This window comes from Physcomitrium patens, chromosome 24 (genome assembly GCF_059467195.1).
Source record: "Physcomitrium patens ecotype Gransden chromosome 24, ASM5946719v1, whole genome shotgun sequence".
NCBI lineage: Eukaryota > Viridiplantae > Streptophyta > Bryopsida > Funariales > Funariaceae > Physcomitrium > Physcomitrium patens.
This window is the reverse complement of record NC_143433.1, coordinates 3,098,733-3,242,911: the sequence shown is the minus strand read 5'-3', so window position 1 is coordinate 3,242,911 and position 144,179 is coordinate 3,098,733. Positions and strand designations below refer to the sequence as shown.

The following is a 144,179-nucleotide window of genomic DNA, read 5'->3' as shown; positions in this document are numbered from 1 at the left end:
ATAACTTGATACTTTTGATTTTTCATGAGTTGTTAATCTTGCAATAAAAGATTTAGCAAATCGCTTGTCAAAGTTATATGCAATAATGAAGGCATGGTTAAAAGAAGCTCAAAAACGACAAAAAATCAATATAGATGCTTATTATAAAGAACAACCATAATTCAACATAGGTGATAAGATATAATTACTTTGTTACGATATTAAGACTACTTGTCTTTGTAAAAAAATAGACTATTGTAGGCTTGGACCTTTTCTTATTTGTGAACAAGTCAATTTTATTGCTTATTGATTATATCTATCAAGGTTTATGAAGATCCATTTCATATTTTATTTGTCTCTTCTTAAGTCATATAATATGATGAATATCTCAAAAAAAACACAAATGTCATATCTTTCTATTATTAGAGATATTCAATAAGAAGAATCTAAAAATATTCTAAAAATATTTTACTAGGTTTTAGAAGATTTCAAAAGATTTTTAGAATATTTTTAAAAAGTTCTTAAAATATTTTAGAAAATTTTAGAAAGTTCTACAAGAATTAAAGAAGTTATTTGAGAATCCTCTTAGAATTGCTTTATCTTTAAGCAATATAAAAACTTCTAGAGAAACTTCCTAATACCTAATATATATTGAAATCAAAGCTAAAAAGATCCTCAATCTTGACAATACATCTCTTAGAGTTTTAGCTCATCTTTCTTAATGTTGATCTTATATTTATTAGGTTTAATGAAGTTCTTGTTATTTTTCTTATTAAAACTCTTTTGTTTAAATTCTTGTTAGTTTTTTATTAAAATTCTTCTGTTCAACTTCTTATTTGGTCTCTTGTATAATCTATCTATGATAGTTTGTTGAAATTGGCTTCTTATTAATACTACAGCTTAGTCCTTCTTAATAAATAATAGATTTTTCTTCTTCTTAAAGGTATTTAAGTGCTTTAGAGGTTATGGAGTATCTTCTTTTAAATTGGTATTTTTTTAGATTTTTTTTTTTTTTTTTTTTTTTTTGTCAAAATAATTGGAAGTGAAGATATTGCTATAGTTGAATCTTCCAAATCTAAGTTAGATGTTATTATCAACTCACTAAATATTTCAACTCATACAACTACTAAAATTGAGGAATTAATTGCAAGATTTTATAGTAATATAAGACTTGGAATATATCAGCTTGTGATGCAATCACTTTCTCAAGCTTATACATCTAAAGAGGCAATGGAAATTATATCTTAATAAGAAAAATTATCTATTCAACAATGTAAAGAGACTCGGATTAGTCTTTTAGAAAAGTTTGATGACATATGGTCAAAGTTCCAAAGATTTATTAACCAATTTTGATTGGTAATTTTTCTACAACATCAGTGCTATCTAACAAAAGAATTTCAAATTGATTTAGTTGGAATCTTGTTTACAAGAATAAGTTCTTATCTTGATTTATTCATGTATTTGAGAAGAGATGTTCAATCTTAAACAACTTTGAAGCTTTCTTAGAAGTATTTGTAGAGGCATTTGAAAACTATGATAAGTCTCAATAGAAAATAACAAAGATTTGCTTATTACATCAAAGATCATGCTCTACATTAATTTATATAACTAATTTTAGGTAATTGGCTTGTAACATCAATTGAAATGAACAAGTTCTTATAAATCAATTCTATTGAGAATTAAGAGATGATATAAAAGATCTATTACTATCATAACCTGATCTTCAAACATTCAATGAAGCTATCAACTAAGTTGTAAAGTATGATAATCAATTATTTCAACACCATTAAGATCAATGCTTGTGGACTTTAACAAAGCAACATACTAAGAATTTGTATTTTTTTACTTCAACAAATATATTACTTCTACACTTTGGAGCTAAAGATAAGCAAATTGATGTAATAGAATTTAAACATGTTACAATAGAAGAGAAGAAATTTCAATTTCAATCAGATCTATGCTTATATTGTAGTGAAGAAAGTCACAAATCTAAGAATTTTTCAAAGAAACAACATACAACCAAGACTATGAATGCTATCATTTAGAGAAATAAAGAAGCTTAGCTATAATGAAAATTGTGCAGTAGGACATTTCAATATTTCAAATTCATCAAGGTTCCTATCTTTCTATTCAATTTGTTTTGTTTTGTTTTATTTTGTTTTTTTTTTTTATAATATATCTTTATTTCTTGATCAATAAAAACTTCAAATAAATTCCTTATTAGATTTAGGAGCATGTATTTTCTTTGTAGATGAGGAATTTTTTAAACTTCATAAAATTCTTCTAATGCAATAGTCAAAACCTATACATATAGAAGTAATAGATGGTCAACCTTTAGCTTTAGACAATATTACTCATCAGACCATATTGCTAGAAATATCATTTAAAGGCTACAAAAATAGAATAATATTTAATATTATTAAATCTCCATTCAATCCTATCATTCTAAGACTTCTATAGTTAGAAAGATATAATCCATTTATAGATTGGAAGTTTCACAAGATTAAAATTTCTATAAAATTTCTTTTGAAATTAAAAAATTATCAATAATAAAGTCCTTATTTTTGAGAGTTAGGACTTTTATGAAGATGGCTAAGAAGAAAATATTATTTATTATTTATGCAACTCTAGCTTGTGAAGAAGCAAGCTTATTAATAGCTATTTTAAAGCAATATAAAGAATTTTAAGATGTCTTCAAAAAAAAGAATCTTGACATATGGCTAGAGCATCAATCATATGATTGTGCCATTGATCTTTAAAAAAAGATTCAACTAACATTTCATTTGATCTACAAACTATCACAAAACAAGCTTTTAGCATGGAAGGATTATATCAACAAAAATCTTGCAAAAATATTTATTTGATATTCCAAATTTCTAATAAATATACCAATATTTTTTATGAAGAAAAAAGATAGATCTTTATAATATATATTGCTTTTTGTGGCTTCAACAAAATAATGATGAAGAATTATTATCCATTACTATTTATATTAGGACTTTTGTAGCAACTTGATCAAGCTAAGATCTACATCAAAATAGATCTCTATAGAGCTTATAATTTAGTACAGATTAAAGGAGATGAATAGAAGACAACATTTCAGACAAGATATGGATATTTTGAATATAATGTCATACCTTTTGGATTGACAAATACTCCAGCTATATTCTAACATTTTATAAATGATATTTTTTGAAAATTCTTGGATAAGATATCTTGATGACATCTTAATTTATTCTAAGACTATTGAAGAATATGAAGAATATGTAATAATAGTCTTGTAAAAATTATAAGATACAAGATTATATGCCAAATTGGAGAAATATATTTTCCATCAATCAAAAGTGGAATTTTTTGGATATATTATATACAATGAAGGCCTGTTGATGGATCCAAAGAAAGTTAAAGTTGTAATAAAATAGGCAACTCTAAAGATAATATAGGATGTATAATTTTTCTTTAGATTTACTAATTTCTATTAGATATTTATGAAGAATTACTACCAAGTTGTTGCTCCTCTCATTCAATTGATATCTAAAGTTAAATTGAAATATTAATCTTTTGTACAAAGGAATTTTAAGATTTGAAGGCAACTTTTATTATAGCTCCAATCTTATCACATCTAGATTTCATGAAGGTCTTTTTATTTAGAGACTAATGCTTTTGATTTTGTATTAGAAATTGTACTAGCATAAATAGGAAAAGATAGAAAGTTCTACTCAGTTATATTTTATTCTAAATATTTTCAATTGCAAAGACTAATTATGTGATTCATGATAAAGAACTTCTTACAATTATAGTCTCTTTTTAAGAATTTCATCACTTATTAGAAGGTACTATATATCTTTTGACTGTATATATAGATTATAAAAAATTAGAGTATTTCATATCAGTTTGAATTTTGAATTGCCACCAAGTTCATTGTAATATGTTATTATCATATTTTAATTTTGTGATTACATATTGACCAAGAAAGCAATAAGGACTATTAGGTGTTCTATCTAAGAAATCATATCTTACTCTAAAGGCTGGAGAAGCAACATTTAATTAGCAATATACCACACTTTTGAAGCTAAATTTTTTTTTGTCTTTGTGCTATTTTTATGGTTACACCTATTGATTTAAGTTTTTTTGAAAAAATTTATATAGCATTAGCTAAGAACTTATTAGTTCGTAATATTAAGTAGCACCTTAATAACAATAAGGTCAAGTTTATAGAAGATCTTTTATATTATGAAGATCATTGATATATTCCAAAAAGACCAATGCAACTTTGTGTTCTTAAATCTTGTCATGATTTTTTAATTACATGATATTTTGGATTTAACAAAACATTAAAACTTATTTCTTAAGTTTTTTGGTGGCTTCAAATGTAAGAAATCGTAAAAGACTTTGTCATCTTATTTGACATTTTTTTAAGATCCAAGAACTCTTAACATTATTTTTATGGACTTCTACAACCACTATCAATCTTGAAGCAATCATGGTCTTCAATATTAATAGATTTTATTATTGATCTGCCACCATTAGCTACAATTGATACTATTTATGTTGTTGTGGATGGACTTATGAAGATATCATATTTTTTTCTATGTAATAAAGCAATTTTCAAAGAAGAAGTGACAAGGCTCTTTTTTGATATTATGGCCTATTTGATGACATCATTTCAAATTGAGGACCTCAATTCTAATCAAAGTTTTAGAAATTCTTTTTCAAAATATTAAAAGTAGATATCAAACTCTTCTTTGTCTTCCATCTTCAAACATGTGATCAAACAAAATAAATCAATCAAGTTTTGGAGCAGTATTTGCAATGTATCATCAACTATCAATAAGATGATTGGACTACATATTTATCTTTAGTAAAATTTTCTTATAGTAATACTCTTCATGATTCAACTCAGCAAATCCATTTTACTCCAATTATGGTTATCATCCAAAGCTTCATTTATTAGATATATCAAAGGATAAAAATCCAATAACTAAAGATTTTGCAAAACAATTGTCACAACTCTCTAAAACTTTGATGCTCCATTTATAAGAAATTCAAGATTCTTACAAAGCATCTTCTAATAAATTTAGAAAAGAATCTCATATTTTTCAAGTTGAAGATAAAATATGACTCTTTTGACAAAATATCAAGACCAATTGACTTTGCAGTAAGTTGGACTACCAAAAGTTGAGACCATTTTGTATTCAAAAGAAAATCAATTTAATGGCTTATTGGTTGGAACTACCTACATCTATAAATGTATATTTAATCTTTTATGTTTCTCTCTTAGAGGCTTATTCAAAATCAATTATTTCATTGAAAATACAACCATCATTGCCTTGCATTGAAATAGATAATCATATAGAATATAAAATAAAAAAGATCCTTAATTCTTGACAAAAAAGATATATGTTGGAATATTTTATTCATTGATGTGGCTACAATATCAAAGTGTATGTAAAAATCAGCAAAGAATCTAATGAATGCACCACAAAAGATACAAGAGTTTCATTGATACTATCTTCAAAAATTTAAACCGATTTAAAAATAACTTCTATATAAAGCTACTATTAACATATTATATATAATAAAAAAAATTAGATAAAAAATTGATATTCCTTATAAAACTCAGAATTAAAAGAAGAGGTGATGTTACGAACATCTAGTAAGAAGATTTAAAGAGTATTCTTAAAATATTCTATTATATTCTAAAATATTCTAAAAGATTTTTAAAAGGTTTTAAAAGGTTTTAAAAATATTTTAGTAGAATTTAAAGTCTTTTTAGTTTTTTTGTTGAGACTCTTCTATTCAATTTATTATTTGTTCTCATATATAGTGTATCTATGACACTTATATAAGTGGATAATAATCAAGAGTTTGGAGTAGAAAAAGTCTTAGATTCAAGGCACTACTAAAATAAATTAAAATATCTTATTTATTGACATAGATATGATACTAATGAATGTACATAGAAGCAAAAAAAAAAAAAAAAAAAAAAAAAAAAAAAAACTTACAAATGCAGCAAAGAGGGTTGAGGCATTTCATTGACAATAGCCATCAAAATTAAGATGAAGAAAAACAAGATCTATGAAAGATGATGATTTCTCTTTATCAAATTTATTTTTAGAAAGAAAATAATATCATGGATATATATATTTAATTCAAAAATTACCTATATGATTAACTAGAAATAAATAAATATAGATTAATTTCGTAATATCTTCTAATATAGCTTTGTAGAAGCTTCTGTCTAGGACAAAGACTCGATGAAGGAAAATATACACAAAAAGGCTATTTCGATATAATAAGTCAAAATATAAACAAGTAGGTATATTAAAAGGAAACTGGAATGGCTATTGCCACAAGACAAGAAACTAAAGACTCTTGAACCTGGACTAGAAGCAAGAAAGGAGTTGACAAGAGTGAAGAAGCCTCCATTCTTGTCTCTATATATACTATCTAACTAGGGGCTACATGGCGACGTTCTATAGGACCTCCAATATGTGTTGACTTTGTAGGACACATGCCTTGACTTACAAGGCAAGTTTTTCTACATGTGGGCCACATAGTTAGCTTGATCTTCAAGCTAACAACATGTGTGGCACATGGCCAACTTGTTGACCACGTTTCTAATCCAGAAAGTCAATTAAAGATTCCTATGAAGTCAAAGCAACGTCTAAGAAGTTTCTAGGAAGCTTCTATATTAAATATTATAGAATTAACTTACTTTTATCTATTTTTACTTACTTCTACCTATTTTTATATGTAATTATTAGCTTACATGATTATAGCCGTGACATTACCCCTCCTTCTAGAGACGAGTTCCACGAGGAGCGGTCATCATATGTTGAGGAAATCTATGATGCGACGAATTGTATTCGCCACATACTCTGATCTCTGTTCTCTTCGAAGATGATTGATAGGGCCTCTCAACCATCGGTAGTGTCCCATACCAGGGCGGGAAGTCCACCCAGTTATTTCATCATTGTTGAGGCCTTCGTAACTTCCTTCGAATAGAATATTTGGAACACCATCAGGAGTTGTTCCTACCTCTAGCAAAATCACCAAACATCGGGAGTCCCTTCCCAAATCGTCATACCAAACGCGTTGTATCTCACCATCTATTCGAGGAAGAACATGTCGTTCTTGAAGATGTTCATCTCGATTGCGTCGTCTTGAAGGTTGTGACAATCGTAATGTCTCGTCCGACAGGTCAGCAAACGAAGGTTCTTGAGTTGAATCCGCTGGTTGTTGGCTCTCCATCTAATTAGCATCACAAATGTAAAGAAGTTACAAACAAGGATAGGAAATTGAATGTTATCTTGCCTCAATCTTGTCTCTTTTATAAGAGAGATTTTCATCTTGGTTTCGATGGATGTCTTTGATGAAAAACTTTGATTTTAGCTGATGCATTTGTTAGATTCCTGGATGGCTCCCATGTGCGTTCACTAATATCATATCCGCGCCAATGAACAAGATATTCCAGCTTATTTCGGCGCCGCCTTGAGTCTAATATCTCTTCCACCTCAAATTCTTCATTATTATCTACTTCTATAGGAGGCGGTGGCATTTGTCTTCTTCCTTGTATATCCACTGTCTTATATGGTTCAAGAAGAGACACATGGAATACAGGATGGATCTTCATTGACTCCGGTAGATGTAACCGATATGCAACTGGATTGATCTGTTCAGAAACAGAAAAGGGGCCAAGCCTACGATAGTCCAACTTGTCACAAGGTCGAGTAGTCTTGATATTGCGACGAAGTAGCCATACCTTATCACCCACATTGAGTTGTGGTTGCTCCTTACGATATAGATCTGCATTTATCTTTTGTCATTCTTGAGCTTCCTTCAATTGCGTCTTCATTATTGCATGTAACTCTGACAACCGATTTACCATATCTTCTGCTGCAGGATTATCAACTTTTGAAAAATCAAAAGTATCAAGTCGTGGATGATAGCCATAATTTGCAAAGAAAGGTGTTTGTTGCGTGGAAGAATGTACCGTATTATTATAAGCAAACTCTGCCAATGGCAGAAGGGTTGTCCAATCATCTTGTTGGTAGTTGATAGTACACCTTAAATATTGCTCCAAGACTTGGTTTACGCGCTCTGTTTGTCCATCAGTTTGAGGATGGAAAGCCGAAGATAGCTTTATGTCCACTTTTAAAATCTTGAAAAGGGTCCTCCAAAATCTTGACACAAATTGAGTTCCCCTATCCGATATGATATCTTTAGGTAATCCATGATAGCGATAGATATTATCAATGAAAAGCTTAGCTATTTTTTTACCTGTGATAGATTTTGTACATGGCACAAAATGTGCCATCTTGGTGAAACGATCTACTATCACAAATATAGAATCATAAGATCTTGAGCTTGGAAGATCTGTGATGAAATCCATAGAAACAGAAGACCATGGTTGTTCTGGTATAGGTAATGGCTGAAGAAGTCCGTAAGGTCGATGACGAGGAATTTTTGATCTTGAACAAATATCACATGATTGTACAAAGTCTTTGACTGACTTCCACATTTGTGGCCACTAAAAATCTCTTGATATGAGTTCCAAAGTCTTATTATATCCAAAGTGCCCTGCTGCTGGAAAGTCATGACGTGCTTGAAGAACACATAAACGTGCTTCTCCTTCTGGAACATATAGGCGTCCTTCAAAATATAATACATTATTCTTGAACTCGAACTTAGAAGGATCATGAGACTTGGAAGAATTATTCTCGATATCATAAACAAGAGGGTCTGAGGACATACTGGACTGGATTTGCTTAAAAAAAGTTGAATCAACAGTCAATGTTGATTTCATTGCTCGGAGATGAAATTGCTCCGGTTTCAAGAAGACTGTTCTTTGTTGCTCAAAAGCTACATCTCCTTCTTTTGGTGCAAAATAAGAACGTCTAGATAGGGCATCGGATAAACCTTGTTGTTTTTCTGGCCGATAAGTGATAATGAACTCGAATCTTGACAAAGACATACTCCAACGAGCTTGACAACGATTCAACACGCGTGCTGACATGAAATACTCGAGGTTCTTGTGATCTGTATACATAGTGACTGGTCTAGAAGCGCCTTCTAGATAATGACGCCATTCTTGAAAGGAATCCACGATCGCAAGAAGTTCTTTATCGTGGATCTCATAATTCATCTCGGCTGCTGAGAATTTTCTTGAATGAAAAGCTATCGGATGAAGTTTGTCATCTGTTCCCATTTGTGATAAAACTGCACCCAAGGCAAAATCTGATGCATCTGTTTCCATAAAAAATGCCTTGAAAAAGTCAACACGATATAAGACTGGTGCAGAGACAAACGATGTCTTCAAGGCTTCAAATGCTGCTTCCGCTTCTTGATTCCATTGAAATTTATCTTTACTAGTCAAGCGTGTAAGTGGAGCTGCAACTCGTGAGAAATCTTTGATAAAGATCTGATAGTAATTGGCAAATTCCAAGAAACATTTGACATCTCTTACCGTCCTTGGAATCTTCCAATCCATGATTGTTTGGACTTTCTTAGAATCCATCATGAGACCATCATTTGAAATGATGTATCCTAAAAAGTCAACTTGAGTAGTGTGAAATACACACTTTTCCATCTTGGCGTACAATCCTGTATCTCTAAGTTTTTGTAATACTTGACGAACATGTATTTCATGTTCTTCGACGTTCTTAGAATAGATCAAGATATCGTCTAGATAGCAGACGATAAAATTGTCTAAGAATTCACGAAATACAACATTCATGAGATGTTGAAAAGTAGCTGGTGCATTCGTGAGTCCAAAGGGCATGACATTGTATTCGAAATGTCCATACCTGGTTCGAAATGCAGTCTTCCATTCATCTCCTTCTTTGATCCGTACTAGATTATATGCTCCTCTTAGATCTATTTTTGTATAGATCTTAGCTTGATTCAACTGGTCAAGGAGTCCTGATATCAAAGGTAATGGATACCTGTTCTTGATTGTGATCTTGTTGAGTCCTCGATAATCAACACACATTCGTAAAGATCCATCTTTTTTCTTTACGAATAGAATTGGAGCTCCTGCTGGAGATTTTGAATGGCGTATGAAATTCTTCACTAAATTCTCGTCAATATATGTCTTGAGTTCAGCCATCTCATCTTGCGATAAACTATAAATTGGTCCAAATGGTGGCTGAGTTCCTTCCTTGAGGTCGATTGAACAATCATATGGACGATGCTCAGGAAGAATATCTGCATTCTTTTTCTCAAAAACGTCTTGATACTCCTGATATTGACTTGGAATGCCACTTGAAGTCTTTACGTTTTCAGAAATAGGTGCAGCATAAATAGCAAAAGTTGATCCTTCTTTTGCTGCGTGTATAAATGCTTTTGCACCTATCAGTGCGGGTTTTAATATACTAGACTTATAATTTTTTACTTGGTTAGTAGAACTATTAATAACGCTCTGGGAAAAGTCAAGTTTACGCGAATTCCAATCTATTCGAGGGTTATATTTTTCTAGCCAGGATAAACCTAAAATAACTGGATTGGACGGGGATTTAATTATGTTAAAAGCTATGTAGCTATCATGACCGTCTATTGTTACTTTTATAGGATGAGTTTCATGAGTGACATCTCCAGAAGACAAGGGATGACCATCTATGATTTCTACATGTACTGGTTTAGGTTTCTGTACAAAGGGTATTTTACGACTTTTAATAAATTGTTCATCTAAAAAACATGCTGAGGCTCCCGAATCTAATAAAGCTGAGGCTTTGTAATTCTTAGGTCCTAAATATAAGTCTATTATAAAACAAGGAGAGGGTTCTGAGGAGAGGATAGGACCTTCATTAGAAATTGTACAAGGTTCCAGCTGCACGGTCCCTATTGTAGCTGGACGAATCCGTTTTCTGACATGTTGTCTTCTTTGACCGTCGTACCCCTCATTTTATAGTTGCGTCATTTCTTTGGACAATGTTGAGCAGTGTGCTTAGGTTCTCCGCAATATAAACATAATCCTTCTTGACGACGATGAATCTTTTCTTGCTTAGTTAGAGGTTTAAAACGTACCGCGTCAATTTACATGTCTTCTACTTCCGAATGTACGTTTGGCAAAGATGTTGATGTTGCCATTGAGTAATAACGTTGAGGTTCCCGTGAATGATTCTCACATCAAAATTCGAAAAGTCGATTATCACATTTTACCGCAAAATCGATTGCTTGACTCAAAGTTTGAGGATCAGGTAAGTTGAGCATCAATTTCTTTACTTCGTATTGCAATCCATAAAGAAATTGACTAATGAGTGTAGCATCATCCCACTTGATGTCTATTTCAAGTTGTCGAAATTGTGAAGCATATACTGTTACTGAGCGATTTCCTTGTCACAGAATTTGGATCTTATTTGTTGCAACACGAGTTGCATCGTGTTCACCATACATAGATCGAAACTCTGCCAAAAAAGCTTCCAAATTTTCCAATATTGGATTTCGTTGTTCAAGAAAAGACGAAAACCATGATAATACAGAACCAGAAAGTAGAGTGCCAATAAACCTGACTTGTGATCCTGGAGTTGGATAGCTTTGCGGTTGAAGTTCAATTGCCAATTGTACTTGATTGATGAACCCTCGAAACTTAGATCTCGTACCATCAAATTTCTCGGGTAAGGCAATTCTTGGTTCTCTAGTGCTTACAGGGTGTTGTACAATTGGAGAAGGAATGTGATTTGTTGTAGATGTTGAAGCAGCTCCGATCATCTCTATATCCCCACTTTCTGCTATTCTTGTTCTTTCATGTGTTGGTGAATTGAGTTGATGCATCGCAAGCATTAACTCCCTCATTTGCTCTTGCATTTGTGCCATTGCACTCTTCATTTCAACAAGCTCTGCCACAATGACACTAAGAAAAATTTGTTTGATACTGCTCAAGACAAAAGAAAAGAAAGACTTGATAACAAAGAAGATACTAAGAACAATATCAGTTTACAAGTGGGTAATCCGCAAACTTCTAATATGCTTATGTCTTGTCAAGAAAAAGGGGTAATCCACTCTCACTCAAGAAAAACAAAGCTCTGATATTGTAAGTGCATTCTTGTCAATCTGTCAAGGACAAAGACTCGATGAGGGAAAATATACACAAAAAGGCTATTTCGATATAATAAGTCAAAATATAAACAAGTAGGTATATTAAAAGGAAACTGGAATGGCTATTGCCACAAGACAAGAAACTAAAGACTCTTGAACCTGGACTAGAAGCAAGAAAGGAGTTGACAAGAGTGAAGAAGCCTTCACTCTTGTCTCTATATATACTATCTAACTAGGGGCTACGTGGCGACGTTCTATAGGACCTCCAATATGTGTTGACTTTGTAGGACACATGCCTTGACTTACAAGGCAAGTTTTTCTACATGTGGGCCACATAGTTAGCTTGATCTTCAAGCTAACAACATGTGTGGCACATGGCCAACTTGTTGACCACGTTTTTAATCCAAAAAGTCAATTAAAGATACCTATGAAGTCAAAGCAGCGTCTAAGAAGTTTCTAGGAAGCTTCTATATTAAATATTATAGAATTAACTTACTTTTATCTACTTTTACTTACTTCTACCTATTTCTATATGTAATTATTAGCTTACATGATTATGGCCGTGACAGCTTCATAGATGTAATTTTGACTTTACATGTATTTATTGTTGATTGATAGATTAAAAACTTAGTCAACAAGTTAATTATATACCATATATGTTAGTAGCTTATAGAACAAGCTAACTATGTAGTACATATATAGAAAACTTACTTTGAAAATTAAGACATGTATCTAGCAAAGTCAACATGTCTTTAAGGTCTTATAGAACATTGCTACATAATTCTTAGCTAGATAGTATATATAGAAGCAAGAGTGAAGCCTTCTTTGCTCTTATTAATGCCTTTTTAGTCATTAATCTCATTTTAAGACTTTCTAATTTTCTTTTTTTTGGCAATTGTCATTCTAATTCAATATAGTATCATCTTTGAGTGATTTTTTAGTATTTTTGAATGACATAAGAGTATATAAAGACTTTTTTTTTTAAGATTCACATCTTTGATAAGTATTTTGTAATCTTCAAAATACAATAATAGAAGTGGAGTAATCTACTCCTTTTAAAAATAAGATAAGAACTATGAGTTAAGACTCTTGTTAAATTGAAAAGGACATAAATCTCAAAGAACCAAAAATTCAATACCTTCTTATATAACTTAAAAAGAATAGATATTCACTCAAAACTAATATAATATTGAAACTAGAATGGCTATTGCTAAAGACAAGAAAATTAAAAAGTCTTGAAATAAAACTAACAACTAAAAAGGCATTGAAAAGAGTGAAGAAAGCTTTATTCTTGCTTCCATATAAATTATCTAATTAAAAACTATATAGCAATATTCTATAGAACCTTCAACACGTGATTAATTTGTAAGACATATGTCTTAATTTGTAAGCTAAGTTTCTTATATATATGCCACATAATTAGCTTGTTCTACAAGCTATCAATATGTGCAACATGTGATTAACTTATTGGCAAAGTTTTTAACCTATTAATCACTTATAGATACCTATGAAAGTGAAACTATATCTATGAAGCTTCTAGAAAGTTTTTATTTAAGATATTATCAAATTAATCTAATTTTATCTATTCATAATATCTAGGTAACTATTAGAATAAATATGTATATCTGTGTTATTTAGCAACAGTTCTACAATCTTGAAATGTTTGATCATCAATTTTATGGTCATGAAGGTCAAATGGCAGAAGAAGCCATGGATACAATCCAATTCAATAACTTTGAAATATATGCCTACTAAGATCATGGTCAATAAAGACATTGGCAAAGAAGTTGTAGTAGCTATAATAACTATTATAGCATAGGTTGTAATTGTAGTCAAATGAGTACATGCCTTTACTTCAAGAAGCTTAGGTACTAAAAGGCTTAGTGTAAGTTGAAACAACTTGACAAAAAAATTATCATCTTTTAAGCTTGTTCTATTTCCATGTATTGTTTTAGGGAGCTTCCTCAAGTCCAAGCCTATCTCACTAAAATGTATGATCCTTCACTTCTATGCAAGTCATTACAAAGAAGACTATTCCATATTAAAATAGAATTTTAAAACCAATTTCATTAAGTAATGCACTCTACTCCCGTTTTTGGATTATGCCACATCCAACCATATTATAAGAAATCAAGATTTGTTAAAAAGCTTTAAATCAAGCACCTTCTTAGAAGCTGATGTCATCACTATAAATAAAGCTATATTTTCTATCTTTATTAAAAGAATTACCATTATCAATAATAAAGCCTTGTACAATGTTTTGAACATACCTAATCAGCACTAATGTTGTATTATAACATGATTATATGATAAAGATAAAAATATGGATTCTATTATAAAAGAATATAATTAAAAAAATAAAGTAATAAAATATGGATAAAATATAGGGAGATAGCAAAAAAAACTTTAGAATTAATATTTTTTTATAAAAAAACTTCTAACTATATATGGTCATAAATAAAACAAAACAAAGTATAATAGAAAAAAATAATAATATAGGTATCTTTAGAAAAATTTAAAAATAATTTGTAATACAAAGTATCTTAAGAAATAAAGAATTAATATCTAAAGATGACTTTTTCTAAACTAAAGTCGAAATCAAATCCTAAAATACAAAACTACCAACTTTTTTTTTGTTATTGGGATTCTTTTGCTGATTGAAGAAGAAGATTAGAAAAAAAATCTTAAAAAGGTAGTTTAAGCATTGGTTTTAAGTAATTTAGATGAATATTAAGTTTTTGAAAGCTTTTCAAATAAAATTTTGTGAAAATATATAGTCTTGGATTTCTACACTTCTTCCAATTTGAAGAGCAATTGAATAATTTAACAAGGAATAATTATTATTAGAAGATTAACATCTAAATTAAAAAAAAAAAACAACTGACATCCAAAAGTATTAAGACTAGATTAAAGGCTTATTTTTATAACTTGGAAACTTAAACATTATAAAATTATTGATTATAGTGATATATTTGCACCTATAGTAAGATGGTCCATATTAAAGGCGATTATTGTACTTTTTGTCTCCAAAACTTTAAACATTAATTACATGGATATGATGACTACATTTTATAATAAAATCCTTGAAGAATTAATATACATGCAATAATAAGCTAGATTTAAAGAAATAAGATTAGAACTCTTTGTGTGCAAATTATTTAGATCTATTTATAAACTAAAGAAATTATCCCACATATGATATTAAAAAATTGATACATATCTTTGGAACGTTGCTTAAATACATAGTAAGTCACATCTTAATATCTACTACCTAATTGAAGGTGTTTCCATTGTAATCTTTCTTTTCTATATTGATGATTTTTTTATTAATAGAAATAATAAAAAATATATTTCCAAAATCAAACTATAATTCCAAAACATGAACAAGATAAAGAATCTAAGAAAAATCAAAAAATACTTGAAAGTAAGAATGTTGATGAAGAAACATTCAATTGAATGTTTCTTCATCAACATTCTTACTTTCAAGGAATATTAGATGAATTTGAAATAGCAAATTACTTACTTGAGGACACTTTTCTACTAAAGAGATTCATCACTTAATATGATACATAGACCTCTTTAGTTGACACCACTTGTAAGCCATCAAATTAACTCACTAGTTGTTTTAGAATAAAAAGATGCATTTAGAGTGCTCAAAACCACAATATATAGTGAATAGTATAGAAATATTTAGAAAAATAGAAAATTAAATTATTAATTGTATAAATAGAATCTTAATAAGTCTTGGAAGAAATTATTTTAGTTGATTTAGTATTTTTTTACTTATTATTGAGTATTAAAGATTATTTATTAAGGTTAATATTTATATTGGCCTTCTATCTATACATATTATTTATAAAAAACTATAAATATTAGTTAATAGCTAAAAAAATTATGAAAAAGAATCTCATGTCTTTTTAATTATTTATATAAAAAATAAGTTTTATAGTAGATTTAAATTAATTTTATCATTATAAAAAATCATCAAGATAAGAAATTATAGCCTTAAACTGATATTAGCATTATAAAACTATTATAGGAATATTTAGAATTTATTTATAATTTATTTTAAAAAATTAGGAATTTTTAGAGCAATTTCCAAGCCTTTGGTAAAAATGAGTTTTATCACTTCGAGAGCCATTATGAAGAAATGGAGCAAGATTTGAAGACCATAGAAGATTTCCAAGCTAACAAGATGTTTTTAAATACCACGGTGAAGTCAAAAATGCAAAAATGTTGGTTTTACTAACAAAAAATAGGAAGATCAATAGCTAGTATAGTCCTTGTAAGGAGGGAGGTGTAGAAAGCCCATATAGGTTGTAGCACCTTGAAGGTAGTTAAGAAGATAAGACTAAGGCCTCGTATCCTCTCCAAAAACCCCTTTATATACTACATGTGAGTCTTTGTGAGGTTTGAACCTTTGATCTATAAGCAAGTTATCCTTGACGTAGAATATTTTCACTTAATTTTAATTTATTTACTTATTATTTTTAATCCTTCATAATTTATTCATAATAATTTGGATTTATATGTTTTTTTACACCATTAGAAAGATAAAAAAATATATATTTTTTTTACTTTTATTTTTTACTTTTTATTAATTAAAAACTCAGTAAATAAATTGGACTAAGTTTTGGATTAATGTCACGGACACAAAATACAGACTTGAAATCTAACAAGAAGTTCAAGAAGAAGTGGCAAAACTAGATTAAACAGATGAGTACAAGAACAACACCAGAAAGGTGAGCTAGAACTCCAAGAGATGTGTTGTCGAGACTGAAGAACTCTTCAGCCTCGATCCCTATATATACTCCTACTTAGGAAGCTTCTCGAGCTACTTCTATTAACTAGGAAGCTTCTAGAAGGTTCCAGAGGCTTCCTTTCTAGAAGGTTCTAGAAACTTCTCGAGCTACTTCTATTAACTAGGAAGCTTCTAGAAAGTTCCAGGGGATTCCTTTCTAGAAGCTTCTAGAAACTTCTCTCTAAAAGGTTCTAGAGGCTTCTCTTCTAGAAGGTTCCAGAGGCTTGTTTTCTAGAAGGTTCTAGAAACTTCTCTCTAGAAAGTTCTAAGGAATATGTCCCTAACATCACCCCCTCCTTTAGCTTCGAAGTCTCTGAGAAGCAATGTTGTTGATCAGTACCAACGCAAGAAAATGAAGATCTGTCGCATAACTTTTGCTATGAACTCCAACTGTTGTTCATGAGGCAAGTGGTTCATCGACCCTTGAAGCCAACGGTAGTGGCCCCACGCCTTCGACTTTTGACCAAGCATGAACTTCTGTGTCTTCATTGTGAAATTGTCCTGCAAACACGCCTTCTGGTTGACCATCATAAGCAGGCTCGATCTCAAATACGATCACCAGTGATCGATTACTCGGTATCCTTCGTCGTCGTCGTGGTACATGTAGTTCTTCATCTCGGGGTCGCCTTCGTGAGCTACTCGGTTGCGATACTCTGACTGGCATAGTATCTATCTCTTGGCTATCCATATCAAAAGACCAAACTACGATCTATCTTGGAGAAAATAACTACATCAACTATGAATTTTGCTGGTGCTCTTCCCTTTTCTTATATTGTTGGGAGAACAGGCTTCAGAAAGAAGCTATCATCGAATTGATTTAGGTTTATCGGGATGTCGTTAATGAAACTCCTGTACCTTTTGTGGCGCATTCGCAAGATTTTCAGCTGGCTCCCACGTTCGCTCATTAATGTCATAGCCGCACCAATGAACAAGATATTCTAACTTTCTCCACCTTCGCCGTGAATCCAATACCTTTTCAACCTCGTATTCTTCGTGGTTCTCGATTTCAATACTAGGTGGCGAACATTGCACTCTTCCAGGAAAAGATGACTCTTGATAAGGTTCCAACAGAGAAACATGAAAGACTGGATGTACCTTCATAAAAGCCGGTAACTCCAGCCGGTATGCCATTGGATTAATTTGCTTCTGGATGATAAATGGTCCCAATCTTCGATAGTCCAACTTATCACATAGTCGCTTGGTCTTGATATTTCGTCGAAGAAGCCAGGCTTTGTCTCCAACTTTGAAAGTAGGTGCTGGATTCCGAAATCTATATGCAGACGTCTTATAGGATTCTTGAGCGGATTGTAATTGAAGCTTCAACATAGTTTAAAGCTCTGATAGTTGCTTCACAAATCCTTCAGCTGCTGGATTGTTATTTGTTGACGAACTCAATAAATCAAGCTTCGGATGATACCCATAGTTGGAAAAGAATGGTGTTTGTTGAGTCGACGCATGGAGGGTGTTGTTATATGCAAACTCGGCTAGTGGTAGATATGCAGTCCAATCGTCTTGCTGATAGTTGATGCTGCATCGTAAGTACTGCTCCAAGACTTGGTTCACCCGTTCCGTTTGGCCATCAGTTTGAGGATGAAAAGCTGAAGAAAGCTTGATATCTACCTTCAATATCCCAAAGAGAGATCTCCAAAACTTTGACACGAACTGGGTACCTCGATCTGATATGATATCATCTGGTAGTCCATGATATCGATACACATTATCGAGAAAGAGTCTTGCTGTGACTTCACTGGATGATGTCTTCTTACTAGGAACAAAGTGTGCCATCTTCGTAAGCCGATCTACCACGACAAAGATGCTGTCAAATGAGTTTGATGATGGCAAGTCCGTGATGAAGTCCATAGAAATTGAAGACCATGGTCGACGTGGAATTGGCAATGGCTGTAGAAGTCCATAAGGGCGATGCCGAGGATTCTTAGATCTTGAACAGATGTCACAAGAGAGGACAAAATCTTTCACATCCTTCCACATTTGGGGCCACCAAAAATCTCGAGAAATAAGCTCCAAGGTCTTGTTGAATCCAAAATGTCCCGCAACTGGAAAATCATGGCGAGATTGAAGAACTCCGAGTCGTGCTAGTCCTTTTGGAATGTACAATCGCTCTTCAAAGTATAAAAGATCTCCCTCCTCCTTGAATTTGTCATCATTGGTACGTTGCTTGATATCAATGGCTACTGAATCTTTAATGGTCATAGCACGTACCTAGTTTAGGAAGTCAGCATCAAATGATACAATAATAGCACAAAGTTGAAATCTCTCTGGCTTCAATAACATTGTACATTGTTGATCAAACGCTGCTTCTCTTGCCTTTGGTGCAAGATACGATCTCCTTGATAAAGCATCGGATAGTCCTTGCTGCCTTCCAGGTCGATAAGTGATAATAAAATCGAATCTAGATAGCGACATATTCCACTGAGCTTGACGCCAATTTAAAACTCGAGCCATCATGAAATACTCCAAATTCTTGTGATCCATATATATGGTTATTGGATGTGCAGCTCCTTCAAGAAAGTGACGCCATTCTTCGAAAGAATCCACTATAGCAAGAAGTTCCTTATCGTGGATCTCATAATTGATTTCAGCAGCAGAGAACTTCCGAGAATAGAATGCAACTGGATGGAGCTTCTTATCTTCACTCATTTGTGAAAGCACAGCTCTCAAAGCAAAATCTGAAGCATCAGTTTCTAAATAGAAGGCCTTTATAAAGTCTGGATGTACCAAAATTGGAGCTGTAGTAAATGCTGTCTTCAAATCTTGAAACGCCTTCTCCGCCAAAGGTCCCCATTCCAACTTATCCTTACATGTTAATCGAGTGAGAGGAGCAGCAACTTGAGAATAATTCTTGATGAAGATCCGATAGAAGTTAGTAAAACCAAGAAAGCATTGTACGTCTCTAACCGTCTTCGGAACCTCCCAAGACATGATTGCTTCTACTTTCTTGGGGTCCATCTTCAAACCTTCTATAGTCGCAATGAATCCCAAAAATTCCATCTCCGTCTGGTGAAAAAAACACTTTTCTAATTTGACATATAGTCCTCGCTTGTGTAGTTTCTCCAAGACCAAACGAACATGCTTCTCATGCTCTTCCTTGTTTTTAGAGAATATTAGAATATCGTCCAAGTAGATGACAACAAAATCGTCGAGGTGTTCTCGAAAGATGTCATTCATCATATGTTGGAAAACCGTTGGAGCATTGGTAAGACCAAAAGGCATGACATTATATTCGAAATGACCATACCTTGTACAGAATGCTGTCTTCCACTCATTTCCTTCCTTGATTCGTACGAGATTATAAGCTCCCCTTAAATCAATTTTTGTAAAGATCTTCGCACATCCAAGTTGTTCTAAGAGACTAGAAATCAAGGGTAATGGATAACGATTTTTCTTTGTTATCTTGTTGAGGCCTCGATAGTCCACACACATCCGTAATGATCCATCTTTCTTCTTCACAAATAAGATGGGTGTTCCAACTGATGATTTTGAATGACGAATGAAGTTCTTGGCTAGATTCTCGTCGATGTACTTTCGTAACTCTGCCAACTCCGTTTGCGATAGATTGTAGATTGGGCCAAAAGGTGGTTGTGCTCCTTCTTGCAAGTCTATGGCACAATCATATGGTCGGTGTTTCGGTAGTATGTTGGCGTTCTTCTTTTGAAACACGTCTTCAAAATCTTTATATTGCTCCGGTATACTTGCTGTTGAGATCTTCTCCTTGGTAGTTGGAGCCGCATAAATGACAAATGAAGTGCCTTCCTTAGATGATCTTATAAACGCTCTTGCTCCAATGAATAAGGATTTCTTTTTTCGAGGTTTTTTACTAGGTTTTTTCTTGGGTGGTTTTGTGGGAAAAGTCATCTTCCGCAACCTCCAATCTATCAATGGATTATGTTTTTCCAACCAAGAAAGACCAAGAATAATAGGATTTGATGGGGTTCTAATAATATTAAAAATAATATGACTACTATGGTCTTTAAACGTTACTTCTATAGGTTTTGATTCATGGGTGATGCTACCAGACAATAAAGGTCGCCCATCTATGACCTCAACATGAACAGGTTTTGATTTTTGTACTAAAGGGATCTTATGACGCTTTGTAAATTCTTCGTCTAAAAAACAAGCAGATGCTCCTGAGTCTAGTAGTACTAAGGTTCTCAGTTTTTGAGGGCCGATAAACAGAGGGATTGTAAAACAAAGTGCAGGTTGGGCAGAAAGAAAGGAACCTGATTGTTGTTGGGATATTTCATTGTCCAGCCGCACGGTTCCTACTGTGGCTGGGCATCCTCGTTTTCCTGAACAAATACTCCCCTAGTCTTGACTATGCCTCGATTTTGCTTTTTGGGGCAGTTTCCGACTTTGTGGCCTTCTCCACCGCAATACAAGCATAAATTTTCCTCCATACGTCACTTTTTTTCTTCTATAGTAAGAGATTTGATACGTACCACATCAATTTGCATGTCTTCCACCTCTGAATGCGAATTCACACCGCTTGTTGACATAGTTGGAGCATGGCGAATTGTATGTTGTCTTGAGCGTTGGTCTTGGCGACGTTGGAATAGGCGATTATCGCACTTCACAGCTTGGCTAATGGCTTCATTGAGCGTTCGTGGATCAGGAAGAGTTAACAGCAAATCCTTCACATCATCTCTTAAATCCCAATAGAATTGACTCATCAATGCTTCTTCATCCCAATTGATGTCGCATACTAATTGCTTGAAATCCGAAGCATAGACTGATGTAGAACGCATCCCTTGTCGTAGCGACCGGATCTTTGTTGTAGCCCATCGAACCTTATCGTGTTCACCAAATGCTTCCACAAATGCTTCCAAAAAGGTTTCGAAGTTGTTTAATATGGATGATCGTTTCTCAAACAAAGGAGCAAACCATGATAGAGCTTGTCCCGTAAGTAAGGTTCCAACAAGCCCAACACTTGACTCCTCCGTTGGATATCGTTCGGGCTGTAAAACTGTTATCAACCTGATTTGATTGACGAATCCTCAAAACTTGGAATGTGTTCTATCAAACTTATCTGGAAGGCTAACTCGAGGCTCCTTATGTTGTAGAACTAGTGGTTCTTGTCAAACCTGAGGTAAAGTTGTTTCTCCAAGTGCCGAAATTTGAGGCTGGTATAGTTTAGATTGTGCTATCCCAGATACTCCATCATTATGAAGCCTTGCCACCACTCCTTCAATCTCTGCAGTTCTTTGTGATAACGTAGCGAGGGCATTCATAATAGCATCTAACTTAGACTCCGAACTTTCTATCATACTAATGTCTTAACCTCCGGCCATTCTAAAAGAAGGACAAAAATGACCCTATAAGAGGCAATATTGGTTTATAGGAGGGTAATCCACAACCTATAAAATGCCTTAAGAATTTCAAGAAGAGGGGTAATCCACTCTCTCCAAGAAGGATAAGACTCCAATATTGTAACAGAAGAAGTATCAGTTTAGAGGAGGGTAATCCGCAACCTCTAAAAAATGCTAGTATACCTTCAAGTAGAGGGGTAATCCACACTCTACTAAGAAAGAACTAGCTCTGATATCTCAAGTTAGTGTAGTCTCGACAAACTGTCACGGACACAAAATACAGACTTGAAATCTAACAAGAAGTTCAAGAAGAAGTGGCAAAACTAGATTAAACAGATGAGTACAAGAACAACACCAGAAAGGTGAGCTAGAACTCCAAGAGATGTGTTGTCGAGACTGAAGAACTCTTCAGCCTCGATCCCTATATATACTCCTACTTAGGAAGCTTCTCGAGCTACTTCTATTAACTAGGAAGCTTCTAGAAGGTTCCAGAGGCTTCCTTTCTAGAAGGTTCTAGAAACTTCTCGAGCTACTTCTATTAACTAAGAAGCTTCTAGAAAGTTCCAGGGGATTCCTTTCTAGAAGCTTCTAGAAACTTCTCTCTAAAAGGTTTCAGAGGCTTCTCTTTTAGAAGGTTCTAGAGGCTTGTTTTCTAAAAGGTTCTAGAAACTTCTCTCTAGAAAGTTCTAAGGAATATGTCCCTAACAATTAAGTAATTGCTTGATTTTATTTATTCCAATTTTTATATTATTCTTCTTTTATTCTTACTATTTACTTCTCCACTTCACACTACCAATTATAAGAAACTCTTAATTAAGGCTATCTTATAATTTAGATTGAAGATTGAATTTTACAGTCATACCACTCAATATTATAGGATAGTTAATAAACTGCTATTCTTTATTAATATAAGATCCGATCTATCATATTTCATTGATATAGCTGGTAGATTTATGGCTAAGCTAAAAAAAACAATATTGAAAAGTAGTCAAGCATATTTTGGAAATATATAAAAAAGACAATTGATTTTGAATTTTATTTCAAGTGCTCTTCAAATCTTACATTTAAACAATTTACAAATGTAGATTACCGCAATTGCCTTAAAACTTAGTACTTTACATTGGATATGTATTAAAACTTGCATATATATTAATTACTTAGTCCAGTAAACAATAGTCAATTATTTTTTATAGTCTTATGTATGCAAAATCCAAGGCACTCTCTGAAACTACCAAAGAAGCAGTTCATATACAAAGTGTGCTCATTGAATTACATATTTCATTTCCATCTAAGATATCAATGCATTCATTAAATAAATCAATTCAATTTGATATTTTTAAAGCTTATATTTCAATACTATATAATTTTTATTTCAATTGCAATAACACAAGCTCAATTTTTCTTGCTCAAAATCATATATTTCATGTAAGGACTAAGTACATTGAAGCAAAATATCACTTTATACAAGAATAGATTCTTAAAAGAGAAGTCTCTTTAAAACATGTTTTCAAATTGCAACATACAAATGTATTCATAAAGCAAGTTACTAGATAATATTTTGAGAACTATTATTACTTTATTGGAATATACTTTCATGTAGTGTGATTTATAATCTGAGAATACATGTGATATCTAGCTATAGAGAATTTAGTTTTAACTTATTGGCTAAGCTTCAATAAGTAATTTATTCCATCTTTAACTTATATACAAAGTCTTGGCTTCCAAAACCTCTTCACTTTATATAAATTGCCCAAATTATAGCAAAATCCTTTAAAACATATTTTATCCACAAAGGACTTTTTCTTTCTACACTTTAGAAATTTATATCTCTTGATCCAACCATTAAGTTTTTCTCAAATTTTTATATAACATAGTTGATATCCTTAAGCTTTACTACAAAAAAATAAATTGTATATTCACTACCGATCTTTTGACATCTTAAAAATCCTAGCAGGTGCTCTAAACCCTAACTTACAAGCACCTGAGCACTGTTTTTTAATATCTCAAAAATCAAAAATTTAAATGCTATAAAATTTGTGCAAAAAAATTATTAACATGGTTATATACATTTTTGGAAATTTTGAGCCAAAATCTTGTTAAATTGCTCAAGATACAACTCAAAACACAACTACTAATGAATCGAGTTACTTACTATCTTTAGATTTGAAGTGCTGACTACAACTTCCAATATCTCCTTCATTTCAACTTAGAATTTATTAAGCAATATACAAAAAATGTAACCAAGAAAGTGTTCTCTTTAGTTTCGGTCATTGATCCTTCATTGCTTTCTGTATGTATGCATTATGTTCAAAAGAGTGATAGTAGGTACAAAATCATCACCTTAACTTTGAGTGCCCATATCTCTTTCATATAAACTCCAAATCACACAAAATTTGTACCAAAACCACAGCCAAAATCCTAAACTTGTTGATCCTTGCCTTCAAAACTTGAATGACCTTGAAAAAGTAACTCTAATTCCTAATAAGGCCTTGGGCAGCCTCCTTGAAGTCCATTGAACACAATTTTTGGCCAACAGAAATGGAGATTTTCATCATCCATCTTCATTCATCTATATGGATGCCCTAACTTCTCTTTTTGCTACCAAGATCCCTCTCCAACTCTTTTTCTAATAAGATTTACATAATATATGTCATAAACATCAAATAAAAGAAACAAAATAAGACTTCAAGGATCACCTATATCTAACAAAAGGTGACTTTAAATATATAAAAGTTACTATCAATCAAAATTAATCTTAAAAGCCATTATTAAAAGAAAATAAAGTTATGTAAATTCTAATAGTAGTTCTTCTAAACAACCTCCTTTTAAAGTAGTAATCTAACTACATTCTAGAATCAATTAAAATCCACAAACATAGCTCTTACCATGTTACTTAATAAATTGTATATCAAACATATAAACACAATGTTTTCACATAGTAGCCAAACTACAACATGACAACGCTCTCTAGCAAAATTACAAATTTGTGCTACTACATGATTCACTACCCCAAAACTTATTATAATATCCAATTCACAAATTACCATCTCCAACTATTACATAAACTTTGTAACAAGATTAACAATCGAATGCTGAGGAAGAGGGGGTAATAAAAAGAAATTAATGATTATGCTTGGCCCACAAGATAACTTAATTTATCAAATACTCTCCCATTGATGTAGAATCTCAATAGATATACGATTTTAGGGACCTCTACTATCCTTTGGTCTGGATGTAGTCAGGATGTAGAATTCTTCACCACCAAGCTTGTCTACCTCAAACAGCTTTGATTCATGTCAAGTGATGTTTAGTTAATCTATGACATAAAGAGTTGCCTATCATTATGGGAACAGGCAATAAGGACAACTCACAGACGGCTTTTGAGGCCGCAGAAAGAAAAGATGTACAAGGGTGAAAATCTCGGCACTGGGCACAGTCACATGAGATAAAGGGCTTGACCTGAAAAGAATAAGTGACTATTTTTTGTACAAAGGATTTCTTTGTCTTAAGCTGGGGAAGGGCCATTTATTAGGCGGATGAGAACTAGTGCATTTGATGCGGCATGATATATATTATGAAAATTTCCTCCACAATTTGCTCCCATATGTATCCACTGTGGTGCAAACATCCATTTGATTCAATGCAAGTGGGCACAGGCCGATAGCTGCAACATTGGTCACTGATTATAATCGCATCATATTATGACTAATGTACTAAAGACAGCAGACCTATCTTTGATCTTTCGACCTCGTCGCTGTTGAAAATGTACAACTCTCTAAGGCATAGCTGCTGATCATCATTTCCAAGTCAAGCTGAAGCCTGAAATCCAATAATTCCTGCAATAATTCAAAAGAGATTTTTAGAAGTACATCATCTACAGGGTTTGCCACGAAGGACAACACGATGCATGAACCTATCCAAGTGGTTCTCAAATCTACTACAAATGTGAAATTTCAGAGTTCTACAAGCCACTAAAATATCAGTGTTTTTGAATACAGACCACACGCAATGCGGGCACCGGCATTTCCAGTAGACTTGCTTAGCTCGTGTCCACCTACAAGTCATTGAACAAAACAAGTGAGCAACGGTACAAACGCCACACGCTAAAATGATACTCTCAGTAAATCAATAGAAAAGAGGCTTTCAGATTGAGCCTCTGAGGTAAAAACCCTAACCCTGCTTCCAACTCACCTTTTCCGAGGTCATCAGGATCAGCATGAACAACCACTGCGCGACCGATAATTGAGTTTGGACCACCCAAAGGAATCTACACAGAATAATTGCGGAGTGAAATTATAGAAATCAATGCATACTGAAATCATTTAATCTTTAAGAAACAAAAATGCTAAACCCTGGTTAACAAGCTGATCATGATAGCCAATTAAAAAGAAAAGTGTAGTGTTGCGGAAGTAGTACATGAGCATCTTTCAGGGAAACCTTGGCAATGCCTGCAAACATCCCAGAAATCCAAATGGAGTTCAACACGTGAAGTTCAGTCCTCCGCTTTCAAGAACAAATGGACAGTATAGAGACGCAAAAGAGTTGATAATCTCTAAACAGAACCGAATTAAAGAGCATGAAGGAGAGAGAATTCATAATTACACCAGCTACATCAAGGAAGCTGCAAACTATAACTCGGGCAAGTCGACGCCAGCTTGTCCCTAACCATAGCACTACAGCCAAAGGTGTAAAACTTGGGTACCATCTTCGCCGGCGATGACGTTACCCAAGTCTCCCGCATGACGAACTTCATCCTCGGGGGCACCATGCTCTAGACCCTTGGGGTTGAAATGAGGACCTGATTTAACCGAGAAAAGAACTTAAAAGGCAAATTCAGGAAGAGCATAACCATAGTTGCCGACATCCAACGATAAAGTAATCATACCCTAGCAAGATTGCCACAATGAGTGTAGTACCAGTAGACATGCAGCCATTGGTTGTGTCCCCTAGTGCATGGACATGAAATCCATGTTTGCCAGGGTTCAACCCCTTCACTGTTCCCTCCACAATCGTCGGGCCTGTCCAGACATCAGAAGCTAAGATACGTAAAGATGAGCTAGAAATCTCTTCTTAGACAGTCACATCAAACGCAAGCGTATCTATGTCAAGTACTAATTCTAACCTATCCATATCATGGGGATAAAGGTATAAGGAATAATTTGAACTATACGCGCCAATATCCTATTCCTGTCAATTACCAGTGTGTCAGTGAGGACCTTCGGAATTCAATAAAGAAACACTCTCACTAGTCACACACTAATGTCATATGCTACAGCTAATCACAGTCATCCACTTCTATCGCAGCTAAACCTCATCTTTTACAAACAAGATCAAGTGAGAGATTTAAAAAGTCAATCCCCCTCTGTTCCACAAGTATCACTTTTCGCGAGGCATAATGCTAACCCGAAACCCTGGCAGCCATACATACCAGCTCCGTCTTGTACAAAGGAGATGACGCCGGTAACGCTGTCGGAGGGGCCAGCGAGCACGCAGATAGCCTTCAGAGGAGCCATTTCGGTGAACACAGAAGAAGAATTGCGTGGTGACGAAGACGAGAGTGGTGGGATTACTCGGCGGAGAAGACGAGGTGTGGGGAGTTTATACGCGAGGAAAGAGGACGGATTTGGGCCCTCGCTATAGCCACCCGGTTATAGGGGTGACTCTCGGGGACGCCTAGGCTCTGTTCACACCTGGTTCATGGCTCCAGTGGGTTCAGAGTCAGGATTCCTTGGATCCGCGTTCACACCGACAACGATCTCTCTGCATATTCTGAAGTGGAATGAGATACTGTGAATAACCACAAATTTATTATCTTTTCGATGTTTAACTTTTTTTGTATGAAATACACTGGATTTATTCTCATAAAACTTGAGATATCAATCATTCTCACAGAATCGTCACAATATCGGTGATGATGACCAAAAAACTGTGCACAAAAAATAAGAATTATCAGTCATCAGCAGCAAGAATTATTTGTTTTAAAAATCTCGCGTTTAAAAACATGGTGTTGTGTTCCTTCATGGTGTTGTGTTGACGTATGAAACTTCTATCATTGCAAAGAATTACCAAGATTTTAGTGTACAAAATCATATATATATATTCACTAGCGGAAACTCGCGCTATTGGGTATGGAAAAGCTTAAATCACATTAGGATTGCTTTTGGGGATGATTTGTCTCTTCAAATCCTCTCTTTGTCTTCTGGGGGCCGTCTCTTCTAGACTATAGAACTCCAGAAAGCCTTGCTTTCTCATATTCCCTTCATCATCACTGCCAATGAGAAGTCTTCTTTGTCTTACACCTAAGATGTTTTATACAATAGATAAGAATATGTTTAAATGTGAACAAAACACTAAGCAAACAGAATTACTTAGAATAAATGTATGTCTATTATATTAAATTTTATTTTAATTTTAAAAATCTGGAGTGCAACTTTTTTTTTAAACACTAGAGCTTCTCAAAATTTGTGCAACTTTTTAATCATTTCATGCTTACACCAAAAGATCAAATATGACGAAAACTATTATCTACCCAAAAAAAAAATCCATCATATCCTTTGGTGCAGCTGTAGAAAACACAATTGATGTAGAACTCATTATTTTGATTTAGTAGCAAAACTTCTCGGGGATAATTTTTCCCGGGTTCATGAGATTGCTGGGATCTAATGCGGTTTTAATAGTGCCCATCATCTTCAGTGCTTCTGGCCCTAGCTCTTTCTCCAGGTACTGTACAAGTCGAGAGAAATTTATTAGCAACATTGGATTGATCAAAGCCACGCATAAAATAACATGGCTAAATATTATGCCCTCATTCTTTTAGTAACAAACAATTCATGCGGTAATTATTTATCTATTCATTACACCAAGTAGAGAAGACCAATGGTATTTTAAATCAAGATGGACATCAAGCAAGAGCATTGTGTCCTCGGTGGTTGACAGCTACTCTTTTTAGAGAGTATTGTCATGAAAAGATGAATGAACGGTTAGAATTTGAAATAATATATTGAAGATCAGAAATAGCTGTACTGGCTGGACAACAATACCTTCATTTTCCCAATTCCAACACCATGCTCTCCAGTGCAGGTCCCTGTCCCAACATTTCAACATCAACATTTATTACAACAGAAGATATATTTGCTTCGAGTTTCGCTGCCAAAGCAAGCAGATGACAAATTTACTAGATGGTTCTTTTGCATTGTCTATCCTTGACAGGCTCAAATTGAAGGAATAACACAAACCTTCCATAGAGAGGGACGCATGCACCATGTCGTTAGAGAGCTTCAAGGCTTCGTCAACCTCCTCTTTATTTTTAGGGTCGAACAAGATAATTGCGTGAAAGTTGCCATCTCCTGCATGTGCTAGAAGTGTGCTGCCAAGACAAATCAACATTAGTCAGATTACATGGTTCTCCATCGATGAGTCGAACGTTTGAGAAAACATTGTTTGATACTTTATAAAAGGTGTTAAAATGCCTCGCTCAGATGTTTATGCCAGAAGCATGTACGCAGCATGGTTGACGGAGGTCCGTCCAAAATAATTGGAGAGCTTGAAATCACCTAGGCAAAGAAGATGCAAGAAGACTGTCTTTGGTAGCGGAGATGCATTCTGCGAGTCTTGAGAGAGGCACGCAAACATCCTACAATCATCACCAATGTAATTACTACGGAACCGCCTGAGAAATAATAACTATATCAATCTACCTAGCCAGTCAATTTTAAAGAAATTTATACAATTAGAAGTGCTGTCTCTCCTGTGGATTGATAAAAATAGAGTTGGGATAATAATGTGAGGTGCTGATGAGTTTTTCTCGGGAAAAGTACTGATTAATTCCGCGATACATTATTGAATGTTTGTAAGCGTTCAAAGTTATCAAAGTGTTACATGGCTTAAACTGATATATAACGATGAGAATAAACAAAACATCTCAGGTGTTTGGTTCTCGTTACGCGATAGAATCATGCCTCAAAAAGTGAAGTCTGAAATAACAGCATTACAAATTGATTAATTAAATCCAATGTCAAGATGTAATATCTTACAGTCACCAAAGCTTCAGCGTCGGGTCGAAGAACAAAAGTGGACCAAAATGCCTCCTTCCTAATCTGTCCAATCGCAAATCACATTCCCGGAAAAAACATCAATCTCCTTGCAGCACATCTAAAGTACATATACTCATAAATCACCTCTAAACCAAGTCGAATGCTGCAACTCACAAAAAAATGCACTTTCCCCATAAGTAATGAACAATAGCGTTTGGGAACATACCTTCCAGAGCTCCTCTTTCTCGATCGGTGTATCAGCGAACACAAAATCCGATCCATTGTGATCCTCAACTATTCTTTGAATTCTTGCAGTTTGCTCTTGGGTATAGGCTTCTGCAGACGCAAATTCGAGCTTCTTATCATCAAGCTATTAAAAAAGGATTCCTTATGTTAAAGACTATAGAAAAGAACAGAAGACTACAATCATGAAGAAACAATACGAACAAAAGCATAACTTATTCGTTTCGAATGGCTCGCAATCCAGGTTAACCTAAAAAGCTTATGTTTAAGGAGGAACCGAACCTGTTCCAACTAATTCAAACATAAGCGTTGGCTTTTCTGGATAATTTTTATCGTTAGCCATGTTGATGGCCTTCATCATCACGTCGTCCAGCAACTCGACTCGTGAGACCTGCCCTGAATCAATGCCACTTCTCTTGCCTTAATGCCTTCTGAAGACGAACACCCTTTGTAAGCTCAGATGAATCAGATTGCATGATTTCAGAATTGCAATTTTTTTTGTTAAATATCATTTATAGCAACTCTCCAGATTAAACAGGGATTAGGTACGCTGTTACGATGAGGCAGGATTGGTTTACTGTTCTACACTCGTTTACAAGCCCGCAGCAAGTAGACTAACATTCAAACTTGAGAAATACTAAATAAAATTTACCCGAGAATAGCGAACGTCTCCAAGCCTAGGATTATTACATTCGAAGCACGACTTTAAGACTACCCAATGGCATTACAGCTGTGATGTGTATGAAGGATGAAAAACCTGAATGCCTGAGTGCATGGAGGCAATTGCTACAGCAGCTGCATCTCCAACGTTCTTAAAATTGCACATAGCTACCTGCAAAGCAAAAACAAATCACGAAAATCGTTTACCAAGGTAGAAATAGCAAACGAAAGCAGCAAAACTTAGATTGTAAGAACGTCAAAGCTAGTTTCAATTGAGATCTCACGCAACCCAAATAAAGGATGGCCTTATTAAGAACTATCCTAAGACTTGAGTTTGCAGGAGATTGATTGTCACAAAAAAATCCTTGTATCACAATAAAGGTTGTCAAGGCAAGATCATGAGCAGCACCTGTAACAGAGCACTGTGTATCCACCCAGCGCACTGAGGAACTAAATCAAGAGTGGAAAACACCTAACTGTCTCTTAAATTCTTAATGCCTTGGAGGACATTAGATGCTCTCTGACCTGTTAAACAGGCTGCATTTTGACTTCATGCTTTTCAAAACGCATGAAATCATGTGCTTAGAATTATATACCATATTATTCATATAGACAAAGAAAACCTTGAAGTAAACATTTCAGTTTCAATTATATTTGATGTATACTAGATAATTGCATTCCAACCTCATAACTCTGTAAAAGTGCAGAAAACTACGGGGCAACTAGGGTTTAAAGAGCTGCAAACTTCTTGTTTAATGCCCAAAACAATCAACAGCAAAAAGAGAATGCGTTGGGCAAACCTATCGGAGGTAATACACTTTTGACCTTAAATACCCCAAAACCACGAAGCAGAAAGCATGACACTGAAAACAAGGAGCGAAGACACTGACAAATGAATATATTGTAAACTCCTCAACTTGGGGAGACCCATCGCAGAATTTATTTCGCAAAAAAAAAGCATTGGACGGCTCCAAGAACTACAGTGCCATTCTTCAGTAAAGCAGAATGTGTACACAAATGAGAACTTAAATATTTGAAGGTGAGTGAACTTACAACAGTAGCTTCAGGAATTTTTTGAAGACGCAGAGTGACCTCTGTGATAACCCCAAGCGTACCTTCACTCCCAATCAGCAATCTTGTGAGGTCATATCTGCAATCATAGCACACAAAGCTTGACTACGATTCAAGTACAGAAACTATTAATGAAACAAATAAGTCACGGACGTTTTGTTCAACTGCATAGGAGGCTATAAGTATAAAGATGGGAATGAAGTCAGAAAAGTCCTACCCTGCAGCACTTTTTCGAGCACGAGCTGCTGTTTTGACAACATCCCCATTTGCTACAACAGCCTGCTAAGCCGCGAGATAAGTTCCGGTGATATCAGTGATTGAGTGCCACCATGTCAGAAAAACTCTTCCAAAAGTTCTTTCTACACCATCTACGTCTGCAAACGCTGTATCTAGATCATAATTATGAATCATTTTACATTCAAAAAGTTGAATGTTGGTAAACCACCTTCATAGAAAGGACATTGTCTCGCATTGTACCATATCTGCCATGGACCAACAAAAGATTATTTTCTTAGAATTTATGCACTACACCCAGACTATCATGTACACTCGAAGTTTACGTCGAATCAAACTTTTCGACTTAAAGCTGAATCATTTACCTTCCAGGCCGACATGAAGATCAAGTATGCAATAGTCACATAAGGGAGTTACATATGGTCCTCTATTAGTAGCAAGTGATTGCCACATTCGTACAATATTTTGCTGAAAAGGCTTTCGCTACTTCACAAGATAAAATGTGAGTTTCAAACACGGTTCCTGTTTCATACAATTTTAAAATGGACAATCTTATTTAATAGTCATAAAACATGATGTTATGACGTCTTACCGCACAGCCATTGAACCGGAACACCGTGTTGCGCACATTCCTCCGATTGTAGCGCCAGGACCTGCACAATATCACGGATAAGCATAAGATAATAAGCAGATGCAGCAGAAAATTAATAAGGTGCTAACATGGTTGCAACAGCATGTCACGCTTGAATAGACTCATCAAGTCATGTGATAAATCTTTAAAATTACAACTTACGTTTTCAGTTCCAATTTCAACTCCCAAAATAACTACTAATGTGTATCTGAATAATAGAAAAGAAGAACATGCAAACATGACAAATTTTGGAATCGATTGATTAAGTTTCCCATCAAGACTCTTCATACTCTTTAGAGGTATTTCTCCGCAGTGGCATAGCATGGTGCTTGACTAAACAGAAATACAATATTACCAGGGTCCAAAGGAAAGAAGAGGCCATAGGGTTTTAAATATTCATTCAGCTCAATCCACCCAATGCCTGGCTCCACTATTACATCCATATCTTCCAGATGTAACTCCTTGACTTTCTGCACACCTCCAACATATGATCGTTCAAAACATCATCTTTCATCCTTTCATTCATACCTTGCGGGAATAGAAAGGGAAGATCACAAGAAGAAGAAAAAGCTGCTCCTCAGCAACTAGATTTTTAAGTCATTTACCAGCAGTTAACGTGACAAATTATATGGTCAAGAGATGTTTGCCGCAGGATATTAGACCCTATGCAGAGTGAAAACCTAGATACTTGTGTAAAAAATCACATTGTGTACGTTACTTTCAAAAGCAAGAATTCCAGGGATGGTATAATTGTCCAAAACCACAAGTGCGCAGCTCATGTATACCTTCATTGAATTCATATTTATGCTTACTCCTCTGTTGAGGGTCATAGTGTGTCCTTCAAGTGATGTTCCACCTGCATAAGGTGTTACAGGGATCTGAGCGCAACAAACAACCGCAGATCAGCACACGCGGGATAATCCACACCCTGTCTAACTCCATCATCCAGCACAGCACGTAGTACTTAATTGAAGCATGTAAGCAGTTTCTTCCGACAAGTATTCGGTGTACACTGCACACCTTGTATTTTGCACAAGCTTTAATTATTGCAACCACCTCCTCTTGAGACCTGGATGAGAAAGCCATAGTGAACACATATTGAAAGAGGTGCTCCAGCCATGACAAATATTCCAGTATCTGTCGTAAGCACACAGGACGCATGAACTGAAGAGGAGGTTAACCATATCTAACTTGACAACTCTTCATAGTGAGTCATATAAACCTTATAAGCTGATTTTCGCACCTTTCGGAAAAAAAACTACGAACAACTCTCATCTGGTCCAATAAGGAATTGCCAAGTAGGTTGGACCAAGTGAGAAATTCGACTTGCTGACTCTAACGTTCATATATATATGATAGCGCCAGACAAAAAACCTTTAACTTACTTTGGATACACTACAATATCTGGGATGGCCTCCACGGAGTGATATGTATTCCATGGTTTTGCGTGGAATTTTCTATCCTCCTCATCAACAACAACCCGATCCTCCTGAAGTTTCAAGATGGCGTTAGCTTCAAAAATATACCCAAACGTTTCAAAAAAACAAACGACAGTTGGACGAACAGCAGGAAACACGATCCTACAAGTAGACTAAAGAACATAAGCCCTGTTTGTGTGTGAGAGAGAAAGAGAGAGAAATCGAGAGAGAGGAAAGAGAACATAGTATCTCAACAGAACATTGTCAGCACGAAAAAAAAAAAAAAAAAAAAAAAAAAAAATGTTGGCCAGGAAGATTTAGTAGTAGGGACAACGGAACTTACATCAAGTGCAGCCCTCAATTCCGCAAGAAGAGGAGCTACATTGCCAACACAGAAGCTCTGAGACTCGTCCTTGCTGTCATCAATTTCCAAAAAGGCAATGTGCTCTGAGCCAACGCAACAAAATCTAAATTGAATCCACTAATCATGACGTCTACGTTTATGAACTCCAACTGGTAAGGTTATCCTCGAATTAATATTGAGAACATCACAATCTGCCTCTAATAAACGACAAAAGGCGTCACACTGAAGAATATACTGAAAACGAAGACCTGAAATTGGCACCACTGTATGAGCGAAAATGGTGACGAAGGTAACGATCAAAGCATGCAGATTTTAAGAATTTTAGGTGTCGAATGCCAACGCTCAGTTGGCCGATATAAACTGTAATAAACCTTTGTCTAATATCAAGTACAGTATGGTAAAAACCTTTCGAACTTCTCTCTCTCTCTCTCTCTCTCTACCCCCCCCCCCCCCCCCCCCCGACTCTCTCGAAGATATGTGGTCTGAAAGCAGACGCTAGAAAAAATCAGTACGCATGGATAGTCAAGCGTGGCGGAAATCATCACGAAAGACTGGCGGGGCAAACTATCATATAGTAATCGAATTTGTAACATTGTCCCTGAAAAGATTTAGGAACGTAGTGTTTCGACTAAGTAAAAATAACTGCATCTGATCTCACAGTCTCCGCTGAAAAGCACCTTGAACTGCGCCATGATAGTTTAATTTTGAATTCTAAACATTCGATAGAAACAGGTCTTACCGCACTATCAAGGGTTGCACAAACTCTGCCAATTTTTCCATGCATGCATTTCCGAGTACAACGATTACAGCAAACGGAGATTATCAGCCAGAACCAATCTCAGAGAACACACACACCTTGGAGCTGGATTCTCTGTCTCAACAGCAATCGGATTTTGAATCTGCGTCTGGACACTCTCACAGCGCGACACAGCTGCCTGGTGCATTTGCACCAAGCTCATCAAGCCAGTCAACGCAACCACTCCTCCAACTGCCCTCGCACGCGCTCTCCATCCCACCCCTTCCGAAGCGCTCCCCGAGCCCGTCATCCGCTCATAGCGTTCACTCACGCTCAAAGTCGCCAAGCAACGACTCCCACTCACAGCACTCCGTAACCCAAAATCTTTCCTCAAATAACGCCTGATTAACGCAGACGCACAGCGCGAGTGCGACATAGCACCAACCCTAGCACACTTCCCCTGAAATTCAATTCAACAAGAATCCAGCCCTTGCAACAAGCCACGGGACTCCAAGACCTGTAGACGAGAAGCTACACGGAATTCTACCAGGGATTGCGACTATCTGTACGCAAATCGCACTCCAAACGAAACTTCAAATTCGTTCATACAGCACTATTTGCATGCGATGCTCCGTTGTCGCGAAACGCTCGTGTCGCACAAACCTGTAAACACAATTGCCGCAATCTCAAGTCCACTTGTGCAAATCATCAGTGACTCTCGTGCATTGCGAGGCTCCCTTGGACATGGCGCTTTTGGGAGAAGCTATTTTCACGGTTATGGGCACACGGCCTTTGCCCACTCCGGTCGCGGTTATGGCCACCTGGTCCATGCATCTCTCGAAAAGAAACTCCACCCCGTTTCTTTCTTCCTTTTCTTTCCCATCCATTTCTACGTTATCTTTTTCATTCCTAGTCCTTCTTTCCGTTCTCTGTGTTTATTCCTTCTAGGACATGAATAAACTTCTTTGTCGGTTTGTTCCTCGAAATCTGACGAGAAATTTGACAGTGAGTCCAATTAGAAGACATGTCATTTTTAATACTTTTTCAGTGTATTGTTGACTTCCGCTTCTTGAGCAGATAGTTTTTGTTACAAAGGATTTAGTAAATGTTCTTTTCATTCTATTTCTATTTAAAAAATGTAGTGGATTGGAACAATTCTTCACTAGATATTAAATTAGTAATTCATATCTGACTCGAATCCAAAAACATATCAAAAATCATTCTTTTAAGTAGTTTGCTCTGTTTGGAAAAGATATGAACTTTACTTATTGATACAACATATGGTAGTATTCATCAACAATCTTGGATAATGGTAAAAATCGTAACTTTGCTTAGTGATTGTTTTAAATCAGACATTATAAAATACATTCACATAATTCTAGAGATTTTTTAGTAGGAATATGACTATCTGTGAATACATTACTTATTAAGAAAAATACTCTAATTTCTGTGAAGTTAAAGAGTACAAGTATACAGACAGAAATGACACTAAGCCACCACTGATGTGGGAGGATAATGATGGCTATTTCTGAAACTTGCATCTCGTTCTAAGGCCTTGTAAAAATTTAGAGCTGCTACAAACCATAAACCAAAGTGTTATTGGTGGATTAACATTGTTGTATTGGATGTTGTGTTAAGCATTCTTTTGCCACATATTCTACGTCATTGCGTGCTATAAGAACAGAAGAGTAAATTAATATGAATTATTATCTATCTATTCAAGAACTATACGTATATCAAATGAGCGATATTACTATCCTAATAATAATAATAGTTTAATAGAACGTACATTAAAATTGACAATGTTGTAAACAATTCTAAAATAAAAAATTAACAGAAATATTTCATATGCTAAGACAGCATTGTCGTTACGTGACGCATAAATGTTGCGGGCTTATCCCCCAAACCAAACAAACAGTAGCCAGGTCCAGAACACAACGCATTAGAGCTTCAAATACTAAGACGATACTAACTATTTCATACAAAGAATACCAATGAAGTAATCATGAACTGTTGCATATATGAACCAATGATGCTACAGGAACAGCTATGAGCAGAGTATCCATTATGTTAAGATAACCTATCAACCAATCATGGTCTTACAATTTAAGATAGTCTCACTAGAAATCATGACAGTGGGGCGGGTGTAAACCTCTACTTAGCACTACATGCAAATCTTGATAGCACTAATTGCAAACCTTGCTTCCACATGCTATTCTTATCGGAATTACCCAATGAACCCCGAAAGCAAACAAAAATGGAACATGAGTCCAAAGAAGAGCTGCAAAGCTGACCAATTCGAAGTCAAAAATGCACCAGCTGAATGAATAGATTCTGGTAGCCAGTCTCACGCAGCTGCAACTGGAGGGGTGACATTACTGCGGGAGGCAGGTCCGTTGGGAACACGCCTGGGTGCCCTTTGCCCTTCAGAACGCCTCTCACTGTTAGCTGGTGCACCTCCATTATTTGATGTTGAGTAACCACCACGTGCAGGCCCTGAGCCACGTCCTCCCCTGTTACCATCGCGTTCTCGTGTGTCATGACTTGAACCCCTACCAGGGTTCCGCCCACTATATGATCCACGCCCTCTTATTCCATCTCCACGATATGGGCGATCGCTCCGGGTGTCGTTTAGACGTCTTGGAGCTGCAAAATGCACAAAACTATGAGAATGGATCGATGTGCACAACCAAATTTCACAGAAGAGGAGGAGCTGGGAACTCGGTTTGAAAGGAAAAAAAAACCGAACACGAATGAAGGGAAAGAGGACCAGTGATTCAGCCTGAACTGACCTCTCCCCATTGGCTTCTTTTCTTCGATGTAAACCGGGCGACCATTGATTTGGACAGGGGAAGCCTGCATTCAGAACAAGGAGTAACAATTCAGTAACTTCAGTGACAAGAAAATGCACTATATTTAGGATGAAACAAAAAGCAGTAGCATGGTAACATAAAGGAAAAGATATATTTTCCTTCACGTGAAACAGGCGAATGGTAGTCTCACCTCAATTGCACTTTGTGCAGCTGTTGCCTCCTCAAACTCTACAAACGCGTAGCAAACGCCTTGCTGCTCACGACCGTATTGGAACTTATTATTAATCAGTAAAAACTTCAACCTTTTGAACGTCAATCAATACATCAAAATCTCACATTTGCAACAAGTTCCAAGGCTGCAAAATTGAAGGAAACGTCGGTTTTTCATGGCCAGCAAATAATTCGAATGGGACAAGGTGACGGATACTGTATAAAAGTACCTTTTGGCTCCTAACATTGACACCATTCGGCTTGACAGGTCCAAAGTTTTTGAATACTTGTTCCAATTCAGAGGCAGTATAGTTCATCGGGAGATTTTTCACATAAACTGACCGCCCATCAGCTGCATCGAAACACAAGAAGTATCTCAGAATAACATTGAACTGGCAGGTTCTTTATCCAAGACCTCATAATGCGAAGGTAAAAAATCATAAACACTCAATAACACAATGCCATCGAGAACACTGCACAGGGACAAAGATATTATAATGCTTGATTTCGTGCCCAGCAAAATCCGAAGACACATACATAAGTGATAAATCACAAACCTTCAGTTTCAACAGGGGCAGCATCCTCATGATTATCATGAGATGGTGCAGCTACGACAGGAGCAGGAGCGGATGAAGCTGCTGGACGCTCAGCAACAGGTTGAGGAGCCTTGGGAGGAGGAGGCGCTCCGATAACCCTCAACTGTGCGAAGCGACAGGGAACCCGTCAATAAGACAACATAAAATGAATAAAAACATTGCCATCGAAAAGTTACTTCACACTAGCATGTACCGGAGGAATGACAGAGGATTCTTGTCGGAAAAAGTGGCAAAAACTTACAATAGACGCATATGACTTCTTAGGCTGTTCACCAACTGATTCTGGTTCCTGAACAGGCACAGGATTGTCCCTGACTGGAGTTGTTTGCACCATTGGTGACTCAGGTTCTTCAATTACGGGAGAAGTGTTGTCCTCAACAGGAACCTGGCCAGTGTGTTTCTCTTCTTCCGCTCCTGTGGAGCCTTCATCATCGAAAACTTCCTGCGCTGTCGCCTCGTTCTCGGGAACTGGTTCGGGAGTGACTTCCCTCACAACTTCTGGCGCTGGAGCTGGAGTAGGTTGCTCCACAACTGAGCATAGAGTCGACCATATCAACTTCAGTTTCAATGTAATTAAATCATACAATTGAGGATTATTACCATGATAATCAATAAAGATACCTAAGCTTGGTGAGATGTGCATCAAAAGCAGAAAATCGTCATTTATTTGAGGAAGATACAAGCAGAAAATCTGCAAACTATTATGTCATATACAGAGTAACATTTAGTGGATGCAATACTATGGAAACAACTAGAGTGAAACAAGCAAGCAACATAAGGGACACACATGTACCTGGTTCAGGAGCCTGTTGATGCGAGTATGCACCTTCAGCAACACCGTTAGCAAGAGAGGGGACAGACTTCGTCTGCTGTTGTTCTTCATCGTCGAGGTAACGGAATACGTCATTCAGAACAAAGTAGCCCTTCTCCTGAGGAGCTAAAAAGAAGCTTTGGACGAAGTTCCTCTTTCCAGTTGGTTTGGTTGAGAGAGAACCGGTGACCAGGACAAGAACTCCACCACTCAGGGAATCCTGTGAGTCGACAGTCTTGATTTCAGCCTTGAACTCACTGTAGTCAGAGGACATCACCTTGTGGTGAATTTGCTGCAAAAAAAATACAGCTAATGATTAAAAATACTCTCACAATAACAAACCCTCCTACACCTCAAACATGGCTACCTACTACGTAGACAGCGGGGCGTTGAAGGTAGGTGATGACCAAAACTACCACCACAAGTTTGACACCTGTACTTTATGCATTCATTATATTGACTAAGAAATTTAAAATTTTAAAATTTTAAAAACAATCACATAACATATGGACTTACGCGAAAGAAGAAAAATGAACTACAACACGTCCCAAAGTTCAGACATTGAGCAGTGGGTGGTACCCGCTGCATGGGGAATAAATCCAAAACACAACTTGAAAGAGCTCCGGTACGACGTCATCAAAACTCATCAGCTAGATACGATGATAGGACTATGTTGTACACAAGAGTTTCCAAATGATACTCACATCTTGGGTGTGAGCCACATCCACTGCCCCACCGGCTCCCGCTTCCGCTCGGGTCATGTGACTGGCATCAGTGTAAAACCGATGCACTACTTGTGGGGATTGGTGTAGTACATTGTAATACTGGTTCACAAATGCATTTCCGACCTGCATCACCGAGAAGATAAATAAAAGCGTTCGGTAAATCAAGGCTTCAACAATGCAAATACTGCAGAAGATGAATGGCATAAACTGGCTCCACTATCAAAACGTAACCATATTGACATTACAATGAATGGCCACCACATATCTTTTCAGATTCTGTTGGCATCCCAGAAAATCAAGTAGGAGTGCCAGCGAAAGGATGGAATGATTAAAAAAACCTCTAAATGATGACTATTTAAGGACTTTTCAATGTAAGCTGCAAGGCAGAAGAATACAAATGAAGATGTGACCGAAACTTACAACTTGTGCCGTTGCTACAGGAGACGCCATGGTTCCTGTGAAATGGAAACACAGATTAGAATTTCTGCCACCCCCAACCAGACCACAACGAAGACATAGAAGCTACAACCAGTGGCAACTAAATTACTGAAAGGCGACAGCCAACCTTAAAAAATGAATGAGAACACTGCGCAAAAAAGTGGTGGATCGGATAAAGACGACTTTTTAACAAAACCGACCTTTCCAAAACCTAACTGACAGATTTAACTGCTTAAGCGACACATAGACCGAACACTGTCACTGGTCTTTCAAATGAAATACATCTGAGTATTCAGAATGACTCATAACAAGATACGGAGGAACATAAAAGACACTAAAAGGACTTAACTTTTCACAGTGATAAACAGAGCGACAGCCACCACCAAAGGTCTCCGTACTGCGTTTCTGAACCTTACCACGTCCTAGAAATGAGGCATAGTTCATCAGCTAACACTCACCACGATCGAATGGAAAGATATATCTTACCTACTCTTTAGCAGCTTAACCGTAAAATGTTGCCAAGGCTTCTGATGTTCGAGTAAACAGGTAGACCTAAGGCCCAGGAACCAAGCAGGATCACGATACTCTATCCTGAGTCGCCACTGCTCTGCAACCCCAACTAAAAAATCTAGCACCACAGGAGCAAATCAATTCTGACTTCTCTGAGGGATACGCATCCACCCGCAATAAACTGCAACGGATGTAAACAAGACTAAAGCCGCCCAAAAATGCTCATACCATACAACTAAACAAAACTAGAACTTCCAAAAAGTTTTTAAATCGTAGAAAAAATAATATCTAAAACATTAAGAATGACAGAAAAAAATATATCCTTCTATAAAAGAAAGAAAGAAAGCACAAAAAAACAAAAAGAAGAGTGGGAAATAAAAAAAATTAAAAAAAAAAAAAAAAAAAAAAAAAAAAAAAAGCTAACCCCTTCTCTCCACACAACAAGCCACCACAGCACTCGCCCTGAAACACTCGAATAGACACCGCGATAAAAAAGACACTCTAGACGTCCAAAAACTAAAATTAAAATCAGCACACTATGACGAAACAGCCACCGAAATGCTGATGAATCAGTGATAAAGGCACGACGACGACGACGGGCACGCGCGCCGAGCTCTTCACAGACGAACCGAGAGATCGAGGAGAAACGAGGGGCGTGACGAGGAGCTGTGGCCTTGCTGTTGGCAGCAACAGCAGCAGCAGCAGCGGCCTGAGAGCGGCGATTGTTGCAGAGAGAGATGAGAATCGATGGATCTGCGAAACAGGGCGAAAGGCCGCTGTAGGGTGCCTCAAGCCCTAAAAGTCGTCTCCTCCGGGAACCCACCCCCTTCCCGCATGTTCCATCTGGAACATGTCGACGATACTCATCCGTTTTGACGACGATATCCGATGGAACACTTTTGGACGAACTCCGTCAAAGTATCCCCGAGTCTGAACGAGTAGCTGGAGCTCGCGGAGTCCGAGGTCGCATCCTTTGCAAGGGTTTCTTTACTTGCAATTACTAGCTCGATTGTGTGTCGCGATGACGATTCATGGTGGTTGTTAAGGTGTTCGCTGTTGCTGTTGTTGTGTCCCAGAGTGGCAAATTTGGGAGTCGTGTGGGTGGGTGCTCCGTGAGCCATGGACGTGATGTTTGTTCGCGCCCCTCAACGGGTTCGGGGATCCGGGAACTTAGATAAGTCGATGTCCGCTTGAAAATGATACTCTTTGTTCATTCTGAGAAGCCTCTAATTAACTAATGCGGCCTTACCCGTAATTCGATGTCGCTTTGTTAAGCGTGATGGCATGTACTGGAGCGGCGAATCGGTGCGGCTCGAAATAGGATGGTTGCCTCTTTTCTCTCATTCAGTGCGTTTTTCAGTTGTGTCCACGAGGACGACATGAGCTTGTGTGGCTACGGTTTCGATCAGAGGATCTTTTTGTTGCCGATCCGAGTGATCTCGACTGCATATATGCTCCACACGAGTGGAGTGCTAATCGACAGCCCTACGAAGCAATGGGTCAACTCTTATCAATGCGGACAAGCATGGTGTGACGGTGAGGCTCAAGTTTCACAATGCAGCCAGAAAACGTCACATGACGAAAAGAGGGAGAGAGATACTTCGACTTCATCGACGGAGTGTAGATGAGTTCTCCGTGTTCTGTTTCGTGACGCTCTGATGCCTTCGTCGTCATAAGATTGATTGCGATTCCAATGCGCTGTTCAAGAGTGGAAGAAATTGTCGTGTAGAAATTAGGGCTTGATGCGTGAAAAGTTTATTGGCGGCGTTAGTATTGCGAGATAGACTCAAGCATCACGGAAACAAGGTGAATTTGTTTTGACATCATTTTATGATTCTGATTTTGGATTATTTATTCGTAAAAATATCTGGGTGATTATGATGATTTTTTTTTTTTTTTTTTTTTTTTTTATCCATGTTAACACGGAGGGTATTATTAAAATTAAACATTGATGTCGTTTAAAGAACCAGCAAATGTGTACATTGTTGAGTGACAAAAATCATTTTGCTATGCAATATCTTTTGTTAACTTCACGGGAAGTTTGGTTTATGCTTTCTTGCCTCAAAGACAAGGTCGTCACTTTCTCATTTTAGACACACATCATATGAACAAAAATTGATTGTGTGGTTGATAAAATAGCATAAATAAAGTATCGACTAATAGAAAAACTTGTAAACCTTCCTTGTATATCTTGTCATTTTTTGTCTCCAACTGAAAACTCGTGTATATTATATCATAAGACACGATAACTTATGCGATATGATGCAAAAACTTAAATAATAATAAATTAACTGAATTGCTAAACACAAGAGTAGTTTTTGTTATATTTATCACTTTAATTTAACTGTTTAAAATTCATATATTTATGTATCAATGCCTTACAAATTAGTGTTTTCTTTCACTACTTGATCATGTGAATGTCCTACAGTGAGCATGTCTTTACTTTTAACATAACATATCTTTTTAAGGTCTAGAGAAAGGCTATTTTTATAGAATGCTTTCAATTCAGAGAAGGCAAAAATTAAAACTTTGTCATATTCACAATTTAAAAGTATTTCATAAAAATATGTGCATGTTCATCAACACATTTCCAAATTTGTCAATATGTTACTTATAGTGTGGACAAATGGTACACAAATTAATGTTGCATGTCCTAAAGCATTGCACAATCACTTTTCTCATGTATAGCAGTGCATACAATCATTGATTTCCTCACAAGATGAGTGTTAATAACTGTGTTTCGTCTTTATCAAATCAAATTGTAGCATCGAAGTTATGTTATCGTCGCATCAATTACCACTATGTTCTAGCCATCGTACCATGTTTTTGATGGATTTTAACTGTATTCCTATGTAAAAATTAGGCATTGTGGAAACGAAATAGTGTAGGTGTATGAAAAGAAATAAATAGATTTATCAGTTTATTGGCTGATAAACAATACAGGCTATTGGCAGACATTAAAAAAGATAAAAATACTAAAACCTTTCAAATTTCACAGGGGAACTTGCAAAAATGAATTGACAGGACTGACCATACATTATCTAAAGAAAATTGATCAAAATTTCATAAGAACTAACATGCTTCAGGAAGAAATCTTAGGCACTTGACTTGCAGACTACCATGTTATGACCACAATTCAAAAAAGATTGTTCAATCCAAGAATCTGAGTGCACATGAATGGATGTATACTATACTTGACTAATAAGTGCAATCTGTGATAAATGGTTTCACAATTTTAATAAACTCGTCGGTTTTAGTACCCAGTTTCAAATCCACTTCCCCTCCGCCAAGCCAAAAAAATCGTGGGCTGAGCTGTACAATAGCGTCTGAAAGAATTACCTGCGCCATTAGCCAGAACATTGTCTGTCCATGAGCAAACAAGCACCCCTGAATCCTAACCACGTAACTTGTGTAAACTTTTCGTGTACATCTGGAAGAAATGACAATTAAATGGGAGATAAACCAAGAAAAGACGATCCCAGAATGCATCGACCACAGAGTCTCCTCTTCGTTTAAATTGACGTAGCGTCACATGTTTAACCTAGTTTAATCACAAGACATGAAGCAAGCTATGCACCAACGCTTACAGGTATGTCCGTGCGCATTCCAATAGGTGTAACAGCATTGTGTTCAAAGCCAGTCAGTTGGTTGGACTCTTCCTCTGGAGCAAGACGCACTTAACATGCACGAGTACAATCAACACTAGTCAGAATAAGAACGCTGTATGTTCTTATCTAATCAGACAATTTTGAACTGAAACTCGGTCATTATGAACCAAGGGCTCAGACGTTCGTCTTCATCCATTATACTACACGGACCTCTCTGACTTAACAATGCCTGCAGGATTGGAAATTTAATACATGTCACCAACGACAAAGACAGTCAGTTAAATCTTCGGGAACGTAGCAGTGTTATTTATTTTTTTAGCATTAAATGAAGCTTGTGACCTGTTTAATTCAAATGGAGAGATCTGAACACCCTTACAGTTAAATCTTTTCTTGGGAATTTTCCCCTCATTCAGGGAATGAACGAACGCTTTAACCTTTTCGGCGTTAAGACGCGCTGTATACTGTACCACAACACGTTTCAATACATTCGTGGAATCAAACCAGTGAAGTTGGAATAATATCAACTTTAGAAAACCAGACTCCTTAAGATCAGAAAAACCTTCTTAATTCTCAATAGAAGATGATATCTAGGCTGATCAAGAAAGTCTGCAACAAATGTAGTTCAATGCATCTCGAAAGTTCACACAATGCATCCTTATCTAGAACTCTCAACGAGAGCACTCATGTTAGACAAAACGCACAATGAGATTCAATAAAACAGAAATAGGCCAATCGAACACTATCAAGGATTAGGTGAGACGCAATTTCACCTGTATAACAATAACATAATACTTCGAGTTCTTCCGATCACTACAATCCTTCACACTTTCGTGCGCTTGTGTATTTACCTGCAAGAAAACTTGAGTTTGTCAGGGTATTTCTGCGGCCACAAAAACTGAATCTGTGGTGTAAGCGCAATTCACAATATGTAACGCTCAAACTGATCATCACGACAACGCGCACATTCACCTGAGAAAGAGGCTCCCAAATAAGGAGCTCTGTATTGGAATCCTTTTCGTTCTTACTCATCCATACAGCTGAATATTCAAAGAAAGAAATACAGTGTCCTCATATATAAATTCCTTTTCGAATCTTTCTCAAGCATTAATCCAATAAATCACGAGCAAAATCTCAAAAACTCCATCAAAAAGCCAAATAAGAGGGTGAACATAACAGCCTCACCATAACAATGCTTTTGCAAAGGTGGTCCACAGACGCAGCACTTAGAAGATCGCGTCGTTGTTCATATGACCTGTCATAATAGTCTGAAGGAACTGTCTTGAAAACAAATTCAGAAGCCCCTGCAGCCTGTAACAATTTTGAAAGCCGTTGCTCGACAATCTGTAGCATCCGACCAAACGTACTCATCAGTCTCAGGACGACCAATACAACTAATGAAGTTCGAGAGCAGAGTGCACGTAACAAATAAGCGCTAGAAAGATAAAACTAAATAATAAATAAAAACTTAAAAGGAAACGAGAACAATAAAAACGATTCTTCAATGCGAAATGTCAATATCAACGAATTCAGCCAACTATCTAATTCAAAAAAATAAAAATAAGAAAGAATTCAATCATTACGTCGCAAATGGGAGTCTTCGCAGGCTCACGGCGTTCAATAGGATCCTCGGACGTGCAATCGCCGGCAGAGGAGCCCGTATGGCCTCCGCTCGACTCTAACTTCTTGATACCCGACAACCGAAGCTCCAGATTGGCTATGGATTGAAGAATAAAAAGCTGTCGCTGCTCTAGAGCTGCAACGCGAGCAGCAGCTTCCTCCACCATTTTGAAAATAGCAAATTCTGAAAGCCACCTGAACTTCGAACAAAAACTACTCGCATTTAACAGAGCTTATTGTCGAGTTTCGCCGTCATTCTCGTCGAAAATTCTGTGGCGATTGAAGCCAATTCACAATCTCCCCGTGAACACTTTTTCATGACCTCGATCGATACAACGGAAAGACGAGCACCACGAGCAACGCCGCGCAGTGCCCTTCACATACACAGCACGGGATCCAACGATATTCGGATCTAGAATTTTCGTGGGTCTAAACCCTAAACATGGTTTGCTGTGAATGATGTGCGGCAGTTCCCAATATTGAGAATATCTGTTCCCAATATTGGATGAAACTCGTTCGCCGTGATCCAACATATCTTTCATCGTCCTTGAAAGGGTGGGTGAAAATTGTCGTCACTCTTTCATGGTGAAGTTTATGGTGTGAATGCCAAACGAATATTTCAATTGAAACAATTCATATGATAGGATCTCGTTATATATATATATATATATAGATATATATTACATTTGACTAATATTGAACATCTTAAATTTTAATTCTAAATTATAAACAAAAAAGTTAATATAAATTTTGAAGATAGATTGAATTAAAATGCTTTATATTATTAAAAATAACAAGCAAAGATGATAGATTATTATTTTTTTGTTAAGGTCCTAATATAAGATAGTATCATTTTGATCTTTTAGATATATAAGAAAGTCTACGACCTAATCTTGAGAAAATCAACTTATAATGTTTGAAGAATTGATGATAAATGATAATTATTAATATATATATATATATATATATATGTATATATTATTAATATAAAAAATATTAATAGAAATTTAAATTATATATATTTATTTTTTTAATTATTAAATAGAAATATGTTCATTCTTTTAATCAAAGATTTTAATAGTTAAATAATTAAATCAAAATTAAAATTTATAAAGCATATAAATTGTAATGGATAGCCATATATAGTGGATAGCCATATATATTTAGATAAATAAAAATAGATAGAAAGAATTAGAAGTAGAAGTTGGTTAAATTATTGATATCTTATTGCTAAGAATCTTAGAAGCTTTGTAAACATCACATGTGTTTATAAGTGATTGGTGGGTTGACAACTTGGCCAACAAATCGGCCACATGTCACACATTTAGCAACTTGACTTTAAAGTCGGCCATATGACATATATATCAAAAACTTGTCTTTCAACTTAGACACATGTTATATAGTTTATAGGGCATTGCCATGTAATTCTTTAATAAGTAGTACATATGGAGACAAGAGTGATGCCTTCCTCACTCTTATCCATGTCTTCTTTGTATTCTATTTTGGTTTAAGACTTCCTAGTCCTTTTGTATTTGGTAATAGCCACTATAGTTTTAATTACATATATACTTTTTAGTTGTTTATTTTCTCTCTTTTGATAATATAAGAATGTATTGTTTTTTAAACACATATATAGAAGAAAAAAAATCTAATACATTTTTTTAGTATTTTATAAATTTTTTAACCTATTGATCTTAAATACTAATAGAAGCTATAATATCTTTGCATATAATTTTTAAAATATATATATATATATATATATATATATAGTACAAAAATGTAGCAAATATTTTGCTTCTACTTGGTTCTTAACTAGAAATCAATAACTCAATTCATTTGCTATCATTGAATAATCTAATCCAATGCTCAAAAATATAAACTTATCCCAATGATTTGAAATTGTACAATATTCTATTTGAATGGATATATTTAATTAGTATTGGACACAATATAAATAATTTTACATTATATATAATCTATAATTTACAAATATTTTACTAACTTATATATATACAAGCAAAAACCCATGTTGTTGGGCACCACAATCTTTGGCACTGCCATCTATTGACTCCCTTATTCATCTATGTTTCCTCATTTCTATGTTTAGCCAATAAGAAGGCTTCTTTGTCTCTTTATCCTATACCCAAGCTATTATATATGTTGCTATTAATTAACATCATTTATTGCACTAAAAATATATAACTATTAAGGATTATAATCATCAAATGTGTGACATTAAAAACATGATAGAAATCATTTTTGCCAAGGCTCTATACTTTAAGCTGATCACTCTTTATGAGCTTGCTTTGTCTAAATATATATAGACTTGTGGGCTTTCTTAATTGTCTTTGCTAATTAGTAAAATTTAATAAAAATAGATTGCTTATTAGAAACAAGAAGTTATTAATCATGCACCAAAAAATGGAGTTAGTATCAATCTTTTTGACTAATTATTGGATATTATTAGTTTTTAGAAATTAATATTTTAATTAAGATTTAATTATTATACTCCATCATATTCAATATACTTAATTAAAGTAATATATAACATACATAATTCAACTAATATATATCACATATTAATAAAAACATATATTATGTATAAGGAAATCAAATAATAATATAAAATTGAAATAATCATAATTTTATTATATATATATATATTTTAAATTTAAATATTTAACTGATCTTATAATTTCATCATATAAATTTAATAATGGAATTTATTATTTCACATTATATTTATAATATGTTAACTGATGTATTATTCTTTATATTGGATACAATATTCGTAATATATTTATTTCATTTATTCATGATTATTATAATAAATAAGTTATATTTCATGTCACTGGGCTGCACTTGCAGACTGGCCCGCTGCCGACAGGCGGGAGCCGCTGCTGCCGGGCAGGGCCAGCAGGGGCAGCGGGCAGGGAAGTTTTGATTAGTATGAGCTGAGGGCAGATTTTTACGGCAGATTCTGGGCAGGGACTGGGTGACTTGGGCAGTGGGAAGACTTTCGTAGGGAAATCGAGGCACGTTGGCGGGGCACGTTTGGGCGGGATTGGTGAAGTCTGGTCTTCGAACTTCCATGATTTACTTCTATTGGCCTTGGACTGTGGAGCTCACGAATCAAATCCCCACGGAATTCACGCATTCAATACTGAATTCATATGACGATCATCTTTCGTTGCTTGATCTCCACGATAGCGAGCTTGACTTTTCCATCCTTCGAGGTCAGTTTTTATTATTAATCACGAGCTCGCTCAAATTTCCACACAGAAATGCACAAAATTCAGGTGCGGTTTGTTGACTTGACGTGGTTTAGAACAACCTTCCGTGCGTATCCATCACAGGCCGTCCAAGACTCGAGTCTTCTCCGGCAAACGCCGTCTTGTTCTATTTGCTTAGGGTGATGAAGTTGTTGCTCATGTGGAGGTACTTCTAGGTTGAAATGTAGACTCTTCTAGAAGTAGGTCTCATGGGCGACGTCGTTTGGTCTCGATCGGGATTCGATCAATTGGCATAGGGGCGTTGAGAGGCGAGGTGAGAAAATTATGCATGAAAGTGGGGAGAGATGTAGTGATTTGGCTCAAGTTGTGAACTTCTTGGAAACGTCGATATCTGCCATTGACGGGCTCCTGTTTTCGCAATAGTTTACTGAGTAATTTGAATGTTTGTACATTCTGCAGTTTTAATGCTGATGAATCTACCGGGTGTATACTTGGTGATTGAGGTGCCATAGCTGAAAGCTGTCTCGCCGGTCTTCAATCTCATTCATGATTTGAATACCGCGACCTCGGCAGGTGCACGAGCGGGAACTTCACAGGAGGAGTTGGCATTGCATTAGCTGATCTGATGGACTTTTGAGGGAGCGCTTCAACAGATTTTCTTTTCTGCTGTGAGCACATCATACGTTATTGCGAAGCAGAAAAAAATAATTAAATGAAGAACCCCATAGCGCTTTGTTTTCTTGTGTCCTTTGCAATCTTCGTGGCCGTCCAACGATATACTGGTGTTGATCCTGTGTACTCGCTCTCGAATCTCGCAATCGATGCAACTCGCATGTACATACGATACAGACTGGATTACAGTAAGCTCTGCCGGCACTACAGCATTGGAGCATATTACTCGTGAACTCTACCATCCTAAGGGAGAATGTTTTAGTAAGTTGTACTGATTGTTTCGAGTCGAGACAATTGCTGCATCCCGATGTGGGTGTTTGTGCGTAATTGGGTAGGGTGCTCCAAGGCTTTCAAGGAGCAGTCACTAGTCATTTAGGTTTGTGTAAGCACAATTACTTTTCAGGTGTATATTTTCTTCGATAGACGGAGATAGAGACGGAGACGAGGTTTAGTTGTCGTGACATTACAGTGTCAAAATAGAAAATTATGCTTCCAGGAACCATTCTAGTAGGCGTGTTGCTATCTAAAGGATTGTGTACCATGACTGTACGAAGAGTTAGAGAAGCAGGATATCATGATGCAAGTACGCCAGAATCTTGTAAACTGGGCACGTAAATTTCAGGAACCCGCTTCGGGATGTAGACAACTTCATTTTTGGATAAAATGAAACTCAAGAATGTTTTCAACTTCCGCACATAGAGTACATTGTGCGTGTGTGTGTGTGTGAATGTGTACGTTTGTCGATGCTAGTGCCTAAACAGTGCAGTATGGTGTAGATTGCGTGAGTTCGTGGGTTAAAACTCCTTGACACTCAATCTGCACGGGAAACTAAACTTCGTTTCACCTTAAGTTCTAGACCAGGTTCACCACTCTCCTTTGAGTTCTGTTATCCACTTGGACTGACTTGCCTTGGTCGCCAAATGAGAATTAGTTCTAGTTTGAAGGAGCAAAAGCGGTGGTGTTGTTATCTGTGAAGTACATTAGCGGTGAGAGTGCTTCTTATACTTACTTCATCTCGATGAGCGCAACGTCGACGTGCTTGAAAGTTCAGCAAAAACAGTGACCTAAGTGGAACTGAAAAAAATGGATTTTAGATAAACAATAATACTCTCATCGACTTCACAAGCTCAACAATCCTCTTGAACGCAATGGGTTCATTTGTTTTGGTGTGTAATTAAGCAGATTCCTCCCCCGGCACTTCACCATCGGAAACAGGGAAAGACGTGTAGAGAATTTCTCTTCATGGAACATCACATCCTCGCACTTAATTCGATACCAGGAATCCTGTAACTGGTCATGGTCAGATAATTCATGAATAAATGTCCCAGACTCACAGATAGAGGATGGCCTCCAATCCACCTGTTCTTGCACTCATCCATACTTTGGTGAGAACAAGTTTTATATTTCCGTGCTATGCAGTGACAACCTTCGGCTAGTTGCTGAATCAGACATTACGGAAGTATCCTATTCCTCTAAATTCTGGTGGTAAACTTCTCTTTGCGATTTGATAAGCAAATCTCACTCACTTCTGTATATATCAGTGTGCTCAGCACACGCTACGAAACAGACCTTGGTGCTGTTTCTGAGCAACCTCGACTTCGACATGCTGGATTTCAAGGGTCTACATGCGATCAACTGCACCAAGCAAGGTTTGCCCGAACATCTTGCACAGAGTGAACACTGTAAGATTCACTCCTCTTTGCTGATGTTACTGCAGCAGTACCCTGCAGGTTTATAACCAACTAAGCACTTCTAATGTACGCAGCTTCCCCACCTCTGGTAGAGTGCATTAGACCAGTTTCGTAGAATTTGAGCATCTATCTGCTTCAACTTTGCATTCTTAAGTTTCTAATGACCGAGGTGACAGAGGTGGATATCCAGCGACTACTTTCACCCAATTCAGAATAGTTTGACATGTCTATGATTATGTAGCCAAGACGCTGCTAATTCTGTATAGAAACAAAAGAATATATCCAGCTGCCCTTAAGCTAAATAACATCATCAACTGATCATGAGAGGGCTGACGGCGATTGAGATATCCACACCATATTGCAGCTCTCTGTCGGCACAAAAAGAAAATTAGCAACAAAACTGTTGCCAATAGTCGGTTTTGTTTTTGTTTGTTTGTTTGTTTGTTTGTTTTTTTTTGTGAACACAAGATGAGTAAATGTGACCCATCTGGCAAACATATATTTTTGTGTCCTGTGCAAAATGTTTTTTGAATTTTGACCATGTGCCTGCTCTACTTTTACATTAGCTTAACAAGAGCTTGTTATTTAGTTTAAACCTTCAGAAGTCATTCTATTATCCATTTGTGTTAAAGTTTGACAGTGACTTTTGAATCATCATTAAATGTTTATTCTGGTTTTTACCTTCTGACAGTTATTAACTAATCTTCAATCAGTTAGTCCAACACTTCTACACAATATGATTCACTTTGGCTACATAGCACTCTACAATCACAGAACTAATCAATTATTTACAAAAAAACTATTCAATATCTTACTTATCTCTCTACATATATTATAATATTTTTACATTAGAAATTCAAAAGCTTGAATATAGTAATACCATTTTATATTTCATTACAATGAATAGTTTTCAAATATGTTGTTAAATTTTTTAAAAGTTTTGAATTTTTGAATCACATACTTTATTTAATAACTTGAATATTGAAGTAAATATTACATCTTTTAACATACACATAATGTGGACATAGCATAAATGTGTAATTCTTTTTTAAGTACAATGATTTTTTTGTTGAACATAATTATTTGACAAATTTATGTTATTCGATTATTTATAAATACAATAAATATGTAATTGAAAAAATAATACGGTAATAGTGAATATAATAAAATTTAGGATAAGTAGTGCAGAAATTTCAATATAGAAATTCTTTTACACTTCAGTCAAATTTGATGTATTTGTAATATTCAAATTCTTAGTTCAGATTTAGCAATTACTGTTATTGAATAAACATTATGTAGGAATGTAAATTGTTTCTTTACTAAAAATTATCATAATTATTTTTACTATTATTATATATTTTGTAAGTATTATTGCAATGCAATACACTCCAAGTCTTACTTTAAACTTTTACGTTTACATCAACTTTAAACTTTTTCGAAATACAAAATATAAATTTCAAGAGGGGAGGCACGATCGATCCCCTCTCACAGCGAACGCCTCTGGAAACGCCTGGACCAGCCGCGCGCAAGCGTCCGCGGCTGTACTACGCGGTAAGTGGCGGCAGACGGCGGTGAGGGCAAAACCTCGTCTCCTCTCCTCACGGGCTTGTCACGGTTCAAGGTGGTGAGAGACGGTGAAGGGTTCTCGACGCTGCCGACGATCGCAAGTCGTGCCAAAACCTTTGGCTCCGCGGCATTACGGTCCTAGTTTCGGTACGCTATTTACTTCCGAATGATTTTGTGTACTTTGTGTGGAATCTGTAGTCGGTATGAAGTCCCGGTTGCGATTTTGTCGTGGAAAACCTCGTTTCTTACGAAGGGTGCTGGGGTTTGAACGAGTTGAGAGAGTGCACTGTGACCGCCATGCCCGAGTTAAGAACTGAGCTTCGACATTAGCTGTGGTACGGCATCAGATGATGTGCGCTGTGCCGGCAGATTGAAGTTGATGAGCCGTAGCTGGCGAAGTTGCGGTCAGTTAGGGTGTTCAGTTTTTGGAAAATTTTCGGAGTGGTAGAGGAAGTGTCAAGGGAACAGGAAAGAATAAAAACAAAAAATAGAAAATAAATAAATATATGGAGTTCAGAGCGAGAAAATGGAATGGACCTTTGGTGCTGGTTATTGGATTGTGTGTAGAGGTCTGTTGTCGACGCGAAGGTTGGCATGGCGGGAATCATCGCCGAGCAGCGGTTTGCTGCATCGAACGCCTGGCATTGGGCTGCATAGGAGGTAAGATGTAGTCGGTAATTTTGGAGGCTGATATAATTGTGTGGCATGGTTGAATCAGGGCGGGATGATTGAACAGGAGGGAGACGCTGCAGGAAGAGATTTTTCTGGTAAGTGCAGTCGCTCTGCCTGTGTGTCGCGATGGGTCTTGTTTAGGTCTAACGTCGTCTACGAAGTTTGGACTTGAGCGTGCATATTGTTGTGTTGATCTCCGCGTGCTAAGCCAATCGTTTTGAAATTTGAGCTGAGGTTGCACGGGATTGTAGTGGTGGCGTGGGGGACTCAGGGAGAAGGTGCAGAAGTGAAGGACATGAGAGGTGGTATGACGCAAGCAAAAAGGGGAAGCTCTCGTAGAATACAACAGCGAGGGAATTGGTCAGAAGAGAGTATGAAGGAAGCTATTAAGGAGGTCAAGAAAGGGACAGCCTCCATAGGTAAGATTGGAGAGAAGTACGGAATTCCCGAGTCGTCAATCCGGGACTGGCTAACCGGGAAAACATCTTCCAAGAAGAAAGGTCCTCGCACTGTTCTGACGAAGGAGGAAGAAGACTCGATGGTTGACTGGTGTTTAGAGATGCAAAGAAATGGACATCCTATTACGTTCTACATGCTCCGAAGGAAAGTTGCAGATGTGTGCCAGGGAAGAGAGACTCCATTTAGGAATGGAGTACCTGGTAAAAGCTGGATGGACTGGTTTCGCAAGCGTCACCCAACTGTTATGATCGAGGCTGCTCATGCTCTGAAGGGCAAGAAGAGGAGTGACACACCGAGAGCATTACTAGGTAACGTGTTTTTCATGTGGGAACACACTCATACTTCCTGACCACACTGGTTTGCCTTGCATTTTCTTTGCATTCGCTTGTTATGTCATTGTAGCGACGAGGCTTATATCTCAAACTTTTCGTTGCCTTGTTTCAATTAATTAAACTTTTCTATTAAATGTTGTATACATTTCGACTACACGCGAGAATATTAGCTTGAGTGCATCGAAATGAGATCTCTTACTTCATGTCCAAGTTTATAATTCTCGTTCAAAGAAACCTAGTGTTTGGCCTGTTTATCGTCTCTACAAGTTTTCCTAGTTACTTTTTCCAGGCATTACTGGAATAGATATTTACAATTATTGGCTATTCTGTATCCACATTGTTCCATGCGCATTATCTACAATGCAATATCATGTAATTAGACAGAGCTTGTGTTGGTATTATTAATGTAACTCTCTCAGACAATCTGTTTTTTCTTTCATGCTTAGTAGTGAAATTTTGCCTATATCATCTTCATGTAGTGTAGTTTGTGAATGTTCTCACATCCTAGCTAGTAAGAATAGACTTGCAGAGTTTTCCAAGGATAGGTCTGACGGAGGAAACAGATGGCTTGATTGCAAGGGAAGAAGAAGATGCAGTGAACAGAGATTTGTTTGGGGCTGCAGGTAGCGAACCATCGCCGATGGACTCCCATGATCCGCGTGACATCATGCTTCAGGTTTGTTTCATTTTTCGGTGGTTTGAGCTGGTCTTCTCACTCCTTGAATAACCTGGACAACGAGGAACTGCACCTTGTTTTTCATGAGAATTTTGGTAATGATAATGAGAACCTATGAGTTGGAATTACGGAGCAGTTTTTTGAATCCTATGCTTGCTTCAATAGTTGATGCAGCAGGAGCCTCACATGGATGGCCAGCTTCAGGCGCAGATTCCGAATCAGATGCAGAATCAGATGCAAACACCAATGTCGGCTCAGATGCAAGGCCATCTTTCGGGCCAAATCTCATCACAGCTCCCAACCCAGCTTACGCCTCAGCTCGCACCTTCCAGGGGATTGGAAGCTGTTAACCAGGAGGAGAGTACTCCCGGCTATGAGCCATGGAAAGGTGATTGTTTCTATTCTCTTTTCTACTTACATGAGGGAATAGTTTTTGGCGAGCCATGCTGCATAGTGGATCAGACACTTTGTTTCGTTGTATGGTCTATTTTTATGCATCAACATTTTTTCTTTTCTTAAGCCGAGGACATTAAATCAGTCATTCACAATAACTTCAAATTTTGCGTAAAAGTCACGGTTCTAAACATTCTGTGCTGGCTTCAAATAATTGGAGCTCTGGACCTTTTTAATGTCCGCAGTGTAACCTGAAGCTTTGTTGTTAATTTTGTGAGTGAATTATATGCTTTTTTAATAGGTCAGGAGCGTGGAGATCAAGATCACGAACGTGATGAAGCTGGTAGGAATGGATTTGACAGTGAGGATAGTGGCAGTTTTCCTTCCAGCAATTCCAATCCAGGAGGCAGGTACGTAGTGTTCACAACACTGAAACTGATGAACCTGTTGCTTATGTTGGGTCTCAAGTTTCCAGCTTGATTGTAGCTAATTTTGGGAAGTTATTGTCACAGTAGGGATTTTATGTATTGATTTTGCCGAGCGAGCTTTGTGAATACATTGCATTATCATTTTCGTGTTAGCGAATAGGAGAAACTTGTCACAAACATTGCAAGACTAACAAGAATACCATATAATGTTTTGCCAGTTTTACAAGTGCATATTTGTGTTTGCATGTGTTTAATGCTTGCATGGAGTGCTTGGTTTTGGAGTTCTCGTTCTTTTAAGCACTTGTTAATTTTCTGGTGCAGAAGATGGACTGAGTTTGTGGAGGGCATGGCTGGATTAGAACGGGCTATCAGAGAAAGTGAAGAACGCAAGGATCGTCGACTTGAGCGGCAACTTGAAGCAAACGAACGCATTGCTACCAGTTTGATTGTGGCCCTTGGTCAAGTTTCTGAGTGTTTACGAACCATCGGCTCTAGAGGAATGGGTGGTGGAGATTTAGGGCAAGCTGTGAGTGCTCTTGGAAATTTGGGAGGATTGAGTGCTGAATTGAGTGCCGGATTGAGTGGTGGTCTTGGGGATCAGCAGCCCTAATACGTATGAAATGCTAGGTTGCTTAATGTACTGGAATAATGAACAAAAAGCAGATCAATCCGAAATGGCAGATAAGTTTCCGTTCACAGAGACCAGACCCTAGCTCCTGGATAGGTAAGCAAAAGTTTCTTGCAGGGTTAGTGGGGAACAGGATGCTCAGGTTGGGGTGGTTAATGTTTTGCAAGTACCGGAAATGCTCGGGTTACTCGTATCGACATCATGATTGCAGACTCCTCGTGGCGGTAGCTACACTTGGAGGTAGATACGTACTGTCACTACGACTACAAGAGTCGAGCACAAATGATCAGCGTGACAAGATTGCATTTTGGTGCAGAAGGAGAAGTTTGTCTTCGGTTCTGGTTAAACTCACGTGCCACCTTGTGGGAATTGGGAGAGTAGTGTCTTCTGGTAGATTCTGAGATGTACAGTGTAAGATCTGTCAAGTGCAGCTACCCGTGGGTCGTTACGATATCATTATACGAAGTGTTTTGAATCTGTTAGGGATATAACTTGTAAAGTCGTAAATTAGAAATTCAACTACCAGAACTGTGGCTAGGACCACTTGTTTCTTGGCCTGCCAAGAGAATATCTATATTATAGTTGGCAAGTTTCTTGAGACTCCATCTCCATGCTGAAACTCCGCATCTTGTGAAATCAGAGTTTATTTGGGAAGCTAAGAGTGTTGAGGCAGGTCTTCACACCAAATTCTCCCAAATGTAAGTATTAACCTATTTTTGATGTGGTCAGAGGGTCTAGTGGTTGTCTTAAAATGATAACCTCACACATGCTTCTTCGACTACATGTGGTGCTCTGTTGCTCTCGGGAGGACGTGTCCAGAACAAGCCCTCTGCCTTGTTATCAGTGTTGACCTCTACCTTCTGTTTTAAGTATGCCTGTTTACCATCTCACTTACCAAGGCGTGCACTGCAATTTTTTGTAGCTGAGTCGTTAATTTAATTAAACGAGGAAAGTGTGTTGTCTGATTTGTCCAAGGGATGTGGACAAGTACGTGTTTGTTTGCTTCATTTGGAAATCCACTAACCATTGCTCACGGGAAGATGAAGGCAGAAGAGGAGTTAAGAACGTGTTTTCAGCAAAAGCACTAAATTACTTTTCTTTTACTTAAGTTTTAAGTCTGCAAAAGTAGATTAATATGACTCATTGACTTGATCATGTTTTTTAAAAAGGTACCAAGAAATTAAAGTTTTTAAAACCAAGAAAGAAAAAAAGAAGAAGACGAAGAAGAAAAAGACAAAACAATTGGACACAAATGATGTGATTACTTGTAACATATCACTTGGTATTGAAATGGAAGCACTTCATAGCAATAGATTAGAAAATGTATGCTGAATGTGAGATATTATATAAACATGAGGTATACATTGGAATACATACATCATGTGAATTGATGTGCTAAAATTTATATAACTTGTTTTCAAACATAAAATGTGGGTTTGAATAAGTCTGTTGTACTGTGGAATAATTGTTTCCACCTTTTTGGGTTTTGTAATTAATGTGCAGAGTGTAACTAGTGCAGTAGTTTTATTTGAAGTATGGAATTTGATTGGTTTTTGGTAAATAGAACAGAAAGGACCACAAAATTGATAAGCAAACGATGATCCAAATTTTTGATGTCACAAGCAAGTAACGAAGGGGAAAAGAAACCTTTCAATGTGAAAGTTTAGTGATCATACTTATATCTTTGGCTAGGTGAACAGTACAACCCAACTGACCTAGCTCAGTTGGTAGAGCGTAGAGTGATAGAGCAATGTAGTGGTGAGGCTCCATGAAATCTGGAGCCGCACCTTAACAATCTGAAATTATCAAAATGTTTGTTTTTTGAGTGATTTGTGAGCTTAATAGTTTGAAAATAGTTGGAGAAGCACTGCAACACTCTAGGAGATTGCAACACAACAATTTGCTAATAGATTAGGGAGTAGGAAATACAAATCTGTATTTTATAATATGCCCAACCATTGAGCAAATATATAATTGGAAGGATTAGAGTGATTTAGGAATTTCTAATTCCAGATTCAATAGGGTCCATTGTAGAGAAACAAAGTGCAACATTAGGAATGGAGAGGAAAGTAGATAGAGGGCATAGAAAGGCTAGACTTAGAGTGCTCCAAAAGAAATAGCATACATATTATGAAGCAAGGCACAAGTTATGGCATCAACACATATAAGACAAGGGAGTAAGATGGAGTTGGCAAAGGAACCATACACAACAACAATTCTCCATATAACTTCACAAGTAAGCCCTCTATTCGTAGACTCAATCTAAGAAACTCAAATAAGTTTTGATAACTTTAAAAGCCTCAATTTGGAGGAAAGACACTCTAAAGGGAGCTTTGAGATTTAATCTCTCTATTTTCCATTGGAGGGAGAGTGTCGGCCGATGCAACTACAATACGAGCAAGACATATTATTGCAAAAAGACAATGGAGGTACACTTCCAATAGAGACAAAAGAGAACTATCTCATCAATTAAAGGAATATTAGAATTGCATCACCTTCTCATATCTTTTATCAAAATCAAAACCCCAATCAACCAGATAGGATAGATAACTTGAGCCATACTGACAAAACCAATCCAACACACTATAGACAATCCAACCATCATATATGAGAACATTATTGCATAAGATATTAGCATTGACACATTACACAATAGAAACTCCTAAGACATTTATACAAACAAAATAGGATGGTGCAAAAGACTTTATTCAATCTAATTCTCAACTCAGATTATCATACCAGTACATAGAGGTAGATAAGCTCCTAAGGCTTGGATAACAAATGAAACCAAAAGTAGAAATGTTGATACAAGCATTTGAAATCAACACATCAATTCTTTGTATTCCAAACACACCCATGCAAGTAGAATCAAAGATATCACAATCATACCTTAAAGACAATATAATCAAAGTTAACCTTAGCGTAAGCACAATGTAATAATTGCAAGAATAAACCATACATGAAGAGAGGCATATCTTAGTAGGATACTTGAAGAGAAATCTAAAACCAAGGATATTACATGAATGGATTATCCATGTCCTTTACAACTTGTATTCTTCAACTATAATACTTAGAAGAAGTTGCTTTAAGGTACAATTTACTAATGAACATGGCACAATACAAATATTATCCAAACAATACAAATTCAATAACTAAGATTTTTTTTTACTATTTGGCAAGTTGACTTTGATCCCAAATCTTTATTAATCTCTTATCATACTACATACCCAATTTAGATTCAATTTAGGAAACTCTAACTCTTATTTTGTACTCTACAATTTTTTATGGAAGCATTTAGTAGCATTGGAGAGGTGATTGCCATAGATTCTACAAAACTTACAAAAATAAAGTTACAAGACCTAGAGTCTACATCTAGTCAATGACATTACAAAACTCTTCCACTTAATAGTATTATTTAATTTTTTAGGAGCCAAAAAAAAACACACTATCAAATATAGTGGCTTACTAATACAATGCAATAGATGCTAAAGTACCAAACATCATGCAAAGTACTATACACTCAATTGGAAAGAAGATAAAAAACGACCATATAGCAAATCTACTAATTCAGAGAATTCAATAGCAATTAATCTCAATCCACCCAAACTAAATAGTGGAGATGAAGAAATCTTGAAGAATAACAAGCACGACTCTTACAAAACACCCACCCCAATGTCCCAAGGAATGCAATTTATATGGATAGAAAAAAGCAACAAAATAATCCTAAGAGACAAAAAACTTAATTAACTAGAAGAGATCATTTCTTACAACTCTACATTAATACACCTCCAATCCTAGTTGGCATTAAGAATTGAATATCAATAAGAGAAGCCATTACAAGGGCACATCACTTTGGTGCTAATAAGAGCCAACTATGATTGTTCCTTGGAAACACTTGTGTATAAGATCAGTGATGTTTTCTTATGTACATTGCAGTTGCAACATGCACTCAAGAAATATGACTAGATAACAACCACAATGCAAATGCACATAATCAATTCTACAAGTGGAAATTACTAAGAGAAATAACGGATCTAATTTCTTGAGACTTTGGACAAATATACTCTAGCAACCAAAATAGAAAACTATAAACACCACTCCAATTTGCAATTAGATGGCCATAATCTCCTTTGACAATCAACTCATAATGATCAAACACATTATAATAAGTACTTGAAGTAATTGTCCTTTATAGCCAACAACTATCAAGATCCTATATTAGAAGGTGTAAAAGAAATAACACACATAGCTTAGAAAGAAGAATTCAATAGTTTACACTAGGAAGATTTCAATATGAAATCATATTTGATCTTCTTTGCTTTCTTTAAGCAAAAACTAGAGGTGGAAAAAACAAATATAATACATGATTAGCGGCCTAATTGTGGCCTTATATAATGTCTAGTATTTGGAAAAGGACTAAAAGGCATAAAAAAAATGCAAAGAAATATGGGATCTCATGCAAAATTTGCATCCAAAATTAGATATCATTCTATTACAGAAACACAAATTTATTCACATCAACTACCTCGAAGATAAGCACAACTTGAATTTATGAAATGACCTCTTATTTGAAATACATTGATATATTCTGCACTAAATAATAGTCTTACAAGCAAAACTGCTATATTGACCTCCTCCAAGCTAATAACAAATATACAAGAATGCAAAATTATCCTGGCAAAGCCAATATATAGATTAATAAGTGAACTACCTCAAGCTATTAAGACTCCTGACAAAACCCTCAGCTGCAATTACAAAATGATCTCATCATGGACGCTGATGTTGAGAGTCTTGTGAGGTAGGACAATGCAATTAACGACAACAACCTCATCCTCAACGGCCACGTCTTCTCCTGTAGATAACAAAATTCCTTCAAATCAATAATACATTCGAGTAAATTCAGCAACTTTGCAAACGAGGACTGCAAAGATGGTAGAAGCTAGAAGATGATCACAAAAGGATGCCACAAATCTTCCACATGTATCACAACGAAATCTCCAGTTGATGAATGAGTCAAGTGTGAAACCAAACCTATGGAAATCAATTAATCAACTAATGAAAAGGCCTGTCAAGTTGGATATGCAAAACGAACCAAGAATAGTGATGCCCAACTTGGAATTGTAATCACCTCCTCCCTGCATACAACAATCAGACAACCAAATGATCCGAAAAAAGTTACATTCAAATAAAAACAAAACTTGCTGAGTACACTGGCGTAAAACGTCAAGTAACGATATTCCTCATGCCTTATTAGTTGCACGATTAGGACGACGAATTTAGATTCTACTTGAGACGGATTATCAAAATTAGGTTGAAGTTAACCTGAACTCGAGCCCATTTTCCCAACGAAGACTTCCAGCCAACTATGGAGTTCATCACAACAGCATTTTCCTGGAATATTTGTCTCAAAACATATCAGAATGCTGAGTGATGTGCGAAGCTAAGATGACATACACGTGCATCAAACCAGTGGGCCTTGCACTTCTACTAACATACCGTGTGAGGTATTCGTCACACTAACGATCAAGTTGGAATTTCACAGCAATAAAATGCATATTGTTAGTGATTGCCTCGAGAGGAAGTCCATAAACATTGTCATGAAAGCAGATCCCAAGAGTGATGGCAAAGCGATTTCAAGACTTTCATTGAACTGCACTAAACAGACACGAGAATAGTCTCGATGTAGTGTTTTTAGTAAAAGACGAAATACGAACCTTGATTTCAACATCATCAAGGATGATGCACCCTACGAGCCGAACACCAGGGCCTATGCGAGCATTGGCAGATATAGAGACATTGGGTCCCAGCTGTCAACAACCATCCCACAATTCATCAGAAAATCATCATGAAAGCCCGGTGATAAACACCAAGCAGACGATCCAGCAGTTAAGCCAGTCAGGCTTTAGTACAGCGGAAGATCCAGCAAGGGCGTAAATTACTAACATAATAGCAAACCACCCATAGAAAACGGGGAGTTGACGAGTATCACCGACTTGAATTTTCAACCACACCCATGTTGCCAATTGGAAATGAACCTTTACCTTAGCAGTTGGATGAACTTTGGCAGACCTATGAATGAAAACGTCTCCTATTATTGTAGGAGACTTTTGGCCCTCTCCAGAAGTCAAAAGCTCAGGCTGAGTCGCTCTGTACTGTGCTAAGTAGAGAGACGAGCACCGGAGAGACATACTGAAATGAATTCCTTTCATTATCAGTAACTAAGATCCATCATGATCTCAAAACAAAAAGCTTGAATCAAAAGAAGAACTAGTAGAAAAGTGAATAGTATCGTTAAACAAACAAATCAGAACAAGGCAACAAGTAATGTGCCTGGGAGCTATAGTTTTGGGAGCCCAAAAGACCAACACAAAAGCACATGAACGTGTTGAATTTTAGATGAGGTCAGCATTTGAAAAAACAATTACTTCGGCGACATTTGCACAGGGTTCTTCCACATAAAGTCAATGAATAACATCCCTACAATGACGGATGAGTCCCCAAGAAGCTGGAACATTAAAGGATCTGGAGAAGGTACAACAAAATTTCACAAATTTCCACAGTGAAGCATGTAATAAAGAGAGTACTGCAAGATCCATAACTCACCCTGGTGTTTTAATCTGCTCCCAAAAATCATTGGTTTCAAAGGTGTAGAGTTTCTTCTTGCCAGCAAGTGGGGTAAGGATATCTTGATCAAGCCTCATAAAATCAGCTTGCATAAGTCTGGAAAACTTCCATGGTTTATGTTAAAAAGTGCACATTAAAAACATCAATGAACAAAAATGTTGTTCCAGTATTATCGTTTCAACAAAATAAATTCCGTCATCCAGTCTCTTGAGATGATCCCCAGAAAAAACATTCATGGTAGTCAGACTTCGTCCCATACAGGGCGAACAAAATTCAAGAAAATTTTTCTTCAGTCTATTCGTACCAATTGATGCAGGAAAAAAAATCCTCTACAATGTCAGAAAGAAACTCACCTATTGTTAGTCGGAGTAGGACGGAGCTCGAAACTTGTCGTGTGACTCAGACTTGCTGCAAGTATTATTGCAATTTTTAACTTTGCCGACAAATAGGAGGTTTCAGGCAATAAAAACATTTTCCCAGTATGAGCAACTCAGTTGACAAGAAAGCAAGATATCTTACATGTTAAGTGATTAAGTTCAGTCAAAACGTGAGTTAGAGGGTTTGGCTGCAACCATATTTATCATAAGAGCTTCTTACAGAAGCTCTCATCATTGATAAAACTGACTCATGATGATTCCAAAATAGCTTGCATGTTAACCAACGAGGTTCGTGTACATGAGGAGAAAACCCACGAAGAGAAAAGAGAACCGAGAAACTCAAAGATTCATGCTTACTTGATGTGACGTCTCCGATGGCTTTAAAGATCTCTGGTGTGAATATATAAACTCCACAATTGATGAAGTCACTCACCTGTGGAACAACCACAATGTCAAGGAAATCATGCGATGATTTAAAAACCTCGCTGGTGGCTTTTTGATTGTCCTCTGAATACACTACGGAAATGCAGAAATATCAATTAGGTTCTAAAAACATTATTAGAATTAAAGTGGTTAAAGACACACAAGAGAAAACTTTTGAAGAGATCCATACAACAAGGTTTTAAAAGCAGTTTAAATTTTTCAAAAGTATTAATTCTAAAATTTCTAGATTCAGAAGCTTACGAACGTCTCTGGCTTCTCGGCATAATGAAGTAACTCGCCAGTTTTAGGATCGGCCACCAACTCCCCGTATTCGCTTGCCACTTCTTTAGAAACCTGCAGACCACGTATTTCTCCAGAAAAACTATCAAAATTCACCTATTCTGGATTCAGCAACGGCAAAAAAATAATAGAGCGCTTCTGACAAGACGAACGAATAACAAACACAGAAGATGACGTCAGGTATGAAAGACGGATATAGACAAAAGACACATTTGATAAATCTTTCATGTTCAATCTTTTCGAGTGCAGAATGATTTACTTGGATATATTCAAATTCTTAGATAGAAAGATCCAAAGGTATTTATTAAGGATTAAAAAAAACACCTTCTTGACTAACAGCGTGCCAATACCCCCATGGTTTCTGTGAGCCTCTGCAGACATACGTGGATCACATCAGTGAGCAGGGGAGATTGTTATCAATGACATCTACTCACTGCCAAAGAAGTAGCAGGGCTACAAGTGTTATACAACATGAGAAGCTTCTGCAATGCTTACAAAAGTCGCTCGACCTCCAGACTACCACGTCAAAGTGAATGGATCTGAAGAAGTTAGAAAGTGAATAACTTTGTTAATAGATTTGCTTGCAACCAGCTTACCAAGCATTTTTGTCAAAGGAAAGCTGCAGCATACATCGCAGTTCAATACAACAATATCAGTCTGCACAGAACAAAAACGAGACCAGATATCAGTATTATCCTGCCAGAATTATATCAAGGTCAGAAATATTCAAGTGTTGCTAATTTTCAAGAGGTGTGATTTTCCGAACTTCGAGATGAACATGCCTGCGGCATTACTTCGATGAATTGATGTCAAAGATGAATCCTCTTGATTAAAAAATAATGGTTAAAACATGATCATTTCACAAACGCGTGATATTGCCTTCACAAGAACCTAAATGGAAACACGTTAAAGATGCTCTGTAGACACACAGTGATACAAAAAACCAGGGCTTACAGGGTCATCTTCCAAGAGGAGGTCCTGGAAATTGTACAGGCCGCCAGCAGATCCATGAGGTTTGTCTTCACGCAAATACCTGCAGCCAACTCCACACGCTAAGTTACGAGTAAAGAGCAAATAGATCACTAAAATACCAGATTTAAATTTTCCTTATTGTTATTATTATTATTATTATTATTATTATTTAAGTAATGAATTTGCAATTAAAGAGCATTAGTGCTCCACATTGATGTATTAGCTCACCTCACAGGAACTTTAAGGTCGTTTGAAAGTGCAGATATATAGAGAGAAAATTCTTTCTCCTCATAAAATCCAATAAGAAACACCTGTGCCAAGTCCAATATCTGCAACGTGCAATCAAATACAATTAGACCTTTGCCGACGGGTAATTGTTAAAACACAACAATTTCCTAAGGTTAACAGTTAGTCTTAAGAGTTCACGATCTTCTTAAGAGTAAAACTTTATATTGTTGTGAGAATAGGAAGGGTAGAGTTAACATATTAACTTACAAGGACAATGCCTCAGTGGTTACATCTGATCTGTTTTATACGGTTCTTCTAATCCAGACATTTAAATAGATAGCATCAATCGAAACATCTGCTTGTTTTGCCGCACTCATATGACAATAAGTCAACAGGTACCTTGCCATGAACCTCAAATCGTATAAAAATCATACGGCATTCCTCAACTTCTCAAATCAAGATACCAAAGTTCAAGTGCGTACCTTTTTGCAAGCAAGAATTGGGTGGTGAACCATAGGCTGGCCCGCCAAGGGAAACAAAGGCTTGGCCACGTTGAAGGAGAGAGGCCGGAAGCGAGTACCTACATACTCACAACTAAGATATCAATACAAATCATTCGAATATTACAACCCAATAAGTACGTTCTAAATTAATCGAATATGAAGGTTACTTACTTCACCGAAAACACATTGCATTTACACTGAGACTATCACTTCTCGACAGCAGGACTATTCTAGTAACAAAAGAGTCTACGTACTCGAAGAATCTAGTGCTTGATTGCGCTCAGATTGCTGATACAGACCTAAAACAATCTTTGCAAACACCTATGAATAAGGTAAGCAGACATACCTTTAGTAGGACCTCCCATCATAATGACGGCCACAGTCTTTTTCTGAGAACTTGTTAAGTTCAATGCTTCATTAGTGAGACCCATATTGCGACGCTTCCGTTTGAGACGAATAAATCAGTGAAAATCTCGCTCCAATGCCAAAACAGAGAAAAGATTGAACAAGAACACTGAGCCGACCCTTTTAGGTGCACAATCACTGGACTCTACCACCTTCACGCACGATTCTCCCTTTCTTAAATAGAAAAGTGGATTGTACTTCTTCAAAAATTAGAATCCAAAGCTCACACTTTACTGCAAAACACACCAACAACACTCAAAGTTCAATCACTACACACAAATCTAAGCGTAGGTGCTTGGATGAGGTAAACCCAACTTCGTTGGATTGATCCACATAATTCATACTGCATGGTTAAATAACGGAATGAAGTTTCCTTGGGATTCAAGGCTTATGCATTCAACAACTATGGAGATGGTTGATGCATGAAGCTTTTGATACACCACTTCTTTCACTAACATAATTGGCAATTGGTACAATTTCCTAGGATGCCCTTCTCTGCACTCTGGCCCTGAGTAAAAGAGGCTTGACGTAATCGACAGAAGACAAAACGGGCAAAGAAACTGTACAAGCGTTATGTTTTCAAACTTCTAGCCATATCCGTTACCATCATAAAACCTATCCAACCACTCACTTGCTACATTACATAACCTCTCTTAGAGTGAGGAAGACAAGACAAATTGCCCTTTGATTCATTGTGACGCACACTCGAATCACTCACTCACCTTGAATTGTCTCAAATACGTCTCACACAATGACGGCAGCTTAGCTCAATGAATGTTAGCTTCATTCCTAATCTAAATCCTAGTTGCACCTCGATGCACCCAACACAATGCAAGTGCCAAACAATAAACAGAAACAAAAACAACTAAACTAATAAATAAATCAACCACTGAGATCTCTACCGCTGCGCATTGAATAAGCTCAAACAGTGCTCACTACCAGGATCCACCCGAAGCACGACGCGCATCACGTACGCTTTCAGCACAACGCATTCAATGAGGAGAGCGCAGAGGTGGAAATTTCCTAATCAAAACCAGGCTCTCACCCAGAAACAATCCAGACCACACCAAATCAACCTACCTGCTCCAATCTTGAGCCTCAGCGCACCAAATTCGTGAGACACCAGCGACGCAATCTTACTTCCGACCGACAACCCTCACGCACGATTGTCCGTCCCCCGCCATTGCCTCAGAACCTTCAAGCTCTGCTACCAGAATCAGATCCAACCTGCGGCTACATTTCACCCTGCTCCATATCCATCTTCCGTTCACCTAGACTGACAGCGACAACAAACCACCAAACTCCTCAGCCACTCAGATCTTCCCCGCGGTAAATTTCTTAGTATCAACCGATTCTCTGCTCCCAGGTACCGCGCATGCACTTGAAGCACGTTGCGTAACTCCATGACCGATTCACCGTTACTTCATGGCGAATCTCTCTCCCTCCCTCGACATTATTCCTGTTATCCGAATGAGCTAAAAGTGATCAATCAACGCAGACATGGATTTTTATTTCTTATGTCCAACTGCTTTAGATGGCATTGAAGTATTCCGTAAGCACAGTCAGAGATCTACGAGGAGTAAAGTCCGCTAAGCAAGACAGACAGACAGACTGAATGCTTTTCTCTGATGCCGAAGAAGAAGAAGACCGACCACAGACCCCGCCAACGCACCCGACGTCACTCTCCGCAGTGTGAACGCAATCACAACCACATCCTCAAATCAGGTCTCGATTGACGTGTCCAAACGAGATCCCCTGAAATATTCCGCTCTGATGTGCAAAAAAATGATAATTGGTGTTGAAACAAGTTCGTGTTATCAATGGACGTGTAAAATTGGGTAAAATGGATGGGATGATGAATACAATAAGTAGAGTATATAGAGTGAATGTTGAAACACACATGCACCTAATTTATAAGTAACTAGTGGAAACTTGTGCCATTGGCAACTAAAAAAAACATTGTAAATTATGTGTTGTAAATTAATTTTTTGTTTGAAGCTTTGCATGATGTGAAACTCCATGTTGCATGTTGTTTTACGATGTTCTATGTTGTTCCACATTGTGCTGCTTTCAAACTCTATGTCTAGTGATCTTGCAATGCTAATCTCGGCAATCTGCAATAACATCATGTAGATTTTGATCTCTATTTCATCAAAAGTTGAGTAATTGCTTCACTTTCGATGAAAACAATGAGATATGCAGCCAATCACATATGGTTTTTTGTCTCCTTTGGTTTATTGTATTGGTTTATCCCTTGAACTATTTTATATAAGAGATGGGTTTGGAGAAAAAAACAAAATGGTAGGGATGGTTGACATAAGTTGATATTAAAGTAAGACTTAGCTTTGTGTATTGGTAAAACAAAACTTGCTTCTGTGTTAGTGAAAAGTTGAAAGAAGCACAAAAGTGACTTTACTTCACTGCTCCAGCTTTTCAGAATATCTATCTTGTTCCTGATTCCATTTGTTGTCTTTTTCTATCATTTTCTTTTTTTCCTATTTTCCTTTTCTTTTTTTTTAAACAACAAGGATAAACCAAGGCTGACATTTCACAGCTGCGATTTGAGGTGTCAGTCTTTACATTTAGTATTCCTTTGCATTGTGTGGGGATAGCATTTTTTAAGTCATTTAAGGTCATTCTAGATCAATATTGTTCTACTTTGAATTGGATTGGAGAATAATTGTGTTTTTGTAGAAATAAGATAAATGAAAATATACATTTTTTTAATAAATGGAGAAAGGTAAAAAGAGAGTGTAAATGAGAAGTTCTAGGATTTTTTTTTAAAAAAAAGTTAAATGGATCTCATACTATTCATAAGTGTAAAATAATCATGATTTTATTTTCATTTAAATTTGTGTGTTACAGCAATTCAAAGATGTGAGATACTTCCTATGAGCATGTATTTGAAATTTTATCATCTTAGGTTACTCATGCATTATATGTATTTTATACTCTTGGGCTTTACATGTTATAAAACAAAGCAAACTTAAGTAAAGATGCATGCATTGATTCTTAAGTGTGCCAATTCATTTAAAATATTCAAAGTTGTAGCAATTCTCTTGTAATTGTTGGACCAAGTAAACAAGGAATAATATAATTGTAAATATCTAAATTAAAGTTTTTATTAAAAAAATTAAAATTGGAACAAAAATAATCCAAATAAAAATTATAATTTAGCAATTCAAATCTAAATCTCCTAGTAATTGTAGAAAATATAGGTGTTGTATTTCCAATTCTTATCTTTTTTTAAGCTTTTGTATATTTTTTGTTCTCCAAGAGATGTCTTGGGTGTGATGTATTTTATAGTAATTTTTTACTGAATTTTAATAATAAATGATAATCTTATGTAACTGTGCACAGTCTTTTACAAATTACTTGATAGCTTCATTTGTATTTTTTTGTAAAACATTTCTCCACTATACATACTTCTCAATCCATTTGTGTTTTAAATAAACAAGAATTTATTCCAGAATGCCGCATGTTAGCAGTACAAATGTTTATTAAATTGTGATTGATTATCTTGAATAAATTAATAATAAATAAATCAATCTGAAAATCATCCCTTTACTTTTTTATTTTTGTCTAAAGATAATAGAACCACATAAATGTACAAAATCATTTAGAAATTGAACATTTTTTTTCATTGCTCAAATAAAACAATTCACCATAAATGTTATTTTCTTTTTTATATACTAGAAAATAAATAGTTTTTCGTTTAAAATTTAAAATTGAGTGTTAAGAATATATATATATATATATATATATAAATATGATTCTTAAGATTGTTGGCTTTTTTGCTGCAATAATATAGTACTAAGAGACTAAGAGCTATGAGGTCCAAACACCCTTAGCTCATCTAGATTTAGAATTTGTTAATCTTCACTTAGAATAATAATAATATTAAGTATTAAATTATTTATATGTTTTTAATTACTCTAAAGTTGATTATTAAAGCCATTAACATAAGGTTTTATACTATACAATAATAAAAAAAGATTATAAGATATTAATAGTAGAGTATTTAAATAAAATTAGAATTTAATTGATAGGGATTTGATTGTATTAGATTGTCTTAATTAATATATCTAATAATATTAGATATTAAAAAGTGATAAGTATATAAAAATACTTAATAAACATAATATTAATACTAACAATGACACTTAGCACTTCTAAAGTAATGTATCATAATAGAATAGCATCATATATGGTAACTATACATGATAACATTTTAGATATTGAAGAGGATACAAAAATAATATAGGCATAGATGCAATAGTCTAGTACATCAACATAAGTAAGGACATCACCATCCATTGGCACAAATAGAGGCAGCTAAGGGATGGATATCATAGGCTCATGGTCCAACATTGATGAGTTGTAATATGGCCATTACATGAAAGAAGAAAGAAAAGATTATATTATAGAAGAGTTTAAATAAAAATATTTTAGAAAATTATCTTAGGAATATAATTAATAGATAAAAGGTAGTAAAAATTAATAAGTATTAATATTGCCTTCTTGAAAAAGATGCTTTAATTTACTTTGTAAAGCCATTAATAAAAGAAAACAAATCATATTTACATCTTTAGAAGAGTGTTAAGAATAGGTTTTAGCAAAATTTATTCTAAAATACTAAGAATTGATATCCAAAGAGGACCAATTGTAAATTAGGATCAAAATCAAACTTTGAGCCATATACTTACAGTAATTCTAGAATTCTTTGATTAATTGAAGAGTGAAATTTTAGAAGAAACTAGTGAGTGGTATTTTGAGAGTTGGTTTTATGTGATTTAAAGACATATTGAGTTTTTTAGGGCTTTTGAAATTGAGAGATGTACTCAATGGATCTAGATTTTGAAAAATAAAAAGAAGTTAATAATTTTGAATATTGTATGAATGTTGTAGGACGTTTAAGAATGAAATTTTATGAATTTGTCTTTTTGCTTATCTTCAATATGTTTAAAAACTTTGATGTTAATCAAACAATTAGATCGAAGGTTATGAGAGTTTTATTAGATTAGGATCTTTGAGTTTTGAAATTTAGAATCAATAAGGATTTTTATGATCTTAAAAAATCCACTAATTCAATTGAAGCAAAAAATTAGTGATAGAAATTTGGACTTAGAAATCTATACACCAGCCAAATTTTGAAGCAATTAAATGGTTTAGCAAGGAGAAATCACTACTAAAAGATCAACATTTAGGTTGGAGAAGGAGGGTGGACAACTTTTGAGAGGTTTAGAAGTTTTTTTTTTAATTAGTGAGTTTGATTTTTCTAAAAATTTTTGTGCTTATTAAATCCTTGTGAATTGAAATGTGGGTGAAATTTGAATTGAAATCAATATTTTAATTAGTATTTATTGAGATTTTAAAATAGATATAAAAATTGGTTAGGATTTACTTTGAGTTTTCTTGGATTTTTTTAAGATTTGTTCAAGATCTCTTTAAGATTTAATTATAATTTGATTAGAATTTGATTAGAATTTGGTTAGGATTTTAGTAAAATTTAATTAGAATTAGTTTAGGATTTTATTAGAATTTGGTTAAGATTAGTTTAAAATTTCATTAAAATTTGATTAGGGTTGGTTTAAAGTTTTATTAGGACTTATTTAGGATTTGACTAAGATTTTATTAAGTTCAATTTAAGATTTGGTTAGAATTTAAAATTTGATTAGGATTTGGTTAAGATTAGTTTATAATTTCATTAGAATTTGATTAGTATTTGTTTAAGATTTATTTAAAATTCATTTAATATTTTTATTTTAAATATTTCTTCAAGTTTTGTTTGATATTTCTTTGGAAATTTTTTATTTCATATTTCTCAAAGGTAAATTTAAATTGTTTTTATATTTCTTTGATAATTTTCTTAAGACTTCTTTTAGATTTGAATAAAGATAGATGAGCATTATTAAGATTTAATTAAATATTTTTTTAGTATTATATTAGAGTTATTAGGAATTCCTTGTTACAAATTCTATTTTATTGTCCATAGCTAGGTGCCCAGTGCATTCTCAAGCACCCTTCATAGAATACAAAAATGCCACCTACTTGCTTCACATTGGCTCCTCCAAGATCCCACTCCAAATTCCAACCATTGAATTATAGAGTAATTTCTAAGGCAAGGTGCCAAGGTTAATAAGCAGGTTCCATTGGAGCTTGTTTGGAAGCTGGAGCAACTTGACCATTTGTTGACAACAACGGTAGCAATGCCTTAAGTATAGTGAGAGGAAGTAACTATACACTTGCATAGAAAATGCAACTCTATACAAGATAACTAGCTTATAGCATCTTCTCAATACAACCATTATTTTCTTTTAGTTACAATTAATGAAATTTCTAAAAAAAATAATGATTTGAATTGTAAAGCCAATTTGATTTCTAATAGTGATGCATTGAACAACACCATTCAAACATTTCAAATTATTGATTTAAAATTTCTTATATTTTCTAAATATCTATTATGAGATTTGAATCAAAATAAAAAAAATTATAAAATTATAAAAAAATAAATATAAATATAAATATACTTATCAAATGTGGATAGAAAAAAAAATCTCTAATATTACTTTTAAGAGTAGTAGCTAAATGCTGAACATATATTGTATGAATAATTAGGTTTTTAAGAATAGAAATAAATAAAATAATTAAATAATCTATTAAATAAAAATTAAAACATAAAAAAATTAATTGTAGATTTTTTTTACTATACATGTGGCAATATTAATTAAGATCAATCTCTCTATATTAGAGCTAATAAGCCATGTTTTAAAATTCCTTGAGATTCTACATGATGAATTTTTTAAAGAATCGGACCGAAACATATTAATTTTGAATCCTAATTTTAAATTCTTAAACAAAACCAATATAAGTAGTAGACTAGAAGGAAATGAAGCAAGACTAGCTGTTTTGTCTTTTATAAATAATATACTTGATTAGATGAAAGATGCGAAGTCTTCTAAATGCCTACTTTTTTTGTAATAGAAATTTAAAGTATAAAATCAAGTGTAAGAGAAAATAATTTGTATGAATACATAATCATTTTTTGCTTATTATCTCTTCTATTTAATTTTATCCAAGATCTATGCCCAATATGTAATAATTTGCCTCCTCTTATAATTTTCAATATAATTATTTTTCATTAATACCACTAAAATTATATCTTCGTAACAAACATAAAGTTACATAAGAACTGAAAATATTAAATATAATTACAAATTTTAATGATTTTTGAAAGATTATCAAACCTTGTAATATTATAAGATATTATATTTAATTTTATAATAATATAATTAATTTTTTTAAAATAAAATAAAATGAGATGTACTTAAGTACAATTTATCTATACAGATTTTGTACTCTAGGTGTCAACATCTTATAGAAACTATTGTCTTATTTCAGTTTGGTAGATGCTATGTTTCTAAATTTCTTCAAGAAGCTTCAAGAAGCTCTATTCTAAGTTGCACTTAAATTCAAGATTAATAAGCAAAAAATCCTAAGTGCCTTTAAAAAAAATTAATAAAGTAACTATCATAGATATATAAGATAGACAAGAAAATACATCTTTTATTACAAAATTTAGAAAAAACTATTATATTCAACAAGTTTTATTATAAAAAAAATAAAAGAATATTAAAAAATCAGAAAAAATCTTAGAAAAAATAATTGCTAAAATTCATATTAAATTCCAAAATATTATTATATAAAAATAATATTTAGAACAAGAAGTTTTTTTTAATTTTTTTTAAACATAAGAAAGTATGTAGTCAAATAATTGAATCTATAATTAAATTTATGTACATGAGATGTGTTGTTTTGAAAAAGAAATTAAGCTTTTAAAAACAATTTTAGAATAAATATCCAAAGTCTTAGAAATTTTATTAAGAAAAATAAATAAGAATTAAAAAAATGATAAAAATTGGGAATAATTTATCATTCTATCTTTATAAAAAAGATAGAGATTCCTAAGTATACTTCAAATCCTCTAAGCTTAAAATTCTTACATTCTAAAAAAATAATAAAGATTATTAAACATATTATAAAATAAATTCTTTCATTTATTCAAATACATGATACAATTAAAGCCTTACTTAAAAATAAGATATTTGACTTATATTGAGTAGATATCAGAGCTTTTGGAAAGCCATCAAAATAATTATTCAAAATTTATCAAAGACTTATTAACTAGAAGTTATTTTTTACAACCAGTTATACGAGATCTCATTGGTTTAAATTTTATAAAGAATTAAAAAGATACTTAAGAAATTATCAATCCATTATCTTATTTAATTCTAAGTGTAAAATTATTTCTTAAGTATTCTTATAGAAAATTCAACCTATTTTGTTAGAATTTATTAATTCAGATCAAATAATTTTCTTATTTTTATCACATCCTTTAGATAATTTATTTTAATCTACAAAGCTTTACATTGATTTAAAACCTCAAAACAAAATCCTATCCTCTTCAAGCTTGCTTTAATCAAAAAATGTGGTTGCATAAATTTAAGATTTGTTTTCAAGTCTCCAAAAGCCTTTGGATTTTGCTCTCATCTTGTTAATCTAAACAACTTCTATTTTTAAAAGTAATAGATCAAGTTAATATTTATTTATTTTTATTTTTAAATTTCAAATTTAAAGAGCAATTAAGCAAGATTTTTAAAGGTCACCATATTTATCTCATTTCATTAAGAGAAGTCTTAATTCCAACCTTAAAACGATCTTCTAATGAATTCTTATGAAAGAATTAGTGCTCTCAAGAACCCAGGATCAATTCATTATTAACCAATATGTCAATACTTTAACAATATTTTTAAAAGATAAAAAAATAATTTTGAATTAACCATTAATAAAAAAAAATAAGTTTAATGATAATTTTAGTTTTAAATTAATTAAAGCCAAATTTTAGAAATACATTATTTTTAACAATCTAAACCGGATTTGGCCAGAAAATATCAAAAGATATAGATTAAAAAAGTAAGATGAAAATAATTCTGAGCACTTCTTTTAGTTTAGATATAAACTTAATTTTTGCTTCTAAATTCTTAATATAGAAAATATTTAAAAAAAAATTAAAGTATTGGTGCACCATAAAGCTCAACTTCTTAAATCAAAGTATAGATATCAACTACATAATTATAACATTCATTGTCTATTTTATAATAATTTAGAATGGATTCTTATAAGAAATAAAATCAATAAAAATATAGCTTAGAACCCCATTTGAGAAGCAAATACTTAAGTACAAGAAGTGAAATATTTTATTTATCGGCTAGCCAATATATACAACATTGGAAGCTTAACTTCATTGATTCAAAAACAACCTTTAATATCTTAATAATTTAATAGATTCTTAAGGCATTTATACTAAGAAGAGCACTTTTTAAATATTTTATTCAATTGATATATCAATATAGATTTTAATTGATATATCTTTCTAAAATTATAAATAAATAAGAACTAAGTGAATATTAGATAAAAATATTTAATTCAAAATATTCAACGAGGTCTAAAATATAGAGAAGAATATACCAAGTGTAGAAATTACCAACTAAAAATCTTAAGCATAAATCCCTTAATAATCTTTACTCCATGCATAGTTTTTTTTCCTAGCATAAAAATGATATTAATCTAATAGACTTCACAAATTTTAAGTAAAATTACTATTAAACTTTACAAAATTAAGGTCCAACAGGTCAAAGATCTGTAGCATGTAGAACTGAACATGCCAAAAGTAGGATGAGACAATGCCTAATTTAAACCTGCTATCTTCACATAGTCACACATTCAAATTTTAATATTCTAAAGTCTACAAATATAGATATTTATCTTACTTTTAGGACTTTGGAAAAAAATTTTAAAAAAAATGCCAAGTTAGATTAAACAATGAAAAATAGTGATTGTTGGCTTTATACTTATTCGAAGTTTTAAAAAAGCAAGGCTCAAGGAATTGATCGTGATTGCTCTAATATTTAGAATACTTTAATCCATAACATCTACTTTACAAAAAAATCATACATATTTTGAAGAAAGCTTATAAAATTACTTCACTTAATAATTTTAAAGCAATTACAAAACAAAACAACATGAATTACACAAAAATGCACTTATATATGGCAATAGCATATCAAAGCATTTAAAAATAAAAACACAAAACTTGGATTTTTTGAAAAAATGCAAAATCTTGATTACAATCTTAATAAAATAATTTAGAGAACTATATACACATTAAAAATTTGAATTATAAAAGAAGATATACAATTGTTAAAGAAAAAAATTTCTATTGCTCCAATTCAAATTACCAAGCAGAATGTTGTCTTTTATTCAAATTTCACCATCCAATGGCCAAAACTTTTAAATAAAGATAGGGCTAAAAAAGATTTTATTCTAATATAGCTTACATGACACAAAAGCATTATTGAAAGTGTATAGAGAGAAAAAAACAAAAAAACAAAACAAAACAAAAAAACAAAACAAATAAAAAAACAAATAAAAGACCTTACAATGAATTGCAATATATTAAGAAATTTTAAAAGATGCAGATAACAAATTAGTATGTCTTAATGCATAAACATTGCATAAAGTGGAATTATATACTTCCACCTAATGTAACTATTTTCACATCCTAAGTCCTAAGTATGTAGAACTACCACACCCTAGTTCAAAAGCGTAGGGTTTCATTTAAAGGAAATCATGTAGAATCAATCGTATCAGACGATAATTTAAGTCATTGTTTAGGAGAGCTCAAACCAGGAGTGACGTAATTATTATCGTTCATTTTCTGGACGTCATGTGACAGGCACAAAGAGCTCGCTTCCTCAAACTAGTTTCTGCCGAAATGGTGCAGCAAATCATTCTACGGAAGAGTAGAGCAGATTGTGTCATACAGCGAGGTCTTGAAGTAATATTGTGGAAATTAGCCGATTCGCCCATTTATTATCCAACCGGACAATATCACCTTTTTTGTGGATCCCTCAGGCACATGTACGAACCTGTAATCGTCCTTTCTATTGTCTGTATTAGTAATTCGTGCATGACAATACGTTTTAGACCGAAGAATAATCAACATATCTCTATGCTGGTATAGTTATCTTTGTGTCTTATCCTAAAGTCCTGTGTACCAACCGTATGAATTTTCTGCTGTAATTTTACTGCTTCTAATCGTTTCATGCAAACGAAACGCAGTAAAAGATAGTATCGGTCATTTTGGTGTCTGAAACTTTCAGCCAAAGTTTAACTTTCTTGACGTTATGTTTCCAAGTTTGGACTTCGTGTGTTGAGATTGTTCGTCCTCTTGGGCTAGAGCAACCTGGAGATATCTACCTTACTCCTCTTGGTTCCAAAAAGAACTTCTGCATGGCTCAAGTAACTTTGTGTTGAGGCCATTAGAGCGAGCATTCTGTAGTGCACTAAGGAGTTCAGAGGCAGTATTATGAACGTCGTACTTGCACTGATTTTCCACGTCATGTCAGTATGTCCAGCATAATTTCCATTCCTCATCCCCTCGGATTATGCGTACAATTTCTGGGGGTGACTTTGTCATGACCATCGAGTCTACCGCACAGTCTGTAATGCAAGGATATGCCCATTTCTCGTTGCTGCTTTCGTGGCATGTCTGGGATTCAGTCTGGGGGTGGGGGTGTGTTCACCATACAACTGCAACGTAAACTAGTGCTCCACAGGATAGACATGACAGCAGTGACGAATGGAACACAAAACGGGCGATGTTCCTGGGATACGAAGATCCTTGCCCCAAGAGAATGCTCCACGATGCTTCAACCGAGCAGGAACTTGGTTTTGCTGGATCCACAGAGTGAGCTTTAATGGAAGAGCATTGATGACATCGTTTTCTTGCTGCGCCCCTGTCGTCCTCCACTGTGTCAACGTGGTTGTGTTGGAACCGGAATGTAACCCAACCACTGAAGATAAGAAAGAAACTACATGAGAGAGAAAGAGCGTGAGGTTGAGAAAGAATTTGCAATGCGGTCAGCTGGAAAAGCTAGAAACCCTCTGCAGACCGAGGTTATGAATTCGATCGAGGAGCTGCAGCAGACTCCCAAAAACGACGACGACGAGGAAGCTATAGCGTGATGCACGGTGGATTTCCAATCCAACCACTCTCGTGTAAGTACTCCTCGGAGACCAGGCCTCCAGGCTCATTTTCCATTCAGCTTGTGGTGACGAAACCAAGTGCATTCTCATTTCGTTTCCCATCTTTCATGGTTTGTTTGTAGATGACGTGGGTCAATGTTGAGTTCAAGATATATACACATGTATGTAGAAAGAGGGTGTTGTTAATGCCACCAAAGTTTCTGCTACTGCTGCCACACTTAATTCTTATGAGTTTTTAATTAATTTTTATTAAAATTTAAGTTAAATTTTATATAATTTTAAATGTATATAAGAAATATTAATATAACCTTTATTGAAATAAAATAAATAAATAAATATGTTTAGTAGGTGACATATTGTGGTGGTAATAGAAATATTATATTTATTCATTTATTTATTTATGATTAACAATTATAAATGAGAAAGATTAAACAACTTTTTTTTAAGAAAAAAAGCGAAAAAGTATTGAAATTGTTGCATAGAACAAAATCTGCTCACTTTGTACTAAACTAAATCAAACAACTACAATATATTTTTTATAATCCTCCTTACTTCTTTAAACATTAATTTGTAATGAAATTGTCAATAGATTAAATTAAAATACTTAACCCAGATTGTAATTAATAACAATGCATATAATGAAAGTCAATAAACTTCAAAAATTGAGTACAATGTTCAAATAAGAATTGATATTTTATTTTGCTAACAAAAAAACCATATGTTTGTTTAGTAAGTTTTTAAAAGATCTTTTTAATCATTAGCCGGGTAATAATGTTGTTTTCTTAAGGTCCTCAGTTAACCATGCCTACTTTCAGTCCAATTAACTAGCATTGAAATAAAGCATGAAATAAAGTTCTGCACCCAAACAACCTTCATGTACGATTTTTTGTTCTCTATTCAAAAGAAATTTAAGAAAAAAATTAAAAAATCAAAAAAAAGATAATTTAAATAAAATTTTCAAATTTTCAAATTTCAAAATTTTAACACTTGCGTTGATTTTTTAAATTTTTATTTTGAATCTACAATGTATATTTTATTTTTTAATGTATATTTTATATGACAATTTATTTAATCTATGGTAGTTACAAGATTATTGAAGATTTTACAAACATGTGTATGTCAATACATCATCAAAGTGATCTGGTAACGATTAATAAATATATATAGATTGATTAAATAAGAATCAGAAAACAGCAAAACACACATATAAATACGTACATACATACATACAGTAGCGAAATCAGTGTTTTCTCCGAAAGCTTTTTGCTCTCCGTGCCGTAGACTTTTACTTTTTTGAACGAACCAAAATATCGAATTCGAAAGATTTCGATAAAGTGCTCCAGTTACCGTTCAACCCATCACGAGTACGTTGCTGCCGAAGAATGTTACCGTTTACTAGTAAGCCCGTCGACTTACCAGTAACATATCCTTCCTCTTTCCCATAAAGAGGAAGCATCCTCTCGGTTCCAGGTACAGAAGACCGTCCATCTTTTTTCTCTCGCCGCCGTTCTTGTCTGGTTTCGCTGATTCTCGAGCGCTTGGTAGCGTAAAGCTCTTCTCGTCGCAATGGCCCTCGTCAACCTTTCTGTTGCTTCCGCGATAGTCGCGGCAGTCTTCCTCTTGTCGCTTGGCATGCAGGGCACTATGGTTATGGCACAAGGTGCGCCTGCACCCGGACCCGGAGGGACGGAAGGACAGTCTTCGGGAGCTGTCTCCGGCGCCGTTTACAGCGTCGCTGGTGTTCTCGTCAGCCTGTTGGCTATTGCGGCAGGATTCGCTCAGTTGTGAGTTTCAGTTTCGAAATTAGCGCATCTGAGTTTGGTGCCCTGTGAACATGATATCTTCAGAAGTCCCACCGGACGCGGGAAGTGCAAGAATTCTATCTTGGCCTCTTGTCAATTTTCAAACATATTACCACTCGCAGTGCTTGTACTGGAGGTTTTCTCCGTGAGATGGTCGACAGTACTTCAAAACGCATCTGGCGACGAATTGTAGTTTTCTTTCTACGAGTAGAGACTTTATTTTCGGTGAATTTTTGCTTTAGAAATGGCCGATCTGTGGTGCAGGAGCTCCCAGGTGTGGCGGACAGAGCTACGGCTGCCCTTATTGCCAAGGTAGTAGGGCATGCTATGACCTTGTACATAATTTTGTTAGAAGTGTGCTATCATTCACCCAGCGGGAAATCTAAATCAATCAAGTTTCACGTATGTTCAGGCACAACTGCATGTTAACCGTTCCTGTAGAACTCCGTTAGCAGGATAGATGGATTTCGTCGGTATGGCGCGGGGGTGCCCTTTGTAATAACATTGCCCATTCTGCATCTTAATATTGAGAACACATTCAGTTTGTGGCGTATGTGCATTTGTGTTGTTTCGATTATGTCTAAATCTATCTGCAGCGATTACGACGTACTTCATTATAGTGACGAGCGTCGGCCGAAACTGATTGCTGTTGCACGTTTGAATATACGTCAACATGTTAATGTTAAGAAATTCTTTAAAAGCTTGTTAGTTGAGAATTTGACATAGATTTTATCGGAATGTTACTAACATAAGTGAAACACCCTATTAGCTACTGCTTTCCTTTGACACTTCTGGAGGCGAAAATGCCATACGTTTCACCCATGCTAATCCATCCTAGAACATTTTCTCAATGTAACCCTGAATATCTCGGCCATCTTTTCCCGTTGTGAACTTTCACGCCCACTACATGCAGAACATTTACACCTGCCGGAACATAGAGTATACGGTCATCAAAGCGGAGTGATCGTAGTTAATACATAGTCGAGAAACTATTAAAAGATTGGCGGATAAGGAGTAAGTACAATTCAAATGACCCTGACAAAATTTTACAAGCCATTTAAGCTGGTATCCTATCCATAAATTCTGCAATATCACAATTCTAACCTAACACACTAACAGATGAAAAGTTGTTCACTGAAAAGTACACACCACTATGGAACACGTCGGAAATTCTCTGCTATACAACCCACCCTATAGTATATGGCAAAGAAAAAGTAAGATTCAACCCTTAGCACATGCATGGTTAGTAAAGGAAGTCCGTCACGGATAAGATGTAATCGATAGCTATTGCTAAAAATATTAACTGCTGAGAATAAGTTTCTGATTTCTATAACTACGGAAAATTATACGCCCTTCATCACTACATCTTTTCAAATGATCTTTTACCAATTTAGACATCCAAAGCACTGTTTTATTCTGAGTGGTTTGAACAACAATATGGCAACATGCAAAATTCCTATAAAATTTCAGCAAAGAAATATATGAACATCCAACACAATTCATTAAAAGTATTTTTTATTTGTGGCTATCTAAGACTTTATTCAAGCCAATATTTTCAACTTATAGTATGAAAAAGAACAGAGATATTACCAAGCTGGCAATTTAAGAATTAAGTGAAAAAAAAGTTGGAATCCACGCCAACATTATAATACTAATACAAGCTGATAAAGCATTAACATTATTCACAAATACAGTTACTGTAGGATTATCAAACTTGAGCTGCTAATTTCTATTTACCAGCGCATGTGGATGGAACATGACTTCTTAAGGTTGAGCAGACAAGTCCGTGTGCCCCAAATACTTTCCTCTAAAAGAACGACATCAATCCTTGCTACAATGGTCCCAATACATTTGATTCTGAACTAAGCGCTAAGGAGTATCCTGCTGCACATACAACGTTGGTTCAGAGTTTCAGAGAGTACCCTTGCATTCTGTTGCGAAGCCGAGAAATTGTTACTGAAATGAAATAGTTAGTTGGGCACCTCCGTTCAATAGGTTCTTCAAGCCAGTTCTCCAGGAATAACCGGCCAGTTAACAACTGAAAATGCAGCTAACACAAATATAACTCGACAGAGCATGCACTAGTTAAGAAGAAATACAGGTCAAAATTTACTACATGGTTTTCTAGCAAAAATAACTTTACCCTCCCAAACCATCTTGACCAATATCATCCTACTACACTTTTCAAAGGTATCGGTAAAGTCCACCTACGCCTCTTTCAATAACACATCCTGCTTAGTGTCCAGAGCATTTATGCTCCAAACTTCCACGATTAAGAACCGAAGGGTATCCATTCAAGCTCAACTAGGAGAGAAACGATGTTGTTATAAGGGTGACATTAGCACCAAAAGTATAAAAAGAAACAAAGGTGTTACACATATTCCAATTTGGAAGTTTCTACTCGACAACGAGAACTCAAGTCAAGGTAATGCACTTTACTGCTCTCTATCAATAATGACCTTGCTGACCTTATTTCAAAAAATCAGGTGACATGCAACACTTTCATACCCTATAGCTGTTGCAAATAATGTGACAAGAATAATCCTCACGGGACAAGCCACTGCAACCTTCACCTCAACACTACCCTCTCATGTTTCAAGGGTACTATCTTCACATGTAATGTCTCTGCCTTCAACTTCACCTCCCCCCATTCCATTCAAGTACATCACAGGCCCACTCTGTTTGCTTGCGCATCCAGCAATACAATCTCCGACAACAGCCCATGCTTTGCCATCCCTGCTCTTGAGCCTCTTCACATGAACCTCCTCTATACGACACCTTGGGTATCTCTCCGAGACAGGGACTTGTAGCCAGAAGACGAGGAATTCATGATAGCGATTCTCCAATTAACAAACGAGGTTGAAAGAGAAGCTACGCTCTGTCCAAAATATTACATTGCCTAACAAATTCATTAGAGTAATTCACGTACTTGGACCAGAACGGTCTCAGCTGCGGAAAAGCAATGTCCAACCACGGCTTCGCTTGTCCATTGTAGTGAATCACAGCTGCCTTTTCCACAGCTTCTAAGTTAGTTTTCGTATTATACCCCAGGCCCAACATGTGCCAGTTACCAGGGATTGGATGCACATTCCCGTCAAAGGCTATCAGTGCTGGGGGTAACGTCCCTAACCTCCACAACGTTAAATTCAGTTGCAGATTCTGAACAAATACACGAACTGATTCAGTACTTTAACATATCACCTCCAAGACAGGCAAACCCCAAAGCTATTGAACTTCACCTATCGTTCATCAAAGGCATTGGATCTGAGCTATGAAAGACCGCCGTCAAGGATCGATACCAAAACTGAACCTTCTCCATTTTGCAAACATAGCATAGTAGAAGTATGCCACAGGCAGAAGTTCAAGTCACTCGTTTTTAACCGAGCAGAAACGAGAGAGCACATACCTGCTTTTGCCAATAGTGGTAAACACGAGTAATGTCAGCTTTCCTCCAAGCTCGTAAATCAAACACATTCATGCCATATGCCCACGCACACTTATCTTGATCAAACGTTGAAGAGATTATGGGGTGCGAGAAATTGAAGTAGTTCTTGAACGTCTTCGACATCACCCATGTGTCATCCCCACGACAAGTCTCAACAGCACCGTTAACTTTCCCATGAAGATCCATATTCCACAAAGGGCTCAGATCCGTTTGCACCACGACATCATCATCAAGAAACACCACCTTCTCCAGTTCCGGAAATAACTGTAACCACGACAAAAACGACAGTAGAAACATCCACAACCCCATTTAAGTATTCAGTGGATTACAAACTGGTACATCGTTACGTTCAAACTGAACATGCTGAAGAAAAAAAAAGTTGGAGTCAGCAAACTGCACCATAGCGGCAAGGGGAACGCAAAGATGAGGAACAACTGAAACCTCCTTAGAAAAGTCTCGAACTAGAATTACCGTGCTCAATACGTAGCTGCAGTGCAGCAATTCTGCTTATATCAAACTAAACCCCAAAACCTCATATTGATACTGCACAGGCATGTCTAAGAAGTACACCGCCATAACAAGGCAAAAACAATGTGGTGCACGCCTTAGCTGGAGACATTATGGAGAGGAATTCTCCAAAAATAGATGGTTGCACAAGCAAACGTCACTGAGACTCAATCTTAAACCTCTCCACGTGATTCCCTCCACATCAATTCTGCCGTATCTGGCTCTAGTGTACACGCAAAGTGGGTTGTAGAATATGATACTTTCAATAAAAGACCGAAGCGTAAATTACTCACGTCTGGTAGGTAGATGCGGAGGTGATTCATGATGGAGATGTACTTCGGAGAACGAGCCTGCAAATACGACGCCAGGATAGTGGGCGAGTACTGACTTATGTTCGCCCCTGCTGTGTGGTCACCATGGTAATAATATTTGATGTCCTGAGAAGATTCCATTGCCTCCAACACAGGCACGTTATCCCTGGTCAACCATTCAAACTGGTGCACTCCTTTCACCTCCACTATTGCAGGAGCTAATGGGTTAAGCGCAAACCATGCGTGCATAGCTGCATGCGTTTTCTTGTCAGTGATTACATGGAACACTATCTTCTCAGGTTGGGCTGCGTTACGTATTGTCGAAGTCACAACTACCGCAGCCGCTAAGACGTTGTCAGTCGCGAGAACCAGGTGATAATATTCTGGATCAGTCAACCGAGGAGCCAGGTCGGGCGAGGGCAGATCCTGCCGAGCTCGCGCATTGCTTGAATACTCCCCTGTCAACTTCAACGCCAGACAATGGAGACCCTTCGGCACTCCGCTGCTCGCATAGTGCCTGTAAAGGGCCTCCTGAAGCCTTGCTGCACGGACCTTTTCCTCATTCACCTCAACCTACAAATCAATGTTCTTCAGTACTCAGAGCTCATGGAACCGTCACATGTGCTAACATAACCTTCACTAGGTATACGAGACAATCATGCAGACCAACTGTGGGACCATTCAGATGGAGCCCGTAACTCTGGTTTTTTTACTCCTAACATACCATAGATTTCATGCGTCGCAAAAGTGTCGGCATGTCATACTGCTTGTTCCGAGCTTCTACCAGCAATGCCTCGATAGTATCAGGCACATCAGTCGACTCCTCGCTTCTATACTCTAGGAGAGCTGAGTACTTGTCTCCTGTATTCTGCACGAACCACGGATTGCGCTACATCGAATCAAATTGTATTCTCATTGGGATATGCAGAAGAACATAAACACTAAAACGCCAGACGGAAATAAATGCTACTGGTTAAATTGAACGACGCCGGAGGGACCTAATTATGATTAACGATGGATGAGACGCAAAACTCACTCGAGAAGCATGTCGTTTCCACGATAATTTGGGTCCAAGTTTCCTTCCGAAGCAATCTAACAAGCACACAAGCAGTCACTTCATGTCAGAGTCTACCCCCCAACAGCCCTGCAACATTTGAACCCAGAAAAGCGATAAACTTGCTCCTTCAAAATCGTGGCCAGCTAAGAACCAATATCTCCCCGTACCAACTTCACAATCAAAATTTTGAGAAGTAGATCAAAACGAGGGTCACAGCTTCGACCTGATCCATACTCGAAAGAATTCGGGCAAATAGAAGCAATGATCTCAAGCCCCAATGCCAGCTCAAAAAAATTGCAGATAAAACGGTGCAATTAGCCCTAATCATAGTAACGACAACGATCCAACTGAGCGAAATAAATTGTACGACCTGCCCGCCTCATTGCCCCAAGAGCTCTTTCAGGGTTTCTATCACGGCCACGCTTGGCTGAGCAGCACTTACATTAATGAAAAACTTCAGCACTTGTATACCTGAACTACATTCAAAACTCGGCATGCAGAGAAACCAATAGAGAAGTAAAATCTACACTGCCCAAGTTCCGGGACGGGCTATGACGGGCAAAGACCTCCCATAAGATTGTGTTAATCTCCGACTCATTTGAAAACAGTGGATCCGCTCAAACACATCTGGGAGGGATTAGACAGAGAAATAGAATAGAAATATAGTGGGATGTGGTTGTGACATGATGATCCCGGTTTGCATAGTCAACAAATGGTACAAATCAGAAGATGTGCAAAAAAGATACACAAGATGTCACACTTAATGTTCCAGATACGCAGACAGAAGATGTTAGACTACCTGTAGGTTATGGAATCCACAAGAATCAAGAAGGATGCGAACTTCCATAAGATGTGGACATACCGAGAGATGTGCAGTTGTGAACGCCTTCGAGTGTGATGAGCGCGCTGGTAATGAAAAGGAATGGCAGAAGGAATGCGAGAGAGAGGACAGTCCAGAAGACACAACGGTAACTCAGGTACCTAGCCGCGACTTTCATCTTTAAGGGATCTAAGAACCCAGGAGATGTGGATATAGTGATCCGTCTCATGCCGGGGGAGATGTGGACCTGCATTGTGGGCCACCTCTTCCCCCTGTGCACTCAAGGGCTCCCAGATCCTCCCCTCTCCTCCTCCTCCCTGTCCACCATTACTTTCCCCGCCGAGATCCCTACTCAGCAACCCTTCAACCAGCTCCGCAGCTCTCCATTTCTATTTCAACCCTCCCACCCCGCGTTACTCTGGCTTCGCCCGATCAACCCGCACACACTCAATGGCAGTACGCTCACCTCCCCATATACCACACCTCTCCTCCTTCACCCACACCTCGAAACCCAAACCCTGGCGTCCTTTGGTCTATTACGAAGCCAGGTTCCCGTTATCCGCTTCAACCCTGCTGCTCCATCCTCCAGCTTCTGAATATGAACTCGATCCCTGCACCACTCTTCTCCTTCTCCTCCTCCTCCTTCAACATATACTACCTCTCTCTTTCTCCCCACCGCAGACCCCTTCACTACATCCCCTCCCTCAATGCACCGTCGCCACCATACCATTCCACCACTACCATACCATAACGCTCGCGATCTGCATCCCCTTTCTAACAAACCTCCTCTCCAACCACCCCTGCAACCGAATAAGCCCGAAATCCTCAATCTGCTCCAAGCCACTCTCCCCTCTTTCCATAATCCACTGCCCACGCCTCCAGACGAAAGCTCTAGAACCCACCCTCTCGCGCCTTCAAACACATGCCATTAGGACTGAAGGCCACTAATGACCTCCACCGAACGCACTCCGCAGCCAATGTCACGCGCCCAGAGCGAGAAACCGGGAACGAAAGGAAATAGTGCGCCTCCGTCCCCTTCTTCCCTGCGTCGCCAGTTCGCGCACCTACATCGCTTTCTCGTCGCGTCGCGAGCTCCGGCGCTAGTGCGGGAGACGCCCTGGAATCCCTCTTCGTCTTCCTACTGCTTTGTTTCAACTGCGCGACTTGCCCTCAAGGCGACGACACCACGGTGACGGGCGACGAGGACTCATCGCCCTTGTGGATCTGACACTCTCGTAGATGAGTGGGTAGCCGATCGATGAAGCTCTTGATATCTACGATCGATGTGGCTCCCGGCCCGCGTGAGAGACTTCAAGGGTCTCCGTTATCGTAAATTCCTTTCGAGGCCCCCCAAAATCGGGTTTATCCTTGATAGGGAATATAGGGCCCCAGTCAGTCGCAGTCGGAGTCGGTCATTCCGGACTTAGTTATACCCTTCATCCATTTTTTGTGAATATCTATGGTGGAGTGTGATCAGAACGTTTCGATTTGAATATGCAGGAATGGCTTTCAAAAATTTGAAGAAGAAATCTATAAATATATAAATGTATATATACATTCAGTATCACCTCTCCTAAGTTCACTCCTAATAAGTTATAACCTTCCAAAAGTATTAAAAAATGGAGGAACAGACCTGATTCTATGGTTATAACTTGTCTCCTGATCATCTAATTCGATATGTGCACCATTTTTTTTGATTGGGCTGAGCAGATTCTTGATTTGACATTAGATTTTATATTGAAAGATCTCAAATTATGCCTACGAGCTCTTCTTTGATTGTTTCTTCACCATTGTCAATTTTTGCAATTTCAGGTGCTTGCTTGAACAATCGAGTATGTCTAAAGCAGTTTTGTATTGTTGTTGAAGATAATCCTACTGAAGTTGTAATTAACCAATACATTGTTGTCAAATGGTCAACCTTGTATAAGTTGAGTTCATTTTGCAAATGGAAGTATCAATAATATCGCTTGAATGTCACAATAATTCCAACATCCATTAGTTAGATCTTCAAAGTGATATTTAGAGGAAGCGCATAAATATTAATATGCTATGGTGCATTGTTTGTCAAAAAAAACATCCACCAATGTGCCCTCTCCGTCTCTTCATTAAGTTTTTTCAACCATTCTTTAAAAATAAATAAATAAATAAATAAAATAACTGATCAACTGTGCTCTCTTCTTGGAACAATAATAAAAACCCAATTATTCACTTGTACAATGGTTGAAGCAATGGAACTTGTGGACATTGCCAATAAAAAAAAGGTAGTAATTTGTAGGTTCTATTAACATTTGTTGTAAATGCAATGGTGATCTTTGCATTTTTCTTCTTATAACTAGTAATTTCTTATTGAACAATGATTTGATCTAGCACCATATTATAAAACAATCTAATTTCATCCATACTGTACATGTCGCACAAATTATAGCTTGCAATATAGATGCATTGAGTAGGCATTATTGCATCAAACCCAACTTGATCAGCTAAATCTAACTCTCCATGCATTTTGATAACTTTCAACTTGTAGAGAGAAAGATATTTCTCAAACCAACTATTTGAAACTTTTTTTTTTTTTCTTTGGAGATTGCATGCATATATACAAAGCATTGATTGTGCTTCTTAATGAACTCCAATGACAATATCACATTTTGAGATTAACATAGGAGAATCCACATAGCAAGTGCTTCCTCAAAGTTGAGAAAGTAAAATGTCCATAGATACTTTGCTTAAAGTTGGTCATTGTCCATTGCTTCATACTTGTCATGTTTCTTCATGATCTTACTAATACTGAGTTGTGAGGGTGCTTTTGTAAGCTTAATTTTAATTTTGGCCTACTCAGCAAGAGCCATTTGTGAGATTGAAGGCTATGCATCATTTTGTTTGCAAATATACAGTTGTTGGGCATTGGTGAAGTACAACTTTATATGCAGTGACAAGATATTGGGTGTGTAAGGGGAAGTGCACTAGGCGAGTGACAAGTGTTCACTTGAACAAATTCATGATTTTGGCAACCTTTGCAAGTTTCAATCTCTTCTAAGTTATGTTTTGGAAAGTGAACGGACCCTATAACTTAGGAGAGATAATACTGTATATGAGAATGGAATGAATGGTTGGATGTACTAACATTGCAATGATTGGTGAATGAGGTGCAGTATGCCATTGTGTATATTTGAGTGGGTGGCACTCTCTGATATTGGAGGAGGGGGGGTTGCAGTGGGACTTGGGCAAGAGGGGAACATCATCATGTATGACTGGAGAAGAAAGTAAAAGCATTGGGTCCAACTGTGTGAAACTTTTTGGTGGCCTACTGGTGAAGGAGCCTGGTAACCCCATCTTCCTTGTTCATTTCAATGATGAGAGACTTGATTTGCATTTGAATTCAAAGGAGATTTGTCATAATGCAAAGTCAAAGCTTTTTGTGGTTGGTTTCTATTGTTTGGTGTAGAATTACATGATGGTCTCATGATCAGGTGGGTTTCAAAAAAAATGACTTATAGGGGAGGGTATTTGAACCGCTTCCTCCACAAGCCCCTACGGATGAAACCCATTTACAATGGACAGATGGATGGATAAGACGACGACGCCGCAAGAGTCGTATGTTCCCAATGCCGTTCCCCGACGCTCCAGTGTGCTCAGACTGGCACCAGAACTGGTTCTCGTTTGCCGTTGCCTGAAGTTTTTGTGAACCCCCGCATCGAAATGGCGAAGAGGGGATCCTTGTAAGGTCGGACCACGGCACGCACAGGTAGATCATGAGCGAGCGTGGGTCCCGCACAGAGTAGCTGTCTGAACTAGTCTACTTAGACGGACTTCCATGGTGTCGGAAACCTCCCGATCCCCGCCTCGGCGTGCGTCCCGGTACTAGACGACCCATCCCCAAGCACAGCGAAATCAGTCCACCGATTCCTCAACAGGGTATGTGGATGCCGAGATTAGGACGAAGTGCGGAATGGACCAAAGCAGCGAGGAGAGCCGCAGCGTCGATTTCGCAGGAGTTTGTACCTGCGGCATTTATGCGATTTGGAGGAATTCAGTTTCTGGTTTGTTGGTAGGGAGCTACTCCGACATTGGAGGTACGAGGTAAGGAATGGCACCCTTCAACGCGGTTACTATTCAGGAGATGGAGCAAGGGAAAAGTGTCGTAGAGAATGGCGCTCCCTTCTCATACTGTGCCGCACCAGGCTGTTCTCCTGGCTCAGGTGGCGCGAATGGGTAAAGCCTCGGAGCCTCACCTCTTACAATGCCATGCCTTTGGGGGCTGCTTCACCGCCGCCGAAATTTCATCCACCGTGCTCATTGATGGATGAATATTTTTACATTCGTCCATCATCGAAAGTAATCTAGTCCCTACTTCGCGCAGATACCTATCCAGCTTCTCTGACCTTGGAATTATTAATCTCAACAGTTATTTTATAAACCACTAAAGTGTTTAGAAATAGTCTCTATAGACACATGTCTTGGAAACACGATTTCTGTTCTTAACAAAAAAATGTGAACACGTACATTCATTCTCCATTGAATGATATTCAAGTATTGTTTAAAATGATATATATGTGATACTATCTGTGTAAAAATTTGATAATTGTGGAGTGGTCTTAAAGTAGGTTTTGGTACTTTTGACATGGAAAAACTTTGGTAGCATAAAAGAAAATCTTCAGTTAGTTGGAAGATCCTGTGGTGTCTTGCATGATATAAGCTCAATGGTTATTATTATTATTATTATTATTTGGGTTTGTGAAAAAGAAAAGAAAATAAAGAAAATAAAAATAAAAATAAAAATAAAAAATAAAATAAGTATTAATTTCTTTCCATGTGATATGTCCACAAATACTAGCCTGTGATCAAATACTACATGTCCACAAATATATGCTTTGTCACATGAATAATGCATGTAATCAGTTCAAAATATGAATGATTTTTTATTTATTCATTTAGCTTTACTTATTATCATTATCTGGTTTATAAGTTTTTGTTTTACTCTGCTGTTTAATTTAAATCCTAGAGTGCATAAAAGAAAAACTACTCCTCTAGGATGAATGCAGCATTTTAAAATGAGATCATAATCAAAGTAGCTCATTGTGATGGACATAGTTTGAAGTAGAGAACAACATGCCATCAAAACTTTGTAATGCTTCAACATTGCTGCTTACCCTCTCAGGAGAATTACACTCGACATTGCAGTGATCAATGTCAATTAGATAACATTATTCTTACCGCTGTCATTGTTATTGGGGGTGGGGGATTTATTTAATGTTTTAGGATTTTCATTTACACATATTTTAGGATGTTCTTTCATTTACACAGATCAATTTTAGTTGTTTTCTGTACAAAAAGTAATACTGGAGTTCTCAATTTCAACCCAAAAGACATGTTTGGTTGTTGAATAAATATATGAATATCTTAGGAAGTCACTTGATTTGTCCAAACACATGAAAATGACACTAAAGACTGACTAGAAGACAAAACCCATGTGCATTTTTAGGTCGTCACATCCTGAGGAGTGAAGTGCCTTAATGGAATACATCTAACAATGTTTGTCGTCAAAGGAAGCACCCATCATCATCCGTAAATTCATTACTCCCCTATTCATCCAACACGGAAGTCTTCAAGGACATTATCACATTGGACTGGAGCAAGAGCATGTCTCAAAACCAAAATCGAGCAAAGGATAAAAGAAAAGGGGAAGAAGTGGGTAGCATTTAAAATTGCAACAGATCTCAAAATGAATCAAGAAATACTGTTGCCCTTAATCCTTGTTTCCCTTCACCGTGTCTTTATGTTCCGTCTTTGGTGCCGATACTTCATTCGTCTCCTCTATTATTTGTATAGTTCATCTATTTTCATGGCGAATCTGACAAGTCCCCGCATCCAGTAAACATGGGCCCGTCTCAGAGGAATTGGAAATTGGGCCCATTGATATCCAATGCCAGGTGCTGGACATTGAACACAGACTGAGCCAGTGGTGGTAGGGCAGTGCCCGGCTGCGCCTCCTACCACATAGGCGCACAAGGTTTGCAGCTGGGGACCTCAGACACGGCTTTGGGTCCATTGGAGCCGTTACCCGAGCGAAGTTGCTCATGACAGCATGCTCTTGATGTTTGCCCTAATTACCCTCTTTATTTATTTGTTTTTTTCCAAAAGAGGAAAAGAGAAAAGTAACGGGTCGAGCGATTGCCAAAGCTCGGGCTCTCAAAGGGAGCAGCGTTCTCACCCGGGAGTAAATCTAGAAGACCCAAGAGGACTGGTGGCCTCATGAGACGAAAGGGACTGGGCCATGATTGACACAGACAGTTGGATCAGGCAATCCTGGGCCATGCACAGGTTGGCATCCACGTCACCATGTATAGATATACGTACATTTAATATATGAAATATTCGTACCTTTTCTGGTGGCGTATGCAGGGTGCACGTGTTTGGAGGACCCAACTTCACTGCATTGTATTGTACCGCATATTCAAAAAGTATGTAACGAAGTACGGTGCCGTATGTACAATATATTCAAAAAGTTATGATGGCTACAGTACATGGGCGGAGCAACTTCCGAGGGGACCCTGCTGGGCTGCCTATTGGCTCAATTATTGAAAGTGGACACCAGGCTTTCGGTGTTCTATTCTTCATCCGTCTATCTGTTCTTTCATAAGTGTTATCCCCCTACCTCCCCCGTTATGTTGCATTGCTTGGAGAACGAATGAAGGATGAATGAATGAATCTCATAATGTCTTTATAATTTCTTTGATGTTTTTTATGAGTTATATAATGATTCTTTTAGGATTTTAAAAATATTATTTAGGATTTGATTAAACTTTGAATATAGTTTTTAATGTTAAATTAAGGTTTTAAAGAATTTTATTAGAGATTTTAGGTTTTTTATTTGTTGCATTATATAAGTTACCTTCTAAAGTAAGGCACCAAATGCATTTGTAGAAAAAATAACACATTGTACAAAAACATATTGAACTTTAAATATGTTTTTGTTAATAATTGGTAGATTAAAAACTTGGCTAAAAAGTTGGCCATGTGGTGCACATATATTAAACTTGCATATTAGTTAGATACATATTACGCATGATGGGCACACGTCATATTGTCAATAAGGCATTGCCATGAAGATCATGAGTTAGGTAATATATATATACACAAAAATAATACTATCTATACTCTTATTAATATATATATATATATATATATATATTCTACTTTTAGTTTGATAGATGTGTTATTAATATCTTAATATATATATATATATATATATATATATATGTGTTAATAGATGTGTTATTAATATCTTATAATATATATATATATATATATATATATATATATATAATTTATTATTATTTAGAAGATTTGACTTATTGAATGCAACAATAAATACTATAAAATAAAAGAACAATGTAATTTTTTAATACTTGGTATTAACAAGGTTACAATAAATAAATATGAAGTATGATGATCTTTACTTCGAATATCCTTTTCTTGTTGGAAGGAGATTATATTTGATGTAAATGAACTTCATCTATAATCATCTTCATTCTATTTTGCTTTAATTTTACCTAATCTAATTACTATCCAAATTTCTAGTTGCCACCTTAATAACTTACATTAAGCCTTTGTTGCCTTTTAACTTTCAATAACTTTTTAAGATAAAATTCTTAGTGGTGGTAATTATTTATAAGTTTGCTGATCTTCAATACTTTTACTTTATTACTTATTAAAAGGTTTTTAATCCTAATTCCTTTATTAACTTGTGATTTCTACAATATAAACACAAACTTTCTTAATAGCATCAAATCTTTTCTTATTCAATATGAGGTTTAAAACATACCATGTTAATTTTCATAAGTTCTAGCCTTGATAAATTGTCAAGGACAAGAACTCGATGAAAGCTAAAGAGTAAGTGAGACTTTTCTCAAAGAAATAGGACAAAATAGAAATATGTATATTAAAAAAGAAATTAGAATGGCTATTGCCAAAATACAAGAAAACTAGAGACCCTTGAAACTAGACTAGAAGCAAGAAAGGAGTTGACAAGAGTGAAGAGGGCTTCACTCTTGCCTCTATATATACTATCTAACTAGAAGCCACATGGCGATGTTCTATAAGACCTCCAATATATGTTGACTTTCTAGGCCACATGCCTTTGCTTACAAGGCAAGTTTTCTATGGATGGACCACGTAGTTAGCTTGTTCTTTAAGCTTCCAACATGTGTGGCACATGGCTAACTTGTTGACCAAGTTTCTAGCCTAAAAGTCAACTATAGACTCCTATAAAGTCAAAGCAGCGTCTATGAAGCTTCTAAGAAGCTTCTCTAGAAGATATTATACAATTAACCTACTTTTATCTACTTTTACATACTTTTATCTATTCATATAGGTAATTATATGTATGTCCGTGACATTACCCCCCCTTCTAGGGACGAGTTCCACGAGGAGCGGTGATTATATATTGAGAAAATCTAATATGCGGCGAATTGTATTTGCTACATACTCTGATCTTTGTTCTCTTCGAAGATAGTTGATGGGTCCTCTTAGCCATCGATAGTGTCCCATTCCAGGGCGAGAAGACCACCCTATTATTTGATCACTGTTGAGGCCTTCATAACTTCCTTCAAATAATACATTTGAAACACCATCAGGAGTCGTTCCTATCTCCAATAATATCACTAAACATCGAGAATCTCTTCCAAGGTCGTGATACCAAATGCGTTGTATCTCACCATCTATTCGAGGAAGAACATGTCGTTCTTGAGGATCTTCATCTCGGTTGCGTCGTCTTGAAGGTTGTGACAATCGCAATGTCTCATCCGGTAAGTCAGCAAACGAAGGTTCTTGAGTTGAATCCGCTGGTTGTTGGCTCTCCATCTAATTAGCGTCACAAATGCAAAGAAGTTACAAACAAGGATAGGAAATTGAATGTTATCTTGCCTCAATCTTGTCTCTTTTATAAGAGAGGTTTTCATCTTGGTTTTGATGGATGTCGTTGATGAAAAACTTTGACTTTAGCTGATGCATTTGCTAGATTCCTGGATGGCTCCCATGTGCGCTCACTAATATCATATCCGCGCCAATGAACAAGATATTCCAGCTTATTTCGGCGCCGCCTTGAGTCTAATATCTCTTCCACCTCAAATTCTTCATTATTATCTACTTCTATAGGAGGCGGTGGCATTTGTCTTCTTCCTTGTATATCCACTGTCTTATATGGTTCAAGAAGAGACACGTGGAATACAGGATGGATCTTCATTGACTCCGGTAGATGTAACCGATATGCAACTGGGTTGATCTGTTCAGAAACAGAAAAGGGGCCAAGCCTACGATAGTCCAATTTGTCACAAGGTCGAGTGGTCTTGATATTGCGACGAAGTAGCCATATCTTATCACCCACGTTGAGTTGTGGTTGCTCTTTACGATATACATCTGCATTTATCTTTTGTCGTTCTTGAGCTTTCTTCAACTGCGCCTTCATTATTGCATGTAACTCTGACAACCGATTTGCCATATCTTCTGCTGCAAGATTATCAACTTTTGAAAAATCAAAAGTATCAAGTCGTGGATGATAGCCATAATTGGCAAAGAAAGGTGTTTGTTGCGTGGAAGAATGTACTGTATTATTATAAGCAAACTCTGCCAATGGCAGAAGGATTGTCCAATCATCTTGTTGGTAGTTGATGGTACACCTTAAATACTGTTCCAAGACTTGGTTTACGCGCTCTGTTTGTCCATCAGTTTGAGGATGGAAAGCTGAAGATAGCTTTATGTCCACTTTTAAAATCTTGAAAAGAGTCCTCCAGAATCTCGACACAAATTGAGTTCCCCTATCCGATATGATATCTTTAGGTAATCCATGATAGCGATAGATATTATCAATGAAAAGCTTAGCTGTTTCTTCACCTGTGATAGATTTTGTACATGGCATAAAATGTGCCATCTTGGTGAAACGATCTACTATCACAAATATAGAATCATAAGATCTTGAGTTTGGAAGATCTGTGATGAAATCCATAGAAACAGAAGACCATGGTTGTTCTGGTATAGGTAATGGCTGAAGAAGTCCGTAAGGTCGATGTCGAGGAATTTTTGATCATGAACAAATATCACATGATTGTACAAAGTCTTTGACTGACTTCCACATTTGTGGCCACCAAAAATCTCTTGATATGAGTTCCAGAGTCTTATTATATCCAAAGTGCCCTGCTGCTGGAAAGTCATGACGTGCTTGAAGAACACGCAAACGTGCTTTTCCTTCTGGAACATATAGGCGTCCTTCAAAATATAATAGATTATTCTTGAACTCGAACTTAGAAGAATCATGAGACTTGGAAGAATTATTCTCGATATCATGAACAAGAGGGTCTGAGGACATACTGGATTGGATTTGCTTGAGAAAAGTTGAATCAACAGTCAGTGTTGATTTCATTGCTCGGAGATGAAATTGCTCCAGTTTCAAGAGGACTGTTCTTTGTTGCTCAAAAGCTGCATCTCCTTCTTTTGGTGCAAAATAAGAACGTCTAGACAGGGCATCAGACAAACCTTGTTGTTTTCCTGGCCGATAAGTGATAATGAAGTCGAATCTTGACAAAGACATACTCCAACGAGCTTGACGACGATTCAACATGCGTGCTGACATGAAATACTCGAGGTTCTTGTGATCTGTATACACAGTGACTGGACTAGAAGCACCTTCTAGATAATGACGCCATTCTTGAAAAGAATCCACGATTGCAAGAAGTTCTTTATCGTGGATCTCATAATTGATCTCGGCTGCTGAGAATTTTCTTGAATGAAAAGCTATCGGATGAAGTTTGTCATCTGTTCCCATTTGTGATAAAACTGCACCCAAGGCAAAATCCGATGCGTCTGTTTCCATAAAAAATACCTTGGAAAAGTCAACACGATATAAGACTGGTGCAGAGACAAACGATGTCTTCAAGGCTTCAAATGCTGCTTTCGCTTCTTGATTCCATTGGAATTTATCTTTACTAGTCAAGCGTGTAAGTGGAGCTGCAACTCGTGAGAAGTCTTTGATGAAGATCCGATAGTAATTGGCAAATCCCAGGAAACATTGGACATCTCTTACAGTCTTTGGAATCTTCCAATCCATGATTGTTTGGACTTTCTTAGAATCCATCATAAGACCATCATTTGAAATGATGTATCCTAAAAAGTCAACTTGAGTAGTGTGAAATACACACTTTTCTATCTTGGCGTACAATCCTGCATCTCTAAGTTTTTGTAATACTTGACGAACATGTATTTCATGTTCTTCAACATTCTTAGAATAAATCAAGATATCGTCTAGGTAGCAGACGACAAAATTGTCTAAGAATTCACGAAATACATCATTCATGAGATGTTGAAAAGCAGCTGGTGCATTCGTGAGTCCAAAAGGCATGACATTGTATTCAAAGTGTCCGTACCTGGTTCGAAACGCAGTCTTCCATTCATCTCCTTCTTTGATCCGTACTAGATTATATGCTCCTCTTAGATCTATTTTTGTATAGATCTTAGCTTGATTTAACTGGTCAAGGAGTCCTGATATCAAAGGTAATGGATACCTGTTCTTGATTGTGATCTTGTTGAGTCCTCGATAGTCAACACACATTCGTAAAGATCCATCCTTTTTCTTTACGAATAAAATTGGAGCTCCTGCTGGAGATTTTGAATGGCGTATGAAATTCTTCGCTAAATTCTCGTCAATATATGTCTTGAGTTCAGCCAACTCATCTTGCGATAAACTGTAAATTGGTCCAAATGGTGGCTGAGTTCCTTCCTTGAGATCGATTGAACAATCGTATGGGCGATGCTCAGGAAGAATATCTGCATTCTTTTTCTCAAAAACGTCTCGATAATCCTGATATTGACTTGGAATGCCACTTGAAGTCTTTACGCTTTCAGAAATAGGTGCAGCATAAATAGCAAAAGTTGATCCTTCTTTTGCTGCGTGTATAAATGCTTTTGCACCTATAAGTGTGGGTTTTACTATACTAGACTCATGGTTTTTTACTTGATTAATAGAACTGTTACTAATGCTCCGAGGAAAATCAAGTTTACGAGAAATCCAATCTATTCGAGGATTATACTTTTCTAACCATGATAAGCCTAAAATTACTGGATTAGAGGGAGATCTAATTATATTAAAAATTACGCAACTACTATGACCATTTATTACTACATCTACAGGAAGTGTTTCGTGAGTTACATCTCCAGAAGACAACGGACGACCATCTATGACTTCTACGTGTACAGGTTTAGTTTTTTGTATTAATGATATTCTATGACATCTAGCAAATTCTTCATCTAAAAAACAAGCTGAGGCTCCTGAATCTATCAAGGCAGAGGCTTTGTAATTATTAGGTCCTAAACGCACATCTATTATAAAACAATGAGATGGTTCTGAGGAGAGGATAGGACCTTCATTAGAAGTTGTACAAGATTCCAGCCGCACGGTCCCTATTGTAGCTGGACGTACTCGTTTTCCGACATACTGTCTTCTTTGACAGCCGTACTCCTCATTTTGTAGTTACGTCGCTTCTTTGGACAATGTTGAGCAGTGTGCTTAGGTTCTCCACAATATAAGCACAATCCTTCTTGTCGACGACGAGACTTTTCTTGCTCAGTAAGAGGTTTGAAACGTACCGCATCAATTTGCATATCCTCTACTTCTGAAGGTATGTGTTGAGGAGACGTCGGTGTTGCCATTGAATTGTAGTAACGTTGAGGCCTACTTGTGCGACTCTCGGATCGAAATTCAAAAAGTCGATTGTCGCACTTCACAGCAAAGTCAATTGCTTGACTCAATGTTTGAGGATCAGGTAAATTAAGCATCAATTTCTTTACCTCATATTGTAATCCGTGGAGAAATTGACTCACAAGTGCGGCATCATATTACTTGATATCAGTTGCAAGTTGTCGAAATTGCGAAGCATATAATGTTACTGATCGATTGCCTTGTCGCAAAATACGGATCTTGTTGGTTGCAACACGAATTGCATCATGTTCTCCAAACATGGATCGAAACTCCGCCAAAAAAGCCTCCAGATTATCCAATATTGGATCTCGTCGTTCAAGAAAAGATGAAAACCATGACAATGCTGAACCTGAAAGAAGTGTACCAATGAATCTAACTTGTGACCCTGGAGTTGGATAGCTCTAGGGTTGAAGTTCAATCACTAATTGGACCTGATTGATGAATCCTCGAAACTTGGATCTGGTACCATCAAACTTCTCGGGCAAGGCCACTCTCGGTTCTCTAACACTCGAAGGGTGTTCCATTCTGGGAGAAGGGACATGGTTTGGTGCAGATGTTGAAGCAGCCCCAATCATCTCTATATCTTCACTTCCTACCATTCTTGTTGCTCCTTGTGGTGGTAAATTGAGTTGATGCATCGCAAGCATTAACTCCCTCAATTGTTCTTGCATCTGTGCCATTGCACTCTTCATTTCAACAAGCTCTGCCATAGTAGCACTTAGAAAAGAGAAGATTTCTAATAACGCTCAAAACAAATAGAAGAGAGGAATTGATAACAAAGAAAATACTAAGAACAATATCAGTTTAAAAGAGGGTAATCCGCAACTTTTAATACGCTTATGTCTTATCAAGAAAAAGGGGTAATCCACTCTTAATCAAGAAAAGACAAAGCTCTCATATTGTAAGTGTACTCTTGTCAATCTGTCAAGGACAAGAACTCGATGAAAGCTAAAGAGTAAGTGAGACTTTTCTCAAAGAAATAGGACAAAATAGAAATATGTATATTAAGAAAGAAATTAGAATGGCTATTGCCAAAATACAAGAAAACTAGAGACCCTTGAAACTAGACTAGAAGCAAGAAAAGAGTTGACAAGAGTGAAGAGGGCTTCACTCTTGCCTCTATATATACTATCTAACTAGAAGCCACATGGCGATGTTCTATATGACCTCCAATATATGTTGACTTTCTAGGCCACATGCCTTTGCTTACAAGGCAAGTTTTCTATGGATGGACCACGTAGTTAGCTTGTTCTTTAAGCTTCCAACATGTGTGGCACATGGCTAACTTGTTGACCAAGTTTCTAGCCTAAAAGTCAACTATAGACTCCTATAAAGTCAAAGCAGCGTCTATGAAGCTTCTAAGAAGCTTCTCTAGAAGATATTACACAATTAACCTACTTTTATCTACTTTTACATACTTTTATCTATTCATATAGGTAATTATATGTATGTCCGTGACATAAATAAGTTTTTGCAAACTTAGAAATTATTGCCATAGCTTGACTTGTACATCTTCAATCAAACCTTTGTTCTTAATATCTTTCAAAGAGTTGATTATTGCATACAATGGACTGAGCAATAAATTGTTCTAATGAGTCTATTCTTGACATCATCAACAATAAATCTTTGACGTTATATTTCAATCCATATGAAAATTGATTGATAAGAATTTTGTCATTTCAATTCACGTTGCAAGTAAAGATATTGGAATTTTGTAGCATATATGGTGGCTAAATGTGATCCTTGTTGTAAAGATAGTAGACAATCACTTTCTCTACATGTAGTTGTAAAGTCTTTTAAGAATGAATTTAAAACATAAAAGAGTTCCGAATTTTTTTCTATTTAAGATGAAAATTAAGAGAGAACACTCTTGGATAGAAGTGCAAATGTGAATCCAACTTGAGTAAATCCATTAGGATATTGCGATGGATGCAATCTTAGAAAGAACTTTATCTATTGTAAAAATCCTCAAAACTTTGATCTTGTTCTATCAAACTTCTTCAGCATACTTATGCTTCCCTCTTTCATATTTATAGAAATAAAGCTTATTGCATTCAATTGTGAACTTGATATACTTGCTTTTCTTAATTGTATAACTTAATACTTGCTTATTTAAAAAATTAATAAATAATTAATAAATAATTAATAAAGTTAGATAATTAATAAAAAAATAATAAAAGTTAATAAAAAAAAATAATTTATGAGAAGCAATTAATAAATTAATAATAGTAATTAATAAAATTTAGAGAAGCAATAAGTATAACTTTTATTAATTATTTATTTAGTCTAAATTTTATTATTGACTTCTTTTATAGGTGTAGGAATGTTACTTCTATGGTTTTCATTAGAAATATGTGAGATTCCAATCTTAAGAGTGTTGGCAAGCTTTAGAAGATTTGCAATAGTTGCAAATCTATTTTCACTTCTATCGTGAGTAGCATCCATAATTTTTTTCTTTTATATATGACTCAAATAAACTCACAAGTCAAGTTAGAGGAAGGTAATCTCTAATCTCTAATACCAAATGAAAATTTCTACAAAGAGTCATAATCCACTCTCTATAAGAAAAACTATCAATGTTGAAAAATTAAAAGTTAGTTTAAAATTGGGTAGTCTACAACCTTCAAAATACAATGATAGAAGTAGTGTAATCCACTCTTAAAATAAAACAAAAACAACAAGTTAGCACTCTTGTCAGATTGTCAAGGACATGAATCTTAAAGAACTAAAAGATCAATAAACTCTTGTGTTACTTAAAAAGACTAAAAAATTACTAAAAGATGGTATTATATTAAATTAAAATAGCTATTACCAAAGAGAAGAAGACTAGAAAGTTTTGAAACAAGAGTAAGGACTTTATATGTGCCATAATGTTATCAATGCAAAATGGAATTGTAAAAGATTTCACATTCACTATCTACTTGCTCTTATGCCTTGTAAAATTGACTTCTTCACAACTAAGCTTCTTATAGATTAAGCAGTGCACTGAGAGGGCCTAATTTGTGTTCTTATCTCATAGATTAGGCACAAGACCAAACTTTGTCCATATAATAGATTTCCAAGGTGTTTGCAACTCGTTCACCATTGTAAAATTGACATACATATCCCTCTGTATGACTAGTGTGACTATACACTCATTATGAAGTTCCTCCCCAACAGATTGGAGAAAGACCATTGAGGCATTATTTTAGGGCATCTTCCAAAGCTTATTCTAGGACTTTTTGCAGAAAAACCCTAATTTAAAGTGGCCTGCCTACAACAGATCCATAGTAACAAACGCCTTGCATCCAAAAGGTGCATCCAAAAGGTACATCACACATTCATCCAAATCGTTCATCCACCAGCGGCACCGATTCTGAAAGAGCTCCTCCGGTGTCACTTCGTGTCTGCCCCGTGCAAGCAATTGTAGTACATGGGCTTTGTCAAAGCCCAAGTTCTCTCAAGTTGCAGCTTCCGTCTCGTCTTCACCTTCTCACTTGGCGAATGTGAGAGCCTTAGGCATTGCGGATTCGATCGCAAGGAGTTGGGTCCACAAGGTGTTGAAGGTCCAGAGGCGATGTTGCGGGGAGGGTCTTGAGGGAGGGGCATAGCAGATGTGGGAGCGGGCTTTCGCAAGCTTAGGCTTTCAATTCACCTGGTTGCACTCATGGGTGCCAGTCCCAAGACGTCACTTTACGTCGGTACGCCGCTCTTTAAGTGCTTCGTGTTTCTTACGTGTTTCGCTGATTTCTGAAAGGTTAGAATGGCAGTAATTTTTTGTTTTTTGTTTTTCTCTCTCAATGTTCTCTTGAAGCAATGAGAAGAAGAGATTGTACTGATCGAAATCTAGCATTTAAGGATTCTGAAAAATCGTGGTTGAATTTGTGTTTGAAAATGTTGAGCTGAGGTTGAGGTAGAGGCTGTTGTTCAAGTCGCATGTCTCAGGAGCGAATAGTATGGAAGTACTATTCGTCATTGATAGGGCGAGGATGATATGTACTCGATGGTTCTTTTCAGCACTGAACTGCTGTCAAGCGGAGAGGATAACGTTTCTGCATTTGCCGGTTTCATGTAGTACTGGTATAGTTGAACTTGAATTGAGAATTCAATTCCATAGTCGGGATGTTATAGAGATAACCCTAAAATCTTAAACCTTAATTAATTTTCATGATGATATTCTCAAGAGGTATTCACTGTCTTGATGGTAACAGCGCTCGGTTTCTATAATAGATAGGGAGAAGACACATGAGTAGTACCGGATGCAGCGATTTCAAGGATTGCATTGTTGAGATTAATACATTGAATTCTTTCATAATTTATGACTAAACCAGCTCAAAACCTCGATGAGAGTAATAGCGCTTTTCTTTAAGCAAAGATAATGACGTTGACAAGAGTCGTACGGTGTCACATCTGTAATATATCTATCTATCTATCTATCTATATATATATATATATATATAAGAGTTGGGATGCTCGGCGGTGCTAGGATTCAGAGGTGGAATTCAACCTTGAGGATGCCTTTTATGTGGAACAGGTGGTTTGGAGAAGAATGTAACTGAGCAAGTCGTGCATGCAGCTTCCATCCCCTTTGGTGATGTCAAGGATATTTCAATGCCGTTAGACCAGGCTACACAGAAGCACCGTGGATTCGCTTTCATCACTTATTTTGAGAAAGAAGATGCGGCGGCCGCAATGGACAACATGCACAATGGTGAATTGTACGGTCGTGTTCTCACTGTAAATTATGCACAGCCTCAGAAAATGAAGGGTGGAGAACAAGGGTGGGCCTCTCAAGCAGGTGTGGACTGCTTTTCTTTGTACTCTAGAGTAGATTTCATCAAAATTAGTTTGTCCTAATCTTCAATCAGTATAGGAGGTAAGGTGACCCCAACATTTCACGTTACACCAAGTTGGAATTTAGGCGAGGTAAGTGGATTTTTGTGCTCTTGGTTTCTGTGAGAGCTATTCTTTAGCAAAGTGAGCACGATGCTGAATCTTTAGGATTGTCACTGTAATGACGGATGCTTTCGTGATATGGAATTCCGGTAGTTTGTGACCTATTGCGGTGATTTAGGCCATTGTGCTGGTAAAAATGAGAAAATCTATTTACCTCGTGTGCGTGTGCAGTGTGGGCGGACGCCGACACATGGTTCGAGCGGCAGCAACAAGAGGAGGAGATAAACCGTTTGAATGTGGAGCACCAGGCGACTGTGAGTGCCGCCGAAGAAGCGGATAGGAAGAAATTACAAGAGGCACAAGAGGGGGAAACCGAACAAGGTGATGCCGCCGAGGATCCCATGGCTGCAGCCGAAGCCGAAGCTCTGAAAGTCACTTGAAGAGATTCCATCTTGTTTATTTTTTTATCAATGTAGATGCATTATACGTCTTTGAAGTAGTCGGCAAGCAGTAATGTCCATGTCAGACTTGGAGGGAAATACAACGCATGGGCATTTTGGATGCTGCGAGAGCTGAAACTGTGAACGAATGACGGACCTACATTTGAAGACCTATCCTTGACAGCCTGGAGTAGTAAAGTCCTCATCAGCAGTCCTCAGGAAGCTGATGGAGCTTAATTTTCAGCTATTCCAAGAACTCTATCATTCAATGTCAACTAAGACTTTCACATTGTAGTGCACTTGTATACTCTTATAGGTCTCAAAGGGTGACCGGAAAGGTGCTTCTTCCATGGGCTGAGACTTCTGTTGCCGAGTGGTTTCTATTTAGCTCCATTGATGAGCTTCTGAAAACTGTTACAACTGTCATTTTGGAGATATTGCAGAAACATCACACACGTGCTTGATAATCACATGAACTCAGGTGCTGTAACAAGATTTGTCTATTCGCATGAGCATTTCACTCGCAAGTTTTATAGCTTATGCTCAACAGCCATGCATTAGAAGGTTTTTGAACAAAACTGCTCAAAATTAATATAGCTTGTCCTGAAAGTAACAGCTACATTTTGTTCAGGATCACACCAACTCATAGGGATGACAACATCGTCACAATCCGCAGAACGCCAGGCTTTCACGAAATCAGCAGATATGAGCCTCTATCCGGTCTCAATAAAGCCTGTGGGTAGAGTATATTATTAACTAACATGATCATCCTCATACAAGTATGTGGTACAAGTAGGAGTCGTGCACAATATAGTGCAGTGCCACTGCAACTGCCACAAATGTCACGATGATGTTCACGCCCACGTTGATCCCGCGCCATGCCAAACGACCCGGCCCAAAGTCCCTGGCGTACACCTATCCAAGGCAACAACGAAGGCAGCATTATTAGATTAGATAACCAACAACTTTCAGCACAATGTTAAGCCAGCTCCCTGGCTTGGATTCGATGAACTCTAGAAACCACGCAGTAGCTCCAACATGAGAGAAGTCTAAAGGTGAGATCATTCCACCCATCTTTAGGGTCATGTGATGGATAAGTCCACCTTGCAGGCAGAAGGCTGGCAAGGCTCCTGTGACGGCAATGAAGTTGCCCACAATTATACTCACTCCCGAAGACAGAAACGGCCCAGGATAACAGACAGAGTACAATCACTCGTCTTGTCTTCATATAACTTGGAGAACAATGTCACCTTGGGTGCAACGAAGGAGTCCAGAAACTCGTACACAGACGTCACAAAGATCTGCACTCAGTTCGTCAGCAGCACCTACTGCTTCAGTATCATTGTTTCGGGAGTTGTAACTTCCGAAGAGGTAGAACAAAAGCAGAGTTCATTATTAGGAATCTCTGCTTAATAACAACAGACGTGCGAATATGGGAGGTAGTTAGAGAGGATACATACATGAAACACCACAAGTGCTTGTAGACAAGCGGCGATGTTTGCTAGTAATATGGCCCAGCTCGGGCCAGATAAGTTGAAGATCGTGTATGGGTACACAAAATTCCCGTAGGCCCAATATCCAACTACAGTGAGCACAACCAGCGGCAATGTGCCCACTGTGAACTGCAGACTCAGTACCTTGCAAATGTTGGCTCTGGCTGGGCTTTCAACAGTAGCTTGCATGAATTATTTTTTAAAAATTAAAATATCATTTGGTGTAGTTGTACACACTGACTGTAATCGCAGCACGTGATGGTAACTATCTGAGTGTATATTATAAAGTAAAATAGGTGCTTTCGCTTTTCTGATGATGAAGTTACTTGAAACTAGGGGGCTTTTTGGGTATGAGATTGAGTTATGGCTTCCAAAGAATGCTGAGATGAGGGATCTTAAAATAGTATAATTAGGAAGAAGAAGATATCAAAAAAGAAAGTAACCTCCAACGCAAAGACACTTCACTTGAGTTGGACAAAACAACAATCTAATATAATTAATCATCATTGAAATGAACACATGTCATTTTCAAGTGTTTTGGCATCATTCTTGTAACATTTGAGAGGATTTTACACAACATGTAATGAACATATATATTTACTCTAATAGTTATTTAAATAATATGAATAAGTAGAAGTAGATAAAAGTAGATTAATTTCATAATATCTTCAAGAGAAGCTTCTTAAAAGCCTCATAGACATACTTTCACTTGTATACATGTCTATAGCTGATTGATAGATTAGAAACTTGGCCAACAAGTCAGCCATGTATTGTATGTATTGGTAGCTTATAGTACAAGCTAATAATGTGGCATACATATAGGAAACTTTGCCTTACAAGTTTAGAAATGTGTCTCACAAATTAGATACATGTTAGGACTTCTATATATATATTATGTATTTAAGAGCTATGTGGCAATGTCAACTCCTTTCTTACTTTTAGTCTAGTTTCAAGGATCTTTAGTTTTTTTGTCTTTTGGCAATAGCCATTTTAGTTTTTTTTAATATGCATATTTTTTTATTTCTATTTTGTCATCTTTCTTTGAAAAAAGCCTCTTTTGTTTATTTTTCTTCATCAAATTCTTGTCTTTGATACAACATGGCTTAACAATGATAATTATATTATTTTTGGATTTATTATCTTTATTTTTTAAAAAAATTCAGAGAACTAAATATACATATATTTTTAAAAAAACTACAAAATGACAATAAATATTTTTTTGTTAGAATTTAAATTTTATAGCTAATAAAATAAATTTTTTAGATAAATTATAATTTAATTATAATAAATTTAAGAAAAAATATTAAAATAAAATCATCAAAAGTATAATTATTCAATTTTATAACTATTATAATATGGATCAAATTTTTTATGTAAAAATTATAGTTTAAAAAAACTAATTATAGATAAAAAATTACACATAAGATCTACTATTGATATTATTTTAATATATAAAATTTTATAAACATTTCAAAAAATAAATTTTATATATTAATATTTTTTTAATATTTTTTTATAAATATTATCTATATAAGATCAAATAAAAATAAAAATAATGCCCCTACTTATTTTTATTCCAAAAATATCAAAAATAAAAGTTTGTAGATTATAGAGAATAGATCAAGTGTCTACATAGATCTATTGCTTGCCATTATTATTATATTTAAACATCTCTTTATCAATATAATAAAAATTAAAACTCTTATAATAGGACATTCAATTATATTAATTTATAAGGTTATTAGAATACCAAATTAGAAGCATTGATATACTTCTTAATTATTTATTTATTTTATTTTGTAATAATATAATATTTTAATTTAAATAATTTCTAAATAATAAAAGAAAATATTACTAGTAAATATATAGAAGTATTAAATAAATAAATGATCAGATTCTACAAGTCTTATTTAATTTATTTAATTTTTTTTTGATAAATCATTTTTGATGATTTAATTAGATAAAAGTCTATTATGGTTTAAATTAAAGTCTATTTATATTCTTTTATATGTTTATCTATGTAGAATTAGATTGATATAAGTAGTAGATATTACTCAAAAATAACTTGGTTTTTATTTTAGTATGTTGTCAATTTGTGTAGTTCTTTTATTAGTTTTTAATGTGTGGTGTGTTTAAAAATAAGATAAAGATTATGTTACAATCACTACATCCAAACAAAGATTTTGGTTCAGATCATACTCTTTTTTATTTTAAGATTAAAAATTTTAAAAATTTAGATTTAGATTTTAGAATTACAAAGGTGTTGTAAGACAAAAGTTTAGAGATCAAAATTTTAAATTCAAGGTTTAGACTCATATGGATGTGTCCAATTTTTGGACTTATTTATTTTTTATTTTAAAAAATAATTTTTTAATTTTTAGAATCTTTAATTTTATTGACATAAATATTATGCTTGACAAATTTTAAGATTTATAAGTTTATACATTTTAATTTTTCACGTCAAAGTTAATTTTGTAATAAAATATTTTTTTAGGTTTGAATTTTTTATCTTTTTATTTAAAATTTTTAAGCTGAAATTGTACAATCAATTGTTTTTGAACGTTTTTCATTCGCTTAATATTAAAGATTTGACTTATTTGGTTTTTGAGTTAATATTACAAATATATAGTTCTTTTAATTTTTGATATGATATATATCTTTATTTTTTTGAATCTAATAATATAATGGTGGATTTAGAATGTTCTATTAGTTTATAGCTTTTTAAAAATTGAATTTTTTTTTGTTAGTTTTTTTGTTGATTTTATTTTATTAAAATAAAAAATGATTGATCAATTCTATTAATTTTAAAACTTATAATTTTATTTATACATTTGGAGTCCTAAAAATCTTACATGTTAAAAATACTATACATTAAAAATACTATATATTAAAAATACTATACATTAAAAATACTAAAATAATTTTATTTTTTCTATTAAATAAATAAATAAATTCAAATCAATATCATATTTTAAAAATATTTTAAAAATATTTTTTAGAATTTTATACATAAATATTTTATATTAAAATTTATTAAGATTAAGAATTTAAATATAAAAATATAAAAATATTCTCAATTAATTTGGCATGTTTATTTAAAAAATTTAAATTAACGTGTCTTTTATATTTAATATTTGCATATCTGATAGTTTAGTTATAAAGTTAATTATATTTTGATTTTAGGAGTTATAAGACTTCTAAAAGAATAGTTTAAGCTTTAAAGGTTATTATTTTTATAAAGCTAATTTATTATTATTTGGACTTTTTAAAACTATAATTATAAAATAACTAATTTTAAGTCGTTTCTTTTACATCATACATAAAACATCTATTTTGAAATAATATGTATTTATATTACACAAAAACTAACTTATTTAAAGGTCTATTTGTTTATATAAGATTTAAGTTTTATATTTTAATATTATAAAGATATGATAAAAGTTTTTGATATATATATATATATATATTTTAAATTTAGTTTTGAGTTCTCTTACCTTACTAGTATTAGTTAATTGGTCATCTTTTTACTTGTGATTTAAATACTTGTTGCATTAGTCATTACTCTAATGACAAAGTGCTTTAAAAGTATTGTATTGAGATATAAGAATCTATTTGTGATATTTAAACATCCGAAAACAAGTCCATATTTTAAGTTGTGATATAAAAGATAGAATTGGTATCAATTGCTATATGTAATGAATTTGGATTTATTTTTTAATAAGACTATCTTAATTAAATGTGATTCTAGAATTATTAATAATAAGGTACTTGTAACAGGGTATAGATAAGATATTTGTATTGTTGGCACATAGAGATAGATAGTTGGAACCATGTTTGAAAAATTATGGAAGTTTCTAGAATTGGGATTAGATTAGTGGACCATGTAGGAACCATTGTGGAACTTTCTAGAAAGAACTTAGGATGGTTATCTAAGTAGGATCTACCATAGAACCTTCTAGAAGGAATTTAGGATGGTTATCTAAGTGGGGTCTATTATCTAGGAATATTATAGAAAGTCTAGGATAATAGAACATGTATAAATAGGATTAGCCAGAGTTTTTTTTGGCCATATAGTTAGATATAGCTTTGGACCTTCTCTCTTAGTAAAGTTTGGTTTTATATCTTCGTATTCAATTTTATTTTGTTCTATTTCTATTTGCATAGTTTTGTCTTTTATATCCTATTTTGTTTAGTTCTAGTCAATTTTTTTTTAGTCCGTTTTGTCATACTTTGTGATGAGGTTTTATATTGATGTAGATTAGAAGAGCCTTAGATTCTCAAGATAGAGTAGTTATATTTTATTGGTATCAAAGCAAGTGTTAGATTGTTTTTTGATAGTGTGTCAATAACCATTATCTAATTCGAGGTCAATTATTATGGTTATACTGAATATTTTTTTGAGGCTATGACAAGCTATTCTTAAAAAGTCAACTGGAAGACAAGAAGGTATTACAATAATAGAGTCCAGCAAGGAAATTACAATATGGAAGATATGGCGGAGCAATCTCAGATTGAAGCTCAAATATAGTACTTTTTAGGCCAAATAGCTACTTTGCAAGAGCACATAGAAGCCTCTAAGACAAAAGAGTTGATATGTGCTAAGTTGAAATTGAGTAAGCTTAGTACATACTCTAAGACTTCAAGATAAGAAGATGTATATCAATAGCTCTTTAGCATGCGACAATACCTCCAACTATTTAGAATAAATACCATTGAAGGAATTATGTATGTAGTTAGCTATTTGAGAGATGTAGCATTTATTTGGTGGCAACATGAAAATCAAAGCTATGGAACTCGAGGTGGATTTTGTGATTAAAAGGAGTTGAAGACCGAGTTTAAGAATCAATTTTGGCCCATTAATGCGGAAAAGATAACATATAATCAATTGAAAAATCTTATACAATCTAGGTCGGTGCAAGATCATGTCTCCCAATTCAAGTTTCTATATCTCCAAATTAGTAATGTTTCAAAGACAAAGATGATGGATTGATTTCTACAAGGTTTAAAACTTGAAGTCCAGCGAGAGGGGAAATTAAAGAATCCACAAACATTTGAAGAGGAAATTAGAATTGCAAAGAAGGTCGATGCTATAGATTTCAAAAATTGTTGAGCACAACCTATAACACAAAGTTCTATGCCACTATCTAATACTATGGTATAATAATTAATGCCAATGGAGATTGATGCCATACAAGGATCATTGATACCACAAAGACAACAAATATTGGAGCAAAAAGAATTATATTTCTATTATTGGGAGCCAAACCATCAAATTGGAGGTTGACTAAAAGATCAAAATTCAATCACCAAAAAAATAAGGCACATTTACAGTCTTGAGACTCATGAAGTAAATAATGAAATACAACAAAGAAACGATGTGTCCTAGTAAAAGAGTCGAAGACTACTATTGGAGATAGTTATTATCTCTCAAAGATAAATAATATGGACTTAAATAACTATAAAAAAAGTTGAATAGTGCATCTAGTGAGACTACTAAGAAGACAACCATATCAAGTGCTTGTAGATTATGACTCTATGAAAAATTGAATCTCAAGTGAAATTACCAACCAACTTGAAATTAAAACTAAAGTAATCAAAAGAAGAAATATATACCTTGCAGATGACCAAGAGAATGTATTAAGTGAGATATGTGAAGAAAAAACCTTGAGATTGACTAACACCTACTTTCTAAGGAAGAAGTTTAAAGTAACAAAGGTAAGATATGATATTATTCTTAGTATGCAATGGCTAGAAGTGGAAAATAAGCAAGTTTATTAGGTAGCAAGGATAATTTCTTTCAAAGATGGTAGATGAAAAGTGACTCTTTGTACCTCCATATTAATTGAAGAAAAAAAATTTTGCAACTAAAGACTTACTTGTAGGGATGACCTTTATGAAGAAGCAAATACAACATAAGCAATCAATATATATAGTGGTTTCAAATCTTGTATTAGTGGTGAGAAATACAACCAAAGTAGTAGAATGTGCAAAGCAACTTATACAAAAATATCAGGATGTCTTCCCAACCTATCTAATTAATGGCGTGCTTTGTGATTGAGGTACCTCCTTTCAAATAGAACTATTGTTTGAAGTCAAATCAGCAAATCGGCTAATTTATCATTTAGTATCTAATGAACTTAAAGAACTGCAAAAAATATTGGACAAATTCTTAGAGAAGGGCCTCATTCAAAAAAACACATCACCATGAAAGTACCTATATTCTTTGCACCTAAGAATGATGGTGGACTTTGGCTTTGCATTGATTCTTAAGGCTTGAATAAGTAGATTGTTAAAAATGCATATCTACTTCCATGCTTAAATGATCTTCTTGATCAACTTCAAGGTGTGGCTATCATTAATAAATTGGATCTTCAAAGTAGATATTGGCAGACACCTATTGCAAAAGAGGATATTAAAAAGACAATATTTTGTATATACTATAGACATTTTGAATGGCTTGTTTTATCTTTTGGCTTCACCAATGCTTCAACCTCCTTCATGGGTCACATGAACAGATTGTTTTGATATCTTTTAGACAAGTATGTAATTGTCTTCATTGACAATATTCTCATATATAATAAAATTCCTAAAGAGCATAAGTAATACCTACAAGAAGTGCTGTGCCAAGTACAATAGTTACTTTTATTGCAAGCAATCAAAATATGAACTTCAAAAGTCAAAAATTACTTTTTTGGAGCATGTGATGTCCTTCAAAGGCATGCATATGGAACAAGATAAGGTAAAAATAGTGGAGGATTGGTCAACCATCAAGGATGCTTCTAAAGTCGACTTATTTTTAGGCCTTGTTGGATATTATTATCATTTTGTTTGATAATTTATGCCCATTGCTGCATCATTGATAAACCTATTGGAGAAAGATGCCCCATTTGAATGAAAATTGGAGCAGCAAAGCACCTTTGATAGGTTGAAAGAGGCACTCATTATTGCTCTTATATTACAATTATATAATTCCAATCTTCTTTATATACTTAATATTAATGCTTTTGACTTTGTTATTAGAGCGATTCTTTAATAAGACTTTGATAAGGGCCTTCAACTTGTGGCGTATAAATCATACAAGCTTAGAAGAATAAAGAGAAATTACTCTACATGTGATCTAGAGTAATTAGCAATTGTACATGCTACAAAAGTATGGCAACACTACTTATTGAAAAAGCTAATAATTATTTGAATTGACCATTGATCCTTGCTATACAATTTGCAACTAAAAAATATGAAATCACGATATCATTGTTGAAAAGAATAGTTGCAATTTTTTGATATTCAACTTCAGTACAAGCAAGGACAACAACATATTGTATCAAACAACTTATTGCGGAGTCCAGACTTGAAGGCTGAATCAGGAGATAAGGCAAAAGTTATTACCATTAGTAATTGTTGTTCTCGTTGTATTCAAGCTTCAATATATCAAAGCAATTGAACTAATAGAGGTGGGTTCGAATACGAAAAAAGACTGGTTATATGAATTGGATCTATTAGTATCACAATTGATTGTATTCTAGCTATCTAAAATCAATTATCAAACTACAAAACACCAAGGCTTACTACTTCTATCTTAATTCAATCCATAATCCATTCTACGACTATCAATTCAAGAATACTTCCATATTCTTATCAATTCATCTTCTACTTACTCTCTTTGTAGTTTATATATATATATATTCAATTACTGATCTCCAGCTTACCTATTGTATTCAATTTCTCAATTCATCACACAGAATTCAATATCTCGATTTACGACTCTCACAGTCTGACATTCTAGACTAACTTCTCAGTATTTAGAAACTATTCATTACTCGTCAACAACAAAGAAACAAAAAGAGATAGTACTAAGCTTGCCCCGACTTACGACTATCATAGTCTGGCCTCGATCTCTCTTTCTTCAACCTCTTTATCCTACTAAAAGATGGACCGTCGGCCAGCACATTCCAAAGGTTATGACCCTTTGAATTCTTAACTATTTATTCCACTAACAACCTACTATTACCAACTAAACTGCCTAACCATTAGTCTAATTCTCAAGGTTATCAATAACCAACTAGTAACTTATCACAAAGTTTATTTGCCTATTCTACATAGTCCCACTCCTATCTATGCAGTGTCCTTGCAAATATTATTTAGCCTCAACTTATAAAGATGTAGCAACGTTGGCTTCTTCAGTCAATGCTCCTCCAACATCTTCTCTCATTCTTCTATCAGTTTCAAAGGTATCTCCGAAGATGTTGTTGCTAAAATTAGCATATTGGTCTGCACTAAATTATTGGCCTCCTTTGCTAATGCGGCTAGTTTAGTTTGCAACATCGCAACCTCTACTTGCAGCCATTCTTGCCGTTCCTTCCAATCGATCTCTAACCTTGCTTTCTCAGAGACCATGTTTGCCATCTTCTCCTTAACCACAAAAAAAAACATGATGCTTATCAAGAGTCCTCCTCCTACTTCTTACTATGGTCCAATCAATTGGATCGACATCCCCTTATTTTCCATGATTCGTCATGATGAAATATCCTATTATCATCATTATTTATCCCCCCTCCTTTTTGGAACAAAAAACCCAGCTCGGGTTTATGTATAGTAAAGTTTAAGCCGATTGCCATTGATCCGTATCATAAATTTAGTACCCATAAAATCTTTCAATTGCATGGAACCATTTGGAAATCCGTCAATAACTCGATATGGCCCATGTCATCGAACTTGAAATTTTCTTAGAAATTTTTTAAATCGACTATCATAAAGAAGTACCAAATCATTTGGCATAATAGCCTTTGGTCTAAGCTTACTATCATAATAAGTCTTCTATCATTTTTGTATAGTTTCCATGATCATTAATGCATTGGCTCTAGTTTCACCCAATTTTTTCAATTCTTCTAAATAGTGCCGTAATAAATCCTCATCTCCCAATCTAGTAGTTATAGCAATTTGTAAACTTTGGACTTCCAATTCAATAGGTAATATTGCTTCTTGGCCATAAATCAATTGAAAAGGAGTAGCATTAATTGATTTTTGCAACATAACATTCTTCATGTTGGATGCAGCCATTTGTGGATAATTACCCATCGATACATTTCTCGGTTGTATTTGTTGGCTTCCTAAACTTGGAATCATTGTGGCCCCCACTATTAACAATTGGTCATAATGACATTCTTTCGACACCTTTGCTCCTACCAACGATGCCTCTACCGTAGTTAGTCGAGCCTCTTTTATAAATATTTTCAATTCTGATAGATGCAAACCATTGATTCATATCGACAATATAAACACATCTAGCATTTGATTATTTTCCATTTACGAAGTATATCCATGACCCAGCCATTATAGAACTCCACTGATTCCCCCACAAACATCTTGCTATTCATAAAACTTTCTCTAAGTCGATCTTCAAATCCAATTGGTCTAAAATGGGTTAGGAAGGCATTCTTCATGGCCTCCCAATTGAGAAATCTATCCACTAGTTGCTGATTATACTGTTCAAAAGCTGTATCTTTTAAAGTTGCTGGCAACCATCTCAATCAAATGTCTTCAGTTCTATCATTATTAGCCACGTAGGCTATCAAGAATTGAGATTTATGATCATCGGGATCAGAGCCCGGCCAACCACTAAAAGTAGGTAATAATGCCACATTTGTAGTACAGTCTCCTACTGCTCTCATTTGTACTGCAATTGGTACTTTTGGCACTCTCGTGACCATTGGTGTTATCACTGGTCTCTTTGCTATTTGAATTTGAATTTTTCTTTCTTTGGTTTTACTTGGACCTACAATTTCTTCTTGTCGTTCATGTAGGAGATTTCTTATGTATAATCAGTCCTGTCTTTCTTTTGCTTGTCGATTAATTCTTTGATAATCCTCCCTTTTATGATTATCACTCATAATCTTTCATTCTTCTTTACAAAATTAATATTTTCTTGAATTATAACTCACATATTTGTAAGCCTAAAATTGGTTCTTTTCACGTTCTTATTCAACATATAATTCCATCTTCTATACAATCAATTTCTAACATTTCATATTATTATCATTTCCCTGGCAGTAGTGCCAAAATATTATTCTTGTTGTATTTAAGCTTCAATATACTAAAACAATTGAACTAATAGAGATGGGTTCGAATACGGAGAAAGACTGGTTATATGAATTGGGTGTGTTAGTGTCACAATTGACTGTATTTTTGCTATCTAAAATCAATTATCAAATTACAAAACACCAAGGCTTACTACTTCCATCTTAATTCAACCTATAATCCATTCTATGACTATCAATTCAATAATACTTCTATATTCTTATCCTTTCATCTTCCACTTACTCTCTTTGCGATTTATATATATTCAATTACTGATCTCCAACTTATCTATTGTATTTAGTTTCTCAATTCATCACATAGAATTCAATATCTCGATTTACGACTCTCACAGTCTGACACTCTAGACTAACTTCTCAGTATTCAGAAACTATCCATTATTCATCAACATAAAGAAACAAAAAGAGGTAGCACCAAGCTTGCCTCAGCTTACGACTATCACTGTTTGGCCCTGATCTCCCTTTCTTCAACCTCTTTATCCTACTAAAAGATGGACCATCAGCCAGCAGATTCCAAAGGTTATGACCCTTTGAATTCTTAACCATTTATTCCACTAACAATCTACTCCTACCAACTAAACTGCCTAACCATCAGTCTAATTTTCAAAGTTATCAAGAACCAATTAGTAACTTATCACAAAGTTTATTTGCCTATCTATAGTAATATCATTTCAAATCTAACTAATGAGATAGAATAGAAGAAAGCTACGCATTAGGATGCTAATTTTAAGATGGTTAGTTATGGGATGAAGGTGGGTGATATATAATATCTAGATTACAATCTTAGTGACGGCTTGCTATATTTCAAGAAGCGGATTTAAGTACCTGGCAATGCTATATTCTGGATGCGATATTTCTAGAGGGACATGATATCCCAATATCTGGACATCTAGGACAAGAGAAGACTTTAGAATGGATCTCAAAGATATGATTTTAGGCAGGTTTGGATTGTGATGTTCAAGATTTTGTATACTCCTATGAATCATATTAACGTAATAAAGTATACAAGATAATATTTCATGGATTATTACAACTAATTCTACTATTTATGGCATGTTGGGAGCAAATGACAAAAGAACTCATTATGTGTTTATCATAGATGCCTCATGTGAGCGATTTTTTCTCCCCTTACTTAAATTCAATTTGATTCAATTGTAACTTAGATTAAAATTCAATATTAACCTAGGTGGATATTTAAACCATAAATAAATAAAAAATATATAAATACATAAATACATAAATACATAAATAAATAAAAAATAAAAATAAATAAATTTTATAACAATCATAATTAATTCAATTAAATAAAATAAGTCAAGTATATAATTTTTTTATGATTTCTTTAACATTATAGTCAAATAAATTAAATACCTTCCAAAGTTTATTTAATCAAGTTTAAACTTTGAAAATTATAAATAAAGATAAAAATAAAATAAAATAAAATAAAATAAATTAGAATTAATAAATAAAAATTAAGTAAAAAGTTTAAAAATAATTAGAATAAAAAATTAAAGATAAAAATTAAAATTTATAAATTATTATTAAAAGTAAAAGATAAAAATAAAAAGATAGGATTACTTTTTTTTAATCTTTTAAAGATAAAGATGGAAGAAAAGATTAAACTTTACCATTAATAACTAGAATGAATGAAAAGTTCTTAAAAATTATTAATTAATATTAATTTAAGATAATAAAGCAATTAAAAAATAATATAGCAGATTAAGTGCTAAAGAATGTTATTAGAGAATGATTATAGAGGAAACAGTAACATACCTTAAGATGTCAAATTATAGGTAGCTACCCTTGCTATTCAAAAATTCACCAAAAATTCCTTGAGACTTCAATGCATGTGAAATTTGATATGATCAAGGTTAACTCTAGCATGCTTCTCTCCTCTATAATCTTGTAGCAATCCAATCTGAAATACTTGAGATATGGTTTTTCTAAATAGAGCTACTTGGACTCCCTTGGCAACAGACCTTTTTTACTTAAAAATTTATTAAAAGTTTGTTAGTAATTCAAAGTTAAAAATTCTAATTTATCCTAGAAATAAACTTAGCAAGCTTCTTATCATAATAGGATTTGATAACAAAACATAAGAAGGTATTAAGCTACGTTTTTCCAAAGTTAATTGTTCTAAATTGCTGAGACAGTAGACCTGTCTTCACTCTAAAAATCATCAATTTTTTTTTATAATTTAGAAGTTAATGATTTGAGTGTTTAGATAAATAATAATTTAAATTACATCATAATAATAAGTTAAATTAAAGTTGAGTTAGATGTCACCGAGTTACAAATTTTTGAAGTTGATGCTCCCACACTACAAAAGGCAATAGACCCCATGCCTTTTGAAAATTCGCCAAAAATCCGTCCAAGCTTCAAAATGCTTGTGGCTTGCATTATTAAAAAGCTGGTAACTAGAAGAAGATGGATACCAAATATTTCTCAAAATCATAAAAATTGAGTGATTGAGAGGAAAAAATACCAAGGTAGTGACAAGGTAGGAGAAAATTTCCTTCAATTAAAAGCCTAGAAACAATTTGGCAGGGCTTCGTCTTACAAAAAGAGGAAGAGAGAGAAGGAACTTAGCCATCTAAGCCCTCTTAATCAGGTGGAATGAGGTCCAAAGTTGGTGGCTACATCTCCACCATCCAAATCAAAAAATTCCTAACCAAGATCAAGGGTCTACAATCTCTTTAAGCCTAAATCCGATTTTAAGGTTGGAAATGCCTATAATTCAAAATATAACACCTTTTTGGCAAAACTAACACCACCAATGTTTCTAAAATACATTTTTATCCTAATGTTGATTATTCACAAGTCCAAATCCAAGTTCTAAATCATAAAAACTAATTAGTTTGCTAATTTAGTTGTAAGTTCCAATTATAATTCTAATTTTATTGAATCTATTTGGAGATCAGCAAGGATTCTTGCCATCAAGCCTTCATGATCACCATTCTTTAATTTAAGCTCCCTTAAACATGAACTCTTAGCAAATCCAAGATCCAAATGCAATTTAGTCTTGAATTAATACACTTGTGATTTTTTTCTTTTTTTTTTTCTAATTCTCAACTCCAAATAGTGATTAAAATCACTAAGAGAGGAATTCTACCACAACAATTAACTCATCTCCATCTTCTAGAAATCATCATTATTTTAAAAATTAGACTTTATATTTTTAATCCATTAAATTGTGGCAAAAAAATTTAACCTTAAAAAAATTTTAAAAATTAAATAAGAAGATAGAGCAATTAGACTTAAGAGATTTTTTAACCATAGTCAAATTCGAAATTAGCCTTGGGATTGAAAACTAGGATTGTGAAATAATTCAAGATATAATTTCTAGGACTTAAAAAAAAAATTCTACTAAAATTCTAATTTTAATACTAAAAGAGGATTTAAAACAGATCAAGAAAAATAAATCATAAACCTTCTAAATTTACTATTTTAGAATTTTTAACAATCACTCAATCTAATAATTAAAAGTATCTACCTAATTAACAATATAAAACTATAATTTAAGTTATAATTAATTAAAGACTAATTTAGATCCTTAAATTAATCACATTAATATTAAAATTAATAAAAATATATTAAAAATTATAAAAGTAATTATAATTAATCATTGAAGCTATTAATTATACTTACACCTCATAATCATATTGCAATTGTTGTCTTTGTAGCTCAACTCTCGAAGCAACTTTACTTGGTTGTAGTGTGCTTCGATATTGATGCCCCGACGCTTCCACAAGTCTTCTTTGATACTATCTTTTGTCACGATGGATTATCTTGTATCATCATTTCAAATCGAAATCCATGCTTCATTAGAAGCTTTTGGCAAGTCTTGTTTAAGCTATTAGGTACACAATTGTCATGTCTACAACCTTCTAAACTTAAATAAATAGATAAATAGAACATGCAAATTAAACCTTAGAAGATATGCTACAGGTATTTGTACTAGTTCATCATAATCAATGAGATGAATACTTCATACCTTTAGAGTTTTCTTATAATTATAGTATTCAAGCAAGTACTAGTCATTCATCATTTTTCTTTAATATTAATCAGCATTCGATTATACCATCAGATCTTCATTATTTCATTGACATCAATAACTTGACAATGAAGGAGTTTATATAATGGCTTACAACAATCTTATAAGAGACATGGCACCCTTTCTTTACTACATAGAATAGACAGAAGTAGTATGTGGATAACCATCGGCAATATAAGACCTTTCAAGATAGTAATCAGGTGTTACTTTTCAATGCCAACTTGTCACTTGCTACATCAACCCAAATCTGTAAATTAGTACTTTGGTAGCTTGAACCTTTTTGTATTTATGTAATGATTTCTAATGTTGCATATAGCCTTAAGCTTCTACTACATACTTGGATCCATCTAATCTTCCATGTTTTACAACTAAAAGAATTTCATACCAAATCAAAGTACTTTTTGAATCAATATCAACTACCACCACCATGAGTTGTAGTTGATGACTAACAAAAATATGAAGTAGACAACATTTTAGAGCATCATTACCTTTGCCGTGGTAGTAGACGTCTACAACTTCAATAAAAAGTTCTTTGAAAAGATTATCCTATCTACAATGTAACATAAGAACTTATACAGAACCTCATCCATTGCCAAAAGACAGTTTGGAGATACCATTGAGAGTAAAGTGAGGATGTTCCATATTAGTAGAGGGAGATTAGCTGTAATAGAATATAAATAATGTATTTGTATTGTTGACACATAGAGATAGATAGTTGGAACCATGTTTGAAAAGTTTTGAAAGTTTTTAAAATTGAGGTTAGATTAGTTAATCTTATAGAATCTATTATAGAATATTCCAAAAAGAACTTAAGATGATTATTTAGGTAGAACCTACTATAGAACCTTCTAGAAGAAATTTAAGATAGTTATTTAAGTGAGATTCATCATCTAAGAACATTCTAAAAAGTCCAAGGTGATAAAATAAGTATAAATAGGACTAATTATGATTTTTTTGGGCATTTGATCAGGTATGGCTTTGGACCTTCTCTCTTAGTAAAGTTTGGTTTTGCATCTTCCTATTCAATTTTGTTTTGTTTCATTTCCAAATGCACAATTTTGTCTTTTGTGTCCTATTCTATTTAATTCTATTCAATTTTGTTTTAGTCTATTTTGTCCTACTTTGTGATAAGGTTTTATACTGCTGTGGATTAAAAGAGTCTTAGACTTTCATAATAGATTGGTCCTCTTTTAGTACTTGTAGTTGCTTCAAGAGTTAATAATAGATGATAGTTTTATAAAAAAAAGTAAGTACTAAGGTTTTAGTATAATAATGACCATTCATAATATAAACGCATTTCCATGTCTATAGATATTTCTATTAGTATTTTATTTGTTTCACAAATATTGATCATGAATTATTTTCATCTTGAATATGATTAAATCTAAGGAAATAGAGTCTTGTTTAGTCTCAACTACAATTCCTTATCTTGCCAAGTAATCACTAAAAGGTCCATACCTTCTCTCTTATATGCAAGCATATACAATGTGATATTGCTCTTATTGATGCAAGTAGTGATGTTGTTGAAGTAGTCAATATAGATTGTTATGCATTCCTTGCTTCTTTTAAAAACTATTTAGTTGTTTAAATGCAGTTGGAATAGAAAGTGATCCAGTGTAGGTATGGTATATCAAATAGATTGTAGCATAAAAATAAGTATTTGAGAACACCATTCTTAAAGCTAAGTTGATATGGTAGTTAAGATCATAACATGATTTTATAGATAATTTGTATCAATAATAGGTTGATTTAAGTATATTAATTAATAAATATTTATATCTTGATTTAAGTTGTAGAATCACATAGTTTGTTGAGTTGTAGAGAAACTATTAAAATGAGATTTATTTTTCTTGATGTACATAGCAACATTGCTACAGTAATCAATAAAGATTGTTCTATCACAACTATTTCTTCTAAAAAATAAGCAATTTTGAATCTAGTTGGACTACAAAGTAGTCTATTGAAGATGTGTGGATTGGATTGATTTCAATATTAGCACAAATTTGTGATATTAATTTTTGAAAGGCCAAGTTGACATGGAGGTTAATATTGCAATAAGTTTTTGTAGACAATTTGAGTCAATAATATATTAGTTTGTGTGCCTTTGTTGATAAGGATTTGTACTTTGGCATGAGTTGCAAAGTCAAATAGTTTATTGAGTTGTAAGGCAACTATTGAACTAAAATTTATTTATTGCTCTTATTAATGCACGTAGTGGGATTATTGGAGTAGTCAACAAAGATTGCTTTGCCTTGGTTGTTTTTTCTAAAAAATAGATAGGTGTATAAACTTGATTGAACTAAGCATTGATTTTTTGTAAGTATTGTGGATTGATTGGATTGTAGTGTAACCACAAGTTTATGATATTAATTTTTGCATAGTTGAGTGGCTACTATTTTGAAGTATTTTATTTTGTAGTTTTGTTTGTTATTGAAAGTGACAAAAAAATAGGTTGTTATATTGATTATAAATTAAAATCTTGTTGTATTAAAAGAAAATAAATTTAGTTTTCAAATAGATGTTGTATAAGAATAGAATATAATTAAGTAATTTTATTAAATAGATTTTTTTTAAGTAATAAAAATCTTTATTTTTAATATCTATAATATTCATTATTTTTATCTTATAAGTTTTTATATATATTAGAATATAATATTATTTATAATATTTTTAATAAGATCAATACTTATATTTATTAATAAAATATTAAATGACTAATATATTATATTGATTTTTTGATTAAAGTGAAGGATCTTAATACTTTGTTAAGAATATACATAAATTTAAATTATACATTAATGGATTTAGAATATCTAATTGATTAATGAGGTAATTATTTTTTATAAAAGCATTTGTATTTTTTGATAGAAGTATGTGTTTTTACTTGATGGCTGGACTATGAGGAAGAATGAACATAGTCAAAAATATAAACAAAATTTTAAATTGATAAAAGAGAGATAATTTTATTATCTTTATAGTTTATTTTTTTGTATATTTTTTTATGAAAAATTAGAAATTGCAAGAAAGTAGTGATAAGTCAATGTAATCAATATTATTAGATCTATCAAGTGTTGATATAATTTTCTAATAAGTAAAAATTATTGCATGTATTATTTTAAGTTTAAATTTGAGATAAAAAAATTTAATCAGAGTTTAGATAAAATTGAATTTGATAATTAAATAAATTTAATTTATGATATTATAACTTATAGAATTAAAAATATATATATAAATAATGGTAGTTGAATGTTATGTTAATTAAAATTTGCAACAAGAACTCATATTTTAGTTGGTTGATGTATATATAAGATATAATTTTATTAAAAGACTTTTAGAATTTAAGTTGGTTTTTTTTATTCAATCAAAAGAAGACATATGTATTTAAAGAAATTCATATCATGATATTACATTCTTATTATAAATATTTTTGAATATATTTATAGCTTATTAAAAAATTATTTTAGTTATGTATTTGATTTTTTAAGATATATTTATTTAAATAGATGTCATCTAAAGTTTAGGATTAATAACTTCTACATTAAAGTTATAGATTAAAAGTAGGTTATTAAAATATAAAAAGAAATGAAGTATTGGTTTTAAGATTATTTAAGATGGATAGTTTAGTCTTAAAATTATAGATTTGATATGTAAGATAGATATATCAGATATATAGAATAATATTTATTAAAGATTACTTGATGAATTTTCATAAAATAAAAAATAAATCTAATATTTAATTTTACAAGTTGTAAGATAAAAAAATTAAATATTTTTATTAGTTCATTATAGCATCAATTTTGGATTCAGTCAAGAAATATATTATAGGGCAAAGAAGTTTTCAATGCATTTGAAGGCAAAGATTTTTAATCAATATAGAAGAAACTAATAATTACTTGCAAGATATTGGCACAACATCAAATTTAAAAGATATTGGTAGAGATATTTGAAAAGAATGTCAAGCATGTAATGCACCATTGAAGATTTTATTGAAGAAAAAAGACTTATTGAATAGAAACCAATGTAAATATTTATACAAGGTCATCAATCATGTTACAAAGATTTTTGACTACCTAATAACTTGTATCAATGATGGATTATAATTTGAAATATTATTAAATCAAATAATTTTTATCTTAAATAAGTCTTATTTTTTAATGAAAAAATATGAATAATAAAATTTGATATTAAAAACTATATTTTAATTGAATAAAAAAGAAACTTTTAGGAAACTATTGTAGAATTTAAAATATGTGGTAATGTAGCAAGTAATATACTTTCAAAGCATTATTCCAACAAAATAGAAGATATTAGATTTTCTACTTCTAATGTTATAACATGTAATAAAGTAGAAGAGTATATTAAATTTCTATGAGAGAAGTTGATCCATGCAAATAGAAAAGAAGATTTTAATTATTATGGATTAGCAAAGCATAAATTACAAAGGTTAGAAGATTTGGATTGTACAAAAGATAAAGATTTAAAACTAATATCAAATACAAAAGATCTTAAAATTATAGGTTACAAAAATAAAAGAACTTTTAAAAAAGTTTATGAATCAAAGTGATTTGGACTAAATTTGTACAACTAAAAAGATGGATATTGAACTTGATGAAATATTTATCAAAGAAGTGAGAATTTTAGCAATTTTAAGCCATCTCAACCTAATAATATATTATATTGTAATAAAAATTAGTGTAAATAGAAGTATTAAATCTTATGAAATCAAAGAAAAAAAAAGATTATTTGTATATTAGAATAGAATTAATACAAAAGGAATTGTGCAAGATGTTGAAAGTGATTGACTTTGAAGTTGGATAAAATCTAAAAGCCATAGAAAATAAACCTATTTATGATACTTTTAATTATATGAATCTAGAGGTATTGAAAAATAAATTTTAAATAATATCAATGTATCTTTTTTGAAGATGAAATTTATTTATTTGAAATAATATGTTTTAGAATTCTTTCAAAAAATATTTATTTGATAATATTAAAAACTTAAAGTTTAAAAATTAAAATAAAAAATTAAATAAATTTTAAAAAGATCAAACTTACTTCCAAATTATAATGACTTAATTGAATTCATTCAAGAATTTTAGAGGTTGAATTCTTTACTTTTGCTAAATTTTAAAAATACTTGTGAAAGATTAAACTCAATAAAGAAAAAAAATTAGAATTAATGTAGAAAATGCTCTATATTTTGAAGCATTAAAAAAATATCATCAAAATATAGAATTTCAATAAATATATAATAGGTTATTTTTGATAAGAATTTTATTAAAAAAATAAATTAAATATATATTAAATTAATTGGAGTGATTGTATTTTATACTTATACACACTCTTCTATACTATAATGATATTTAGATGCCTTATTATGAGTTCAAGTTAATAAGATTAGGTTAAAATTTAGTGTATGCATCATTCTAATTTTTTAATGATTTACACGTGAATTTTCTATTTACAAGTTAATTTATTTGAAAAAGAAATATTTGATATATTACAATATGTATATATATCATGAATAAGACAATAATGTGTAAATAAAGTGAAGGCATTATATCTTGTTGGAATAGGTAGAATAGATAAGGCCATAATTGCAAAGGCCACAATGAATGATATAAAGTAAATATAAAGCCTCATGTTTTCATAAATGCATTGAAAGTAGTAGTATTTACTACATAACTTCTTATAATATTTTTAAAAAGCTTAGTCTCAATCAAAAAGAAAGCAAAGAGATATTAATGGAGGTAAAAAAAAAGAAAAAAGAAAGAGGTTTGTGCCTTTATTTTTTCTCATATAACAATTTGATGTTATTAACAATGGTACCAACTCAAAGCACTTGATTCAACAAGGTCTTGAGAATGAGAAATTTCACCCTTATTAAAACCACAAATATAATTTGGACAAAAATACCTAAATTTAAATTAGATAATTGCTAAAAAAATATATTTTAAAGAAAAATAATCTTTAATATAATAATGCAATTACATCAAAGAAATTTAAAAGATCAATAAGATTCTTTGATCAATCAAAAATAATGATCTTGATAGACAAAGATAGAATCTTTTAAATTAAGTTAAGATAGTGTTATTCTCGTTGTGTCCAAGCTTCAATATACCAAAGCAATTGAACTAATAGAGGTGGGTTCAAACATGGAAAAAGACTGGTTATATGAATTGGGTCTATTAGTGTCACAATTGACTGTACTCTAGCTATCTAAAATCAATTATCAAACTACAAAACATCAAGGCTTACTACTTCCATCTTAATTCAACACATATTCCATTCTAGGACTATCAATTCAACAATACTTTCATATTCTTATCAGTTCATCTTCCACTTACTCTCTTTGCAGTTTATATATATTCAATTAGTGATCTCCATCTTACTTATTATATTCAATTTCTCAATTCATCACACAGAATTCAATATCTTCACTTAATACAATACAATTTGATAATCTCAATTCTCAAGGTCACAGATTTTCTCTAAAACGGTCAGTCCAAAGTCATACTCTACAATATTCTAATCATAGTTTCAATAATACTTCTCTCAATTACAATTCTTCATAAACAAATAATAAAAGCAAAAAAAATAAAGAGGTGGCACCAAGCTTATCCCAACTTACGATTCTCACAGTCTCGCTTCGATCTCCTTTTTCTCTATCTCTTTATCCTACCAAAAGATGGACCATCGACCAACAGATTCCAAAGGTTATGAACCTTTGAATTCTTAACCATTTGTTCCACTAACAACCTACTGTTATCAACTAAATTGCCTAACCATAAGTCTAATTCTCAAGGTTGTCAATAACCAACCAATAACTTACCACAAAATTTATTTACATATTCTACATAGCCCCACTCTTAATTGTGTAGCGCCCTTATAAATACACAATTGTTACCTTCTTAAAAACTACTTAATCAAACTCTACAAAAATTACTATTTTCTTTAGCCCAACTACGCATTCTAAAAGTCTCTTATTCTTCTCGGCGTTCAGTAGATTTCTAACTTCATCGGCTCCATATTAGTAACGATTATTACAGAAGGTGGTTTTGATGCTCGTTTAGTTTTCACATTTTGGCCACTTTCTTCTTTGTCCATAGCTCGCTTTGCACTTTCAATTGCCATGATGCTCCCTCTGTCAAGCGCTTAATTGGAACTACTACTCTTGAAAATGCAACGAATATAAGAAATGGCACTCCAGCCAATCCAAAACAATACTACAGAATGACTTTAACTGGTGCTCCACTCATATTCTTTTACTACCTGGTGATAATGACAACATGTTACCCATACTATCCATGAAAAATAATGGAAAGTAAACTTTCTTGGTGGCCACATTAAGTTTCCAAAAATCTTAACAAATTTGGATTTTTTCGTTCTTTTTTGGTACCATCATGATTGGAGAAACCCACTCACTATTCAGAACCAAGTAAATAAAACCAACAACAAGAAGCTTGTCCAATTCCTCATTCACTATGAGGAAATATTTAGGATTAAGGCGATGTTGCCTCTGCCTTACCGGTTTAGTGTTCTCTTCTAGAATGATACGATGCTCACAGACTTCAGTGGGGATACCTTTTAGATCATCATAAGTCCAAACAAAAGCTGATTTATGATGTAAGAAAAATTCTATCGAGTAGGTCAATTTCTGTTTTTTAATACCTTTGTAGATCTTAATTGTCCGAGGCTCTATTGTGGTCGCCAAGTTGATAGTTTGACATAAAGGTGCAGTGGCAATGTTCTATTTCAACTCCCTCAATAGTTGAAAATCAGTCAGTAAGTCCGACATGTACAAAGTATTGAATCTTGTGTCTAGGGCACTAATATGATGCACATCATACTTGGTCATCCAATCAATACTAACTTTAGCAAAGATTTTCAAATCCGGCGGGTATATCAAGTACTCCTCCGGACCTCCACATTGCTACATCATTCCAGGGTGTTGCACTGCCTCCATGGGCGCCTCCGTAATCGGTGCAACTGGGTCATCATTGGAGCTAAGCTCATCGTCCGACATCAATTTAGATGTTGGTAATTGAGACTTCTCGTGATAGTGTATTGGGTACATTTGTAACCCCATTTTGTCTCTGCCTTTGCCAATTATTAAAGTACTTTGATTCCAATCATTCTTGACCTTCGCTTGATAAAACTAGGGTCTTCTCAATAAAATTGGATACAATAAAGTCAAACGTTATAGCCGAAAGATGATATAGTCGATTTCATATGCAATTATAGTTTGAACACTCCGTAAAATACCCATTGGTTTAACTCTGCTATGATCTGCCATCCATAATACCAATGTCATGGGTACTAAGTGTTTCAAATCTAAAGCATCCATTGTATCAGCATTCATTAAATTGACATTAGAACCACCATCCACCTGAATATCCGAGATCATAATATCATCAATCAAAATATCGATGGTTAGTGCACTTGGGTCAGGGTTCAAATTGACTTCACAAACTTCCTTATTACGTTGCCTATATCATGTTAACGATGAATTCAATGTAGAACGACACTCTAATGTGACCGTTAGAAGTTGCTTCATAGAAATAGAAGGCCAAATAGCATCCAGATCCTTCAAAATGTCATAGGATTCCATATTTAAGATAATTCCTAATACCCTCTTTTTTTTCATTGGTTGGAGTTTAATTCCGTGAGGTAAGATATTCTTCCATTTTAGACTTAGAATTGGAATAGTACTCGGAGCTTCTTTAGAATTTGTACCCTTAAGAAGATCTTTCAATGGATAGGACATTTTTCAAAACTACATAGAGAGTGGAACAGCTTGAAACGGAATCGAAGCCTCCATAATTAGGACCTCATTGAGTTGCCCAACCGATTCAAGTCTTATACTGAGTAAGACGTCCATGTCAGGCCCTGGATTGGATGGCCCTGTAATTGGGTCCAATTGGCCCTTCACTTCAAGATCACCAAAATCTTGAATTGGTCCTTTTTCCTTTTGCTGACTTTTTGTAAGGACAACTTGGACTACTTCTACCCAATGAACTGGTGATTCCTGTGTTCCATTATTTTTTTCCTCTATAATTTACATAATTGATTGTATCTTCTGATCATGATTATTAGGATTAAATGGAACATTACATTGATAATAAAAATGACCCGATTGCTTGCAATTTCCACATACTCGAGCATATTCATCTATAAATCTTTGATTAGGACATTCACTGGCATAATGACCAATTTACCGACACCGATAGCAATGTAGTGGTTTTCGGCCCATATCGTCAGGTACACTTGGAGTCTCCACTGGAATATATCTACAAGGCTGATTCCAGGTAGCCATAGTAAATGATCCTAATTGACCAATTGTTATTGGTCGAGAATTAGACTGCTAAGTTGATATAGTTTGGGGATTACCCCCTTAATTATTTCCACCATTCTACATATTTGTTCCATAAATCAGATTATAATTAGTATTTTGAAAATTTCCAAAGCCATGATTAGATTGATTTGGACGATTACTATTTCAACCACCCATATTTTTAGTCTGTACTTGATTAACATTCCATTGAGTTGGTTGTATTAACATCTGATTATTGAACTGTTGTTGCCTTTGTAAATGCCAGCAGTTTTGGATAGGATGCTTTCTTCCACAAAATGTACATTGAACACCCATTTGTCTGGGTGATGGACATTCCATATCAAAATGACCTTGTCCTTTACAAGTATTACACCATATATTAGGACTTATAGAAGGCTTATGTCGTTTTTCCTTATCTTTAGCCAAATTCACGACCAATTCTTCCATCTTCTTTCTTAGATTTAATAACAAGGCTTCATTTCGATCTTTAATAGTCGCATTTGTAAACAACTCCGATTGTTGATAGGTTGGTGATGTAAAATAAGGTGTCATTGTTATTGGCGCTATTGCTTGGAGTGGGATAGCATTAATTGATTTTTCCAACATAACATTCTTCATGTTGGATACAGCCATTTGTGGATAATTACCCATCGATACATTTCTCAGTTGTATTTTTTGGCTTCCTGAATTTGGAATCATCGTGGCCCCCACTATTAACAATTGGTCATAATCACATTCTTCCCACACCTTTGTTCCTACCAACGATGCCTCTACTATAGTTGGTCGAGGCTCTTTTATAAATATTTTCAATTCTGGTGGATGCAAACCATTGATTCATATCAACAATATGAACGCATTTGGCATTTGATTATTTGTCCATTTACAAAGTATATCCACAACCCAGCCATAATAGGACTCCATTGATTCCCTCACAAACATCTTGCTATTCATAAAACTTTCTCTAAGTCGATCTTCAAATCCAATTGGTCTAAAATGGGTTAGGGAGTCATTCCTCATGGTCTCCCAATTGAAAAATCTATCCACTAGTTGCTGATTATACCATTCAAAAGCTGTATCTTTTAAAGTTGCTGGCAACCATCTCAACCAAATGTCTTCAATTCTATCATTATTAGCCACGTAGGCTATCAAGAATTGAGATTTATGATCATCGGGATCAGAGCCCGGCCAACCACTAAAAGTAGGTAATAATGCCACACTTCTAGTACGGTCTCCTACTGCTCTCATTTGTATTGCAATTGGTACTTCTGGCACTCCCGCAACCATTGGTATTATCACTGGTCTCTTTGCTATTTGAATTTGAATTTTTCTTTCTTTGGTTTTACTTGGACCTACAATTTCTTCTTGTCGTTCATGTAGGAGATTTCTTATGTGTAATCAGTCCTGTCTTTCTTTTGCTTGTCGATTAATTCTTTGATAATCCTCCCCTTTATGATTATCACTCATAATCTTTCATTCTTCTTTATAAAATTAATATTGTCTTGAATTATAACTCACATATTTGTAATCCTAAAATTGGTTCTTTTCATGTTCTCATTCAACATATAATTCCATCTTCCATACAATCAATTTCTAACATTTCATATTGTTATCATTTCCCTGGCAGCGATGCCAAAATGTTGTTCTTGTTGTATTTAAGCTTCAATATACTAAAGTAATTGAACTAATAGAGATGGGTTCGAATATAAGAAAAGACTAGTTATATGAATTGGGTCTGTTTGTGTCACAATTGACTATACTCTTGCTATCTAAAATCAATTATCAAACTACAAAACATCAAGGCTTACTACTTCCATCTTAATTCAATCCATAATCCATTCTACAACTATCAATTCAACAATACTTTCATATTCTTATCAGCTCATCTTCCACTTACTCTCTTTGTGGTTTATATATATATTCAATTACTGATCTCTATCTTACTTATTATATTCAATTTCTCAATTCATCACACAAAATTCAATATCTTCACTTAATTCAACACAATTCGATAATCTCAATTCTCTAGGTCACAGATTTTCTCCAATACGGCCAATCCAAAGTCATATTCTACAATATTCTAATCATAGTTTCAATAATACTTCTCTCAATCACAATTCTTCATAAGCAAATAATAAAAACAAAGAAAACAAAGAGGTAGCACTAAGCTTACCTCAGCTTACGACTCTCACAGTCTTGCTTCGATCTCTCTTTTCTCAATTTCTTTATCCTACCAAAAGATGGACCGTTGGCTAATAGATTCCAAAGGTTATGAACCTTTGAATTCTTAACTATTTGTTCCACTAACAACCTACTGTTATCAACTAAACTGCCTAACTATAAGTCTAATTCTCAAGGTTGTCAATAACCAACCAATAACTTATCACAAAATTTATTTACATATTCTACAGATAGATATAATATAAGATAAGATTAATATAAGTATCATGGTTAGAATTTTCAAAGATGTAGCTTCAGAGATATGTTATATAGACATATAAAAATATGATTTTTTTGCATGAAGTAATTATCATGAAAAGACTATTTTTATGTCTCTTTTTTATTTTATTAATCAAGTTCTTCTTTTTTATTTGAATTTGACAAAGCCTTAAAGTAATTTGTATATTTTTTAGATATAAAAGAAGTAACTACATTCCTACCTTATGAAAGCAATAACATGACAATAATAAATCAAAGCAAGCACCAATTTTTGAAGCAATGACATATTAATAATCAAATTGTGGTGAAAAAAAAATTCTTAAAAGAGCTTCTTAAACATAGTTTTTCTAGACTCTTACTATATTTGATATTTTTTGATATATAGCAATCTTAAGGTAATATGTTAGTTCTATTATAATGTATCAATTTAAAGAATAAGTATGAAAAAAAATTATATTTATTGCTATCTAACTTGGTGGTAACTGATAATTTTTAAAAGAAGTCAAATCAAGAAGAGAGTTAGTTGATGCTTTGTCTACTATTAAAGATTCTTTGAAATATTGACAAGAAATTGCAACTATCTTACCAAACAAGAGCTCTCAACTTAATACTTTGAATCAATTTTAACCATAATTCAAAAGTCAAAACTTAAAGTGACACTATTGTTATAATACTAGGATTTGTGAACAAGTCTTATATAAATTATAAGATTTGTAAACAAGTCTTATATAAATTATAGTATTTTATATTATCAACCCTGCTTGTACTTAAGCTAAATATTTAAGAATTACAATTGTTCTTTCAAATGATGATATTATGATTTTATATATTCTAGATGTAAATCGTATAATAAGAGCCAATGATTAATCCAAACAATTGTTAGCTTTTCTAATAAATAGTGTTAACACACCATTGTGGCATATACAATTGGTAGTTGCTTTTGATCATATATAGAATAATTGTGCTTTGTCCTTTTGAACTTGTATGATTTATATACTACAAGTTGAAGCCTTCTATCAAAATCTTATTGAAGGACTATGCCAATAGCAAAGTTGGAAGCATCAATGTCTATTTTGCTCTTTTGGTTGTTTTTTCCACTACTAAACCAAGATTTGGAACTACTATATATACCTATTGTTTATGTTGTATTTACTTCTTCATAAAGGTTGTTCTTACAATTAAGCCTTTAGCTATAGATTGTTTTGCTACTTCACTCAATATAAAGGTACAAAGAGATACCTTGCATCTACTATCTTTGAAAGAGATTGCGTTTGTTAGCTAATCAAATTGCTTATTTTTCACCCCTAGCCATGGCATACTAAGAATAACATCATATTTGCGCTTTGTTATCTTAAACTTTTCCTTTAAGGAATAGGGGTCATTCAACCTTAAGATTTTTTCTTCACATATCTCATTCAATACATTCTTTCAATCATTTGTTAGGTATATACTCTCTTTTTTGATTATCTTGATTTTAATCCCAAGTTTATCAATAATTATTTGTAGAATTGTAATCAACAAGCACTTGACATGGCTATTATTTTAGTCCATCTATTAGACACATCATTCCACTCTTTTGATAGTTGTTCAAGACCATGTCATTTGTCTTTGAAAAACAATAGCTATTCCTAGTACTAGCACTTGATGCCTTTACTAACGAGCTTTGTTTCCTTGCTCTACTTCTTTATTAACTTGGTGAACCTTGAAATTATAAATTTGTCTTTTTTGTTGGTGCTTGAATTTTAATATTTTAGATAATATCTAATTTAATACCCTAGCTTCTAATAATAGAAATATAATCCCTTTTATACCAATATTTATCATTTTTGTGGTGTCAATAGTCCTTGTAAGGCATCAATCTCCATTGACAATGGTTGTTGTCTCATAATATTAGATAGCAACATGAAACTCTGTATTATAGGTCGTACTCCATAGTTTTTGAAATCTATAGCATCAACTCTCTCTACAATGTCAATTACCTCTTGAAATGTGTGTGGAACTCTTAATTCCACCTCTTACTAAACCATAAGTTTCAACCCTCATCGAAACCAACCTATCATCTTTGCCTCTAAAACATTGCTAATTTAGAGACATAAAGACTTGAATCAAGAAATATAATCTTGTATTGATCTGGATTGTATAAGATTAGATAACTGATTTCATGCCAACTTTTTTACATTGATGGATGAAAATTGGCTCTTAAGATTGGTCTCAAACTCCTCTCAGTTACAAAATCCACCTTGAGTTCTATAGTTTTGAATTTCATGTTGCCACCAAATGATTATTGCACCTCTCAAATAACTAGCTGCATATATAATTCCTTCATTGGTGTTTGCTTCAAATAGTTGAAAATATTGTCGCATGTTAAAGAGCCATTGGCATATATCTTCTTGCCTTGAAGTTCTAAAATATGTATTACACTTACTCAATTTTAACCTAATAGATGTCAATTCCTTTCCCTTAGAGTTTTCTATCTACTCTTACAAAGTAGCTATCTAGTCTAGGATGTATTGTATCTAAGCCTCCATTTGAGATGGTTGTGCCATATCTTCTATGTTGCAATTTCTTTGCAAGACTCTACTACCATAATGCCTTCTCCCTTTCTAGCCGACTTCTTAAACGTAATTCATGGTAGTCTCAAATCAATACCTGATATGATCACAATAACTAAATTTTAATTAAACAATTGCTATCAATACACTATCAAAGAATAGACTAACATTTACTTTGATATCAATGAAATGGGACTAAACTCTCTCTAAGATCTAATATCCTTCCAATCTATAGCAACATAAATTCCATTACAATATAGGATAGAGTAGACTAGAATAAAACTGAATAGAATAAAACAATAAAAGACATAATAAAACAAAGAGAATAGAATAGAATAGAAGAGAAAAAATGCAAATCAATCTTAATTGAGGGAAAGGAATTGAAGTCATACTTGACCAAATACTTCATCTAAATGGCCTTAACGAATACTATTTGTACTTTATCCAATCATCCTAGAACTTTTTAGAATGTTTCTAATAGTGGGCCTTACTAAGATAACCACCCCTTTTAGAAGGTTCTAGAAGTAGGCTCTACCTAAATATCCCTTAAGTCCTTCTGAAATATTCTATGGTAGATTCCATATGGACTATCAATCTAATTCTAATTTTAGAAACTTTCTAAAATAACTCCAACTATCTATCTCTATGTGTAAATAATATAAATGCTCCATTACAACTTATAAGCCTTGATGAGATTCAAATCTTTGATCTCTTAAGCAAGTTATCCTAGATTTAAAATATATTTATTTAATTATTTAATTATTTATAAAAAATTAGATATATTTTAAAAATTATGGTAATAGAAATGATTGTTAAATAAATATATAATTTAAAATATTATTTGAAAAGAAAAGAAAAGAATATATATTCATTATTATACAATAATAATTCTTAAAGTATATATACTTAATATATGGATATTAAATAAAATAAATTATTAGTTTTATATTTTATATTTAAATTATGTGCATATATATATATATATATATATAGCAATTTTTGAAATAAATTATGCACTTAGCTTTAAAAAAAACTCTAAATCTAGTATAACAAATGTTTTTATAAATTCTAATTTTCTATAAATATTCTTCAAACTGTAAAAAAATCTCAATGTCTATAATAAATTTATAGTTCAAATATTTTGAAAAAAATATTGCTGATGTATCAGTTATATTCTTCCATGTTGCAACATAAATTTTTTATATAAGATTAAGATTAAGTCGGCTAATCATCTGATAATAATAAAATAAACATATTATTTTAAACAAAGAATATATTTCAAATCCACAAGAAAAACATTAACACAGGAACAACTTATAGATTCAGCAATTTACCTCATTGCACACGTGAATAATATTCATTTCTCAGCTACATAATCCAATTTTAAAGTCAACCCTAAAGTCTGTAGATGGCTCATTCGAAATGGTGCGTTGATTCTCCTTTATAAGATACGAAACTCTTGAACTCGTCAAAACGTGCTGATTAAAGCAGTAGAGATAAACTGTGGTGACAACTGATTTGATTGCTGTAGGCCGCTACTAGTGACATTTACTTTTCATGGGACCCGGACTAACCTTACCACAAATTTATTTTATTTAAGCAAAACAATGCGAAGCATTTTCATTGTAAGTAAACCTTTTCTTCAGTGACTTTGAACTGTCCAGGTTATTCACTACCACATAAATTAACTGATCAGGTCAATTCACCGTAGAGTCGGCCAGCCATATCACGGTAACGGATGTAGCTGACGCCGTCCAACACAAGCAAATCTCTCAGCAAACAGTTGTTGTAGAAGTACAATATCCCACCGCCAATGAGGCAAAAGACATTTTGTGGCACCTTTTTTTTTTTGGATCAATTCTCTCTTGCCGCTCTGCTTCAGCGGGTAGTGGTCGTAGTGGGATTACGAAAAGGACATTATTATGCACGCAATCGAGAATTTTTGTGAACCCAGAACTATGATTTACAACCTAGGTCGATGCTTAGATGCTCCGTTGAAGTTGCGTAATATTCAGGCGTTCTCTCCTGCAATGAAACTTATCTTCAGATTGCTCATGAATCTACCGAGGTTGATTTTATGCTTGCAAGTCATTTAGGCCGAGCAAGACCCCAATGACCTTAACTGTTATTACACCTCAGTCGAGCGACGAATTGGCGAAAGCTACAGCCCTGCTTTCCTACACTACATCCGTCAAGCTTCGGTTTAATGCAAAAATTCACCTTCAGCGGCAATGTTGATGATATTTCGATGACTCGCTGCACAGTAGCGGATATCTCATTTTCTGTTCATTGTACTACTAGCGAGCAGCTCTGACATGGCTGGATGGATCAAATATTTCTCTCAAGATAAATCGGTACCTACGAAACACATGCTCATAAATTACGTGATCGATACATTAGAGTAATCACATGCATTTACTCAGCGATGTAGCATGAATCTGGGTAGCAATCAGGCCCCATCAGAAACCTCTTCATCCTGCTAGTGGTCGTGTTGGTGTCATGTGCCTTGCCAGGCATGACAGCGCCCAATAAGATGCATAAACATCCATCAAGATGGTGCCCGCAGCTGCATTGGCTGTTACAACGACGCTCACCGAGGATGGTGGTGCATGTTCTGTGCTGGAGACGGAATTCAATGAGCTTCGACAACCTATGGTCCAAAAACTTGCAAGGGTAGGCTTCAAAGCTTGAAATGTGGTATAAAACACTAACAACCGCGAGAATCTAGACAACAAGAAATGCGAATATAGTAACTGAAATGGCTCTAGGATCTAGAAGGTTCATTGCCAGAAGTCTGCTCACACATGTTCGATGAAAGCATCCGATTCTTAGTATATTTTGTGAGAAGCACTGTGCTAGTATTTCAAGTTTAAATTGCCTCTGGAAGTTAACCTACTGTCAGCTAAACTGTGCCCACAAACAAACAAAAGCATAATACAATAGAATCTTTTGCATTGACACTGCATACAAAATATTAGTATGACGAGAGCTCATTTGCGGCGAATATATATTTACAAAATATTAGTATGTACGAATATATAGGTGTTTCACATACATAGGTGTTTCACATTCATTGGCAGTTGGGTGTCGTTGCTTCCAGTAGGATTTTTTTAACTTGTTGGGTTGACTTGGGTAGAAGTGAGGTTTTTGATGCCAAGAGATGCTATTTGGTATTAGGAAGCCATTAGGTAGACACCTCCTTTTTATTACATAGACATTCCACCCGGTCACACCAGCAAAATACCATTGCCACAAGTTTTTCAACAAGCTGGACACTAGTAAGACTGAAAGGTTTAAAAATAATAACAAAAAACAAAAGCAATCGACAACACATGAACATTAGCAAAACAAAAGCTAAACAAAAATAAATAAATAAACACAGATGTCCACGTACTAATTTTGTTAGGTGGACACCTCCCATACGTCTGTTTCATTTGCTTTGATTAGCTTCTGTATCTCTAATGTTCCTATATTGTGGATTGTTATTTATTTTATTTTTTTTGTTGTTTTTTATTTTATTTTATTTATATCTTTCAACTTGAATAGTGTTGAGCTGGTTAAAAAACTTGTAGCAATAGTGTATTATTAGTATGGTATAGAAGAGATGTTCACACAATAAAAGAGAGGTGTCTGCCTAACAGTTCTCTAAGTTTATTATTTATTATATATATATATATATATATATATAAAAGCAACTAATATTAATATGTGTTACATGGAGATTGTAAGCAATAAACGTGTTTCTTTCTTTTCACAACATGTTCATAATTGATTAATTTATATATATATATATATATTTATATATTTATTTATATGTATATATTTAATATGTATATTAATAAAATACAAGGAAAAATATAAGTTAATTAATAATCGAGAACTCATCACAACTTGATGAAATAATATCTGCACTTAAAACTACAAAGAGAAGAAAAAGTAACTTTATAAAGAATACCAAAACAATCTAAAAAATCAACCCTACTAACCAACCAAGGGGATTAACAGTATTAATAACAACAACAACAACAACAAGCAACGTATCCCCGTTGAGCGACCTATATCCGTGAGAAACCGGTCTCCGTGTTGCTCCAACAACTGGGTTTAGGGGTTGCAGCAACACGGAGACCAGTAACTGTTGGAACTTACTATCCATGTCCATCTCTCCGCTGCCATCTCCCTCGCTTTGCCTCATCACTTAGAGCTGGCCCCGCTTTCATTCAAGCCAGTTGCGTTGCTCTCGTGCACAACCGTAGAGCTGAGAAAAATTCGGCTGTAGCAAGTGCGACGCTGGGCAGTGATCAGAAAAGTACCTGACGAAGTTTTTGTCTCTTGTATGCTGTCACTATGGAGGCATCTGCAGCTGTGTTGGTTTCCCTGCAGACTTGTACGCGTCGATGGACTACCAATCTCGGTTTTCGGTGATTTTCCGATATTGGAAGCTAAAATGGCCAAGCCTTTTTGCAGGAAATGATAATGTCCTGAAATACATGAATAAGTGCAAATGGAAGGAACTTGAATTCGTGTTTTATTATGGTGTAAATTCTTGAAAGAACAAGTGCATTGCTGTGCACGAGGTTGCATCACCTCGCTCTATCCTACTTCTCGCAGAAGAGCTCGACTCTAACTCGATGTGGACGGATCGGATGCGATCGCAGTCCAATGGTGAATCTCTCATCCGGAATGAAAATGAGCACCATCGAGAGTGGCGCTAAATAATCTGTCTGCCTGTTGGTTTCCTAATGTACAGTACTCTCTCCAGCTAAATATGGATCGTCGGGGTCAAAATAATTCAAAGAAATGAGTTACGGAAACGGCCTCCGCGGTGCACTTGCGCAGTGTGTAAAACCATACACGCGTTGTGTCGTTGGTAACGGAGTGGTTGCGGGGCGTTGCTCGATAACACTCTTGGAACGAGTGTCGAAGAATTGATTTCTTGTGTCCGATTGTTGTTGATAAACTCCGCATACTCAACAGGTGTATTATCGATTAATAGATTAGTCGGTAGACGAGCTAATGCGTTTTTTTTTTTTTTTTTTTTTTTTTTTTCTGATAAATCTGTGCAGGCAGGACCTCACGTATGATTGATGTCCCTGCATGAGACAGAATATTGTTAGCGACTTGTATCGTGATTCAAAGCCTCTCGACCAAAAATCTTGGACACATCATAAAAACATTACGGCTGGCGAGCTCAGAAGTACCCAATACCTTTGAGCACTGATCTTCATCAAGAAGAAAGGATTGTGTCCATTTCAACGCCGCTCTATGACCTCCTCTGGAGCATTGACTTGAGTGAAGAAAAGTGCATGTGCCATCGCCGTGAGCTTGACAATGCAAGCTTGGCAACTTTCGACTGGCGCGACGGGCTTTTCTTCGATGACTCTGGCGAAGGCGACAACAGTTCTAGGGTGGCCTTGTACGCTGGAGATTTTTGCCCGTCTTCCTTATAACTCGCTTGCGCATGAAAGGAGGGATTCTCAACCCAGAAGCACGGCGTTGTTTTAGATCCTGGCTCACCCTTCGAGAAGAATCTGGGGAAGCAAGCCGGGTGCTCAGAGACCGTTCGAGTTGATGAATGGGGTTCCGACTTAACCACAGGGTCCGGTGTTCGAGGAGAAGGCATCTTGTACGGTAGTCGTGTAGGTGGTTCAAGCTCAATCACATCTTCCTTAGCGGTGCTTGAGAACTCGTCCTCCGGCTTCGAGGGTGGCCTTGAAGGTGAACTTTGAGAACTCCAGAACTCCTCTTCGTGCGATGAGTATTCATTCACATTCACTGTACGCGAAGACGCAGCAGCTGCAGAGTGAGAAGAATGAACAGGAGGCTTCGACATCTTCGACTGCAATATCCTCGGATTCCGATTCGGTACATCGCAGACATTATGTGTTTTAACATTGTCATGGCTTCTAACAGAAGCCGACCGAGAAGAACCTTGAGATTCGAAGTCCTTTGAAGGGTTCCTAGACGTTGAAAGAGGGCTGGCTTGATCCTCGTATGACCAATGCTCGAACAGTTCGACGGAGGTGCCCGACGAAGAATGTGAGCATGGTGCACTCAAAGATGTACGCGTACTTTCTCTGGAGCAAGATGAAGGTGCACTGCCAGGACCGCAGAGCGTGCTTGTGGGAGAACGAGCTGATGCTGCGCAGAGAAACTCCGCGTTTTGACACTGTGGTGATCCGGATTGCGTGATGGGTCCTGATTTAGAGGCTAATGAGCCTTTGCTGGAAGCGCGACTTGGTCTTGCTGTATGGTCCAAAGGACCGGAAAGAAAGTTGGTAGAATGAGTGTGACAATGATTTCCATTCTGCGGCGACAGTTGTAGTGATGAGTATGATTGCGGTGATGGTGCTTCCTCCTGGGATCGATGGGAGTGTTTCCCCACCGACGACTCCCTTGATTGTGGTTCACTTGCATTACGCTTCACGGGCCGAACTTGGTTACCTGATATGATGGACATGCTGCGGCTCCTACTCGATATCGTAGGTTTGCTAAAACTGTTACACTTAACAGCTGCAGAGACGAGTCTTGGCGGCAATTGTAACGTCGGAGCAGGGTCGAGGGCGATCTTCTCCTCGAACTTCGGTTTACCAGGTTCCTCCTCCCACTTAAATGGGACCGAGGAACGAACTGCTTTCTGAGGTGCAGGCTTGGCAGACGGGGTTGATGAGTCTACAATACTCGAGGCTGCAGGGGCAACGTTGGCATTGCGGGATGTATCTAGGTCTTCACTCCGGCGCTCACTCTCAAATTTCCCGGGTCCTTTCCTAATACCACCATGCATCCTATGGCTATTCTCGAAGCTTGACTCATTTGGGGCACTATTATGGGAATCCTTCAGCTTCTCCTCACAAATGTGTGATTGCGTTGAGTTCGAAGACGCGGGAGAGTGCGACTTCCTTAACGCATGTCTTGCCTTCCCAGGGGCATCATCCCATTTGAATGGAATAGCTATTGCAGCCATCTCGCATCTAGGCCTGTTATCTTTATTCAAAGCATTCCATGACATGCGATGCTCGCGGGCATCGACCACTTCAGCGACTCTCAAAAGTTCTCCATTCAGTACCCCTGAGCTGGAGCTGTGTATTCCACCAGCACATGAGCGAAGTGCTTCAAGCTCGCCGCTCTTGAATGCTCTCTCGACACGAGGCCTCTGCTGCGCAACCTCATAACCAACCTCCAACTCATGACTGAAACAAGCACGATTCGGCATGTGCGTCTTCATTCTTGAACTAATTCTGGGTGGCGCGCAGCTTCCGCGTAATCTGTGTGTGGCATTGTCTACAAACTCGGAAACATTATCATCGACGTCCACCGGTGCGAGTTCCTCTTCTACATCCTCTGCCGAGGTGCTTCCGCGACTGGACCCTACTTCAGGTACCTCAGAGAAAGTGGCGTCGCTCAACTGCCGGTCGGTGCTCCTCGCTCTAGGCAGAAATCCGAAGGTGTTAATTGTGCTGGAAGAGAAACCAGTGAGAGGGCCGCTGAAGAAAGATGGCGGAGGAGTGGGGCCAGAGTAACGCATCCTATTACCAGACATATCGACCTCATTGGATAGGACAGGAAGAGGGCCGCTGTAGTACGTGGATCGACCAAGGGCTGGAGGACTTGCTTCACAGAGCTGGTATGTGCTCACTTCGCGACTTGGCAACTGCGAGTCACGGGGGCGCCAGGGAGACTGAGGACGGCTGGTGTCTGAGTCGCTAACATTTGCAGAACAGCTTCGGAGAGAGTAATCACGACGAGAGGGGGAAAGAGGCGGAATTCGCAACACGTTCTCAACGTTTTCAGAGACAGAAGCCATCTTTTAAATATTCTTCGAGACCATCAACAAGAAAAAGACCTCAAATTCAATGTCTTGCGAACCCGATCCTATCGGTGAAAAGTGGTTCCACACGCTACATATAGTGTGAAGAGCTGCGCTGCGCGTCCTCCCCTACTCCAACGAATCAACACCTTCGTTGTACAGTCACAGGAACAGTGTGTGCGCGTAGATTCGAGATTAACAGGTTCGACGGTGGGACAATAACAAGCGTGACACTTTGCCCTTGGCAGTGAAGTATGCAGTCCTGTAACTTCTACAGCCGACGTCCGATTCGCATTGATGCCTTCACGACAAATCTAATGTAACAGAAACTTCGCAATGTCGCCTCCAAGTTCGTCACTGCCGACACCTTGTTCTATCGTGCTGCCAGTTCATTGAGCGCGGAAGCATTGTCAAGTGACAAACATGACAATCAAATTAGGTCTGCAACAGCCGACACATGCCTCCCGGAAGCAGCTCTCTGTCCTAACTGGCGGCTCACTCCGTATCAGTTTCCACCTGATTCACATCTGGAGCATACACCTAGCAAGTGTCGCAATGCCCGAGACGACTCAATGCCTCCAACTCCGCTCCAGACTACCCGATCAAGGAACTTCAGCATCTGTCCGCTGGCATGGGTGGAGGGAACCAAAGAAGTCTTTTCCGTGGACGTCAACCAGCTTATATGGTGTGGGATGGGTAGCCTCCAACTCTTGGCCGGCTCGAAAAGGTCGACCAGAAAATAACTGGGGCAATTAACAACTATAAAATTGAGGCCGACCGTGCTGGTGGAAACGTCGTGGGCTATAGTGCAAACCCGAACCCCATCAGAAAAAGGTCGCACACCAGATCCTACAATTGGTGT

The 144,179-nt window shown here is 35.1% G+C and overlaps 9 protein-coding genes and 1 long non-coding RNA gene across 19 annotated transcripts; 3 read left to right on the top strand and 7 right to left on the bottom strand.

The window, feature by feature from the left end:
- Positions 1-25,759: 25,759 nt before the first annotated feature.
- Positions 25,760-27,703, bottom strand: LOC112276758 (superoxide dismutase [Cu-Zn]). 2 transcript variants are annotated; one of them, XM_024508415.3, is made up of 7 exons: positions 27,572-27,703; positions 27,060-27,179; positions 26,846-26,941; positions 26,560-26,591; positions 26,335-26,410; positions 26,144-26,197; positions 25,760-25,979 (listed from the first exon to the last, which is right to left on the bottom strand). In XM_024508415.3, the coding sequence occupies exons 1-7, from the start codon at positions 27,654-27,656 to the stop codon at positions 25,951-25,953; spliced, it is 492 nt and encodes a 163-aa protein (XP_024364183.1). In that variant the 5' UTR covers positions 27,657-27,703; the 3' UTR covers positions 25,760-25,950. The 2 variants fall into 2 exon arrangements, with proteins under 2 accessions (XP_024364183.1, XP_024364184.1); XM_024508416.3 differs by having other exon boundaries at positions 27,060-27,161.
- Positions 27,704-28,595: 892 nt separating this feature from the next.
- On the bottom strand, positions 28,596-36,305 carry LOC112276757 (D-lactate dehydrogenase [cytochrome], mitochondrial). The gene is made up of 18 exons (XM_024508414.3): positions 35,653-36,305; positions 34,777-34,849; positions 34,401-34,504; positions 34,036-34,084; positions 33,801-33,893; positions 33,371-33,485; positions 32,977-33,037; positions 32,596-32,632; positions 32,368-32,429; positions 32,133-32,229; positions 31,177-31,251; positions 30,702-30,810; positions 30,403-30,512; positions 30,177-30,239; positions 29,697-29,776; positions 29,379-29,509; positions 29,184-29,227; positions 28,596-28,866 (listed from the first exon to the last, which is right to left on the bottom strand). Exons 1-18 carry the CDS (start codon positions 35,967-35,969, stop codon positions 28,747-28,749), a joined length of 1,740 nt encoding a protein of 579 aa, XP_024364182.1. The 5' UTR covers positions 35,970-36,305; the 3' UTR covers positions 28,596-28,746.
- A 1,223-nt stretch (positions 36,306-37,528) lies between these two features.
- LOC112276646 (nuclear transport factor 2) lies at positions 37,529-42,394 on the bottom strand. Its single transcript, XM_024508135.3, has 10 exons — positions 41,613-42,394; positions 41,109-41,143; positions 40,668-40,811; positions 39,946-40,255; positions 39,394-39,683; positions 39,114-39,255; positions 38,787-38,908; positions 38,537-38,599; positions 38,326-38,389; positions 37,529-38,179 (listed from the first exon to the last, which is right to left on the bottom strand). The coding sequence occupies exons 2-10, from the start codon at positions 41,136-41,138 to the stop codon at positions 37,881-37,883; spliced, it is 1,464 nt and encodes a 487-aa protein (XP_024363903.1). The 5' UTR covers positions 41,139-41,143; positions 41,613-42,394; the 3' UTR covers positions 37,529-37,880.
- A 2,323-nt stretch (positions 42,395-44,717) lies between these two features.
- LOC112276647 (uncharacterized) lies at positions 44,718-47,312 on the bottom strand. Its single transcript, XM_024508137.3, has 6 exons — positions 46,825-47,312; positions 46,427-46,585; positions 46,015-46,092; positions 45,621-45,705; positions 45,224-45,312; positions 44,718-44,975 (listed from the first exon to the last, which is right to left on the bottom strand). The coding sequence occupies exons 1-6, from the start codon at positions 47,026-47,028 to the stop codon at positions 44,835-44,837; spliced, it is 756 nt and encodes a 251-aa protein (XP_024363905.1). The 5' UTR covers positions 47,029-47,312; the 3' UTR covers positions 44,718-44,834.
- Positions 47,313-50,103: 2,791 nt separating this feature from the next.
- On the top strand, positions 50,104-51,456 carry LOC112276496 (uncharacterized). The gene is made up of 2 exons (XR_002968064.2): positions 50,104-50,407; positions 50,554-51,456. It is a non-coding gene; the product is annotated as an uncharacterized LOC112276496 (long non-coding RNA).
- Positions 51,457-54,078: 2,622 nt separating this feature from the next.
- On the top strand, positions 54,079-58,324 carry LOC112276801 (uncharacterized). 7 transcript variants are annotated; one of them, XM_090246927.1, is made up of 7 exons: positions 54,079-54,170; positions 54,742-54,790; positions 54,947-55,462; positions 56,110-56,162; positions 56,328-56,550; positions 56,857-56,965; positions 57,308-58,324. In XM_090246927.1, the coding sequence occupies exons 2-7, from the start codon at positions 54,748-54,750 to the stop codon at positions 57,591-57,593; spliced, it is 1,230 nt and encodes a 409-aa protein (XP_090103053.1). In that variant the 5' UTR covers positions 54,079-54,170; positions 54,742-54,747; the 3' UTR covers positions 57,594-58,324. The 7 variants fall into 7 exon arrangements, with proteins under 7 accessions (XP_090103053.1, XP_024364275.1, XP_024364274.1 ...); XM_024508507.3 differs by having other exon boundaries at positions 57,305-58,324; XM_024508506.3 differs by having other exon boundaries at positions 56,050-56,162.
- A 3,809-nt stretch (positions 58,325-62,133) lies between these two features.
- Positions 62,134-68,597, bottom strand: LOC112277040 (uncharacterized). Of its 2 annotated transcripts, none has more exons than XM_024509004.3 (16): positions 68,383-68,597; positions 67,385-67,676; positions 67,018-67,115; positions 66,536-66,636; positions 66,290-66,368; positions 65,932-65,992; positions 65,660-65,706; positions 65,297-65,389; positions 64,970-65,045; positions 64,589-64,643; positions 64,215-64,331; positions 63,653-63,800; positions 63,326-63,418; positions 62,934-63,002; positions 62,704-62,746; positions 62,134-62,463 (listed from the first exon to the last, which is right to left on the bottom strand). In XM_024509004.3, the coding sequence occupies exons 2-16, from the start codon at positions 67,467-67,469 to the stop codon at positions 62,363-62,365; spliced, it is 1,266 nt and encodes a 421-aa protein (XP_024364772.1). In that variant the 5' UTR covers positions 67,470-67,676; positions 68,383-68,597; the 3' UTR covers positions 62,134-62,362. The 2 variants fall into 2 exon arrangements, with proteins under 2 accessions (XP_024364772.1, XP_024364770.1); XM_024509002.3 differs by having other exon boundaries at positions 68,524-68,597.
- A 15,077-nt stretch (positions 68,598-83,674) lies between these two features.
- LOC112276730 (putative galacturonosyltransferase 13) lies at positions 83,675-88,383 on the bottom strand. Its single transcript, XM_024508354.3, has 6 exons — positions 87,536-88,383; positions 86,653-86,708; positions 86,341-86,484; positions 85,599-86,189; positions 84,760-85,062; positions 83,675-84,512 (listed from the first exon to the last, which is right to left on the bottom strand). The coding sequence occupies exons 1-6, from the start codon at positions 87,744-87,746 to the stop codon at positions 84,225-84,227; spliced, it is 1,593 nt and encodes a 530-aa protein (XP_024364122.1). The 5' UTR covers positions 87,747-88,383; the 3' UTR covers positions 83,675-84,224.
- A 15,226-nt stretch (positions 88,384-103,609) lies between these two features.
- LOC112276406 (uncharacterized) lies at positions 103,610-106,023 on the top strand. Of its 2 annotated transcripts, none has more exons than XM_024507691.3 (3): positions 103,610-103,918; positions 104,794-105,015; positions 105,345-106,023. In XM_024507691.3, the coding sequence occupies exons 1-3, from the start codon at positions 103,885-103,887 to the stop codon at positions 105,551-105,553; spliced, it is 465 nt and encodes a 154-aa protein (XP_024363459.1). In that variant the 5' UTR covers positions 103,610-103,884; the 3' UTR covers positions 105,554-106,023. The 2 variants fall into 2 exon arrangements, with proteins under 2 accessions (XP_024363459.1, XP_024363458.1); XM_024507690.3 differs by having other exon boundaries at positions 103,611-103,918; positions 104,752-105,015.
- A 33,998-nt stretch (positions 106,024-140,021) lies between these two features.
- Positions 140,022-143,461, bottom strand: LOC112276387 (uncharacterized). Its single transcript, XM_024507663.3, has 2 exons — positions 140,719-143,461; positions 140,022-140,603 (listed from the first exon to the last, which is right to left on the bottom strand). The coding sequence occupies exon 1, from the start codon at positions 143,312-143,314 to the stop codon at positions 140,774-140,776; it is 2,541 nt and encodes an 846-aa protein (XP_024363431.1). The 5' UTR covers positions 143,315-143,461; the 3' UTR covers positions 140,022-140,603; positions 140,719-140,773.
- Positions 143,462-144,179: the final 718 nt, after the last annotated feature.

Excerpts from the sequence above, each read along its gene's own strand:
- LOC112276801 (XM_024508504.3), top strand. The coding sequence starts at position 54,748 with ATGATTGAACAGGAGGGAGACGCTGCAGGAAGAGATTTTTCTG. Across the intron at positions 54,791-54,946 it reads TGCAGGAAGAGATTTTTCTG|TGGTGGCGTGGGGGACTCAG; the intron begins GTAAGTGCAGTC and ends ACGGGATTGTAG. Across the intron at positions 56,551-56,856 it reads CGGCTATGAGCCATGGAAAG|GTCAGGAGCGTGGAGATCAA; the intron begins GTGATTGTTTCT and ends CTTTTTTAATAG.
- LOC112276647 (XM_024508137.3), bottom strand. The coding sequence starts at position 47,028 with ATGGTGGAGGAAGCTGCTGCTCGCGTTGCAGCTCTAGAGCAGCGACAG. Across the intron at positions 46,586-46,824 it reads CGAAGACTCCCATTTGCGAC|ATTGTCGAGCAACGGCTTTC; the intron begins GTAATGATTGAA and ends CGGATGCTACAG. Across the intron at positions 45,313-45,620 it reads TCCCAAGAAAAGATTTAACT|TGCGTCTTGCTCCAGAGGAA; the intron begins GTAAGGGTGTTC and ends GTGCATGTTAAG.
- LOC112276406 (XM_024507690.3), top strand. The coding sequence starts at position 103,885 with ATGGGTGCCAGTCCCAAGACGTCACTTTACGTCG. Across the intron at positions 103,919-104,751 it reads CAAGACGTCACTTTACGTCG|GTGGTTTGGAGAAGAATGTA; the intron begins GTACGCCGCTCT and ends TATGTGGAACAG. Across the intron at positions 105,016-105,344 it reads AGGGTGGGCCTCTCAAGCAG|TGTGGGCGGACGCCGACACA; the intron begins GTGTGGACTGCT and ends GTGCGTGTGCAG.
- LOC112277040 (XM_024509004.3), bottom strand. The coding sequence starts at position 67,469 with ATGGGTCTCACTAATGAAGCATTGAACTTAACAAGTTCTCAGAAAAAG. Across the intron at positions 66,369-66,535 it reads GACCTTAAAGTTCCTGTGAG|GTATTTGCGTGAAGACAAAC; the intron begins GTGAGCTAATAC and ends AGTTGGCTGCAG. Across the intron at positions 65,046-65,296 it reads CCGAGAAGCCAGAGACGTTC|GTGAGTGACTTCATCAATTG; the intron begins GTAAGCTTCTGA and ends GTTGTTCCACAG.
- LOC112276387 (XM_024507663.3), bottom strand. The coding sequence starts at position 143,314 with ATGGCTTCTGTCTCTGAAAACGTTGAGAACGTGTTGCGAATTCCGCCT.
- LOC112276646 (XM_024508135.3), bottom strand. The coding sequence starts at position 41,138 with ATGGCGTCTCCTGTAGCAACGGCACAAGTT. Across the intron at positions 38,600-38,786 it reads TCAATGTTAGGAGCCAAAAG|CAAGGCGTTTGCTACGCGTT; the intron begins GTACTTTTATAC and ends GGTCGTGAGCAG. Across the intron at positions 38,180-38,325 it reads AAAGAAGCCAATGGGGAGAG|CTCCAAGACGTCTAAACGAC; the intron begins GTCAGTTCAGGC and ends TGCATTTTGCAG.
- LOC112276730 (XM_024508354.3), bottom strand. The coding sequence starts at position 87,746 with ATGCAGGTCCACATCTCCCCCGGCATGAGACGGATCACTATATCCACA. Across the intron at positions 86,709-87,535 it reads TCACAACTGCACATCTCTCG|ATTGCTTCGGAAGGAAACTT; the intron begins GTATGTCCACAT and ends TGTGCTTGTTAG. Across the intron at positions 86,190-86,340 it reads TGCGACGCATGAAATCTATG|GTTGAGGTGAATGAGGAAAA; the intron begins GTATGTTAGGAG and ends ATTGATTTGTAG.
- LOC112276758 (XM_024508415.3), bottom strand. The coding sequence starts at position 27,656 with ATGGCTCCTCTGAAGGCTATCTGCGTGCTCGCTGGCCCCTCCGACAGC. Across the intron at positions 27,180-27,571 it reads CTTTGTACAAGACGGAGCTG|CTTCTGATGTCTGGACAGGC; the intron begins GTATGTATGGCT and ends TACGTATCTTAG. Across the intron at positions 26,198-26,334 it reads TCCTGATGACCTCGGAAAAG|GTGGACACGAGCTAAGCAAG; the intron begins GTGAGTTGGAAG and ends AATGACTTGTAG.
- LOC112276757 (XM_024508414.3), bottom strand. The coding sequence starts at position 35,969 with ATGTCGCACTCGCGCTGTGCGTCTGCGTTAATCAGGCGTTATTTGAGG. Across the intron at positions 34,085-34,400 it reads GATATTGTAGTGTATCCAAA|GTCTCAAGAGGAGGTGGTTG; the intron begins GTAAGTTAAAGG and ends TTTCTCATCCAG. Across the intron at positions 30,513-30,701 it reads GTTTGAATTAGTTGGAACAG|AAGCCTATACCCAAGAGCAA; the intron begins GTTCGGTTCCTC and ends TTGCGTCTGCAG.